The sequence below is a fragment of the Pleurodeles waltl genome, chromosome 11 (assembly GCF_031143425.1).
Source record: "Pleurodeles waltl isolate 20211129_DDA chromosome 11, aPleWal1.hap1.20221129, whole genome shotgun sequence".
Lineage (NCBI taxonomy): Eukaryota > Metazoa > Chordata > Amphibia > Caudata > Salamandridae > Pleurodeles > Pleurodeles waltl.
In genome coordinates this window covers 833,595,488-833,739,666 of record NC_090450.1, presented here as the reverse complement: position 1 = coordinate 833,739,666, position 144,179 = coordinate 833,595,488, and positions in this window count along the sequence as shown.

Below are 144,179 nucleotides of genomic sequence, written 5' to 3'. Positions count from 1 at the left end.
ACTTCATCCCGACCAGAGATCCCGATTGGCACTGTTCCCCTTATCCGATTTTTTTGGTTTTGGTGTCAAATTAAAGATAAAAATATGTCCTATGTTTATTAATTGGTTTTGAATTTTTAAACTGTTTCCTGTGTTTTAAGTTATTACTGTTTTGTGATACTTAATGCTTTACACATTTAGGGCCTCATTACTTGGCTGGTGGTCATGAGACCGCCAGGCTCGCCGTGGCGGTCCTACCACTGCGGAGCTGGCAGTAAGGACTGCCACATTAAGAGCTGTGAGGCTTGGCGAGCCCCAAGCCTCCATAACCCTGCCAGGCCCGCCGGTGCGGTCGCACCGCTGCGACCAGCGGGGAGCACCTCCAACCCTGCAGCAGGCCCCAGCCTGCCATCCGGATTACGAATCTGCAAACCGCCAGGCTTTCCGTGACGGTCACCTCGCCATGAAAACCCGACAGTCATGCACCTGGCAACAGAAATCTTCATTCCTGTCACCAGCACACACATACACAAATGTCTGCACACATCCCCCCACCCGTCCACACACTCACACACACCCCCTGCACCCCTTCACGCTTGCATCCACACACATACACTCCCATTCCACATATGCATACATGCAATCAGGCACATCCACTCACTCCCATTCATCAACACAGACACCCTAATCACGTGCACATACACGCATGTATTCAGCACCCACCTCTGCAAATATGCACACATGCACCCAAACAGATAGACCCCCTCCACCCCTTTGGATGCCCATTTAATTCCTCAGTCGAGGGGGACGTCCGGGAGGGGATGGGTCCTGGCGGTCTTCCCTCGCCACCACCACCAAGCCAGCAGGACTCCGTAAGCCGTATTACGGATTGTAATACAGGAGGCAGAGTCCTGCTGGCATGGCAGTGCTGGCGAGGGACCCGCCTCTGCAGCGCAGACCACCAGCACAACTACTGGCTGCTTTCCACCTCAAAGATGGTGGGAAGCAGCCAGCACTCGTAATATGGTGGTCTGCTGACCACCAGCACTGGCAGTCGTCTGGCAGGTTAGGCTTTGGTGATCATTGAAATTGACCACCAAAGTCCAAATGAGGGCATTTGTCTCCTAAGTTAAGTCTTGCTGCTCTTTGCCAAGCTACCAAGGGTTCAGCTGGGGTTAATTTATTGAGACCAAACTGAACCTAATGGGGGTTAGTGTCCTGTTGCTGAGTGTAGGTATTTACCTGCCCTTACCAATAACCCACTTTCCAACATGCTAGCACAAAAAGTAATATGCTACATCACAGAATGTGGTGGCCACAACCCAGATGCCAAAATCTTGGCCCACAATCCCAAAGCTATAATACTCAGGTCAGCTAAATTGCAAGTGGAAAGAGGGATGGTGAACCACTTCCTATTAGATAACCCCTGGGTGTAATGCTTAGGTCACACCTTTGATGGTGCCCTAGAAGTAGACCAGAAACCCGGAAGAATTCTCGGGGAACCTCTTGGTAAAGGTATTTGGAATAAATACTTACTGCCTTCAGTTGTTTATATGTTGAGCCTCTTGAATTTCGCTCTTTGAGGCATAACTGAAATGGTGGATGTATATGGGCATTTTAAAGGTGTATTGGACAAATTTATTTTGCCACTTCAGTGATAGTACTACATGAAGGCTTGACCAAAGAATAATAGAAACAGATGAGAAAAGGATGGCTCTCGGGTGAACATATAGTATGACACATGCAAGGTCACTCAACAGAAGACTACACTACCACACAAGTACATTAAACTGAACTGAATTTACACATAGCTTGTGTGTGCTAGTCAGGTGCTATTCAGGCTTTCTGTTTTTCTCAGTAGTGTGGCATGCCTGACAATAAATTGAGTTTTTCTTGTGACCTGTGGCAGTGCATCCTCAGTAACTGGTCTCCTCAGGATTTCCATTAAGTCTGTAGTATGGGTGTTTTGCCATTTCTTGGACTGAATGTTATATGTTGGGATTGATGTGGGAGTGTTTGGTGTATGAGCCTTATAGACAGTTCTGTGACTTCTTGAGACATTTGGACGTCCGTACCGCAGAACATTAGTAATTATATTTTTTCTTGGGTTCACATCGATACTTAACAAGGGTTGTAGTGTTGTGTATTTTCTGAAGCACTCCAGTAAGTATGTTGTAAGGATGTTGTGTAGCCACTGATATTTACCTGCACATTCCACCTTTTCTTTGTGGCTTAAAGGCCTATGTCCGTACCACTTTCAAGGAAACCATCAATTATCCTTTTATTGCTATGTATTTGGTGGATGTGAAGTCCACTGTGAGTGCTGACTCTTTTTGTCTCTCGAAACATTTTTTGCCTAGTACCTTGCTAGACATGAACCTGCAAACTGCTATTGTGGCACAATGAAAGGGTCCACAAACATAAGTTGTTAGTTGCCACAAAGACAAGCATAAGCAAGTAGTCCATATGTTTCTTTAATATGCCTGCTTCCTGGAAACCTATATGTTACAAAGAATATTAGATCATTTCGCGCTGCGTTGTGGGGGTCCTGTAATCCTCACACCACCTCAGACATGATTTCTTCTTCTTCTCATTAAGCTCATGATATCTATTGTGATTCACAAATAATTACTTAACATAGTCAGGCTAACATACAACTCACTTCTCCAATCTTTTCTCAATTGCTTAGTCCCACGTATTACACCCATGGTGAGATTTTATCTACTGGTCAACTAAAAAAAAAGTTATTATCTTTAAAAATATATAGTTGTATTGGAAACTGCATTTGCATACATATGACCTGGTTCACGTTAGTAAATTAACACTTTTGTGCAAGTTTTAATTTGCTTTGGACTTCACAAACTCGGACATAATATTAATCTTATGACTGTGGACACTCCACGTGGTGGAGAACTCCGCACATAAAAATATACTACTTGCTGAACTGTTTATGTGCGGAGTTCTCAGCCCCAACTGCGAGCCTCTGCAGTCATGAACTTACCATTAAATGAGAGTTTGTGAATTCCAAAAGAAAGATAAACTTACAAAATGTGTAAGTTTACCTTTCTGAATGAGGCCCTCTAACTATAAAACGGTGTACCAGTCAGAGAAAATACAGGTCAGGTGCCAGTGCTGAACCTAATAGAGAGCTGCTCAGGCTGTATCTTGCGACTTCTGAGAGGCGTCTGTGTGTGATGATGTTTTTATGTAAATGGAAAGTCTTTCTCCTGGCTGTGAATTCTTGCAACCTTTTTATTTAGAAATTGGTTTTTGATAATTGGTTAAGAGAAGCTGAAAGAAAAAAGTATAATTATTTTAACTCACTTTGACAGAGATTTACACCCTTGATTTAGTAATTCAGGCAAATGGAACAGTACAAATTCTGAATAAAATAGACAACGCTTTTGCAACTTAGAGAGAGAAATGGAAATATAATGATTATGTATGAAAGTATTAAAATTGATACAAACCTATTATATTTGATTGTAAATACAATATTATAGTTATTAAACATTAGTGGCTCTAAATTGATCAAATTCTCACAAATAGAGATTTATAAGTTCATTATTGTTGCAATCAAATGGGCTTTTACCAGTTACGTAGTCTGTCAGTGTGTCGTTTTTATGCAGGAGTGAAATCTTGAACAAATCTTGATTAACGGGCAAAGCGTATGGTGTGTAGTTTATTGCATTTTGTTTCTCTTACATTATGCCAATGGCATAATTTGAAACATGGATTGAAGAGAAAAAGTAGTGTGGAAACTGCAAAACCTAATGCATGTTGTGTGTGCAGATTTAACAGTAAGGGTCACGCAATGTCTTGCAGAAAGCATATGGAGATACACTCTTTTTGTCTCACCAGAACTGTGAATTTGAAATAAATTCTTTGGTGAACTTTGTCTTGTGAAATCTGATTTTTCTTTTTTTATATACAGTGGAAACACCTGTACATACAGTGCCTTTTCATGTCTTTCAGACTCCTACCAGGTATCTGCTGACTTATTGTTTTTCATGACTTATGGTACGCTGTACATCTCTTCACACCAGCGTCCCTATGATAATATGTCCAACATAGTAGAGGAAGCAGGTCACCTCTTTCACCATAACCATTTAACCTCCTGGCTGCTTTTTTCTGTGCAGCTATTCTCTTTTGGCATGCAGGGGCTCTGAAAAAAGAAAGCAAATAATCAATACCCAACAAAGAAGGAAACAAAGAACTAGGACAAATAAAAATAGCTATTCAGCCAAACACAGAGGCGGTCATTCTGACCGCGGCGGGCGGCGGTCGCCGCCCGCCATGCGGTTACCGCCGAATGACCGCACCGCGGTCAAAAGACCGCGGCGGTCATTCCAACTTTCCCACTGGGCCGGCGGGCGACCGCCAAAAGGCCGTCCGCCGGCCCAGCGGAAAAGCCCCTGCAACGAGGAAGCCGGCTCCGAATGGAGCCGGCGGAGTTGCAGGGGTGCGACGGGTGCAGTGGCACCCGTCGCGATTTTCACTGTCTGCAAAGCAGACAGTGAAAATCTTTGTGGGGCCCTGTTAGGGGGCCCCTGCACTGCCCATGCCAGTGACATGGGCAGTGCAGGGGCCCCCAGGGACCCCACGACACCCGTTCCCGCCATCCTGGTTCTGGCGGTGGACACCGCCAGAAACAGGCTGGCGGGAAGGGGGTCGGAATCCCCATGGCGGTGCTGCAAGCAGCGCCGCCATGGAGGATTCCCTGGGCCAGGGGAAAACCGGCGGGAAACCGCCGGTTCCCCTTTTCTGACCGCGGCTTTACCGCCGCGGTCAGAATAGCCCAGGAAGCACCGCCAGCCTGTTGGCGGTGCTTCCGCCGCCCTCCACCATGGCGGTCATGGACCGCCAGGGTCGGAATGACCCCCAGAGTCAGTGCCAGGGGCACAAGACAGACAGACCAAACATCACCAGCAATCGGTATTAAGGAATTCTGTCAACCCACTGTGAAGTATGTTTCATGGTAACATGCCTGTTTTGCACATAAACGTTTGCCTATATAAAAAAAAAAGTGCACTGGAAATTTGCACAAATGGGATTTTCTAGGGTTTCATTTTTATTCTTTACAAATCAATTGTTTGCAAAGATTTTTTAGGGAGGCATTAATTAAAAAACTGAAACATTTGCATAGAGACCAAAGCCAAAATTAGAAATTAGGGAAAACTCCTCAAGAAGGTCAAACCCTACCTGCCACATGCCCCTAACGTAGAAATAATCTTTTTTTTTCTCTGTGACACAATCTGAACTGTGACACATTCATGAAGGAAAAAAAAAAAGAAAACTGACAAAATCTTTCTTCAAAAGATGGAGTTGAAGCTGGTGAGAGAGATTAAGCCATTACATTGTTCTAGCTGTCTTCAAAAGGATGAAGTAACGTGTGATGCATACTAATATCAAATTGGAAATGTAGACCTTGCATGATAACTATTTTTATTTAACACATTTGAGGACTTTGAAACAATTTTCAGGTTCATGCGCTTCTATAAAAAATAACTAAAATAAATAAATGTAGAAATAAAATATACTGATACTGAGGCTCCATTGGTGTAATTCTGCCATTTTCTAGACTCTAAATAGAGTGCAGGAACTACACGTTTGGAGAAGCTGGAGTACAACAGACCTATGATGGTGCTCCTACTCTCCAGAACGTGTGAATGGTGACTTGGAACTGGAGCGAGGTGAGAAATTCAGCCCCTTGGTGGCTACAAAAACTAACTTTGTCCCAGTCATAGCTTCTAGAACAAGCACTACAGGTAGAAGACACCCAAGTTAGGGGGTGGGAAGGCCCAAGAGCCAGCACATTCCTGCATAACAATTCCATCCTGTTGAATCCCTTGAGACATCAGCCTGAGAACCATGCCTTATTGGACTGGAGAATAAAAATGATCATGCCATGTTTACTTTGCAACATAAAACACAGATAAAAACATTCTTTTATATATAGCTATTTTTTTAGGATCATGTACATTAAACTTCAAGAGAGAAAAGTAGAAAGTGGACCCCAGATTTACTACAATTTTGTGCGGGCAGTTCTTAATTTGAGCCAGTGTTTCTAGTGCTGTCGACACCAGAACCTGTCGGAGTCCACCACATGACTGTGCTGTTTGTATAATTTTCAGATGAGAACAACAGTTGTTTAATATTTCAAAATACAATAAAATGGGAGGCTTGATATTGTCAGAGTCACCAGATCCTTGGGGTCTGCGCACGTTCCCAACATGTCCACCACAAGACAGCTCCAATGCTTTGATTAGAATGTCACAGAGTCTAAGAGAGTCCAAGTGGGGAAAAGGGGATTAGGTAGGGAACAGCTGGGAAGGAGACCTGTAGGAAGCAAAAGGTTAAACAACACAATATCAAGATATAATCACATTGAGGTTCATAAAGCTCTCTGTTGAATCTAGGATTCAATGATACTCAGAACATGAAATAACATTCTGTTGAATCTAGAGTTCAATGATACTCGGAACATGAAGTAACACTCTGTTGAATCTAGAGTTCAATGATACTCGGGACATGAAGTAACACTCTGTTGAATCTAGAGTTCAATGATACTCGGAACATGTAGTAACACTCTGTTGAATCTAGAGTTCAATGATACTCAGAACATGAAGTAACACTCTGTTGAATCTAGAGTTTAATGATACTCGAAACATGAAGTAACACTTAGGGGGTCATTGAGACCCCGGCGGGCGGCGGAAGCCGCCCGCCTGGAGGGAACCGCCATATGGCCGCTCCGCGGTCGAAAGACCGCGGAGGCCATTCTGGCTTTCCCGCTGGGCTGGCGGGCGACCGCCAGCAGGCCGCCCGCCAGCCCAGCGGGAAACCCCTTCCCACGAGGAAGCCGGCTCCGAATGGAGCCGGCGGAGTGGGAAGGTGCGACGGGTGCAGTTGCACCCGTCGCGGATTTCAGTGTCTGCACAGCAGACACTGAAATCCTTTGTGGGGCCCTCTTACGGGGGCCCCTGCAGTGCCCATGCCATTGGCATGGGCACTGCAGGGGCCCCCAGGGGCCCCACGACACCCCTCACCGCCATCCTGTTCCTGGCGGTCGGAACCGCCAGGAACAGGATGGCGGTGAGGGGGTCGGACTCCCCCATGGCGGCGCAGCAAGCTGCGCCGCCATGGGGGATTCCCAGGGCAGCGGAAAACCGGCGGGAGACCGCCGGTTTTCCTGGTCTGACCGCGGCCAAACCGCTGCGGGGCACCGCCAGCCTGTTGGCGGTGCTCCCGCATCCCCGGCCCCGGCGGTACATGACCGCCGGGGTCGGAATGACCCCCTTAGACTGAAAGAACATGAATGGCCTAGCACTAGACTCTAACTAGGCCTCAAGAACTCTGAATAACTGGAATAAATCAAGGATGATTAATGCAATGTTTCATAAAGCTTTTCATAACATATCACATAATGTCTAGAAAAACAAGAACCTTCTAGAATACTGCTTCAGAACACACACTGCCTTTTTAACATGAGGACTAAAGGCTGTCTGAAAATCCTGGAAAACAATTGGAATTGTACTAGGAACTTCATATGCACAAAGAACATCACATTTATGATTTGTCATCTTCACAGAATAAATATGTGCACTTTAAATAACATTACACTTCAAAGTTTTTTGTATGTCCATGAAATGATTGCACACACTGTTACTGATCTGGGCATCACGTTTTACATGAGGGAAATGAATCGCGCACACAGCTGATTCTAACAAGAGTATGCAAATGCCATGAAGCGATCGTGCAAACCTTTGCCGATCCGAACATCAAGATTGTCATGCAGGAAATGAATCGCGCACACAGCCGATTCTAACAAGAGTATGCAAATGCCATGAAACAATTGCGCAAACCTTTGCCGATCCGACCACCAAGATTTTCATGCAGGAAATGAATCGCTCACACAGCCGATTCCAACAGCAGTATGTAAATGCCATGAAATGATCGCGCAAGCCTTTGCCGATCTGAACACCAAGTTTGTCATGCAAGAAATGAATTGTGCACACAGCCGATTCCAACAGGAATATGTAAATGCCATGAAACGATCGCGCAAACCTTTGCCGATCCGAACACCAAGGTTGTCAAGTAGGAAATGAATCACGCACACAGCCGATTCTAACAAGAGCATGCAAATGCCATGAAATGATCGCGCACACCTTTGCCGATCCGAACACCAAGATTAACATCAAAGCAATGCTTTGCGTACTCTGAAAGTTTCAAGAATAGGCCCAAAAATTAAAGAATCTTTTTAGAGCGGGGTCGGGGGCCCAGCCCGACCACCGTCTTACCAGCCTGCTCTGGATCACCAAGATAATTCCAGGCAGGCCTGGAACTTCAAGGTAGGCCTCTGGAACAGGAGCTCAGGAAATTGCTGCTGCTCTGTACCGGGACCTCTGAATAGTGAGCACGTGGAGCTGGGCTGGCTCCCTTATATAGAGTCTGGCCCAGCCCACAGACCACACCCAGTCATGCTGCAGAAAAAACTTATAGAAGGTCCTAGAAAGGGACCACACCCTAACACACTCAATAAGTCTGAAGCAATACCTTGCAATTGAACAGTTGTTGCAAACATCATTAATAGTGTTTTTCAAGGTTAAAGTCTGCAATGCAAAAAGTTAACAAACTGCATATAAACACAATGCATGAATTATGCTTTTGCAAAAAGGCTGAGTTTTTGCATTTTCTTCACCCGTAGAGCACGCACTGTCCTGATGTTGACAGATATTGTGTGATTTGTCATATTTGTAGACGTCTGGTGGTTAGTAGTTATGTTGTTATCGTTATTGCAGTGCTAGAAGGCAGACATAATGGGCACAGTAGCCTCCTGAGTAGGGCCCTCGCACCTATTTTTGTAAAAATTAAGCACAGTTGGGGTTGCATCACTTTTGTGATGATGCCCTGACTTTTTGTGGCGTTGCTTGGTTTAGTAAGTGCAAAGTAACACAATGCAGAGCGTAGAATTGCCTTGCATTACTTTGAGTCGAGTAGGCATTACATGGGTGGAGCATGGGTTTTTCTATGCATCCACCCATGTATTTTAATGCAAACCAAGATGTACGGTTTGTGGAAAAATGTTGCACCTACTTGACAGAGGCGTAACAAGGAAAAATATCTATCTTTCTCCTTGGTACATCCTCTTTCAATGTGTGGTGGCTTCTGCAGCACACAGAGAAAGAGGAATATGCCTCTAAGAATTATTTTTGTGCATCAAAGAATCCCTTCCTGACATAAAAAATATGCGCCCAGAATGCAGGGTCCCTTGTCCTATGGAGCCTCTGATCGGGCTTTTTGCTGTTATGGTTATTATTAGCATTGTTTTTGTGATCAGAGTTTAGGCTATTTTTGATACTGCTTGTGTTATATTTATTTACACTTTTATCTTTATTTCATATACTTGACCTACTAAGTTTCTGACATTGTTTTACTTTATAGGGTATTGCCCTGTGAGTAGCTACAAACTACAAATAAATTATTTCACTCTGAGTCTCTCACTTTTATGATCCCCCTTTCCTTGAGAGCCTTGGTAAGCAGTCGTCTAAGTTATTTTTGTGCCTTGTACATTATTTTTGGATTGGATACCAGCCAATACTATTTATTCTTTTTTATCCCTGACCCAGATATCTTTTTGGCCTACTACTTAGCGGCAATCAGAGCCGAATGATTGATTTATTTTAAAGGCTCCTTAAGGAGGAATTCCTGTATGTATTTTTTACGTTACTTTGGTATAACTATGCAATCCCTTCATTGATGGACTAGTTGCTCATTGCTTATTTTTTTATTAGTTCCCCAGGTCAATCATTGTCCTGATAAACCTCGTCTATCCAATATAATGGTTGAAACATCATCAACACTTTACAAGACAGACCTCGTTCTCAAATTAGCACACTTTGGGAATTGGCAAGTGATGTCGTTTCTATGGTTTATACATAGAAAGCTGTCTTTGTAACACCAATACATTGCTAATTCGCAATCCATTGTTTCACCATTTTCATTTTTGGTTATGGCTGAGCTGGGCCTCGGGAAGTAACTTTCTCACTACTCACCTCAAAATCCCTCTTTATTTCTAAGACCTTTCTTATTAATTTGAATACATTTGCATATAGCTGGATGACGTCTATTTGTATACTTCTTTTCCTCTATTTTCATTACAATGCTTTTGTTGACAAGGTTTTTGTTTTCAAGATTGTTTTGGAGATTTGTTCAGGTCAGAATTTTCTGCTACTATTGTGTAAATTTACTGGGATGTTTTCCATGTGAATGATTGTCTTTGTGTTTTTTTTAATTTATACCTATGTTCACAGGGACATTTCGGTTGCTCTTGTTTTTCCTAATATTCCTAAACCCAGTCCCAGTCAGCATAAATACACAAAATGTATGTTTGTGTATTTCACAACTTCTAGGTGTCCAGAAGCCATCTGTGACATCTTCAGGTCAGTCCTATTTTTCACGTTGTTTATAGCTCCCATAACATGCCAGTCAGGGACTTTTTTGTTTGCATTTATAGCCTAAAAATCCAAGCATACTAAGGCCCTGATTTATACTTTTTGACGCAAACCTGCGTTAACGCAGGTTTCCGTCAAAAAGTAGAACGCCAGCTTGCGCCATTCTAGGACGCCAGCCTGGCCCCATGTTAATGGAATGGTGCAATCCGGCGCAAAGGGTGGGCTAGCGTAAAAAAAAATTATGTTAGCCGGGTGGTGGTGGTGGGATGGGAGATGGGTATTTAACACCAAAAAATTACACTTGGCTGGTTAGAGTAAAAAAGGATGATTTGAGCCAGATTAGCGTCATTTTATGGCGCTAAACCTACCATTCCACATTTCTCCTGCCATAGAAGAGGCAGGAGTCATGCCCACCACCCCGATGGCCAGCACAGGGGAAAACGGTCCCCTGGGCATGGCCATTGCACCGTGTGCCATGTAAGGGGGCCCATATATGGGCCCCCTATGGCATTTTTATTAAAAAAAAGGTAAATACTTACCTTTATTTACCTGTACTTACCTAGGATGGAGTCCCCCATCCTCCGCTGTCCCTCTGGTATGGGTGGGGTGTCCCCTGGGCCTGGGGAAGCCACCTGTGAACTAATTCCATGGTGTTCCACCATGGAAATGAGCCCACAGGTCCTCTAACACCTGTCCTGACCCAGGTGTTAAATAATGACGCTAAGGAAGCTTAGCGCCATTATTTAGGCCCGCCTCCCTACCGTGCACAATTTTTGCACAGGAGGATAAATTAGGCGCAAGGGCCTTAGAGTCATTTTTTGCCAGGGAACGCCTACCTTGTTTTTCGCAGGCAAAAGAATTACTTTAACTCCAATATTTTGGCGCTAGACATATCTAACGCCAAAATATAAATATGAAGTTAAGTTTGCGCCAGATTTTAGTAACAAAAAAATGATGCAAATCCGGCACAAACAGATTATAAATATGCCCCCAAGTGCTGTTGACTAAAATATGAGTCATCGCTGAATGTGTCACACAAGACATGCAGTCTCTTAACATCATGACATATGTATATCTGTACATAGACCAGGGGTTTTCTTTGTTTCAAATCCACTGCATGTTTTGAAAAGAAATTCAAACCACTTAATTGTAAAATTTGTGTGATCTTCAACTACAAAAAGAATCCTTTATTACTCACGACGCCATTTGAGTTTATAAATTACGTACAAAGCATGTTCAGGAGTAAATGTCTTGCCACCACAGTATGGGGTATGTGCAACCATTAAGTTTAAAGCCCTGCTTGTCACTATTGCCTGAGCCAAAAATCTTTTATGTAATGAGGTACGAATGATCGTCTCAGGAGCAGCAGGCCTACAAGCGAGAGAATGAATTCACTCATAGCATAAGCAGCAGCAAAAAAAAAAAAAAAAAAAACGTAAATAAATCCTTGTAGAAAAGCACTTCAACTTCATTTCCATACTTCCGCTGGCAGAAGATTGGTGGGCGGGCCCTGATTGCAAAGACTGGGTATACATAATCACTCTGGTTACAAATGAACATAATTTTAAAAGCCTTTCAGTGGTTCCATCACGTCAAGCAATTTCACCTGAAAACACATTTATTGTATAAAAAAGGAATAGACTCCAAATGCTGTGCGCACATATCCTCATTTGCTAAATACGAAAAGATTTCGCGCAGAATTGCAGCATACAAAATAATGTAATATAATTAGTTGAGAAAAAATGTCTAAGCCTTTAGAAAAAAAATATATTGTAAAAATGTGTTTTCACTGCTAGAGGAAAATCAGTATATACTTTATACCCCGTATTGCAAAATATAGAACAGTGGCACGTTAGCCAATTGCTTCTGTTACCTTGTTTTACCAGAACAATGCTGGCGATGTATGTTTGCAGTTAATTAGCGGGTCCTGCAAAGTTCATCAATAATAGATCGCGTGGCGGCTGCTGATTGCATGCTCACAGCGGGTGGGCGCAGGCTTGTAAATCAGCCTGATTGATTTAGTTTTTCCAGCAGTAATTTAAAGCAATTAAAACGCCTCCCTCAGAAATTAACAAGGTAAATAATGCACTAGGATAGCAACATACAGATGAAAGTTGCTATTGGCAAACGTAGGTAGCCGTGGGTGAGCAGACCGTAGACAATGATTTCCAAGCCACTGATTTTTCTGCTAATTGTTGATGAGTGAAAGCAAATAGACTACATTACTGTTAGTTGGCAGACATGCAGGGCTGCTCAATATGTTACTACCACACGCTAAGTTCTTGGAAACCAAAACACAATGAAGACTTTTAAAAATATAAAGGGTCGCTGATATATCCTATTTAAGGAAGCGTTTGGTTCGTGAAGCAATCCGAGTCATCTAATTTATAAACCCACTACTGACAATGAAAAGGTACTTAGTCCTTTATTCATCACTTGATATTTGTGTAGCTGGATGTGTCTGTTCTCAGCCCAGGCTTATTGAGACGATACTGCCTCAAATGTTCAATACTTGAGGCTGAGCCGGGTATATTGAAGTCAAAAGTTATGTAATATCACTTCCTGTGATTTCATTATGTGGGTCACGTAGTGCATGATGTCACATCTGCCCCCACTAGGATATTACTGAAATGGTGCTGCTGACTTTGTCTTTTTTGGAATAACTGTTTGTAAAGTTAGCAAAACAATTCCTCGTAGTTACAGAAAGGAAGGTCAACTTCTACAAATATAAGGGCTAATGCATATGCCTAAGTCCAAGAGATACCGAAAAAAGATCATGTACTACTGAAAACCTCATCCTTGACATACACTAAGGCCCAGATTTGAGAGGGCCTAGCGCCTCCTTGTGCCACATTTGCATAAATTATTTTACGGTAATGTGGCTCAACGAGGAAAAATTTGAAAACACCATGGGCCGTATTTATATTTTTTGGCGCACATCTGCGCCAACGCAGGTGTGCGTCAAAAAATTTAACGCCGGCTAACACCATTCCAAAGCGCCATGCGGGCGCCTTATTTATGGAATGACGTTAGCCTGCGGAGCTGCCTGGTGTGCGTAAAAAAAAATGACTTACACCAGGCATCGCCGGCGTAGGGGAAAATGGAGCTTGGGCGGCAAAAAATGGGGCAAGTCAGGCTGAGGCAAAATTTTCGCCTCAACCCGATTTGCGCCATTTTGTTTTACTCCCAACCCCCATTGAAATGACTCCTGTCTTAGCAAAGACAGGAGTCATGCCCCCTTGCCCAATGGCCATGGCCAGGGGAATTATGTCCCCTGGGCATGGTCATTGGGCATAGTGGCATGTAGGGGGCACAAATCAGGCCCCCCTATGCCACAAAAAAAAAAAAAAAATACTTACCTGAACTTACCTTAAGTTCCCTGGGATGGGTCCCTCCATCCTTGGGCGTCCTCCTGGGGTGGGCAAGGGTGGCAGGGGGTGTCCCTGGGGGCATGGGAGGGCACCTCTGGGCTCCTTCCGAGCCCACAGGTCCCTTAACGCCTGCCCTGACCAGGCGTTAAAAAATGACGCTAAAGCGGCTGGACGTCATTTTTTTTGACCCGCCCACTCCCGGGCGTCATTTTTGCCCGGGAGTGTAAATACGGCGCACATGCCCCAGAGTCATTTTTTAGAAGGGAACGCCTACCTTGCATATCATTAACGCAAGGAAGGTGTCCACGCTAAAAAATGACGCAAACTCCAAGATCTTTGGCGCTAGACTGGTCTAACGCCAAAGTATAAATATGGAGTTAGTTTTGCGTCGGATTTGCGTAAAAAAAAACTACGCAAATCCGGCGCAAACTAAGAATAAATATGCCCCCATATTTATAAAGTGGCGGAAAGCATGCATTGTGCCACTTTCTAACCCTGTGCGCCACATAAGGCCTGCGTCAGGCAAAATGTATGCAAGAGGGGCATTCCCTGGTTAGAGGGACTGCAAATATGGTGCAGTGGAGTCTAAGAGATTCCACTGCGTAATTTTTTGTGGCTACTTTTAAAGCCTGCACAGAGCAGGCGTTAAAAGGGGGGACATCATTGCTCCAAAATGTTGGTGTGAATCCTACACAGTACATCAATAGCATCAAAACTGTTGATGCTATTCCCCCTACCATGCGCCATGGTGCACTGTATATTAAATACAGCACACACATGGTGGCGGTAGGGGGGTGTCAAGAGGCATAGGAAAAGTGGCACTGCATTGGATGCAGCACCACTTTTCTTAAATCAGGCCCTAAGCACATTGGATGGCAGTAACCTTTTTGATTTATGAAGAGTACATAAAAGAGAATGACCTCTCTGTTCTCTTTCAAGATCCTTGGACTTTTTAAATTTGTTGTTCATCTGACGTGTCACACAAGGTCATTCATCTTGCACGCCTCTCTTCCATTATTGTGCCACCAAATTCAAGGGAATTTGGGAAACCTGAAGTTAGGCCATGTAGGATTCCCCCTAAGATAGGAGAACATTTCTGAGTTCGATCATCATTATTTAATTATATACTGATGACAACCCATAGTAGTCTAAGGGCCATAATACATGCCTGCTAAAAGGAGTTACAAAGAATATCAGGAAAAAAATGGCACACACAGATTTGAAGGAGTCTTCATATGCAGATTTTCTAAAAGGTGGTGAGTCAAGCATGTGTAGATAAGAAGCAAAGGAGCATTTGCTTTTTAAAACTTTTTTTTCTCTAAAGGGGAAAATATTTTCCAAGGCAAGACATCCTAACCCTGAGCCTCTTATTGAATATGTTTCCCCCTCACAGTAATATTGAAAATGCACTTACTCCTGCTTTGACAGGCATAAGTGTATCTGTATCTCAAAAGCAGAGAAAGTAGGAAAGATATTGAATATGTGTGTATGGCTCTCTTAATGAGCTTCTATCGTTTAGCAGCAGTTGATAATAAAACTCATTCCTCACTGTTGCAAGGTCATAAAGCCTTCCAAGGCAGGCTGATGGGCAGTGCTTAACTTGAAAAAGAAAGCGTGCCGGCGCCTAAAGCCTTGCTCAGAAGCCCCTGACAGGAGCAGTTAAACTCCAGCTTGCCGAATACCAAGGCTAAGTAGTTTAAAATCCACTTCATGCTTCTATAATCCACTACCACACAATCCCTGTCTATTTATCTCACTCTAAGAGGTTCCTGCTTCATCCGTGTGTGTCGGTTATTTCATCTTTCTTTTCCTCTGTCTTTCCGATCTGTGTGTTTTCCCTCTCCTGCATTTGGAAAACATCTGTTGCAGAAAAATAAGTGCCGGCCCCCAAAAATAAATGCTGCCCCCCCTCCCACCGGCAACCACTGGCTCAAATTAAGCACTGCTGTTGGGGCTTTCAGAGAGCCTGTCAGTGCAGGGCTATTTTTCTGCTTTGCTGAAAGCAGAAAGCACACCTCAGAAGTGGAAGGGTAAGTAGTGAGCTTGTTGGCATTGATTAAGAATGACATGCAGTTTTTTAGGTTTTCACCTGCACAGCAAGTATGCCAGCTGTGCTTGTGAAATCTATTGTATTTAATATAAATCTTACAAAGGGCTTACATCCCATCCCCTTACTTTCCTTGCTTTTCATTGGTTCCTGTGCTTGCCACTTGCTTTTCCTCTGTTTCTGTTGGCTGTAGCATACAGTTTTCTGTTCTTCCTCATCTTGCTCTTTGTGTGCATCTCTTATCAATTTCCCATCGACCAAGAACTACTTCTATCCGCTTTTTCTAAGTTTTTGCATGCACAGCACTTGTGATGTGCTTGTTTTCTTTTTTTTTTTTTTAAGTGCTGGTGTTTCTGTTTAGAGGCTTAATTAGTTTGTCTAAAGAGTTTGCCATCGAATCCAGTGCCTTTCACTAGCTTATCTGGTTTCTTTTTCACTTGCTCTGTAAAGTTTATTTCTTACATGAGGCTAACTTCGCCACTGAACCTTGCAAAATCCCTACAACATGGCCCCCCTCTCATAGGAACTGTGGTGTACGTATGCCGTAGGTGTCCACTGTGAAGCCCAAACTGGGGAGCATCAGCGCAACAAAATTGTCTTCCCTCGTGGAATTAAAGCAGTCCCGGTGAGCTGTTGGTGCCTTTTCTCTAACCTGAGTTGTCTCGCAATAATCAACCAACAGCTTGGGGAACTATTGGTTACTCTTCATTTATTTCAAAACTATTCCTGACATGCTAGCATGGCTGGTATCCCTCCATATTGACAACTGAACATTTGTAGATTGAAGTTAGACCAGTAAGGGCCCCTCAGCACCATGGTGCTCTCTCAGCAGTCAGAGAGGAACTCCTCCTGTATTATTTCACCATCTCTCCACCTTGTCTGCTATATCATGCCTCTTATTTTCACAATTTCTGCTGAATTACAACTCTCCTTTTATGGTCACTGTCACATCTCTCCTGTCACCCTTCACCCAGTCGCCTTCCATCACTTGCATTAACTCACTACTCCCTTTTCACCACCATCTGTAAAATCACCACCTCTGACTTGCACCATCTTCTATTCCCCTATCCCCTCTCTCTTCTATACTGATGAGATATCTCAGCAAGGCAACTCTACCTATTGATACGTGTGTGCACCCTCAAGCTGCTTGCATTATCCAAACTCCAAAGAAACTGCATATCTGTCCATCAAGCCAGGCAGACTCACTCATGCAAGGCTTCGTGACCGTTCTGCAGATACTAGCGCAGATCGGGAGGTACTTTGCTGTATCAAGCTGCTGCGCTGCAGAAACCTCCCTCATTGCAGCCCCCTTCCTTCTACAATCGCAGCTGGGTCACTGTGCTGTTGCATCACATAAACCCCCTCAAGGTGGCCTCCCTCTCATAGGAACTGTGGTCTACAACTGCTGGAGGTTTCTACTGCAGAGCCCCAACCCAGAGAGTCTCTGCACGACCAACTTGTCTTCCCCTTGTGTACTTAAAGTGGTCCCAGTGAGTTGTTCATTCCCTATAATCATCCAACAACTTGGGGCACTACCGGATACTCTTCATTTATTTTGAAAGCATTCCTGATGTGCTAGCATGGCTAGTATCCCTCCTAATTGACAAGTGAACTTGTGTACATTCAAGTCAGACCCTTGTGGTCCCTGCAGCGCTGTGGTGCACTCTCAATGACCAGGAAAGTAAAGCCCGCCACAAGTGATTAATTTCACCCAAGACATGGAGTCACTCAGCAGTTTCACATTCCTTCTGCATGTGTTCTCTTCTTTGCAGCTTACACCTTTGTACTCTCAGCCAATGATTCATTAAAGAGCTTTACTTACATCCTTTTCCCTCCCACCCTACTATACAGTCGTCACCTCTCCCATGTGTGATTATTTACAAGATAAATCAAGCACATCACCCAGTACCCTGTCATGCACTGCCCTCCATAAATTCCTTCTTCATTTATGCATCAACACCCTTTTTTGTGTTTGTGTTTCCATTATTGAACTACTCCCCGAATTATTACTGTTCCAAGAGTGACACTGTTCCTTTATGAGACAAGGTAATGATGTTACCCTACCCTCTCCTTTCATTGTCCACTAAGGGGGTATAGTAAATCTCTTATGCTCATGGGCCCCGGTGAAACTGATCAAGCTGCACAATTGATAACTAGTGCTCTTCCCTGCATAGAAATGCATGCGATGTTACCTTTGATTATTTGTCTTTCTCTTTAAACAAGTCATAACACTTTTATGAAATTCTGTTAAATTATATTGCACAACTGCTCACCAAATCTCAAAAAAGTTATTACTAATCACATAGGTGAAACATAATTAATTTATTGATGCTTGTTTTTATATTGTGGTCAAGTATATGTGTTATTATGGCTCCCCTATTACTACTCTGCACATCTATTGAAAGCAAATACAGATGATTTTAGGAGATATATATAGCATGGCATTATAAATGGATAAAAAGTGAATTACAAAGATGTTTTTCACTGAGGCATTCTAAGTGACATCATAGACAACTCAAGTTACATTTTCATTGTCTATTTGATGTCACTCAGAACCCCTTGGTGAAAAACATCCCTGTATTTCACTGTTACCCATCTAAAACTCTAAGGGGAAGATTTATACTTTTTGATGCAAACCTGCGCTAGCGCAGGTTTGCGTCAAAAAGTATAGTGCCATTCCATGACACCAACCGGGCGCCATATTTATGGAATAGCGCTAACCAGCAGCAAGGCCCTGTTAGGGTCCTTGGAAAGGATGCTAACAGGGCCGGGGAGGCGTAGGGGGAACCCAGGGCTTGTGCGCCAAATTATGGAGCTACACTGTTTAGAGGCAAAAAAAATGCCACTAGGCAATGCAGCGACATTTTCTGGCTCACAAGCCCCATGGACATGGCTCCTGCCTTAGTAAAGACAGGAGCAATGCCCACCACCCCAATGGCCATGCCCAGGGGACAAATGGGGACAGGGAAGGGCTCTTGTGGGCAATTTCCATGGGCTCTGACCGTTGGAAATCTGCCTACAGGTCCCCTTATGCCTGCCCAGACCCAGGAGTTAAATAATGGTGCTAAGCAAGCATAACACCATTATTTAAAGCCACCATCCCTCTGTGCTGGATTTTAGCAAGGGGGAATAAATATGGCACAAAGACCATATTGTCCGTTTCTGGATGGGAATGCCTACTTTGCATCTCATTGACGCAAGGTAGGTTTTCCCCTCCAGGAAATTACTTAAACTCCACAACTTTGATGCTGGAAGTGTCTAGCGTCAAAGTATAAATATGGAGTTAGGTTTGTGCTGAATTAGTGTAAAGAAAAATGGCGCTAATTCAGCGCAAATCAAGTATAAATATGAGCCTAAATGTTGCTTATCAAAATATCATCTTTTAAAGATGGGGACACCACAATGGTTATCTTGGGGCAATAGGATATTTTTGAGTTAATTGATCCAGTTATAAAGTTTTAGAAAACATCTGAACAAAGAGATGTTTTGTTTTATTTGTCTTAGAAGAAGCCTGGAATCAGCAAATTGTGACAGAGGGGTGGAATATTGAAAATAGAAGCAGTGGAAGATGGAATTGTAGGGAGGTAATATTACAATTGGGTAGTAAACATAAATGCTACATTATAAATTAAGTGACATGAGGTATACAATAATAAGGTAATTAAGTGAAGAATATGATTGCAGTGGAATATACAAAGAAGCACAAGTCAGTGTATTGAACTGACAAATAACCATAACCAGAATAAAAAACTCATTTAAATGATAGCAGCTCTTTATGTGAGCAATATATAACTTTAAGTTTAAGACTTTCGGTCAAAGTATGATAATATTTGCCTTTCATTTCAAAAATACATTCTGGAAATATATCTGTGACCTCACCTCATGCATACTCCATCTCACTTTCACCTTTAGCTTAGCACTTTATCTTGTCTCAGTGTCCCTTTGCCTTAATATCCATTTCCTCAATCCACTTCCATATCCACTCCATTATCCTTCCACTGCCAGTCTCTCACATCATGAAACTCTGGCTCTCAAATTGATAATAACATAATCTCCAGAAAGCAATAATATTTCTTTAAAATAACTTGACTAACCTGATTTTCCTCAAAGCATACATAGAGACTCTAAAAATGTATCTGTCCCATCTCACCTGTCCCAGATTCAAGTTAAACTGGCTCATGATGACAAGGTCACCCTCTCCTTGGGTCCTCCTATTTCATATCCTCTTTTGGATCAGCTCCCACAAAACACTTACCAAATTGACACGCCACAGCATCCTTCTGAGTGCATTGATGGAAAATATTCCTACTTGCACTAAAGATACATTCCTTCCTAGTAATTTGATTTAGGCATTTCGTCAGTCTTCTCTCCAATAAACTGCATACCTTTCTCTTGGAAATGGAGCAGGTCTTACAACCTATTCTCTACCAGATCTGCCCTGGATTGATACATCAATAATGTACAATTTAGGAACACACATCAATCACAATCAGAGGAATGCCAGGCCATATACAGAGAACCAAAAAACAGCCAAGACCCAAAACATTTCAGTGGGAAATCTGAGACTTTCCTCAAGGACCTCCATGACAAATTTGAAGACTACAAACCCGCTAAAGTCTATCTGAAATATCAGCATAGGCGCTTTCATTAAGCTTGTGTCTCAATACATAATTTTTCAGTTTTTTCAGACTTTTGTCAATTACAAGCACTGAAAACATACATTTAATGTAGATCACATTTGATTCCATGAGGAAGAAGAAAGTTGTTACCTTTGTGGACCGGTGAACAAGTGAATATTAGTCACTGAAAATAGACTAGAGGGACTGGATAAGTTGACAGATTTTGACTGAAAACTGGTTCAATAACACCTCACACATCACCATGGACCTTCACTTCACCCCAGACTGTTCCATCATAGGCCTCATCTGTGAAGGAAAGCCTATTGAAAGAACTGCAGTGATAAAGAGATTCCCATTCCATATACCTATAAAGCTGTGTAACATAAGAATGGCTTCAAATGTTTGGTAGTGGGACTTAAATATTTCCTACTAGAATCAATATAATTTAATTTATCCAAATGAAAACTTAATTTTCTTTGAGTACCACATCAAGATTATCATCATTCAGTAAAATGTAACACAAATAGCAATTTCCTGGGTCACTAAACATACATTGGGGTGCAGTGGAATGATTAGCTTCAGTACTACACTTTGCCCTAAACCTTATCATCTTCACAGACAGCAGATTCCATAATGACACTGTGCCAATGGACTGATTAAACTACTTTCCATTTCCCTTGTCTATCTACTTCCTGAAAGCCAAGAATATTGGCCAACTTAAAAGAACACATTCTTTGGTGTGAGGCACCTAGCAACTAACCCATTAGGAGGGGTACTTGTTACTCATTTATGATCAAGCAACAACAAGGGGATGGGTGAAATGTATGAATTAATCTCAGCCATATGAAATCACTCTGGGCTGTATTACAGGCCATACTTTTTTTTGGGGTGACTATTCCACTCTAAATAAAGGCTCACTTTATGACAATCAGTACCGGCCCTGCTCCACATGAGAACAGTCTGTTCCAAACTGCAGCTTAAACTCCTTTTAAAGGGGACCACAAGCAACCTGACCAGTTTTACCCTCTTTGGTAGGGACTAGCTTGACTTGCATGGCACAGTGAGAATGGAACCCATGCCTGGGCATACCTCTCACACTGTAACAACAAGGTGTTGGGTAGACTATTTGAATTATTCTCAGCCAATGACATTCATTCTGAGCTGCATTCCAGACCATCATGTTTTTACTCAGCCTGCTCCTTATGAGAACAGACCGTCCCAAACTGCCAGGCAAGGGCCACAAATAAACCCAGACTGATTTTGCCCTATTTAGGGCACGTCAGTAGGGCTTGTTATCGGATGAAACTAATCTTTGTTTTTTGTGTATTATGGTTCAGGGAAGACATGGCCTGGATTGGATCGTTCATATTGGAGCGAAGTCAATAATGATCTGCATATGACTGAGCCCAATGTGAGATGGCATGATGTGCAAAATAATGATGGATTGGAATGTTACACTGAGCAATTGCTAGTGTTTATGTTTATTGCAAGCATTCCTCCAGTCATCTGTTCGTGTGTCTAATGTATGCTCTCCTGCACAACTGTTCATGGTGGGAGGTTCATCACCAGCCACTATAGAGCAAACAAAAACTAAATAAATGTAAAACAACTAAATCCATCCAATGATGTTATGCAGAAATGCATCAAGAAGGAAGACCTTTAGAGAAATCAATTAGCAATTGGGACACATTCTCATCAACACTTGTACAAAACTGATGGTGGTAAAGAAGAACATGCAGAAAACTTTTGAAGCCAGGACATCTTTTATTAACATACCTCAATGAACATAGATAATGGTTCAATAATAAATGTTAGCCAGAATGAAAAAAGCATTCGCTTTTATGTTCACCCTTCTTACTTCGATCATATATAATTAAAAGAGCCACAGTAGACATGCATGTCAGTAGTCATCTCGACAAACTTAAATGAGACCCTTCTCTATCTGGAAAAGAACAGGTACATTCCCAATTTACCACATAAAATGATTTTCCTGCATCTAAAAATGTGAATCACAGGATTTGTTATGTGGGGTGTGATCTATTGAATAATTGTGTTGTCATCAATGTTGTCAATTGCAATGTTATCAGTGAGGTCATCAAAGTGTTCATTGAACATGTAATGGGTGATGCAATCAATGAAGTCATGGGCAGACCATGGTGAGGGGTCAAGTTCGCTTATTTACCTATAAGTGGTGATTTTCAGTTTTTGTAAGTTTAAGATGTTACGTATCAGCTGCCTTTTTCACCTTATTGTAGCATAATTTTAAGGTTTGGTTAAAGAGTTTCAAATGTTTTGTTATAAGTGAAGTAAGATCTTATTACTAAACTCAAACCCCTGCGAGTGGCCAACCTCTGCCTTCGTCTTTTCATAGCATTGAGTTGGGAGCAGGGGAGCAGGGTCAAGTCTCTGACTGGCCCTGCTCTCATCATCCCACAGGTGGTCAAATGTCCATTGTGCACAGCCTTTGGCCACAAAAGACATTGGATTTTGCACGGGGCCTACACTCACCCTCCACATGTTGCCAACCAGTTGCCATGCATGGCCGAATACAATGCATGGTGAAGTAAAATTAGTCTTTTATACAAGAAGGTAAAGTTAGTCTATGATAAAGGATAAGAAATTATACATTTTATGTTTTTTCCTGTTTAGGAAGTTTTGGTTCATCCTGAAAAACTCAGGCAGATGGTTGTAAAGTCTTGTTGCTTGACATGGGATAACTTGGTTTAATAATTTACAGTTTTTCTTGTAGGGATTTCTATGAATAATCAAGATTTGCTTCTAAGTTTTCTCTTCTCTACTGTGTTGGAATGCTTCTACTTCAAATATCTGGGTCGCTCGCTAGTTTGAGGGTATTCTGACACCTGGGCAGAAAAACAGTGAAATTATCTAAAAATAGATGTGATATGTTAAGGATGTGTGCTATCTTTGACAATTCTGGCTGTAGCATGTAGTATAGCTCCAGGTGAACAAGAGCTATTTTGAAAGGCTGAATATTATTGAATTGCCATCACGTAACTACACTGACCTCCTGGTCAGCATCTGCTGCCCTTCACAGCTTCTCTGGCTGCTGTTGCCTCTGCCTTGCCTGGGAATGAACTGAGAGTCTGCCTGATTCTCAGTTCGAGTTTGAGGCCCTCCTCCACCCACAGGCTCCTGCCTGCACTTCAACCCTGGTGTTCTAGTGGCCATCACAAGTAAGTATCTCTCTCTGTCTCTCCTTTACTCCTGCTTCTATACTTCTGCCTTTTTTCTTTCACTTGTTTTTCCACTTTTGGATTTTCTCTTTTTCTGTCCCTTTCCCTCCCGCACCACTCCTGCCCCTGCGGCCAAACCCCCCGCGAAGCACCTTTCCCACCTCCCAGCTGACCGGACACCCACTCCCCTCCCATAATGGCAGCCACAAATCCGCCTACGCCCGTTGCGCCCTTCTGCACCCCGACCACACCCAGCGCCAGGAACCCTGGATCTCCGACACGGCATCCCCTGGCTAACATCCATTACGACGCCATGACCCGCCACTGCCTTAACGGCTTAACAATGGATGTCTCAGCAATTGCGGCACCACATCCCACAAGGACACCCACAGACCTTTTTCTTGCAGGAACTGCAACTTCAGTGCCGGCCACAACAAGCAGAAGGTACTCCCCACATCCAGTAACAACACCACCCACCACAGCCCCATCAACTGCCTCCTCATGGACATCCGCTCCCTCCACAAGCATGCCACCGAACTCTGGGATTTGATTGACACCGCCCGACCAAACATCACCTTCCTTACCAAGACCTGGACCAACCCCACTTTGGGACCAGACCACCATTGCTATAGTTGCCCCGGATAGATACAGCATCCTAAGGATGGAGAGGCCCCCCGCCTGGGTGCAGCGCTCATACACAAGTCTTCACTACGCATCAAGTCCAACTCAGAAGAATAGTGCACCACCATGGAACACCTTCACTTCCTGGTCAACACCAATCACAACTCCTCCATCTGCGGCACCATGATCTACAGACCACCCGGCCCTCCACCCAGCATTTATTGACGACATCGTAGACATCGCCACTCCCAGACCCCATGGAGCCTTTCCCCCACTACATCTACATCAGAACCAGCACATCCATCGCCCGAGCTCGGAAACAAAATAAATTGCTCTACCCACAATGGCACCTTCCCCGAGAACTGGAAACATGCCGAAGTACGCCCCCTCCTGAAGATACCCTCGGCTGACCCATCAAAACTGAAGAACTTCTGGCCCATCTCGCTGCTACCCTACCCGGCCAAAGTACTGGGGAAAGCCATCAACACACAACTACAAAATTTAAAAGCTGCAACTCATCCAGAATGCTTCCGCCAGACTTATCCTTAACCTCCCATGGCAGGAACATAACTCCCAGCACCTGAGGACCCTCCACTGGCTCCCGATAGAAAACCAAATCACCTTCAAGCTACTCACTCACATGTACAAAGCCATACATAACATCAGATCGCCTATCTTCACCACTGTGTCTCCTTCCACACCCCGCCAGATCCCTCTGCTCCACTAAACTGTCTCTCGCCACTATCCCTGGCAGTTAGAAAACCACTGCCGGAGGACGATCCATCACTGACAGGGCAGCAAAGAGCTGGAACAACCTACCCCTATACCTCAGACAAAGCCCTTTGCTCACCATCTTCAGGAAGAACCTCAAGATGAGGCTTTTTGGATGAGGCGCCGCCTCCCTCCCCCCCAGTGCCTTGAGACCCTCATGGGTGAGTAGCTGTAATCTACAAAAACTAATTGATTTATTGACGTAGCTCTTAGCAACCTACGGCTGAACAGTGGTTCAAAATTCAGATCAAGGAATACATTATTTTAATTTTCTGAAAAGATGACCTTGAAATTAAACGGTTCTAGTCAAAGTTGAGTTGTGGGGCCAATAAAGGCATTTTGGTCTGTGAGAAGGCCAAGTATAGCCAAGAGGAGTTTTTTCTTATGTTTAAGAAAACTATTTTTTATGTGAGGTATATGAATTTTTCCCAAGTCCATGAGCTTACTTTATAATGTGGCTTTTAACAGTCCTTTCCCATATCTTCCCTTTCACTTGGGATCAAGGGAGTTTCACCCACCCTGAGCAACACAAAAAGGTTAAGACCTCATTTGTACTACCATAACCACTCCTGTTCACTATGCCATATTGAATTTACAAATCCAAGGAACCACATCTCCCTTCCTAGAATTACCCATACATGACAGAGGAAAAGTGAAAGCACACATCAGAAGCTGGTTTTCCTGGAATCGCTCCCTATTGACTCAATTCAAAGAATTGTATAGGGAACAAGAGAGGAGAGGACCTGATTTACGTGGCACCCCTTGACTGTAAGTGGCTGTGTGAGAGTGTCTTCCTCATTGCTTCTACCTGTCCTGATAGGGCAACTGTACCTGTGTTTTTATCTTGGCTCTTCCACCTCCATGCGGACTCTTCCCTCAACCTCTAATGTTCACCTATTTTTGATTGTGGGCTGTCAGGATGTAAATGAGAGTTTTCTTTGTCTTCTGGTAGGAATTGGTTGGACATTTCAGTTACACTTAGAGGTATACAGAATCATGGGCAGGTTCTTGGTGTCAGCATTGAAGTACATTATAGCCTTCATGAGAACTATTCTTTTCCAAGGCATTTTCTCCACTTGGAAGGACCCCCTTCTACATCACAGCATTGGTGGGAATGGTCCTTGCATGTTGTCCCACACCACAAGGAAAGCTTGGTATTGATTCTCTGCCCTACCTGTATTGACTGCTAACATGCAGCAAGAGCCAATCACTCCTGCAAAGTCTCTAGCTCTCTTTAAGGTAGAAATCATTGGTATTTTGCGCTGTACTGAGCAAAATAAAGGCCAAGATTAGGTTTCCAAGACCCTCTACCATGAGGATGGTACTTGTTGGGTAACAATATGTCCTGTGAGACTCAGAGGAACATTTTCTGTTAATCAGCTGCAAACCTATTTTCATCATAAACAGACACACTTAATAATCCACGCTGGGAATACACTTTAATGATTTTATTAAAACAAACACCATATTCTACAGCAAAAAATTTGTATATTTGTGAATATAAAAATGAACAAAATAGTGGCAATGAAAGTGATTAATAAATAAAATATAAAAAACAATTGGAACACTGTACCAGTGATGATGTTTCTGAATTTCCTTGCATGGAAAAGATGCAATTGAGTCTCTCTCTTCTTATACCTCCCTAAGCAGTGTAAGCACCCAAACGAGCCTGTGGACAATTTTAAAGTCGCTTCTCTCCCACATACCTTAGTTTGAATAGCAATTTTGATGTTCTGAATTGAGAAGGTTGTTCACTCTTTGTTTCTGTGCTTGACAAGGTGTTGAGTCAAGCAGATAATGCCAACAGATAACGCCAGGCTGGCTCAGAAGAGCCTTCCTCTGTGCTTGGAACTACAGTGCTCCAGAACCTGGTAGCCACAATACTACAGTATCCAGCAACCACAAGATGTCTACTGAAGCCTGTGACTACAGGCAAAAGAAGACACTTACCTTGAGCCAGTATTACTGGAGCTTATCAGTTCCATGCTTCTGCTGGGCAATACTGGCTGTCTTTGCTGGGGCTTAATTCCAAGCAGGCAATCACTTACCTGAAACTTTGCAGGTCAACTTTATAGGGTATCTTGGTTCTTTGTTGTCATTTCTCTTTTTTCTCTTTCTAATACGGCTGTTTCTTCCTTTATTTTCAATTAGGCTTCCCAACCCACCACGGATATTCTCCCATAGGTTTATTCATCATTTTCTGTTGCTGTTTTCTTCACATATAAGGGCTTTATTTTGATTGAAGACTGCACCAGAACTCAGCAGCGTTCATTCAACAGTTCATTGCTTTCATTACATGCTGGTTCTTATTCCTAAGGTACTTTTTCAGGGTCTGTTTCCTGTTCTTTTAAATATTTATTTTGCCTTTTGAAGTTCTTCATCTTGAAAGGAGGTCTTTTTTTCTGCCTACATTTTATCACCACAGAATCTGATACTGTTTACCGTGGGAACCTGTTCATCACATGCTGCAATTGTGTGATTCCATTGTGACTTCAGAAGTAGTACAGTTCTGTTTTGCATGCATTGAATCTCCCAGTAACTGTAAATCTTCTCTGCCTAAAATTTGTCTATATCTAGCTTAAATGCACTTTTCTGATTATTTTGAAAAGACCTCAAAATGAATTATGTCAAATCCATGGATTAACATATTGTTCGTGTTGTACTTTTACACAATTCTATAAGGCAATCTAAGTTATGTTAAATATATATGTGAATGAATGACACACTATCAATCTATAATAATGAAATTGTTATACAATATACATGTGCAACTAATACTGAACGTGTGCCATACCTGAGAAAGATTTACTTAAATGAACACATTTATGGAATATATGAAATGCAATGGGAAATATAAGCAGAATACAAAAACTACATTACCATCTTTGATGATGCTTCATTTGCAGTTGCCTAGCAAAATGAAGCAACTTATCATGGACCACAGGCCTCTGGTGCATACCCTTTTTAGCCTGCGATTTGCACTTGTAGAAGAAGGAATCCTCTGTAAGAATGCTGTGTCGGAGTGTAGTTGGATGTTGTTGACTCATAGTGAGACACTGTGGCGTCACATGGCAAATGAAGAATCTAAAATTTGATAGTGGAAGAAATGCTGAGGCAGCTAAGATCAAGAAGCCATTTTCATCCTGAAAGTGGATATTCAGGAGATAAAAGGAGGCATAATATGGCTACTAAGTGAGCTCATAGGCTAGTTGGGCTAGCTGAGTTCAGGATAGTTCAGTCTAGTTTGGCTTGAGAAGTTTTGTTCAAATAGATCAACTACCTAATGGAAAGAGAGAGAGAGAGGGACACAGAGAGAGAAAGAAGGAGAGAGGAAGGGAAGGTAGATTCCTATTTCTATACCTCAGTCCTGTCCCTGTATTGTCCTCCCCAGCCTAGGACCACGCCACAGACTATGCCACACACACAGTGCTATAAATTACAGGTCTTTATTCCTCTGTGTGTTTCTGTGAACTCAACATTCTAAACCAAGTTTTTATTATTTTCCACTCTGATGATTATGTCACACTGCTACCAAGTCTGTCAGAGTTAAAAGGGTTCCGCTATAAAACTCAAAAGGCAAAACAGCTTGCAATCTCCTTCACAGTTCACTATCCAAACCAATTATTAGTTAAGAACTTTTCAATCACTTTTAGATAACTGTGTGCTCTATTCACTTATTTTAAAATCCTGCAATCTCTTTCAACACGCCTTTGTCTTAGTGATGTGAAATAATTTTGCTGCAGAACAGTATTTATTTTGTGTTACTATAGGTTGCATATGAAATGCCCTACAAATAGAAAAGGAAACATGCACTTGCCTTAGCACTAGGACAACATCTTTCTATGTTAGGAGCAAAATGAGGGGCACCCACCTACGGAGTGCAGAGGTTGCTATGATTCTTTTCTCTAAAATGATACTGCTAGGCCTTCGGCTGTACCCACTTTATCAAATCTCACATTTAACCCCTCCCATGCCTGGGAGAAGATGGTCTCGTCCAGGCACACAGTTGCTGTGGGCCTGGGGTGAGACCAGCTCGTCCTGCACCCGGCCCATGAAGGGAGCGCTAGCATTCCCCCCGTGGGCCGCCCACCCACACTCCCCAGTCTGGGTTGAAGGGGAATCGCTTCCCCTTCCACCTCTGACCCCCCCCACCCTCCCCAGTGATGTCTGATGATGTCTGCATGCAAATCGTGCGCTGACCTCATCAGAGGTCACCTCGGATTGCGCTGGAAGCATGCTTCCAGCGCGATCTTGGAAGATAAATGCTTTTGCATTTCTCTTCCGGCGGGAGAGACAAGAAAGGAAAGGAAAGACCTTTCCTTTCCTTTCTTGTCTCTCACAGCAACTCTGCTGCCAGATCTAAATGCCCACTAGACACCAGGGATTTTTTTTTAGGGATTTTCAATAAAGGGCGCGGCCCCTTGGGCAAGGGTCGCTCCCTAGCGGGCCTTATTATTTTTAGGCCAATTCTGCCAACCCCTAGGCGCAGATCGACCTAATATAATTAGGCCAATCTGCCCCTGGGGGGAGGGTAGAAAACCCCTAGACACCAGGGATATTTTTTTCTTTTAAGGGCGCAGCCCCTTGGGCAAGGGTCGCTCGCTGGAGGGCCAAATTGTTTTTAGGCTGGCAGAATCCAGTAGACACCAGGGAATATATATATATATTTTTTTATACTTACGCATAAGCGGAGCAGCCCCTTGGGCAAAATATTTTTGGGCCATTTCTGCCCCCCAGGGGCTGATCGGCCTAATATAATTAGGCCGATCTGCCCCTGGGGGGGCCAGAAAACTCTTAGACACCAGGGATAACATTTTTTTTTTATTTTTATATGTGGGGAGCAACCCCTCTGGCAAGAGTCACTTCCTTGGGGGGTCAAATTATTTTTAGGCCATGACTGTCCCCAAGAGGACAGAAACCACTAGACACCAGGGATTTTTTTTGTTTTTTTATACTTACGCATAAGGGGAGCGGCCCCTTGGGCAAGGGACGCTCCTCGGGGGTGCAAAATATTTTTGGGCCATTTCTGCCCCCCCTATAATTAGGCTGATCTGCCCCTGGGGGGGCAGAAACCTCTAGAAACCAGGGATATATATATATATATATGTATATATATATATATATAGATAGATATATATATACATATATGTATGTATATATATATATATATATATATATATATATATATATATATATATATATATATATATATACATATATAGATATATATATCTATATATATATATAGATATATATATCTACATATTTTATTTACTTTATGTTTTTATGTATGGGAAGCGACCTCTTATGCAAGGGTCGCTCCACTGGGGGCAAATTGTATTTCGACCATTTCTGCCCCCCCTTAGAAACCATTGGACACCAGGGATTGGTGTGTGTGTATGTGTATGTGTATGTTTTGTTTGAGGGCGCCGCCCATTGGTCAAGGGTCACTCCCCATGGGGTCACATTACTGTTGGCAACATCTGCCCCATTTGGGGGCAGATTGGCCTATTTTTGGAAGGCCCATCTGCCCCCAAGGGGGGTAAGAAGCCCACCAGAGACCAAGGAAGATTTTTTTTTTTAAATAAGAGGGTTGGGGTATGGTACCCCCACCCCAAATAAATGGGGCCAAAGTTGTTCTGCCCACCAATGGGCAGATGGGGCAATAACCCCCGATCCACACCCCTGGGGGCAGAAAGTCTACTAGATGCCATGGAATTAAAAAATAAAATAGTGGAATGGTGGCTACCAACCAGTATGGGCCTGGTTATGCCCCCACCACAACTGAAAGGCGTAAGAATCTTTAAGCTCTTTCCCGCACACTAAAACATCTTATCCCATGGCATTTGATTATTTTGGGTTTTGGTTTTACATTTGGGCCATGAGAGCTTGGTAACTCTCAAAATCGTCCCACTAGGAATGGTGAGGGCTGCACTTTTTTGGCTTTGGGACGCTGCCATGAAGAAAAATCCACAAGACCTAGATACATCTGAAAATTAAACATCTGGTTGATTCCAGGGTGGTGTGGTTCACAGGCACCCCGCACCATTTTTTTACCCACAATGCCCTGCAAACCTCCAGCTTTGCTGGAAATCACACATTTTTCCCACATTTTTGTGATAAAACCTTCCGGAATCTGCCGGAATCCACAAAATTCCTACCACCCAACATTGTCTCATCTATACCAATTAAAATTCTGCTGCACTTGTCAGCCGAAAAATGTTTTTTTTCAAACTGCCCTTTTGGACCCGCTTTGGTTCCCCCTCAATTTCAACATGTTTTTGGCTCTTCCCTGTCACAGGCACTTGGCCCACCTACACAAGTGAGGTATCATTTTTACCGGGAGACGGAGGGGAATGTTTGGTGGTAGGAATTGTGTCCCCGTGCAGTGATCCCACACAGAAATTTGGGGAAAAGTGATTTTTAAACTAAATTTGAGGTTTGCTGAGGATTATGTGTAAGAAAACATTGGGGGATCCACTCAGGTCACAGCTCCCTGGACTCCCTCAGGTGTCTAGTTTTCAGAAATGTCTGGGTTTGGTATGTTTCCCCAGATGGCAGCTGAGCCCAGGACCAAAAACGCAGGTGCAACCTCCGCAAAAACAGGTAGTTTTGTATTTGATAATTTTGATGTGTCCAAATAGTGTTTTGGGGCATTTCCTTTCGTGAGTACTAGGCCAAACCACACAAGTGAGGTAACATTTTTATAGGGAGACTTGGGGGAATGCTGGGTGGAAGGAAATTTGGGGCTCCTCTCAGATTCCAGAACTTTCTGTTTTTTACCAAATTTTGAGATTTGCAAAAAATTCTGGGTAACAGAACCTGGTGAGAGCGCCACAAGTCACCCCATCTTGGATTCCCCTAGGTGTCTAGTTTTCAAAAACGTGCAGGTTTGCTAGATTTCCCTAGGTTCCAGCTGAGCTAGAGGCCAAAATCCACAACTAAGCACTTTGTAAGAAACAGCTCTGTTTTCGTTGGGAAAATGTGATGTGTCCATGTTGTGTTTTGGGGTGTTTCCTGTTGCGGGCCCTAGGCCTATCCACACAAGTGAGGTGCCATTTTTTATTGGGAGACTTGGGGAAATGCTGGGTGGAAGGAAATTTGTGGCTCCTCTCCGATTCCAGAACTTTCTATCACCGAAATGAGAGGAAAAAGTGTTTTTTTGGCCAAATTTTGAGGTTTACGAAGGATTTTGGGTAACAGAACCTGGTCAGAGCCCCACAAGTCATCCCATCTTGGATTCCCCTAGGTGTCTAGTTTTAAAAAATTAGCAGGTTTGCTAGGTTTCCCTAGGTGCCGGATGAGCTAGAGGACAAAATCCACAGCTAGGCACTTTGCAAAAAACAGCTCTGTTTTCTTTGGGAAAATGTGATGTGTACACGTTGGTTTTGGGGCATTTTCTGTCGCGGGTGCTAGGCCTACCCACACAAGTCAGGTACCATTTTTATCGGGAGACTTGGGGGAACGCTGGGTAGAAGGAAATTTGTGGCTTCTCTCAGATTCCATAACTTTCTGTCACCTAAATGAGAGGAAAAAGTGTTTTTTTGGTCAGATTTTGAGGTTTGCAAAGGATTCTGGGTAACAGAACCTGTCAGAGCCCCACAAGCCACCCTAGGTGCCGGCTGAGCTAGATGCCAAAATCCACAGCTAGGCACTTTGAAATAAACATATCAGATTTCAATGTAAAAATGTGATGTGTTCATTTTGGTGTTTCCTGTTGCGAGCATTAGGCCTACCCATGCAAGTGAGGTACCATTTTTATCGGGAGACTTGGAGGAACAGAGAATAACAAAACAAGTGTTATTGCCCCTTGTCTTTCTCTACATTTTGTCCTTCCAAATGTAAGACAATATGTAAAAAAGACATCTATTTCAGAAATGCCCAGTAATTCACATGATAGTATGGGCACCCCAGAATTCAGAGATGTGCAAATGACCACTGCTTCTCATCACCTTAAGTTGTGCCCATTTTGGAAATACAAAGGTTTTCTTGATACCTATTTTTCACTTTTTATATTTCAGCAAATGAATTGCTGTATACCCGGTACAGAATGAAAACCCATTGCAAGGTGCAGCTCATTTATTGGCTCTGGGTACCTCGGGTTCTTGATGAACCTACAAGCCCTATATATCCCCGCAACCAGAAGAGTCCAGCAGATGTTACGGTATATTCCTTAAAAAAATCTGACATTGCAGGAAAAAGTTACTGAGTAAAACGTGAAGAAAAATGGCTGTTTTGTCACCTCAATTTCAGTATTTGTTTATTTCAGCTGTTATTTTCTGTAGGAAACACTTGCAGGATCTACACAAATTACCCCTTGCTGAATTCAGAATTTTGTCTACTTTTCAGAAATGTTTAGCTTTCTGAGATCCAGCATTGGGTTCATACCCATTTCTGTCACTAACTGGAAGGAGGCTGAAAGCACAAAAAATAGTAAAAATTGGGTATGCCCCAGTAAAATGCTAAAATTGTGTTGAAAAGTAGGGTTTTCTGATTCAAGTCTGCCTGTTCCTGAAAGCTGGGAAAATGGTGATTTTAGCACCGCAAACCCTTTGTTGATGTCATTTTCAGGGGAAAAACCACAAGCCTTCTTCAGCAGTCCTTTTTTCCCATTTTTTTTAAAACAACATTTTTGCTGTATTTTGTCCAATTTCTTCATTTCCTTCAGGAGGACACACAAAGTCTGGGTACTTCTAGAATGCCTAAGATTTTGGAAAAAAAGGACGTAAATTTGGCGTGAGCAGCTTATATGGACAAAAAGGTATGAGGGCCTAAGCGCGAACTGCCCCAAATAGCCAAAAAAAGGCCTGGCACCTGAGGGGGAAAAGGCCTGCAGCGAAGGGGTTATACAACAATTGCCTCGACTTCCTTTGACTTAGACTCCTGCTTACGTTTTAGGCATGTATCTGAACCAGACAAATATGTATTGTTACTGTAAGAGTCTATGTCATATTTAGAATGTGGCAATAAGAATGATGGGATTAGAACGTTCTTGTTTCTCAGGGTTCTGGCTGTGACTAGTTTGCTAGTTACTGCAAGGTCTTCTGAGGTACAGGATGTATCTTCTTGTTATTCGGTTGTGGGCGCATTCTACATCAATAAATATGAATGTATAATTATTCTTTCAGTGCGACCACTCATTTCGTATTGACGATGAGGAGAAACCATTGGAGCCCCCACTGACCAACTTCAGTTCTAGAGGGACAATCATCGTGTCAGCTTCTGAGTTATTGCCTGTGCGGTGTTGCAGAGATTTCATTTGAGTGTATGCAGGAGGACCAAATTTCAATTTTATGGCAAGACAGGAGGCTCCTATTATGCATTTCTTTTCTTGTTTTATTGAATATCAGCAGTCAAGACAAAGAATAACAAATCCCAGAAGGCCAAAGAAACATGGCCAATGGGAGAAAACAAGTAGTCCAAGCAAAGGCACCAATCACAGTACAGTGTTGCCATAAATATTCATCTTGACTGTGAACAGCCCTCTTTTCTTGCTGCTCGCAGTCAAGATAAGTATTGCAAAACATTTTATCTTTCATTATTTACTTAGGTTCTTTACATTATTAAGTTGTGGTGCACTCCATTCTATTGCGCTGTAGTTCCCTTTTTCTCTGTTCAGTTCGGATGGTAGCCACATTCTCAAACGTCCGTCTTCTCCTATGGGCGTGCTCCCCTTTGCGTTTTCCCATGAATGTTTCGCGTTTCTCTCACCACGCCACCATTTTCTGGTGAACGGTCGAGAGAAACGTCGTTCCAGTGACTGCGTCTTTACTCAACATTTATATATATATGTGGGGTATTTCCCTTACTGCTTCATTTGTTTCTGCCTCCGGTCCTGCTATATCATCTCCTTCATGTTACTTTCTTCCTGAACCTCCCCTTTTCTACGCCCATAGGCGGAGCCGAGTTGCTTTTTCCTCTAAGCTGAGGAATATTTAACCCTTGCTCTCCCATTTCGTTTTCCACAGTTTTTTCTGCCTATCTGTATGGAGATAGATAGTTCCCCTCTAAATAAAACAATGAATGAGGAGGAAGAAATGGTCAATGAGCATTTAAATGACTTTATTGAACTTTCTGTTGAACAGGCTGTTTCAGCCTTCATTAATACATTTTCAAAACATTTTGAGAATTCAGTTTTGAACGTGGTATCCAAGACGATTTTGGCCAAGTCTACGGGGGATAGCAGAAAACGCCTTCTTTCTAAAAATACTCCAAAAGTGGTGTTGGTTGGTGAGGTTTCCTCACAATACGGCAGAGGACATGGCTCCTCACAGGCCTCCCTTAAGGGAGGGGGTTGCAAATAAAAATAAATCGTCTTTAAAATGTTCCAAAAAATCCAAACATATTACTGCGCCTATTGTCATTTCCAGTATTTTGGATACCGATGATGAAATTCCAGAGGTGGTTTCAGATGCAGCCACATCTAACAATGATGATGGGGATACTGTTTGTTCTTCTCCACCCAAAAAAGTGTGGTTTTCGGTGCAAGAGGCTACTAAACCTCTATTAATTACCGACTCGGAAGGGGTTCCTATATTTGACCCAAATGACATACACCATCTGCACTCCACGGAATAGTTTCCGGCAGATCACGTTGGGGATTACGTTGCTTCCAGACTGCAGACTCCCCTGAACAATCAATCTAGAGCAAAACCTTGTTCTGAATGTCCACGTCCTTCGCTGCATTCCAAAATCACTTCTATGCCGACTATTTATCCTTCCCTACTGCCAAGTTCGGTAAGGATCCTTGCAAGGGGGTTGATAAGGCTTGGGCCACATGTCAGGACAAACTCTTGGACATCGTGGGTCCGTTGACTTGCATATTTGACATGGCGGAAGCAGCTCAGCTGGACAATTCGTCTATCAATCCTGCTGATTTGTCCTTATGGGTCCAAAGATCATTGTGTCCTTTGGGGAAAGCCAAGGCTGCAATCACTCATGAACGCAGGAAAGGTTTACTTTTAAAACTTGATCCCAAGCTGGTCAACCTGGTGACCTCAGATCCAGGCATCAAAGCGGAACGTCTCCTTTTTGGAGATTCCTTCATGAAGGAGTTAGGCAAGTATGTGTCAACTTTTACTTCACTGGATAAGGCCCAGCAATCCCTCACAAAGATGTTTAACAATTGGGTTATTGCCAGGGCCGGCAGAGGTAGGAACCGCTTTGCCGGCCGCTCCTACAACAACCAGGGTTCTCGTGGTGCCTTCAATTCCTCCTACCAAGAATACAAACGTCAATTCTACCCACAAAGAGGTCACAGCTTCCTCAACAAAGGCAGCAGAGGTTCCAGGTTCGGAACTCAAACCAGTAAGTCCTGTTTTTGGCCTTCCTATTGTAGGAGGTCGTCTTGCATTGTTAATTCACAAATGGCAGTCGATTACCGCAGATCTATGGGTATTAAGCACAGTTCAGGGCTATTCTATCAAACTTTACTCAACGCCTGTTCAACGGGTGTCTCCTCACCCACCCAAATTCTCTGCAGAGATGACAAATCTAATTTCCACAGAGGTACAATCCCTTCTGCAAAAGCACGCAATTGTCCCTTGCCAGGTTGATCCTACAGGTTTCATAATTTCTGTTTTTCTGGTTCAAAAGAAAAACAAGAAGTTGCGTCTGGTCATCAACCTGAAACATTTCAACCGTTTTGTCATCATAGACATTTCAAAATGCAAACTATTCTCCATCTTGGAGATTCTCTTCTACAGAACGATTGGATGGTTTGTTTAGACCTTCAGGGTGCATACCTTACCGTTCCCATGCATCCAGAGTCAAGGAAGTTCTTTCAATTCGAATGGTTAAACCAGATTTATCATTTTTCCTCACTTCATTTCAGCCTTTCCTCAGCTCCTTGGTGTTTCACAAAACTCATGAGACCCGTAGTAGCTTTTCTCAGAGCCCAAGGAGTCAGGCTAATTATCTATCTCAATGACATCCTTATCATGAATCAGAGTGTTTTGTCTCTTCAATCTCATCTCCAGTTAGCCTGTTCCCTTCTGTCGAACCTTGGTTTTCTCATAAATATCAAGAAGTCTTTTCTAGTTCCAGTTCAATGTCTAGAATTCCTTGGGTTTCTAGTCGACTCCATCTCAGCTTCCTTCCATCTTCCTTCTGCAAAAGTAAAATCCATAAAATCTGAAATTCTTGGGGACATTACGCAAATCCACTATGGGCCTGATTACAACTTTGGCGGAGGGGGTTATGCGTCTCAAATGTGACAGATATCCCGCCCACCGTATTACCAGTTCCATAGGATATAATGGACTCGTAATACGGCGGGCCAAAGTTGTAATCAGACCCTATATCTTTAAGAACCCTAGCAAGGATAGTAGGTCTTCTCCCTTCCTCGATTCAGGCCATCTTTCCAGGCCCACTCCACTACAGAGCCCTCTAAAGACTCAAAATACGTCATCTACAAAAAGGTCTCTCTTATTCAGACATTGTTCTTTTAGATCAAGAATCTCGTGCAGAACTGCTGTGGTGGATATACCAGTTAGATGCCTGGAACGGCAGGACAATCTTTGCATCAGCCCCAGATCTAATATTAGAATCCGATGCAAGCCGCTCCGTTTGGGGAGCCCGATGTGGACCAATCTTGACTAGAGGCACATGGTCTCTACAGGAGTTAAAGTTGCACATCAACTGTTTAGAGATGCTTGCCGGCTCCTTTGCAACAAAAAGCCTAGCCAAAGACAGGATTTGTTGCTCAGTTCTTCTCAGAATGGATAATATCTCAGTGGTCCGTTATATCAACCATTTGGGAGGCACAAGATCCAAACCTCTAGCGGAATTAGCGAAAGGGTTCTGGGAATTTTGCCTCCAAAGCAGAATTTCGGTTCAGGCAGAATATTTGATGGGCAACCTCAATATGGTGGCAGATTGGCATTTCCGATATCTCCTAGATTCAAGCGATTGGAGACTTCATCCCACGATTTTCGAGGCTATTTCTCACAAATGGGGCCCTTTCCAGATAGATCTATTTGCGTCTTGACTCAACGCTCAATTACCCCTTTTCTTCAGTTAGCGTCCAGATCCCTTAGCTCTAGCATTCAATGATTTTTCTCAGGATTGATCATCCTCCCTCATTTACGCTATGATAAGCAGATTTCTAGCCCAGCTCAGACATTGGCATGCCGTGGTGGTTCTCGTAGCCCCCTTTTGGCAATCCCAAGTGTGGTTTCTTTCCCTTCTGGAGTTAGCATTAGATTTCCCTTGTGTGCTTCCGTCCCTTCCAGACTTCCTCTCCAATCCCCTTTCTTCCTCCCAGCTTGATTCTAGAGAATCTTCTCACCCTCTCAGCATGGAAATTGTCAGGGATTCCCAACCAATCCCTTCTATTTCAGTAGAGGCTTCAATCTTCATTGAACTTTCATGGGCCTCAGGTACCAAGAAAGCTTACAAATCAGCCTGGTCATTTTGGCAAAGCAGGTGTATGGGAAAACATATCAATCCCCTTTCAGCGGATGTAATTTTTATCGTTAATTTCCTGGCGGCTGAAGCTAGTAAAGGTAAGTCCTATCATACCATCAATTTGCATAAGTGGGCTATTTCCTCTGCTCATCCTTACATCAATGGAAAACCAATTGGCGAACACCCTCTTGTCTGTCGTTTGTTAAAGGCAGTAAAGTTTTCCAATCCTCCTACTCCAAGGTACAGCACTCTGTGGGACGTTAATGCTGTTTTTAATCTCTTTATATCTTGGCCAGATAATATTATGCTATCTTTAAAAAAACTATCGGCTAAACTTGCTATGTTACTATGTCTTGTTTCGCTTAGACGCCTTTCAGATGTTAGAGCTCTTGATATCTCTGCTTGCCATTTTACTCCTTCAGGTGTATTGTTTAATGTTGATAGACGTTCTAAAACCAATTTGTCAACGGTTTTTCATCCTTTTTTTCCTGACCAGCCTAAACTTTGTGTGGGGCAATGCTTAAAAATATATGAACATAAGATAGCCAATTTGAGATCTTCTTCTGCTTTCCAGCTTCTGATTTCCTTCAGGAAACCTTTTAAGCATGTCTCCTCTCTAACTCTGGCCCATTGGGTTAAGTGGGTCATGTCCCTGCAGGGGTCGACATTTCTGTCTTTGGGGCTCATTCTGCTAGTGGTGCTGTGGCCTCTAAAGCCTTCTGGGCTGGCTCTCGCTTGGAAGACATTCTCAAATCGGCTGACTGGTCTAATGATAATGTGTTGAGAGCATTTTATTGTAAACCAATTCAACATGCCTCATTAACTGTGATTAATTTGCTTTAAACTAGCATAATAGGAGCCACCGGTCTTGCCATAAAATTTTGATTTTCCTAGTAACTTATGAAGTAAAGTCTTTATTTCATTAAAGACACGGAGGCGAGTATTATCCCGTCTCAACATATCTTGATACTTTGTTGTTTCCCTCCCTTTTAGCATCTTCTACTCCTTCACAACCATCATCCTGATCATCCCATTCCGATGAGCCTACGGTGGACTCTTCCTGCCCCTCCAGATGGTCAAAATTGCCTCCTGCATCCCAACGACTTTCTATTCTCCAGTTCCAAGTCTCTGTTGCTGAATATTCTTCAAGACCTCTTGGCTTTAGTTATGGCAATTTGCATAGTTTGTTCCATTTTTCCTTTGTTTTTTACTTTCTAATCTCTCGCACAAGAAAAGAAGGCTGTTCACAGTCAAGATGAGTATTTACGGCAACACTCTACTGTGATTGGTGCATTCGCTTGGACTACTCGTTTTCTCCCATTGGCCATGTTTCTTTGGTCTTCTGGGATTTGTTGTTCTTTGTCTTGACTGCTGCCATTCAATAAAACAAGAAAAGAAATTCATAAATTTGCCTCTGTGTCTTTAATAAAATTAAGACTTTCCTTCATAAGTTACTAGGAAAATCTACATTTTCAGGTGCAGTGAGAAGTTTCTAACTGCCATTTTACTTAGTAGAGGTGGGTGCGCAAGCAAGTGACAGTGGAGTCGTTAAGCCAGAGTAGATGCTTTGAAGGGCATGTGACGTGTACCCGCAGGCCACCATCTTGATTGGAGAGAGCATGTACGCAAGCTGCCATCTTAATTTGTGCCTGGAGTATGATGTGGCACTCCAGCTCATGCTCAGCGCCTTTCTCTGCTATTTTCTCCTGGCCTCGTAAGGCGGCCTTATTTTTGGGGAAAAGATCCTTTGATCACTAAGCTTTGGTGATCAGCACATCTTTATCTACGGTGATCGGCACGCCTTCATTGTGATTTACGTCCCGACTTTATATAGCTATTTGCATGCTTTAAATTAAATAAATTTAAAAAAATAAAAGCAATTGCCTACTTTTACAGAATCGGCGATCGACACGCCTTTATTGTGAGTTATGTGCTGATTTTAAACAGTGATTATCTGTTGCCTGCTCTTACCCTCAGTGACAGGCAAACTAATTAGAACATCCATTGGTGTTAAAGCTGCTGTGAGTCATGTCTCAGCAGCCGTCTTTGAATGGATTGCCTGCCAGGATTACAACAAAGTATTAAGTGCCTTGTGCAGCGATAGGCACACCTTCCATGTAAGTTACTCAACTTCATTTGGCCTGCCTAAACACAGTGATGGGCACACTTTGAACTACATTGTATTTTAAGAATTTTCCTGTTGTTCAAACTTTCTATTTACAATATTGTGATAAACACCTAAAGCAGTTAATACATTTTAGCTTTCACAGGTTAAGGTCAAACTATAAGCACAGGAAGAGATATTTTTAGAACCTTCATGGCTTTGTCTGCTTCTCCACACCAGTTTGTTCAACCACCACTGTTTCTTCAGAACCTCGGCAAACCACCAATTCAGTGGAAGCAATGGTATAAACTATTTGTAAATTATTTTGTTGCATTTGATGCTATTGGATACTCTACTGTATATACATCAGCATTATTATATGGTAGTCTGGGACATGCAGCACAAGAAATCTTTGACAATCTGCCCGTGTTAACACCTCCTCAGGGTCATTCAGGCGATTGTGAATGGAATCAATATAAAGAAGCTGTAGAAATGCTATGCTGGCATTATTCTGATGAACCTAGCATTATGATTGAACGGCATACATTTTTTAAGGGCAAACTACATGAGGAAGAAAGTGTTGAGGAGTATGTATCAGCATTAAGGACTCTTGCAGCAACCTGTGAGTTCGGAGTAACATTGACACGTATATCCATGATCAATTTGTATGTAATTGTTTTTCACATAAAATTCAAGAAAGATTGTTGGCATGTAGGAATCCAACCTTCATTGGGGTAATTGATTTGGCCAAAGGAATAGAGCACTCAATAATTTCTTCTACGGTTTTAAATGCTGGCATTCCAGTGAACTTCATAAATTGCCATAATGACATGGAGGAATATAAGGAAGCTCTGTGTGCCTTCAATTTAAAGCAAAAGGGAGAAAAAAATATGAAGAAACAAAATGTACATTCTTATAGATATGGTTCTAAAAGTCACATTGGCACTAATCCTAATTTTCCTGTATTAGGAAAATGCTGTATGATTTATAAAAAAAATAGGCCACTTCCAGGCAGTATGCGAAGGTTCTAAGACACCGGTGAGAGTAAATAGTATAGATATTGAGGAACAAACAGTAATAGAAAGACTTAGCAATGTAGTCTTAACAATTGAATGTAATTCTGTACAGGATCAAAATTCTGTTAAAGATCCTTTGCTAGTTGCTAAAATTAAAGGCATTGCTTTACAAGTTATGGCAGATTCAGGATCTCCCATATTGAGTTTAAGGGATACTACTTATTATGAGTTGTGGAATAATAAAATACGTTTTATTGCTTCAGATGTTAATGCCAAAGCCTTTGGAAAAAAGTTTATTGAGATGATTGGCAATTTTGAAACCAAGTTGGAGTATTTAGGAAGGAATACGCACACCAAAGTATATGTTGCAGTCAAAGGAAAGAATATAATTGCATGGAAGGATTTAGCAAAAATTGGACTATATTTAGTCCCAGGTGCAGAAAATATAGTGAGAGTAGTTGAGTTGCCTAAAGAACATATGAGGGTAGGTGCTAATCAAAAAATACAATTATGATGTGTTCAAGGGGAAATTCAAGATATTGAGAATATCATTAAGCAGTTTGTGGGTATTTGTCAGGAGAAAGTTGGGGTAGTCAAAGGTTTCAAGCACCAAATTAAACTCATACCTGATTCTTCTCCTATGATGCACAAGGTACGCAGTGTGCCTCTAAGTATAAGGGAAGGTTTAAAAAATGTTTCAAGCAATGTGTTCACAAGGTATTATTGAACCTACTAATGTGGCTCAATGGGTCTCTCCAATAGTTGTGGCTGGAAAAAGACTGGGTAGCTAAGATTTTGTGCCGATTTATGAAAATTCAATAAAAATATAATAATTGATCACCATCCCATACCTCAAATTCAAGAGTTATTAAATTGGTGATATGCAGGGACTTCAGGCATATCAGGGTAATATCTTAATATTTGCTGATAATAAACAGAAGCACAATCTCATTCTAAGCAATTCGGAGTTCAAAAGTTTGAAAATATAAGTCACTATATATCATCATCAGGTATTAAATCTACATTTTCTCTGTTAAAAGCCATTCGAGGAAGTGATACCAAGTAAAGATAGGGACAGCCTCAAGTCATTTCTTGGCTTAGATGGGTATATTGTGCGATTTATACAAGGCTATTCTCGAATCGTAGAACCATTAAGAGTCTTGTTAAGAAAAGGTGTGAAATTATTGTGGGCAGAGGAATTGAGAGAAATGTTCCATAAAGTAAAAAAGTTTGATTGTTAATGCACCAGCGTTACATAATTATAAATCAGGTTGCAAATGTATAATGATAGTTGACACCAGTTTGACTGGTTTGGGAGCAGTATAAGTCAGTGGATGAATGATAAAGACCAAACATTTGGTTTTGCATCGAGAACACTTGGGCAAGCTGAGAAGTGTTACAATACTATCAAAAGAGCTTGTGCATAGGCAGTGCAGAAATTTAAAATGTACATTTGGGGTGTAAATTCAATTTGTTCACAGATCATAAACCTCTTGTAAATATACTTTGTGAAAAAGGATCTAGCAATGTTTCTGCCAGGCTTATAAAACTAATCTCTAAACTTCAAGAGCATAATTTTGAAGTAAAGGGTGGCAAGAATATCCAAGCAGATTGCTTATCACGCATATCACTAGATGATGATGAAGAAGATATGTTAGAAGATACTGAATGTGTTGTAGCAATTGTAGATGCCATTAATGAATGTGGCAACAAAGAATCAGAAGAAAAATTGTTTGGACATAAAAAATAACCCAGTACAATGTTCAAGTTTGCCCAGAAACCAGATTCTTATCCTGTGAACTCAAAGCACTTGCTAAAATGTCAGAATAATTCACAATATTTGTCAATAGTAAATGGATTAGTAATGAGAGGTTAAGTATTTATAACACCTGAAGGTGTAGGACATCATCTGATTAATTTAGCCCATCAATGACACCTAGGTATTTCTAAACCATGTAAAAAATAGAAACAATATTATTGGTGGCCAGCTCTAGTAGCAATGTAAAATTTTGATTGATAAATGTCCTGAGTGTTTAAACTCAGATAAACATTGGAGAACAAGAGAAACTCCATTACATCTAGTACCATTTCCTGCAGCTCATCAGACAAAATAGGGTTAGATTTTTCAGGTCCATTTTTATTGCTTCCGAATGACATGTGATATTTAATTGACTGCATTGATTATTATTCTAACTGGATTTATTTTTAATTCATAGAACCTTCAAATACGAAAGGCTGCTATAACATGTCTGAAAAAAGTTTTTATGTTGGAAGGGTCACCAAGAGAAATCACAACAGATAACAGCACACATCTAGATTCTGAGAACATATGTTCATTTTTCAAACATCATCATAATAAACTTCATAAAGTTACTTTGTATTTCCCAAGATCCAATGGCTTAGTGGAAAGGGCCCACAGAACAATAAATGAAGGGATTCAAACAGCATTAACTTCAGGGCGGCTAGATATTGGTACTTTTTTAACAGCAAAATGTGGAATTATGACATAACACCTCACAGTACCACAGAGGATGCACCATTCACTTTATTGAGGGGACGCAATGTATATTCTTGTTTGTTTCCAAATTGGTTAAGAGACAAAAATGTTAGAGAAAGATGGAGTCAACTTAACGAAGAAGTATCTTGCACTGTTGCATTTAAACAAGTTAATATGAAAGAGTATTCTGGCAAAAAACACCATTCTCAAAACACAGGTTTTGAGATTGGAGACTGGGCCATGATTAAAAGCCCAAAGAGAATTAGGAAAGGACAATCTAAATTCTCTCTTCCAGTTCAAGTTTTAAAAGTTACCAAAAGTTCCATATTGTTGGAAGAAAAAGGTTGGAGGAGCAAATGGCAACTGGTTAAAATAGCACCTGAACAAGCTAGAATCCTATATAGGAAAAGAAGTATAGATACTGACTGAGATTGGCAGTCTTGGTTACAGTCAGAGGGTATAGCAAACAAACAAATGCTGGATGAAACAAGTCAAAATATTGAAATTCCTGTATTACATAATTTGACTGATTGGAACACTGATATTGTTAATAGAGGAGGATCATCTAATGCACGAATGACAAGGGTACCAAGTACATTTAAGGATTTTATGATGCATTAAGCAGTTGTATTATTTTTTTTTTTCAAGTTAATAAAGGGGAAGGCGTTGTAAGTGCCTGTGTCGTATTTTAAATATGGGATAAGTATGTTGGAATGAGAACGTTCTTGTTTCCCTGAACTCTGGTAGCAACCAGTTTGTCAGTTACTGCCAGGACTTCTAAGGTACAGGATGTATCTTCATGTTATTCTGTCATGGATGCATTCTACATCAATGAATAAGAATTTACACCTATTCTTTGAGTGTGATCACTCACTTCAGTTGTGCAATTTTAGGGGCACTGAGTAGAATTTGGAAAGGTTTATCACCAGAGTTCGGAAAAGCAAACAAACATCACTGAAAGAAAGAAAGGGCATGATCTCTTTGGCAGAAACAAACAAGACTTGTTTTAGTTGATTGTGTTGATTGTGTTGTTCAGTGTGAGGCAGCTGCTGATTGGATGACACAGGGTGCTGCAACAGCGAGTGGCTTGAAAGCCACGGGGGCCAGAAAAAACATTACCTGAGATGGAAGAGATGTTGGGACCCAGGTGCCTCCTATTGGGGGAGTAAGGCACCTTGCCTCGAGGAGGAGGAGTCACAGCAGGTGGGTTGAGTGTCCTTCAGCTGGAGTGTCCCTGGCAGTGCACTCTCTCTTTTCACTTGCCTGCCACAGTCTCTATGGCCCCTAAAGATGTATCCCCGTAAGTGCTTACAGGCCTAGACAGCTTCCTCATTGACTTTGTCTTTGACTTTGCTACTTGGCAATCTGGACGTCCCCTGCCTCAAGAATACTTTATTGCAGAGGGTGCAAGCATTGTGTGGCAGCACAATCTAAGGGCTTCTGTTACCACTGACATTTCTACCCAGTTAATCAGCCAAGTTCTTCTGCTTATTTAGGCATGCTTGCGCTCCTGTTTGAAACTATCTTAGCTGAGGTTCGGTCACTTAAGTCTTCAAAGGGCACAGGGATTGTGATAATCCACTAAAGACTGGGTAAAATCAAAGAGATGGTTTCACAATTCCTTGACTGTAAGGAGTTGAGCAAAGGGTGTCTGATATGGAAGATCTCTTGCTTTGGGATAAAGAGTTAGATAGTCTGCAAAACAAAGCTGACAGTCTCACAGGGAAAAGTGGATGAGTTGGAGAACTATGGACCTGATTTATGAAAAGTTAGTGCCGCCTTTACTTCATTTATGACGTGAAAGCAGCTCAAACTTACAAAATATAATTATAAATATAATTATATTTTGTAAGTTTGTGGTGCTTTTGCGTCAAAAAATGTAGTAAAGGTGGTGCTAACTTTTCATAAATTAGGGCCATATGTACTAACACATTTTCCCATAGACATAGAATGGGCAAAACTGCTTGCCACATCTGGCCCTAAGGCCCTATGTGCGAAGATCCAATTTGCATTTTGTGGGGGTCCCTGAAGGTGCAGAGAGCTCTGGGAACTTTGAGAGCACTTTACACCTTGTTGACTCTTTCATTACATTGCACATTCTCGAGGACACCCTCCCAGACCTTACTATTAAGTGGGTACATCAGGTTCCAGCCCACTGCTCGTCTAATTCTAAGTATTCATGTCCCATTTTTGGGAACTATGCCATCACATTAATAAACACATTTTTACCAAAGCAATTCAGAAGTGAAGCTTTACGGTGCCTGATGAGGGTTATTTCCGGGTATGCTCTTACATGTCAGCCACAGCAGCTCATCGGGGAAGGGACTTTCTTCAGTCAATTGGTCGATTCAGATCTGCTGGAGCTCAGGCTGGAGGTCAGGCCCCTCTAATTCAGCAATCAAAGCTAAAGGTTTTGTGCAAGGGCAAATTCCATCTATGCACCACCCTACAAGAGGCACAATCCTTATTGCAGCTAGTGTTGGGCTAAGAAGACTTACAGAGCAAGACTTCATGCAGTGTCCTAGTATATGGTGTTATTAAGGAACTTTGTAGTTGGGTGAGGGGAGGGTTACATAGAACCTACATGCATCATGGGGGTCATTCTGACCCGGGCGGGCCGCGGTCGCCGCCAGCCTGGCGGGAACCGCCAAATGGCCGCCCCGCGGTCAAAAGACCGCGGGGGCTATTCTGACTTTCCTGCTGGGCCGCCGGCGCCCGCCAAGGGAGCGCCCGCCGGCCCAGCGGGAAAGGGCCTGCAACACAGAAGCCGGCTCCGAATGGAGCCGGCGGTGTTGCAGGTGTGCGACGGGTGCAGTAGCAGCCGTCGTGATTTTCACTGTCTGCCATGCAGACAGTGAAAATCATGCTGGGGCCCTGTTAGGGGGCCCCTGCAATGCCCATGCCAGTGGCATGGGCAGTGCAGGTGCCCCCAGGGGCCCCACGACACCCGTTCCCGCCATCCTGTTCCTGGCGGTAAAAACCGCCAGAAACAGGCTGGCGGGAAGGGGGTCGGAACCCCATGGCGGCGCTGCTTGCAGCACCGCCATGGAGGTTCAGCCCAGCCAGGGGAAATCCGGCGGGAAACCGCCGGATCCCCTTTTCTGACCGCGGCTTTACCGCCGCGGTCAGAATGGGCAATGAAGCACCGCCAGCCTGTTGGCGGTGCTTCGGTTCCCCGCGGCCCTGGCGGTCTTGGACTGCCAGGGTCGGAATGAGGGCCTATGTTCTTTCACACTACTGTTAAAGGTCTTTGAATGGGTCATTACTAGGGGCCAGATGTAGGAAAGTTGGGAATTGCGACTTGCAATTTGCGAGTCGGAGCGACTCGCAAATTGCAAGTCACAATTCCCAATGCAGTACGGTGTCTCAGACACCGACTGCAACTCGCTATGGGGTCGCAATGACCCACCTCATGAATATTCATGAGGTGGGTCGCAAATTGCGGCCCCATAGCGAGTATGGGCACTCGCTAACATGGAGGCCTGCTGACGTCATCAGACCTCCATGTTCGCGACCTGCTTTTAAATAAAGCAGTTTTTTTTTTTTGAAGTGTAGCCCGTTTTCCTGACAGGAAAACGAGCTGCACTGCAAAAAAAACGAAACCTTTTGTTTCGGTATTTTTTCAGGGCAGGGAGTGGTCCAAGGGACCACTCCCTGCCCTGAAAAAATATTTTGGGGTCCAGTCACAAACTGGAAGGGGTCCCCTGGGGACCCCTTCCAATTTGCGAGTGGGTTACCATCCACTTGAAGTGGATGGTAACTGCGAGTCCATTTGCGACCGCGTACGCGGTCGCAAATGGAATTGCATCCCACAGCGACTCGCAAATAGGAAGGGAACACCCCTTCCTATTTGCGAGTCGGAAATGCATATTGCGAGTCGGTAACGACTCGCAATATGCATTTCTGCATGCCAAACCCACGTTTGCGACTCGCAAACGGGTTGCTACATCTGGCCCTGAGTCTATACAGGATACACTTTGCTTCTTTATCTCTAATGCTCTTTTGCACTGTGATGTTATTGCCACACTTTAATTGGTCTTGATGTCCTATTTCCCACTAAAGCGGCTATGTAGCGGCTATGCATACTGTATTTTACGTTGGGAGGTGACCTTTTTGCTGGTGAGCAATTCAAGGGGGGCAAAGGTAATTATGACACTCAGGCCCGTATTTATACTTTTTTTGCACCGCATTTGCGTCGTTTTTGGACGCAAAAACGGCGCAAACTTGCAAAATACCATTGTATTTTGTAGGTTTGCGCCGTTTTGCGTCAAAAAGCGGCACAAATGCGGCGCTAAAAAAAGTATAAATACGGGCCTCAATGTCTTTGCTAGGCTTTAATTGGCTGTAACGCTTTGTTTGGTGCAATTGATTAGCTGCTATGCATAATTCACTTTCTGTCAGGTTCGAGGGGAAATCATCTGCCTAGCCATGCCAAGGGGTAATATAGTTTAAGCCTTGCTTCCAATGGGTTTAGAACTACTTTAGCTAATAGCACAATAGTACTCAGTTCTATGCATTCAATACTTTTGCACTACTGTTGAAGATTTATGAATTTTCAGGGTCATTGTCCGGTTTATGCATGTTGCACTTTGTTTCTTCATTTCCAATGCACAGCGCACTTTATTTCTTAATTGTTGCTCTTTTGTACTAAGATGTTATTGTCTTGCCTTATTTAGCCTTGATGTCCTTATTTCCCATTGGAGCTACTGAGTAGCTGCTAGGCACATTGCACTTTATGTTGGGAAGTGATTTTTTCCTAGAGAGCAATTTGAGAGGGAAAAGGTCATTGAGATACTTCATGTCACTGCTGTGCTGTAATAGACTTTCATGTCCCTGCTGTTTTAGAGCAATTGATTAGTTGTCACACACAATTCACTTTATTTTGGAGGCTGTGGGGATACTCTGCATAGGTATGCCAAAGGGTAAGGTGTTTTCACGCCTTCTTTTCAATTGGACTACGACTACTCTAGCTAATAGCAGAATAGCAAAATAGCATTCAGCTCTTTTCTTTCATCACCTTTTTGAGGATTTCAAGTGGCTTGGCTGCTTTGCAGTGGGAGGCTGCTTCCGGAGTGTAGTTGAGTGCATCAACATGGCACCCATCTGGGAGTCGAGTGATAGGAAGTAAGGTAAGCATCCTTTTCTGTCTAAGGGGCGGAGTTTTGTGTTTCAGAGGAACAAGGGGTGGTAGAGGGTGGAGGGGCAGGGCATTAGCAGAAAAAATGAGCAACAATGACAGTCACCAGAGCGGTTATATACTTCTGACAAGCAGAGTTAGAATCTAACACCTGACAGTGGGTATGGGGAAAGATTGGCACGGAATAGCAGATGGGTACTGTGAATTCATATGCCTGGGAAATTAAAATTATAGCTTGTAATTTTCAATTGGTTATCCTCATTTCAACCATATATGATTTTTATCCAGAAGAAGTATTACAAGGGGAATGTTTGTATGCAACCAATCCTTGAGGTTTTGTGCATGCTTATTTTGCATCGGCCGGTGGTGCAGCAGTTAAAGACATGGCTATTTATTTTGCCTGAGTGATTGACTGGCAGTTTAAGGCATTTTTGTGTGATATTAGGGGAAGGTGGTTGTGGATTAAGGTGCAAGTTAAGGATAACATTCTCAATTTGGTGTATTTTTATGGGCCCCTTAGTGATAACATTGAATCGTAAGGTCAACTATACAATACAGCAATGGGGGCAGTTGGCCTGCTAATCTTGGGGGACAACTTCACTTTAATTCAGGACATAAGGTTCAATGCTTTTTAATAGAAATAAATGCCAACTTAAGCCTCGAACATCTAAAATGTTGGCTTCCCTTTTATCCGATCTCTTGTTGGAAGATCCTCAGTGGGTTGATTATCCCTCGCATAAACAGTTTACATACTTTTCGCATCAGTTTGATACAGCTTCACGTCTGGATTTTTATTTAGTATCTCAGGTCATTAAGCAAAGTTTAGTTGAGATTAGAGGAAATGCTTTTTCTGACCATTCAATAGTCATTCTTCAAATAAAATTGCATGCCACACCAAGGGAACGACCTAGGTGGTGTTTTGTTAATTCCTTGTTGGCTGATCAGGTGTGGTTGGACAATATGAGAATCATTCTCAGGACTTTTTTTAATCTAATGGAAAATCAACTAGTGATTCAGTGGTTTGGAAGAGTTTTAAGGCTGCTTTTAGAGGCCATGTAATAGCATATCAGGTGTATATTTTAAAGGCTGGTGGGCTGCAAGAAGCTGTTGATCTGGCTATCAACAGGTATTTGACTCAGGGAAAGGGGGTGCTCCTTCAGCAGCAGCTTGAATCGGCCAACCAGGAGCTTTGCGATTTTTATGTGACTAAAGAGATTTGTGGAAATAGTGTTTCCCAAAAAAAGGTGTATGAGGAAAGCTAACATGTTGGCAAGTTCCTATCATAGTCAACAACGTTTAGGATGAACCGCCAGGAAATAAGACACATTTTTAATCATGTCACCCAGGTTGAGGTAAAGGTGGTTCATGCAATTTCAGAAATTTTTCTCAATCATTCCTTCTATGTCTATGGTACGAGGGGAGGGGTAGTTAAGTCAGAAAAGGAGCAATATTTGGTTCTATTGTGCTACGTCAGATCACAAGACAAAGCAAGGAGGAGGTTCTAGGGCCACTTCAGATAGTGGAGGTAGCTAATGCCCTGAAAAGCATGCCAAATGTGAAGGCCAGCGATGGGGTCCTGGCAGATGTCTATAAAATGTTTGTTAAAGAGCTCCTTCCATTTTTGGTAGAAATATTCAACCAACAAAGGGCCATGGCCAATATTCCAAAATCTTTTAAATAGTCAGTTGAAGTCAGCTTTTAAAAAATGAAAAATAGTGACTAACGTGAATTCCTACAGGCTGATTAGCCTGATAAATGCAGATTGAAAACTATTCACAAACCTTTGGGTATCGCAAATCATCCTGGTGGCTTAAAGTGTGATCCATAAAGATTAATGCAGAATTTTACCAAAGCAACATATATCCATTAACACTACTTTTCTCATTTAAGCCATTGATTACATTTTCAAAAATCAGGAGAAGACCAGCCATTTTAATGATGTGTGCAGAAAAGGCCTTTGATTTGGTCTATTGGGAGGTAATGTTTTTAATCATAGGGAAATTTGGATTTCTAGATGAATTTCCACAGATGTCTCAGCACCTGAATCAGGAGGATGCCGAAGCCAAAGTGATAGTCAGTTCTATGGAAGCTGGCAGGGTTAAAACAATCAAGTAACATGTCAGGGGTGCCCTTTGTCCCCTGTACCTTTTGCTTTATTTATTGAGAGACTCACTGCAAAAATACGGGAAGACCAAATGATTGCCTCCCCCTTTGCACGGGATGTCAAAAATCGAATTATTTGTGAACAGTATTTTTCTTTTTATATATTTAAAAGATGATCAGATGAATATATAAAGGACCCATGATAGAATACAGGAACATACTAGGTTTGGGGGGATACAGGGTCAATCAAGCAAGGACAGAGAGTTTGCTATTCAATTCTCACCAGAGGATCTTCCAGACAGGGTGCAAAATCCATACTCACTGCAATGGCCTGTTAGATAATTGGGCATGTTTGTGACCCACGACTACTCACAAATATTTCAGTTAAACTATCAGACCACGCTTTTGAAGGTGAAGGCTTGCTAGAGAGAACTTCTCTGCCTTTCGGTCGCACTGTGTTGTGTAGCATTGATCAAAATGACTAACTGCCCATTAATTTTACTTTTATTGGCCAATCTTCATATTAGGATTAAGGTATCGTACTTTAAAGAACTAGATCAGTTGTTCCAGAAGTTTTTGTGCAACAATAAACACTCATTAGTCAAGTTGGCTGAGCTTCAACTAGACAAGGTTCATGGTGGTTTGACCTTGCCATACCACCACATGTACAGACTGCATTGCTCGATAATGTCATTCATCTGTCTTCTTCGGTTGAGACATTCAACAATTTCCTGATATTGTTGATGGTTAAAGAATCATATAATGATTTACCCTTTTCTTAAGGACAGCTAACCTCCCCAAGAAAATGTGGTACAAGACCCTTTTATATTTAAAACATTGTATCAGGTTTTTTTTTACGATGCATGGCAGGGCCCACAGTACCATGCACTTACGATGGTATAACATCAGGCTATGCCTGAGTTAAAAAACATGGTCAAGATGTGCAATTCTAAAGGTTTTTTCCAGTTAGAGGATTTTGTTGTGTTAGGAGGACATATAGGTTGTTAAGAAATTGATCTAATCTTTGAGGGAGCCACATGTCCACTCGTATTTAACTATAGGTGATGAGGATTATCTACCAGGGGATAAATCAAGGGACCAGTACTGTAATGCTCCTGATTCTGAAGAGCAAATTAACCAGGGTTGGAAATTGACATTGGATATTATGCAATAATATTGATTCAGATTTAGGGACAGATGTAGCAAAGGGTTTGCGCCTCGCAAACAGCGAAAAACGCCGTTTGCGAGGCACAAAAGCCTCTTTGCTATGCAGAAATGCATTTTGCGAGTCGGATCCGACTCACAAAATGCATTTCCGACTCGCAAATAGGAAGGGGTGTTACCTTCCTATTTGCGACTCGCAATGCGATTCAATTTCATTCGCGACCGCGAAAGCGGTCGCAAATGGAATCGCAGTTACCATCCACTTGAAGTGGATGGTAACCCAGTCGCAAACGGGAAGGGGTCCCCACGGGACCCCTTCCCCTTGGTGATTGAAAAAAAAAAAAAAATTCAGGGCAGGCAGTGGTCCAATGGACCACTGCCTGCCCTGAAAAAAAACGAAACTAAAGGTTTCGTTTTTTTTTCCAAGTGCAGCTCGTTTTCCTTTAAGGAAAACGGGCCGCAGATGGAAAAAAAAAAAACTGCTTTATTAAAAAGCAGTCACGGACATGGTGGTCTGCTGACTCCAGCAGGCCACCATCCCCGTGAGTGCCCATACTCGCAATGGGGTCGCAAACTGCGACTCACCTCATTAATATTAATGAGGTGGGTCTTTGCGACCCCATTGTGAGTTGCAGAAGGTGTCTGAGACACCTTTCTGCATACCAAATTGCGACTTGCAATTTGCGAGTCGCACGGACTCGCAAATTGCAAGTTGCAATTTGGTTTCTTGCTACATCTGGCCCCTAGTTTCTAGATTTTTGGATAAGATCCTGTGTATGACTAGATAAAAGATCATGCTGGGGGAGTAGCAATATGCAGCTGAGATTGGATCATAAAGTGCTGTGCGCAGTGAATTTCCAGCGAATGGCTTTTAAGTCCCATACCTTCTTTACATGCCCATCATTCCACGACTAACTGAGTGCCATTTTTAGTGAGATGGGTAGGCGGATTCAGTCTCCATTTGAGCCAGAGCTTAAGCTGTCCTTATTTGGAGTATCTTATTCTCTGGGCCATCTGCATAAGAAACTGCAGTGCCTAGTGTTCTTCAGAACATTGGTAGCCTGTTGTTTAATCTTACAGAATTGGAAGAAGGTTTAGAGTCAGAGCTTCGATCAATGGCTTGCTAAACTTAAAAGGACATATGTCTTTGAAGAAGCATATGCACAGGCGATGGCATCACTTTGAAGATTCTTGGCTGTTTAGGTTGCTTTTGAACCTTTTGCTTCAGGTTGAATTGTGCATTCTATTGTGTTGCAGTAGGCTCTTTTTAGGTCAGGGGTTTCAGCATCTATGTGGCATGAGATTTGGTCATCTGCTATACTGACCTAGGTGAACGTAGCTCCACCCGGGGGTATTCACCTGAGGTATTGGGGAGGGGTGCTTCTATTTTTCTAGATTTCATGTTTTTGGGCCTCCTTCGATCTTCGTGGCGACTTAAAGAGTATTGGAGTAGATGTTGCAATTGTGTCTTTTGAAAGCTATTAACAATGTGATATAAGTGATATCATAATAAGTGAAGAGTATATGCTGCTATGTCTTAGGCACAGATGTTTAGGTATTTTAGATTCTTGAGTCTCTTTTTCCAATATTTGTTTTCCTTTTTTTCATTTTGATGTTTGACCATACTGTGAATGTATGCTTTTTTATGATCACTGCTCAATAAAAAATAGATGGTAGACCCACTGGGGATTGGTCAGTTGATAAGAAGGGCACCTCTTACTGACTGCTGGGCTTGTGGGGAGAGGCCCAGTGAATGAAAGATCAATGTGAGTGAGCTTGGCATCTCCTGTTTCTCTTTCTTGCTGTGTGCTTGCCATCATGTGCATTCTGCACATAACTCTGGTCCTCTGGGTCAGTAACAGCACATGCATAATCTCTGGAAGTCCATCATGAGCAATGAAAGGCTATTTCTCTCCCTGTGTTCAGAAGGGAGTTAAAATGTGCTGCATGCAGCTAAGTCAGCATAGCGATTTCTCCCCTTACTTGTGGCTGTACTTTGAGGCTAACTGGGGGTACTGTCTGTGTTGTATGATGGGCAAGCATTCACCTGAGAGGAAGCATGTGCTCTCCTCTACCTCTTATGTCTCTTCCTTCTCTCCCCTGCAAAATGCCATCCTGAGTGCTCAGACAATTGGTTTAGAAGCCTTGTTAAGGAGACATTTTTACCATTGAGCCCTGTGACTTAGGTTTGGAGAGATACTCACAGATCTCGCTCTCCTGTCTCCTCAGAGTCTGATGAGGAGATTCAAGTGTCTGAGGAACAAAAGGGCAAATATATTGGAAAAGACATGCTGCCTGATCTCCTGGGTCATGTTAAAGAAAAGAAGAGAATATGGGTTTCCAGAAGGAGATGGTGCCGGAATCTTTGCCTTCTGGGTTGTTGCACAATTTCAGAGTGGGGCAGAGCTGGACTTTCTTGTGCACTCTTTTATTTTGGAGAAGCTTAAGAGGGAAAGGAAAGACCTTCATGACAAATTGCCTGGTTCCATCCCGATTGACTCGTTTGCGACCAGTCTGATGGGCAGGACCACCTTGATTAAGCATGCCATTATGAAGGATATGACTGATAAAAAAGGTGGACTCTACTCTAAGAAAGATTTATTCTGGTTTGCATTTGACATTGTGAATGGAGATTTATGGCTCTTATGTTTCCCAATCTTTGCTTTCAGACATTAACAAATTGTTCAGTGTAGTGGATGGTTCTTATGAATATTCTTCTCTGTTGAACCATATTGAACACCAGGTTGAATTCATGTTCAACATTGTCTTTGATATGGTTTGAGTATCAGCTTTGACTGGAGGGGCATGCATAGCTGCAAGATGTCACATTGTTTAAAAAGATTGGCGCACAGGAGCAGGGTAGAAGTCATCTGTGTTGAGGTTGCCTTTTCAGGTGTATAAGTTATTCAAAGAGAAGCACTCCACTTCACTGAAGCAGTACGTTTCAGACAAACAACAGGTGCCAAAAAGGTAATCATTTCACCAGTCTTCTTGTCATTAGCAGCAGCAACAACATACCTATGAAAGAAAGTTCTACCCTAAGAGAAGGGATCAAAAGGGGACTGAAAAAGGCAAAATCTTCTATGAAGCTTCATTCCTGACTATAATGACACTCCCTCAGGATTTGCAGTTGGAGGTAGACTTCTCCAATGTGTCAGAGCATTGGAGGCATCTCTCTGATGATTGGGCACTGCAAACCATCAGGGAAGGATGCAGGATTGAGTTTGTGGATCCCCTAATGGATTCCACAGTGAGACTCACTCCTTGGCCTAAGGGGTGGAGTCTTTTCTGCAAAAGGAGGTGATATTGCAGGTACCCCTTTCTGAGAGTTGACAAGGGTACTACTCAATTGCCTTTCTGTGGAGAATGGGAAGGCGGAATTTGGATGATCATGGATCCAAAGACTTCAACCAAATTTGTGCAAACCTTGCCCTTCAAGATGGAGACGTTATAGCAAGTGATTTCCCTGATAATCAAGGATCATATCATGTGTATTCTAGACCTCCAAGATACTTACTGTCATGTGTTGATTCATCCACATGACCAGAAGTACCTGAGGTTTTGTAACTAGGACCAGCATTTTTATTTCTGGGTCCGGTTGTTTGGTATCAAACAGTTCCCGAGTGTTCTTGAAGGTGGTGGCTTCCTTGATTGTGTTGTTCCATTTGAAGGTGATTCTAATCTACCCGTATCTGAATGGCTTGCTTATCCATGCCCCTGCTCATTCCTAGTTGCTTAAACTGATGGCAATGGTGTGGGACTGTGTCCAGAGCCATGGTTTCTTTCTCAATGTGGTGAAATGCAAGGTGAACCCGTCACAAGATGTTACATCCATTGGGGACAGATTCCACACAATTCTCAACAAGGGCTTTCTTCTGGAATCCCTGATACTGTCCTTACAGGCTTTGGCCTTTCCATTGTTCAACAGCCAGTTCCTTTTGAGAAGATGCTAATTAATACTTTTGGGGCACATGTCAGCAGCCATCTTCACATTGCCTTAGGCCAGGTTTCATCTTCATATCCCTTTGCCAGTGCCTCCAATATCTCAGATTTTCAGAGTGATCTTGGTGGTCCAGTTTTGACTGTGTCAGTCTTAGTTTCCGTTTCAGAAGTCCCAGGCTGTTCTGGGTATGTGATTTCTGTCATTCTCCCTATCTCTTCTGAGGGTGTCTTAAGTTCTCTCAGTCCAAAGGATTTGTCTCTCGATGTGAAGGTTCATAGGAGGGTGTTCAAGAACAGGGAATTGCCTAGACACTTAGCGATTGCCATCCAGCAATCTAGAAAGATGTCCACCTTGAAATCCTATGGTCGTCACCATGGCAGTTTTCAGCGACAATGTGCCCATCTGAACCTTTGTCCTTTAGACTGTCCTTTGAACCATATTCTTCAGTTTCTTTGGGACAGTTTTGAGAAAAGTCTGTTGTTTTCTACTTTGCTGATCCAATGGGCATCCAGACATGCTTTTTGGGCACCGTGGAGTAATCTTTTTGATTCTGAGGATTTGGTAACTTGTCTGTTGAAAAGCTCTTCCATCTCCAGATCTTTAGTTTGGCCTTCTGCCTTATGGCTTTATGGGACTTGCCATTTGTTCTGAAAGTTCTGGTTTCTAAACTTTTTTGAGCCATTGGAAATCATTGATGCCAAATTCTTGAGAGTAGTCTTTCTTGAGGCTATCACTTTGGCTAGGTGCCTTGTGTGTTCTATTGGTGATGGAACCACTTTCTTTCCTTTTGTGAGGATATAGTTGTGGTATGCCTCAACCCCTCTTTTTAGCTGAAAGTCTCTTTGAAATTTGAATATGGGCAAGAAATTATCCTGCCTGCCTTGCTTGGGGACGAAGATTGCCCAGTAGATTTTCAGTGACACTGGTTGGATTCTAAGAGGGCCTTTTGGTTTTATGTGGATAGGTCTAAATCCTTTCACCACTTTGATTCTTTGTTTCTGTCATTTGGATCTTTCAGTAAAGGGGGAAAGTATCCTTTTATCCCTCAGTCAGCAGGCAATTTCTCTGGCATACACTTTGTCAGACTTTCCTCCTCCCAAGGGGGACCAGGGATGTTCCACAAGAGGGATGTCAGCCTCCTGGGTTGAGATTGATGGTGTTTCTATTTCTGAAATTTGTCAGGTAGACACTTTGGCTATGCCTAACACCTTTGTATGCCATTATTGTTTGCATAATGTGTTGTCTGATAGCACCACCTTTGGAGTGGACATGCTGCATTCTGCCTTGTCCTGAGTCTCCCAACTTGCTAATAAATTACTGTTGGGTGTCGCAATCAATAGAGGTGTTTGTCTCATTCTACTGTGTTTAGCTTCCCTCAAAGGCTGGCTTGTGTGATGCTCTGGTATTACTCATTGGTGATGAGTGGGATGAGGACAAGGGTGGAACTGGGGTTAATGTCTTATTACTTACAGATAATGTTCATTACTCCTGGTCCTGTAGTTCTAGTCCCATTCATCATGCCTCTTCACCCCTCCCACTGACCTGGCCTTCATTTTTGGAGACTTGGGATTTCAGGAGTAATGATGGGTAAGTATTGACTATATAAGCCTATTTAGGCCAATCTTATGGGAAGGGTCAATTGTGGCTCAAACCACACTGTTCATTTTCAATGCGGTCCGAAGCATGAATGCATCTTTACAACGCATTCCTTAACCACGCAAGTCATTGCAACAACTTGCCTTGGGGTCAGCGTTGTTGAAATGATGTTGGACTTTAAGTGTGGCACTGACTGGAGTTGGAATAGAAATGTATACTATTCCAAAGTCCATGGCTTTCTCCAAGGCAAGTTGTTTTAATGACTTGCGCGGTAAATGAATGCATTGTAGAAACACATTTGTGGTTCAAGACGCGTTAAGGTGTGGTAAATGCCTGTGTTGCCCCAACTTACAACCGTGGGATGGGGATATACTACCTTTGTCCATCTTGTTCTTTTTATTGTGTCTTGTAAGGTGGAATCACCTCATTAGTGTTGAATGGGATGAGGACAACAGGCCCAGGAATATTGAAGATTACAGGTAGGTACTAAAATAATGCTCAGATAAAACTTAGAATTTCTGTCCTATTATCTCCTATTACTTGCCCTGCAAAGATACAATTAATATGAAAAGCAAAAGGCTCAAATTCCAAAGCAACCAACCTGAAAAAAGTAAACAATAATAAAATGTAAGTCACAAAAAACAAATGAAGGTGCTAAACACAAACTATTAGTAAAGTAAAACACATATAGAACTTAATGTCAACTAGTTTGATAGCTCCAAGTGCGTTATACTTAAAGAACATGTATCCTGTGTATAGCTCAATTACCATCGGTACTAAACACAAAAAAGAAGAATATCAAGATAAGGAAGTATAGAAGGGATAGCTAACACTGCACCAATAACATTTGGAGAGACAGGCATCCCGTAATATTTCACTATGACCCCTCAAAAGTGCATTTAACCCCATATGAAACCACAATAATGAAAAATGAATAATTTTTGATAACTAGTAGGTGAGTTGTCAACAGTAGGAGTGCATGTAGAGAGTGGTGTCTCATGTACTGCAGCAGTGCTCCACGTTCATTGCTAAACCTATCACATTTAAGTTCAATATTGCATTTGCATGGGGAATGTTGTGACCACTATCAAGTAGCATGTGTCTACCCATTGGTCGAAAGGTCCGCAGGGATAAAGCAGGAAAATTGAAAACAAAGGGAATAAAACAAGAACAGATAATATACCTCCTAATACCCTACTCTGAAGCATCTGTCGCCTATTTCAATTAGATTGTAAATCACCAAACAGTGCAGCGTTAGGAATACTCTTATAGGCGGGCAGGGTTCTGGCCTCAATATTGGCAGACCATTTAGAGGCCCCTCTCCAGTAGATACCAGCCTCTTTGGGAGTGAATTACTCTGGTCCATCTGGGCCGCCAGAACCAGGTGAGCCCATCCCTTCCAGTTGCAGGGAGCTGCCATTTCAATGACAGCATATTCAAGTTTCTGACATTTCAGTCAAATCTAATGTGGATCTGCTTCATTGTTCCCCCAGCACACAGCCTCAGCCCTCTTAGGATCAGGAGTGGGCTGCAATGAACCCCCAAGCCAAGCTATACAGCGTGTGCCCATTGCCCCCAAGGGCAAGGTCAAAGGAAGGGGTAGGACAAGGCCTCAAAGTGTTCCCAGTATTCATGATTCCAGGTAGGATTTCTTGACTAACCCAGGCACATGCAACCTCGATCCACATGCAGGCCCTTCCATGGTGGGCCACTGCCATAATATTTGGTCATTCGGCATGACCATTGGGTGGCGGGACCTAGCAAATCCCTGTTGATGCATCCACCACTTCACCCCACTCACAGTGCTCTCTCTTCTGGCCCTCTCTGCCATCCAGTACACCAAGCCACACATGCCATCCTGCTGTTTGATTCTGCCTTCATGGTCAGGCCCCTTATCGCCTCCTTCCAGAACAGCACAAAGGTAGCACCAGGAGACCCGCCAATCCATGAATGGGCACAGTAAATGATGGGTTTGCCGATCTCTGAAATGAAACTCAACAATTTGCAGGTGCCATATTGAGTGGCCAAGCCACTGGATTCATAATTCTTGTTAACTGTGTTCTTTTCAGATGATTTAAATACATTAGTATAATGATTTGTGATGTCTGCCTACTGCTGCTTGAAATTTGCTCTGCAAGCCTTCTGCTGCATTGTTGGTTTTGGATTGTTTGTTCAGGGTATTTTCATATAAGCTTCACAAATCGATGTGGAACTTGACCTAGCAACTACATCCTGAGTGGTAAAATGCCCAACCCATGTGTCTTCAAAGTAGGGTAGAAGTGGGCTTAATGTTTCTTCATTTTCTTTGTAAACTGTGAAGTCAATTAATAGTTTGTAATATCTTGTTACTTCTGTGGGTGTCACAAACCCTAGTGCAAATAGTTATTTTTTTTTTTTCTTGAAATGTTGTTTGTAGGATATTCTAAGCTTATGGCCGAGGTGGTGCCATATGGCTGTCAAAAAACAGGTATTGCTGTTTTTTTTTTACTTTCATGCCTCAGAGTTCAGTGTGAGTTGTGCTGCTTTGTTTGGTAAATGGAAGTATATGAGAGGAAGGTTGTTTTCTTGCAGATGTTCATGGATGAGGTTGAGTTGATGAAATGGAGACAGGTATGTTTTAAATGGCAAAACAATATAAAACTCATAGATCTAAGACTAAGGAAAAATAAGAAAAAGACAAAATGAAGAAATTAAGAGATTAGGGGACTAGCTATAGTAGTCCTTTTAAAGGACAAATTCCCTCACCCACCACAGGCGGCATGCATCATCATCGGGAACCTCCTCACACTGTAACATCTAGCCACAGTATGGGCTAAAAAAACCTTCGCTACGAGGGAGGAGCTCTGCGGGTGTTTTCAAGCAGTATAGTCAATATCTAGCAACAAGCATAGTGGTGAAGGCAGCAGAGCATAAAGAGAAAAAAAAACTGTGAAACTAAAACTGATTCCAGAATATGTGAAAACACTTTATTAATGAATCCCTGTGCTAGGGTTAAAAACTAAGGACACTAAGGACACTACAGGAAAAATTAGACCTGTCTACTCATGTCCACTAGTAGGTCAACATGTTTCTGCCTATAACTCTCAGCAGAGGTGTTTGTATAATATACTTTAACCTCATATTCACACATGAGCACTTACAAAAAGCAAAATATTATTAGTTTAGGTCCTGATGAATGCTGCAAACACCTCTGTTTAGGGTTATATGCAGAAATACGTCGACCTTCTAGTAGACAGGTCTAAATTGTCCTGGAGTGTCCTTAGTTTTTACCCCTGGCACAGGGACACATTAATAAAGTTTTTTCGTGTACCATGCAGTCAGTTTTAGTTTCACATTTTTTTCTGTTTTCTTTATACATGGGACTTTAGCATCTGGGGCCAGCCAAATAGCTAATGCGTGTGCTGACTAGTTCTTTATATGTTTATCTTAATGCATCAGAGGACAAGGCTCTCAAACCCCTCATCTAAAATGTCCCCTGCTGCTGAGAGAAGCTGGACTCTCGATAGATAGCCAAGAAGCTTTCAGAGGCCATGGCTACCATGCAAGCAGGAAAGATTCTCAGGCCTATCTCACTCACCCTTCCTTTGTGCCATTGTTCAATAAAGCTCCCTACCATATGATCTATGGGGAGCAACAAAAGTGGCTATCTCTAAGCAGGGCACACACTTCAAGCTCCCATTGTTATATTGGCAGAGATCCTTCATTAACTATAAGGAGAAATCTTGGCAAAAATACTGGTGACTATCTTATCAAAGTAATTGCACACTTGTTATGCTAGTTAAATCCTCCATGAAAAGTATATGGTACAGTCCCAGAAATGTTATTCTTTAAACTAGAGTAAAACCACCTTTCGAAAAATCAGTTGGTGTCATTACTCAATGCCCTGACACTACCAAAATTGTGTATAATTAAGAAACAATTGCCTGTTCTTAAAACATATGTAACCATTCAGAATTTCCATTATTCTCTCACAAGAAAGGCAGGAATATCAAAGATCATCTTGTACATTCAAATTCCAATATTGTCACACCTCTAGGCGTCATTTGAACATGCTGGGGTTTGGAACCCATAAAAAGATAATTTCAAATATGGCAACTGTGTGGCCTCAGAATACCCCTAATTTTGAACACAGAAAAATCAAGGTACCCTTATAGCATCATACTAATTATGCATCCAACAACATGGTCTATGCTATTTGGTGTCCCTGTGATCTCATTTATATTGAACAAACATTGTAACAGGTCAAAATCAGAACTGGACAACACAGGAGCCGTATCAGATGTAAAATAAAAACTGCTTCCTTGATGTTGGATTGGTTGGAGCATGGCCTCTCTCCAGAAGACCTCAGATGACAAGTAGTAGAAAAGACACCTCTGCCACCAAGTGGTGGTGGCCTTTCACACATACTTCAACATTTGGAATGTAAATGGATTGATGAATGCGACTCAGTTAAGTTTGCACTTAATTCCATGGAAGAATTGTTCAATTTCATTTCTCTTTTGGACTACCTTTTCTCCCTTTACACTTCGAACAGTGTGTACTATGGGAATATATCACTTTGAATCAGATAGCCATGATTGAACTGTCCATATATGTGTTTATAGGGTTTCAAAGAATTATAATATTACCTTAAGTACTGGTTTTATATTATGTATTGGATCCACACATTCTCAACTTGGTTGTGATTATTGAATGATCTTTTCTGTCTCTTTGAAACTTGAAAGAAAATATGTTATAAATAATTTTATTTTATTTAATTTTTGTCCATTATGCGGCTACTGGACTTGCTGACTTTTACTGACTGTTCCTTTAGTCGTTAACAATAATTTCAAAGATAATGATTATTCATATATCTGCTATTTTTCATTTGACCTGTCAATATTGTTTTTGCATGACCAGAATTTCCTTTTCTACTTCTTCTAAACTTGGTGGCAACATTAAAATTAATATTAATTATTCTAATATCAGTAAGGTTGCCAGGTTTCCTCTTAGCACAATTCCTTCTTTTACTCCCCTTTTTCACCATTGTGTCTGAGGTCTTCATTGTGTCAAGAGATAGTAATTTTGTGAAGCTCCCTGAAATTCCACTTTATTGTCGTTAGTCATTGCCTCCTCGCTCCCTGAAGTATTGATCCAGGTACTTGGACCACACCCACCCGTGAAGACGCTATGTACTCTTCACCTCCCTTACATGTGAATGTCATAATATGTAGTTTGCGTTCACTGCCGCAGTGACAATAACTGTCAATCAGACTACACTCTATACAGGTCTATCAGGAACCTGTCAATTTCGTATGGACGATAACTATTCAAAGGGTAAGCTCCTCTTTTTGGATTCCTCCACTCTTTCTGACTATTAATTATGAATTGGCACTGACCGCAATAGTTTGTTGATTTATCCAGCAATTCAGGTCTTGCCCCATCAATATTGACTTCCTGTTGATGCGCACATTGGCTGTTATTCCATATCGGAAATCAGTTTACATATCCTCATGGGTAGGCCTTATTTCTTGATTTTTACAGACATATTGGTCAGTAACCTATACATTTATGCTGTTTATCCCACTTGTCCAGGCTCATTGACCATGAGTAATTATTACCCTATAAATTAAGTTTGGTTGATACACAATTCTAATTTACTATTCTAAGACATGGCTACCCCTAAATTATATGCCCTCCCGGATACAACAGGTTTGTATTCCCAACTAATCACTCGTTATTCAATTAGGAGTGATTCAATCCTAAAATCCTACTATATTTTGGTAGATTTCTCAAGGTTATCTATTGTCCTGAACAGACCCTGGCATCATTTTGGGGTCAAAACGCTGTTGACATTTCTGCAAAAAAACAACAAATGATCACATCACTATGTGATCTTTACTGCTTTACATACTGCTCTCACATTGTTGGAAATCATACATCATAGGGCTGTTCGCATAACCAATGACCTCTACCATTTTCACTGTTTGTCACATTGTTTTTTAGTTCTGGTATTTCACTTGGGGTTCACTCCACACACAAAGTTCTTTACTATTGTTTTAATATTGCACAATAAACATATTTGTGATTACTTAAACCCACTAGGAATACAGATTTTTCCTCATGTTTTTGATTCAACAGTTGTGGTGCTCAATCTATACGCATGTTGTTAAATGAGTTCCATCAGAACATTTGTATAAGTTGTACTTAAATGCCCATGTTCACATGGACATTTGGGTCACTCTTGTCTTTGCCTAATATGACTGTTGTAGTTCCAGACAGCGCAAGATGCAGCAGGTCAGCAGGGCAGTTGCAGGGAGGCCTCTGGAGCTTGTAACTCAGACAGGAGATTGACCTACTGACCCTGGTGTGACTAAGGAAGCTTGGGGTGAAAGGAGAGGGACCAGTCTTCATTCTCAGAAATTAGGGCAGGTCTCCAGCAGCAGGGCAGTCCTTTGGAAATACAGCAGTTCTCCTTCTGTAGTATCCACAGGTCCAGAAGTGTTCTGAAGAGTTGGTCTCAGGCTCCAATATTTATACCTGGTGCCAGCTTTGAAGTGGGAGAAACATCTCGACTTCCCCCAACATCTGGTTCTGGAATTTCCTTCCTTCCAGTGCCCTGGTCCCAGGAGGTTTGTGATGATATAAAGGTTAGTACAAAGTCCTTTGTGAAGGTGCTCTTCTCTCCCTCCTAGCAGAGGGGCATCCGCTCTGAGGGTGCTAGGGCCGACTGTCTGCAGCGTCTGAATCACTCTGCATTCTCTACCTGGCATTGGACCTTTGTTTCATCTGGGACTCCCTTGGCCTACTGTGGTATAGCTTTTTTCACCCGGTGGCCCTCAGTACCATGGAGTGCTGGCTGGGGCAGATCCTGCGCCATTGATACCACTGACCTGCAGGACTTTGGTAGGTGCTCCCATCCATCGTAGGCCTTCCCTCCTTCATGTGGCAGTCCAGAGCTGTGACTCCCCCTGTGACTCTTGGGGCATTTTGGACGTGGCTGATGCTCCCCCACTACAGGATTGCAGTTGAGGAATGAATGGAGGGGGGTGGTGATCGAGGCTCATTTGCTACTTTGCCCACCACTGGCCCTCACAGATTGACTGATCCTCAACATTATACCTGACCCTTTCCATTCCATAGCAGACCTGACTGAACCTCATTGGCATTGTCTCCTGTGGGCATATGATAACAGCACACAAAGGTCAAATCTGGGCCCCTTAAATACATACAATTGTCACTTCATGGCCTCATTCATCCTTTATAATTTTTTGAGTCTTTCCTACATGTAGGTGGTGGGGAGATATTGGGACACCTGCTGCCATATCTGAGTTTGCTCCACAGGCTCCATGAGGGGGCTCATGTAACCTGACACCCTGGGTCATGCAGCAAGTGCCCACCATTGAATGTCTTATCTGTTCAGTCTCCTTGGCCATTGCCTTTATGTCTCTCCTGTGGCCCCCTCTGCGGTCCCTGTCTCCCTCCAACTAAATGGTCCACACAGAGGCCGAATGCTCCATGCCTCTACAAATGTCTCTGTGTGCTGCTGGAAGGTTGTATATGTTTAAATGCCCAGCTCCTTGTACTGCTGCAAATTTTTACCAGCGGGTTGGGCATAAGCACGAAGTTTTGAGATGGAATATAGTTTGGATGGAGAGGTACAAGTAGACCTGACTCAAAAATGTTACGAGCCACATCTCGGAGGCATAGCGGTTAATTTCCACAGTGGAGGATGAAGTTGCTGATATTAAGATCAGGTGAATCACTTACTCACCCATACACATGAACTCCAGCAACGAGTTGAAGACGCGGAGAATTGCTCAAGGCGTAATAACTTGGGCCTCATTGGCTCAACCTGTGGAATTCCTCGAGGAATTGCTTAAATCCTGGATACTGGTCGACAAATTGTCCCCCTGGTTCGCTGTGTAATGCACCCACAGGGCACTTTCACCCAAGCCCCTCCAGGGACATCATCCATACCTACGATCGCATAATTTAAATACTGTGACTGCGTACTGAGAGATGCCCATATACACACAGACCTCTGCTTTTAGAACTTACAAATCCTTTTTTGGGGGGGATTACACTTGAGAGGTCCAAACTCTCTCCTATGAACCGGTTAAATAAAAGTTGCAAGGCTTACATTTATCCTACATACTTCAGTCTCAAGGTGATACATGTGGGGATGACATACTTTTTCGACACCTCTGAGTTGGCATGCAAATTGCTGACTGAGGAGAGGCGGCTTCACGGAACAGATCGATCTTCTCCTCTTCGCGTTCCGACCTCTATCTGTACCATTGAAGTTGCAACTAAAATGAGCAGTGGCCCAAAATGATCCCGGCGACAGAAACGTAAAGCAAGACCAACCTCATGATTACCAACTTCTGGCTCCTCAGCCCTCCATCCTCGCAGCAGCAAGAACGTTCCCCAGATCCTGGTGGAGACAAATGAGTGGCAGCCCAAGAAGAAGACTAACAAAGCCAGACCCCTTCATCCCTTTGGAGACATCATCGAGCATCTTGAGGGATGCCTTTCCTTGTGTGATACACTCTTTTGATGACAGATTGTGATCCTGCATTTGCTGGCTTTCACTGATGTTGTTATACTCATCCTCCAATTTGGAGGGGTCCACTTCTCCACACCGCAAAATCCAATTTGGTTTTCAGTTGGGGGATGGTTATGGGGTGACAGATGCTTCTTGAGGGGAAGTATAGGGAGGGGGAATTTGGGGGGCGTTGAAATGTTTATGCATGTACTATCAAAGAAATGTTTTATTGCTGATTGTTTAAATCTGTTTCCTTGCAGGTTGTCACACAGGCCTAATGCAATCATGCCTGTGGCAACCCCTACATACTCATTTTCTTGTACACCGTATCTGATACCTAGGCTCCTTGACGCCACTGATTTATTTCTGATCCGGTCACGTCCCATGTCACTACACCTCTCATGGCCCCATACACCGTCATGTCATGGAATGTAAACAGCCATTGGACCAGATTAAACATTCAGCAGTATTGAGCTATACCAAGCAACTCCTTCCTTCCATCTTACTGTTATAGGAGACCTATTTGCTGGGCATATCTTGCCCATTCCTTGTTCGCTATTGTTTTGACAATGTATATCACACTGGCTTTACAATAGGGTCAGGCAGGGTGGCAATACTTCTGCATCAAACCTTTCCCTTAGTGGTAAATCAATCCTGGATTGATCCCCATGGCTGTTAACGAAAGGAAGGAACCCCCTGACCATTTTCTCTGTTTATAGACCTCCCACAGCATCTGACCCCTTTCTATCTACACTTACAGAGATAGTAGCCCACCTCCCTACTGGTATCACTGTCATTGGTGGTGATATAAACTCTGTCTTAGAATGGATTCCAAAGGTCCCCCCTCTACCGCTCGGCATCAGCGATCTGCCTCTCTGTGTAACTGGGTTACCAACCTTGGTCTCTGTGTGGAGGACCTGGAACCCCAGGGAACGAGAGTATACTCATACCCCAGCTGCACATCATACACATGCACAAATAGACATTTTTATGCCAGCTACTGATTTATCATCAGTCAAACACATCCAGATACTTGCTCAAGCGATCTAGGATCACGATCATAGATCACACTCCTTTAGTCCTCGGTATTGGCCCACCAGACTACACTCGGCGCCCCCTGTAGTGACTCCATGCCTGACACCTCCAAGATCAGGACTACACTTCAGATATCTGCCAAGAGATTGAGACATATTTCTGCAATAACAAGGGAACGGTCCAGTCCAAAGGAACCCTGTAGGCGGCATGCAAAGCTACTGTGCGAGGACATGCCAATACCCTTCTCAGGTGGAAGGAGAAGGCCCAACAGGATCACGTCACCCAACTGGAGGCCCAAGCACTCTGCCTAGAAACACAGCTGGGCAAAGATAGCCAGTGCGATGCTGCTGGGGCCCTGACCATAATGAGGGAGGATATTATAGCTTATTCTTTAGAGGTAGCAAAACAACTCTGGTGCACTTCTCTGGCACTGATCTAGGGTTGAGGAGACAAAAATAGCAATTTGCTATACTGGCTCGCTTGCAGACCCTGGGCAGGGCAGATCATAACCAAAGTGGCTGATTAAAGGGCTCTACGCAAACCACCTCAATAGGCATAGCCTCCACATTAGCTAAATATTATGCAGTGCTCTATGCGACTGTTCCCCGACCCGATTCCAAAAGAGCTGCTCCCCTCATTGATGAGATACCCATGTCTCACCTAACAAATTCAAATTGGTGGGTATTGGACAAACCTATTATGTTGGAAGAGATTGGAGAAGCAATCTCAGCCATGAAGCCAGGCAAGACGCCAGGTCTAGGTAGTTATCTTGCTCAAATTTATACTAAATTCAAGGACATCCTCACCCCTCATTTACTAAACCTATATGAAGAGGCAATGAAGTTGCGCACCTTACCTAGAGACCTTGACCAGGCCACCACAGTGGTCATACCAAAGATACAATCCTAATCCATATCTTGTGCCAATCATCAGCCTATCCCCGTTATCAATGAAGAGGTAATAATTTATGCCATTCTCCTGGCTAACCGCCTGCATCAAGTCATGAGGTCCTTTATCCACTGTGATCAGTGCAGCTTGATGCTTGCCCGCAGTACCAGACACTGCCTGGGACGTCTGCATGTTGCGCTCACCCAGCGACACACTCTCCAGTTCCACTGGCCCTATTGCTGATAGATTTTGTCAAGGCATTTGACACAGTGGAATGGGGTTACCTATTTTGAGTTCTAGAAAGGATGGGCTTTGGACCCCACTTTTGTTGCTATGATACAACTGTTCTACGGAAAACCAGCAGCCCGAGTGCATATCATTGAGGTGGTCTTTGAGACATTTACCATGTGCTGTGATATCCGGCAGGGCTGCCCTCTATCCTCCCCCCTTTTTGTACTGGCCATAGAGCCTCTCACACTGCTTGTACGCTGCAACACACATGTGACAGGATGGAGGTGGGAAACAGGCTATGAAGACCGCATCGCACTTTATGCTGATGATGCACTATTATATTTATCAAACCCAGCAGACAGTGGCCCTCATTGTCTTCACCTTTTAGAACTATTTGCAGAGGCCTCTGGCCTGACCATTAGCCTGACCAAGTCACTTCTGGTGCCCTTGACTACGACCCGAGACACAGTGGACTGGCAATTGAACATATCAATCCGACACCTTAGCTTCCACTTTTTAAGGATCAACATACCCTGTGACCTGTTCCTCATCTGGTCCTTCAACATAACACTGATAGCCTGCAAGGTCAGAACAGTCCTCAAAAAACATCTACCATTAAATGTCATGGGACAGATCCCAGTATATAAGATTATGGTATTACTCTGATTCCTTTATCTTTTCCAAAACTCTTCTATCAGCATCCCCTTCCACTGGTTTAGGAAAATGGATTCCATGCCCAGTGCCAGTGCTGGCATAACAGCAGATGAAGCTTAGCTTAGAGTACTTGTCAGTGCACCCACTACGAGGATGGGCTAGGCATTGCCAATCTATACTACTACTATTTAGGATCTCAAATCCTAGGCATTCATGACTGGGTCACTGGAGCGTAGTCTAACCCAGCGTACTGACTAGAATTCACCTTGTTAGGCTTCTCCTGTACTATGAAGCTGCTTTACAGCGGCCCCATTTCTGTAAACATTCCAGAAGTTACTAGGGTGTTTTTTTGTGGCTGGAGAGACGCATTGTGGCACATAGGACTGTGGGAGAGAATCACTCAACATACCCCTCATGGGATTGGATTTGGTTGCAGGATGTAGCCACACTAGAAGGTTTCTCCTGATGGTACTCTATAGGTACCAGAATTCAGCACACTAAGGTAGTGATGGGGGCACTGGGTGAGGGAGGGGTCTCTCAGATATACTGCTCCTTGATACTGAATACTTCTTAGACTTTCCATTCCCTTAGGTCCCGCTGGGTAACATGGATCGGACACTTGGAGGAGGAGGCCTGGCAAGATACACTGATGGCACACAGAGTCATCACAATCTCCATCAGATTGCGATTGGTATATGTACTACCTGTATTGTGCCTATTTTACCCAGCAGGCCTTCTGGCAAATCCACAGGTTAATGGTTGCTTTTATTCAATGGTTGACTTCTTTGATACGGCCTGGACATGCAGAGTCATAACACGTTACTGGAAGATGATCCTGGATGAGCTTTCCATGGTGCTAGGTCAAACCCTTGACCTCTCCCCACTTGTAGTTCTATTGGGGGTAGATGAGTGGGTAGGGGGATCATTGGCAGATAAGGATTTGCTGGGTATCACCTTAATGGTCACCAAAAGAGATATTGCAGTGCACTGGAAGGCACCTGGCCCTCCTGCAGTCTCGAAGTGGAGGCGGGGTTCGATTGGTGTGCACTGATGGAACGATCGGTGTAAGTGGCATGGGGATGTCCCAAAAACATACCAAGATCTGGTCCAAATGATTCAATGGCACAGGAATTTACACTGAATTGTATTAACACTGGAGTGGATCATCTTATTATGGTGCTACTACTTATGTATTGCATGATCAGTACCTGCTGTAATGGGTGTGTATAAACCGAGGGCTGGTTTGGCTCATACTTATTGGATCTGTAATTGTGACCTGTCTCAACTGTACAAAACAATAAAAATTGAATATCAACAAAAATATTTGACTTTACTATTAAAGTGGAGTTTCAATTATAATTCTCTTGAGTCCAAACATGACAGTTCTACCTGTTCCCAACCAAAGATTATCGCTTATCAAATGTAATGAGTGATAACCTTTGTTATCCTATGGGAGAGGTATGCCTTGTAGTAGTGGAAAATGAATTTAGGACTGTTTTACTACTAAGGCATGCAAAGTGTAAAAGTACACATCCAATGTTTTCAATACAATACACCTTTTGCCTGCTTATGGCCTACCCTGTGGGTGACACATGTGTTAAAAAATAAGGTTTAGCCTTGGCAAATGTTTTTTTGCCTGGTAGAAAAGTCAATTTAAAGCTGCAGTTAGTTTGCAATGGAATGCCAGAAACATATTTAAAAGGCTAATTCTCTGGGGACAGAATAATTGTTGTAGTCCCACTAGTAACAATTAATTTCTAAGCCTTAGGTATATGTAGTGCCATATTAATAGGAAACATTAAATTAAATGTGTCAGTTGGGTGAAACCCCTGGCAATCCCTCAGAATAACATTCCAGCCAATAGTTTCTTTGCCTACCATGTCACCTAAGATTATACTCAGCCATATGCAGCCACATAGATGAGAGTGGCAGTGCTGAGACTCAAACGTCTGTGGAGGGGACAAGGCATGCAATGGCCTGGGCTCAGACCATTGTCTGTCCATTCCCTCTATCATTGATGTGGCAGAACTGATGGTATGCCGCAAGACATTGCAGCTTACATATGGAGAGATAATTTAAGGAGCCAAAATGCAGAGAAGTGAGGAACTGGTCACAAGGATCAGCAAGAACCCTCATAATAATGTTTCTGGGGCTAAATCATCCAGGGACACCAGCATTTTCTTGATGCAGTGAGTCTCGGGGGTGACAGGGAGAGCTGAAGTCGAGGGTAGGTAAGGTCCAAAGGACCTACGAGCACCACCTCTCATCAGTGGCAGCTGCCTGTACATGGTGAATCCACAGATTGCGATTAATGTGTACTCATAGAGATTACTCAGGCTCTGTGTGGGAAAATTCAAAGAAGGTTGATACTTCCTCACTATGGCACCCAAATAACATCAGATAAAAGAAACATTTTCCACTATGTGTCATGCTTTAGCCTCCTAGGTGGACAGTGAATAAGAGGGTCCCATGGCTGCCAATGTAACACCAGGAGAGAAGCTAATTCCCAAGTTGCTGAAATAGATAAAGGCTACAGTGATTGAGTACAGCATGGAAAAGTAAGCCAACACAGTAAATCACTTCTGGAAGCCAGTGTCCAATGCCAAGCAATTTATACAATTTGAATTTTAAACCAAATACACAAAATATGAAGTATTGTATCTGATTAACAAATATGTGAACATCAAAATTTTAAATTTAATGTAAATGTTCAACGTGTAATTTTATTTCTAAAAGACGAAGCAATATTCTGAATTCTAATATAACACTTTGGGGGTCATTCTGACCCTGGCGGTCTTGGACCGCCAGGGCCACGAATGACGGAAGCACCGCCAACAGGCTGGCGGTGCTTCAATCCACATTCCGACCGCTGCGGTATAGCCGCGGTCGGATTGCCGGGGCCGGCGGTCATCCGCCGTTTTTGCCCCGGCTGGGAGAATCCGCCAGGGCAGCGCTGCTGACCCCCGTACCTCCAGCCTGTTTCTGGCAGTTTTCACCGCCAGGAAGAGGCTGGCGGTAATGGGTGTCCTCGGGTCCCTGGGGGCCCCTGCACTGCCCATGCCACTGGCATGGACAGTGCAGGGGCCCCCTAACAGGGCCCCGGCCTGCTTTTCACTGTCTGCATGGCAGACAGTGAAAAGCGCGACGGGTGCTACTGCACCCGTCGCACCGCCGCAACACAACCGCCTCCATTCAGAGCCGGCTCCTGTGTTGCGGCCTCATTCCCGCTGGGCCGGCGGGCGCTAACTTGGTTAGCGCCTGCCGGCCCCGCGGGAATGTCAGAATGGGGGCCGCAGAATTTTGCCCGTGTGGCGGCCAAATGGCGGTTTCCGCCTGGCGGGAGGCAGTAGCCGCCCGACAGAGTTGGAATCACCCCCTTTGTCTTTTTTGTTCCTAATGCATGCTCTCTTTCTATCGGCACATAGAACTGCTTCAATTAAGGCATTTAGGGTCAGATGTATCAAAGCTTTTTGCATTCGCAAACGGTGCGAATGCCTGTTTGCGAATGCAAAAAGCCATTTCAGAATGTATCAAAGGCATTCTGAATGCAATTTTAAGGAATCGCTAAAATAGCGATTCCTAAAATTGCGACCCTGTTTAGAGAGTCGCAAATTGCGACTCTCTAAATAAGAAATCGCAAATAAGGAATCCTTATTTGCGATTTCTAAAGCACATGTGAAAGGCAATTCCTTAATGCGAATTGGGCATTAAGGAATCGCTATTTACCACCAAGTTGAACTTGGTGGTAACCATGTGCAAATTTTAAAAATGTATTTAAAGTGCATTTTAAAATTTACATGTAAAGCACACATGCCCTTTTGGCATATGTGCACCTTACATGTTGTAAAAAAATATTTTGGGGTGCAGCAGAGGGGGCGAAAGGCCCCCAGCACCCTGGACTTTGCATTTCCAAAAATTGTGAATTCCAATTAGGAATTAGCAATTTTGGAAATGCAAAGAATTTGAAAATATGGGCCTACAGGCCGATAGGTGCGAATGGGGGCCGGTATCGCAATTTGCCATTCGGTAATAGCATTTGCGATTTTTAAGAAATCGGTATTACCGAATCGCAAATGTGATACATTGCATTTTGCGAATCAGAAATAGCGATTTCTTAAAAATCGCTATTCCCGACTCGCAAAATGCATTCTTGATACATCTGTCCCTTAGTCATCCATACCAGATTCCATTTGTCATATTTGCACTGCTGCCTTGAATTAAGTTAAGGAGACCAACTTATCTTTTAGCGTCCAATTTCAAAATCTTTCACATTTACAAAGCATTCTGCTCAATTTTGATATTTATGTATACGTGCATTATTAATTTGCTGATGGTATTTAGTTTCCTAAACAATCATTTCAATTATTACACCTTCTACATACCTCCTCCTCATGAAAGTAATGGTGTACATTGTGGTAACTGATGAGGTAAATAGTAAAGATCATGGAGAAAAGAGAAAATTGAGATGTGCGTGTATTTCATAAGTGCGGTAGATGTTACTTGAGCGATGTGGGTGAATGGTGCTGATATCGACTGTAGGCAGTGGTATATCTATATATATTTATATATAGGTGTTGTCGCTAGAGCGATGTGGGTTTATGGTGCTGTTAGAGATTGTAGGCGGTGGTATATCTATATATACCTATATCTATATATCTATATATAGATATATGTATATATATATATATATATATATTTATATATATACATATATATATATGATATCTAGTAAAACTAGGTAGTTATAGTTAGGACCCAGGATCTATAGAAAGAGTGTTTATTGATTTGCTAATAACTTTGGCGCTGTTTGATGAATCTTCCTGAAATTTTCCTAGAAAATACAACCCTCACTTCAGCTGCTGTCTGGAACTTTTTGGGGTTATCTATTAAGTGGGGGCAAGAAAAAGCAAAATACCAAAACATGTATTCCCCATTAATTTTGCCATAGGGATTTTGAACATTGAATTTCTACGTTTAAAAAAAAAAAATCTATTTCCTACCTATAATGTCACCGTAAACTTTGGTTTTTTTACTGACTATATATATATATATACATATGTATATATATATATATATGTATCCGACCACAAATGCTCAAAAGCGGGCAAAGGCGGCCCATGAGAGGTGATGCGTAACCGGTATGAGCAACCCGGAAAATATCCGAAACAGCAAAGAAAAAGAAAAACGCGCACTCAGGACTTCAAAAAAGAAGAAAAAGCAGTCGCTTTATTCACAACGCGTTTCGGCTGTACACAGCCTTGATTACGTGAATGTAAGCACCAATCCAATAGCAATTAAATACATGTCATTCAGTTACATAGAAATAGGACTAAATATCAAGGGGTGTCTGAACATAAATACACATAAGAATTCATGCTATAAACTCACATTAATTTAACAGACCATAAATACAGAATAATCATCAATAAATAATGAAAGATAAATACATAATAATTCAACAATATTATTAATACAATTCTTTTGTATAATAGCTCCTTTTTTAAAACAATTCCATTAAGTTATTTCCAAAGTCTATCCAGTGAGTTAATGTTCAATAACAAAACCCTCAAAATACCAACTGTTAAAGGGGGGAGGGGAGAAAAAAGAAAGAATCAGATAGAGCAATCATAATAGTACTTAAAATAGATGTCACTCCTAGATTTTTGTGAATATAGGTAAAATACCATCCTCATAAATCAAAGAATAATAAGTACACAATAACAGATAATAAATCAACACCATACACACCTTAAGTAAAATATTATATATTAAGTATTGATACCACTATCATTCAATATCAAGCATTAAAATTACTAAGGAAAAAAATACTAAGAAAATATGTTTGAGTTTCACTGGGGGTTTTTGGTGATGAATGCAGATGAGAAATTTAAATTTATATTATTTTTAGAGCAGGTATAAAGTCTTGTGGCTTTGCCCTGTGCTGATTTATTTAAGTCTTCTGTAGTTACAATTGGATTTAGGTTTTTTAGGATTCATGTGGAAGTTTTCGAACATTTTCCGGGACGGTACCAGTGTCATCAAAAGCCTGGCAGAAACAGAGCACAGAAGAGAAAGGACTCACCATTGGAGACACAGGGAAGAACCATGCCGCCATGGAACCCGAACTGCAAGTCTTTCCGATGACCTTCTACATTATCCATCTGGAATACCAACGCCGGCGAAGACGACAGTGAGTACAGTCACCTAGCGCACAAGGGAGGGTGGGAGAAAAACAAGAGTGACACACACACTCGCACCACACACACTCGATCAACACACACTACACACAACCAGCTGCATAACAAAAACAATTTGACCATGAAAATCTGCAGAATAAAGCAAAGGTAACAGGAATTTACAAAAAATAAATGATTGTTATCAGTCCAGCAATAAAATTAAAAATCTGATTTACACATGAAACAGATCTGTACACATGTATAAAAAAGGGACACTGGTCCACATGGCCACAGGGCACAGTCCAAGGCCCCACTCGAATCCTGCACCAATCCAGAGAGTACACTGCAGGGGCATCAGTTGGAAAATATGCAGGTACCTCAGGGTGGAGGGGGCACCTTAGCTGGTGCGGAAACAAGCCCACTGCTCTTTGTCCTGTGGAGTGCAAAGCCACAGTCTCTCAAGTGGGTATCTTCCCCACTGGTTCTGGAGGGGGCAACATACCCTGTGCTCTTAGTCCTGGGGAGTGCAAGACCACAGTCTCTCAAGTGGGTGTCTTGCCCACTGCTTCTAGTGGGTGCAGGCTGCACAGCAGCCCTTGGAGGCTGGACTATATGGCATCTGCTGGCGGTGACAGATGCACTGTGGTGGTGGTTGTGGGAGGCTCCTGCTCAGCCCCTGCACCCTCCGATGGCTACACTGTGGTGGTGCTTGTTGGAGGCTCCTGCTAAGCCCCTGCACCCTCTGATGGCTGCACTGTGGTGGTGGTTGTGGGAGGCTCCTGCTCAGCCCCTGTATTCTGTGATGGCTGCACAACCACGGCTGGCAGTGGGGGCGCTGTGACAGCTGGTGGTGGTGGTGTTTGGCTGGCAGGTTCCGCTGGCGTAGATTGCTTTCGCTCCTCCTGCTCATGGGTTGGGGGTCCCTTACCCTTCCTGGCACTGGTGGATGGGCTCTTCTCCCCTCTGCCTGCTGGTGCAGGCTCCTTCCCCTTCTTAGCAGATGGTGAAGGCTCCTTCCTCTTCTTTGCAGCTGGTGCAGGCTCCTTCCCCTCCTTACCAGCTGGTGCAGGCTCCTTCCCCTCCTTACCAGCTGGTGCAGGCTCCTTCCCCTTCTTTGCAGCTGCTGTAGGCTCCTTCCCCTTCAGTATTGTTGTCCTGGAATCCTTTCCACCATGAGTAGGTGGTGCTACCATTGGGCCTGTGGAATGTTTGGCTGAGGTGCTTGGCCGGGTCCTTGCTACCCTGCCCATACATGCAGGACGGGGGTAGGAGGGGTAGGCAACAGGTCAATACGGGAAAGGAAAAGCTTTTTTGGGACGTTGGGGTGGGAAGAGGGAGCAGTAATAGGAGTGAAGGATGAAGGAGTGGTTTTTGGAGGTGTTTGTCTGCTGGATTTGGGTGCAGGTACTTGGGCTGTATGCTGTTGTGAGGTGGATGGTTGTTGGGTGCCTGAGTGCTTGCGTTTGTGTACTTTAGGGGGGGGACAGACATGGTGGGAGAGGACACAGGGGACGCGTGCATGGATGTTGTGGAGGTGTCTGCCAGTCAGGTCTGTGTTCTGTTGGGTATGGTGATGATGCTGGTAGTGGATATTGATGTAGGGCATTCAGGTGTGAGTGTGGACATAAATGGGAGGGTGGTGGAGGAGGAGGATGAGGGGGAGACATTGGAGATACTGTATGTTGTTGTGTCTGCAACTGAATGGTGTTAGTGTGAGTGCCTCAGTGATGAAGTGTGGTGCTTATGTTTGTCTGTGACACTCATGGGTGTTGGGTTGTGTGCATGCTCATCTGGTTGTGTGCTTGGGCTGGGTTGGGGTTGAGTAGAATGGGACTGGGAAGTGGAAGATGGAGGGGGGACGGTAGAAACAGGGACAATGGCTACCATCAGAGAGGAGGCCATAACCTGAATCGATCTCTATTGGGCTGCCAATCCACAGGGGAATGCCCTCCAGGAATGCATTTGATTGCTGAATCTGGGCTGCCAACCCCTGGATGGCATTCACAATGGTTGTTTGCCCTACAGAGATGGATCTCAGGAGGTCAATAGCCTCCTCACTCAAGGCATCAGGGCTCACAGGGGCAGGGACTGAGGTGCCTGGGGCGAAGGAGATGCCCACCCTCTTGGGTCAGCGGGCATGGACAACTCGCTGAGGGGCTACTGTGAGGGCGATGCTGGTACAGGTGTGGCGGCTGTACCTGTAGCTGGGGTGGTCACAGAGGTGTCTGCCATCACCAGGGAGCTCCCATCGGAAGAGGTATCAGAGTCTGTATTGTCCCCTTCTGTCTCTGCCGTGGTGCTCCCCTCGCCCTCTGTCCCACTGGTGCCCTCAGTGTCTGTGGACTCTGCCTCCAGGATAATGTGGAATGCTTCCTCCGTCTCAGGTGCCTCTGCTCCTCTGCCAGATGATGCTAATGCACATAAGGACAGGATGACAAAACAAGAAGGGGGGGGAGACAAAAGATACACAGGGTCAATGACTGTACTAACACCCCCGGTGGCTCACACACAGGGAACAGGCCTACGCACTATGCATGGCACGACCAGTGAAATGGCTAGTCACCAAGGAATGAGGAGGGGCACACACCACCAACTGCAGCACACTTGGGACCCACGTAGCCCTGACCAGGAGTGAATACTAACAAGCTAGGTAAGCAGTATTTCACATTCAAACCCTTAGCCAACAGAGGACCTATGCTGGGATGTCTGGTCTGGCCTAGGAGCACCCACTGACACACACCCACCACCCAGATACCACCGCTCCAGCCGTAAGTTCTAATGATAGCCACTGTACTCACCCCCTTGTGTCTGCTGTGATGCCTTCAAGCTCCCATCTAGCTCAGGGTAGGCCACTGCCAGTATGCGGGCCTCAGCGGGGTCAGGGTCTGACGGGCACCCCTTCTCATTGGAAGACCATCCCCAGCTGGGCCTTTGTGGTCTTTCATGCCCAGCATCTCAGGTCCTCCCACCGTTTGCGACAGTGGGTGCTCTGCCTGCCATAGACCCCCAGGGTCTGCATGTCCTTGGTGATGGCACTCCATATTCCCTTCTTTTGATGGCCACTGACCTGCAGAGGCAATACAGACAGGAGAACACCATTAGACAAACAGTTCAGCCTGTCACACAAATGGCCCACCATGCCCGTTTGCATCACCATTGGCACACACATAGCCCAGCCCACAACATGTACACCGCCAAGAGGACATCCACCCACCCCCATTATACGAGGTCTTCACACACAACTCCATGCAACTCCATGCATTCATGCCACATGCATTGTGCCCACAGTGTACTCACCTGTAGGTCTGGAGGTCCATACAGCAGTCTGTACTGGGGTAGGGCCCCATCCACCAGTCGCTCGACCTCCTCAGAAGTGAAGGCTGGGGCCCTTTCCCCAGTCACACGGGCCATGGTGCCAGACACAGGGCACAGCAGCACATGCAGTGTAGGTTCTCTCCTATGGAAGGTCAGGAAACAAGTGAGGAATCTGAAAGAAAATGAGGTCACATCTGCGACGGTGCATACCGTCACCGCTGGCATAGATCACTATTGGCCACAGTACTCCATAGGGCTCAATAATAAAGAATGAGGAATTGCACACTGGTTCACAACCACCTACCGCTACGGCGCATCAAGTCAGCGGCATTACCTCACTTCCACCTGTCCCTCCACATAGGAAAGCCGGGCACCATTTAAGGGGGAGGGAACAGGCCTATTGATTAATGCTGCGTCACAGGATAAATAGGCACACACTTCACAAATTACACTGTCCCATAACATGTTTACACATTACGGACTGCTGTTGTGGTGCCATTGTTCAGTTTGTGACAGCCTACTCACTCTTGTGTCCCTTGGATACCTACGCCTGTGGATGAATAGGAGATGGAGACTTACCCTCGTGTACAGACTCCTGGTAGACTTGGCCACACTGGAGGATAAGCACATAATACTAACCTATAGACTGGATAGGGTCACAATCACAGAGCTGTGTGTCCAATTGGAGCCTGACCTGATATCTGGTTCTTTCCAAGTGACAGTGGGCTTGGCAGCAGGAACGTCACAGCCAATGGTCTCAAATGTGCTAACAAGAGTGTTGTCTGCCCTGATAAAACACATGTGCAGCTACATTGCATTTCCCCAGGTTGAGGATTTGGCCACAGTAAAGGCCGGATTCTATGCAATGGGACATATCCCAAATATAATTGGTGATATTGATGGACCACATATTGCATTTGTGCCCCCCTGCCAGAATGAACAGGTGTTCAGGAATCGTAAGTGTTTCCACTCCATGAATGCGCAGATGGTGTGCCTAGCGGACCAGTACATCTCCCACATCAATGCTAAGTATCCAGGGTCGGTGCATGATGACATAGACCTGAGTAATAGTAGCATCCCAAATGTGATGGCCCAACTACAGAGGCACAGGGTGTGGCTAATAGGTGAGCCGTGGTTCCCACGCAGTATATGTTGGTGTATGCCTATGGTGTGGGCCATATAGGATAGTGTGTGGCTAAATGTTGTCCCTCAATATTTGCAGGTGACTGGTTACCCAAACCTATCATGGCTGCTGACCCCTGTGAGGAATGCCAGGAAAAGAGCAGAAGAACATTATAATGAGGCACATGGGCAACCCAGAAGGATCATTAAAAGGACCTTTGACCTCCTGAAGGCAAGGTTCCGGTGCCCCCATCTAACAGGGGGATCCCTGTCCTACTCATCCAAGAAGGTCTGCCAGATAGTAGTGGCATGTTGCACGTTGCACAACCGGGCCTTCAGACACCATGTCCCTTTTCTGCAGGAGGAGGAGACTGGAGATGCCCCTTTAGCATCAGTGGACCCTGAGGACAGGGAGGATGAGGAGGCAGAGGATGAGGATGTCAACAACAGAACATCTGTAATACGTCAGTACTTTCAATGACATGCAGGTGACACAGTGCAACTTTACTTTTCTATGACTTTGGTTGTATTCTGTGTGGCATTGGCATGCTGGCATTTCCCACTTTTTTGCCTACTTACTGTTAACTCTGGATATTAATTTTGCAGATGTTAGTGATATGACACATTCTCCTGGTGGATCACAACACCCAGCTAAAGGTCATGAATTCTATGCTCATTCTTAGTACAGTACATTTGAAATGGTTGTGGCTGTTTCAATCAATACACATTTGAAATACATGAAATACTAGTAGTCGATTTTTATCCTGGGGTTGTTTATTGTAGTGATAAAATACAGAGGAGAAAGTGCAATGGAATGGGGTGATGATGGAGGAAAGTGCAGGGTTTTGTTCCACTCTGTTTGTAGCACATGTGCATTGTCCATGGAGACATAGGAAGGGGAGCAATGGCAGTTCAAGGTGGACCGAGTGGGACACAAGGAGGACAATCAGGGGAGTCTCATTTCCTGGCGGTGGTCTCGGCAAGAGTCTCTGGCTTCTGTCTGGCTCACAGGGAACGTTTGCATGGTGGTTCACCTTCTGCAGGGAGAAGGGTGCTGGTGGCCTGTTGGTCCTGTGGTGGGGCCTCCTGGCCACTAGCGGCAGCGGAAGTGGAGGGCTGTTCAGATGACTGGCTAGTGGTAGGGGCCTGCTGGTGTGACACTGCCTCCCTCATAATGTTGCCCATGTTTGCCAGCACCCCTGCTACGGAGATCAGGATGTTGTTGATGGCCTGCAAGTCCTCCCTGATCCCCTGATACTGTCCCTCCTGCAGCCACCTGTTCTCCTGCACGTGGTCTAGGATCTGGCCCATCATGTCCTGGGAATGTTGGTAGGCTCCCAGGATCTCGGAGAGTGCCTCCTGACAGTCGGTTCCCTGGTCCTGTCCTCTCCCTGCCGTATAGCATTCTTCCCAGTGTCCCTGTTGGCCTGTGCCTCTGTCTTCTGAATGGTGTGCCCACTGCCACTGAGCCCAGGTCCCTGATTGCCTTGTGTGTGAGGTGTGGCCTGGGGTCCTGTACAGGTGGGCACACTACTGATTGATGTGTCTTGAGGACAGAGGTGTGGGTTCGCTGGGTGGGTGCTGTAGTGTTGGTTCCTGATGGGGGAGGATCTGTGGTGGTCTGTGACTGGGCTTGGGTGACCGACTTTCCAGTGGTTCCCTGATGCGCCAGGTAGGTTGTCCAGATCCTGAAGTCTAGAGTGACTGTCATCATTGTGGACCTCTTCTGTTGGGGGACTGGATAGTGATGGTACCTCCTCTCTAGTGACATTGACTGGGGTATCTGTGGGGGTGTAAATGATGTATTATGCTTCAGGTGTCTGACATTTGTACTTCCCTAGCTTCCCCTCTATGGTTGTTGTTCCCCTGCCAGATTTTCCTTGTGTATGTTGGTGTATTGTGGGATTGTTAGTTTCCCGATGCTGTTCATGCTTTAGTGATGAGTGTCCGTGCAGGGCTGTGAGGGGTTTCCATGCATTGGTACAGCATGCAGGGCTTGGCATTGGGATTAGTGTGATGTGATGGTGGAGTGTGTGGGTTGGAGTGGAGTGATGGGAGTGTGGATGAGGGTGTGTGATGGCATGCAGGTATGTGGGTGATAATTGTTCAAAGTTGACTTACCAGTGTCCAGTCCTCCGCCAACTCTGTTGAGTCCCTCAGGATGCAGTATTGCCAGTACCTGCTCCTCCCATGCTGTGAGTTGGGGGGGAGGTGGGGGTCCACTGCCAGTCCTAAGTAAAGCGAGCTGGTATCTTGCTACTATGGGTTGTACCTTCCCCCATAGGTCATTCCACCTCTTCCAGTTGTTGTCCCTTGTTCTGGGGTGCTGTCCCACGGCATTTGACCCTGTTCACGATTCTCCACCATAGTTCAATCTTCTTTGCTATTGAGATCTGCTGCACCTGTGCTCCAAAGAGCTGTGGCGCTACCCTGACAATTTCCTCCACCATGACCCTTAACTCCTCCTCAGGGAAATGGGGGTGCCTTTGTGGTGCCATGTGTGTTATGTGTTGTGTGTTGGCGAGGGTGGGTTAAGTAATGTGTTGCTGTGTGTGATGTGGAGTGCTTGAGGGGTGTATGGGTGTGAGTGGTGTGTGTGTTTAGTTGTCGCAGTGGTCTTGGTGTCTGTCTGGTGGCAATGATTTGTATTTGTAAAGGGTTGGGGGTACTGTGGGTGTGTGTTTTATAGTGGTGTGGGTGTGTGGGGGTGGTGTGTGTATGGGTGTCAGGTGTGTGTTGTTTGAATTGTCCAATGTGGTGTTGTTTTGTATGTGGGTGTCCATTGTGAGCGCGGAAGTATGTACCGCCAATGGTTTATCGCCATTGAATGTCCGCTGTGGTGATTCGTGGGTTATAATGTGATGGGTGTTGTTCTGTTGCCGTAACGGTGTGGGTTTTGTCACCGACAGTTTTTCACTTGACCTTTGGTTTGGCGGATTTGTCTATGTGGCTGTACTTTTGCAGATTGGTGTGTGTGTGTGTCATAATATGGTGAATGGATGTTTGCCAGCGCAGCAGTAAGTTGGCAGCCGTCAGCACGGTGGTAAGCGGTATTTACCACCAAGGTTATAATGAGGGCCTAAGAGTACAATATAGGGTTAACACACAGTAACCCTTTAGAACAAGTGCATAATAAATAAAATATGAAAATGAGCATATGATTTCATAATCATCACAGTATTACATAGAGCAAAGGTGAATAGGCTGCCATTACTGGTTCTTTGGAGTGAGAGTGGGGTACCATTCTTAGTCTGAAGTTTTATTCACTAAAGAGACAGAAGAAAAGTGACATTGTGAACGTGATTTATCTATCATAAAAAGGTGCGTAAATTCAAGTATTATTTTTAAAGTGAGGTCTGTCCATTTCTACATGCAAAAACGTATAGAATGTAAGGTCTACTGATATAGATGTTGATTGTATAAAAATGTTTATATGATGGCACTAGAGATTTTGGGTGAATGTTTAAGAATTTAAATGTACTTTTTATATGGAAACTTCTAAATCAGTTGTACAAATTAAAAAAAGTTTGGAAAATAGACGGAAGAAGTCAAACAAGAAAGCCAAAAGCTCAACCAGCAGGTGCCAACAGTTCAAGAAAATTAGAGTGAGGATGTTTTGTTTTAGAGTAATTCAGAATCTTATTAAGAACATAAAGAAATACATAAGGAGAACAAAAGTGTTGAAAAAAAAAGATTTGTTGAGGATGTAGATGATAAGGCATTTGAGTTGAAGAGGAAACTTTTAATTTTTATAATTAATAGGATATGAGTGTTGGACAAAATGGTGTTGTATATGAAAAGATGCAGCCAAAGGAAAAGACTTGTTACTAAAAGTAATTTTTGTAAAATATTCAGTGGAGAATGGAAGCGTACATCCAACACAGAACCTTACTTTAATGAAGAAGCATATGTGCAAGAGAACACATTAGTACATGCAGTGGATTCAAATGGTCGATGATTTGAAATGAAGGAAGGGAGTCCAATTGAGAAATAAAAGATTGTTCCCAGAGATAAGGAAATATTGATGGCTGAAGGTATTCAGGGGAGATATACACAGCACCCTGTTTCCAAATGGAGTTGTAGTAGTATTTGCACCATTTGGCAACAATCTATTGATTTATTATGAGCTTTTGTATGTACATTTCCAAGTAGATCAATTCTACAAGTAATTCGTAAGTACTGCTATGACAAGTTAGAGTATGAGACAACACCAGCTAGAGCACCCTGTAATGGGTTAGAACTTAAAACTATCCCAGAACAACTGTAAGATTTAAATGTGTATGAACCTATCCTTATACAAGCTATACATCCATTTCAAGCAATTATATGTTTGGAACCAAATACAGGTAAATTGCATCCAGCAGAATTATTGAAAGGCCTTAACCTCTTAGCTGCTGGGCCTCCCCCCCACCCCCCAATGCTGAGCCCTTTTTTTGGCTATTTGGGGTAGTTCGCGCTTAGGCCTTCATAACGTTTTGTCCACATAAGCTATCCACGCCAAATTTGTGTCCTTTTTTTTCGAATATCCTAGGGATTCTAATGGTTCCCAGAGTTTGTGGTTTCCCCTGGAGGAGACCAAGAAATTAGCCAAAATACAGTGAAAATTTTGTTTTTTTCAAAAAAATGGGCAAAAAGGGCTGCCGAAGAAGGCTTGTGGTTTTTTCCCTGAAAATGGCATCAACAAAGGGTTTCTGGTGCTAAAATCACCATCTTTCCACCTTTCAGGAACGGGCAGACTTGAATCAGAAAACCACATTTTTCAACACACTTTTGGCATTTTGCTGGGACATACCCCATTTTTACTATTTTTGGTGCTTTCTGCTTCCTTCCAGTTAGTGACAGGAATGGGTGTGAAACCAATGCTGGGTCCCGGAAAGCTAAACATTTCTGAAAAGTAGACAAAATTCTGAATTCAGCAAGGGGTAATTTGTGTACTAAGGAGTTCCTTACCCAGCAGAAGATCTCGAAACTTCAGAAGGATATTTCCAAATTTAGCAGAGAAAAGGTCTATCCTTATATCACAGATGACTTCTCTACCGAGACACACTCTCTCTCCTCAGATGAATCTTCATCCTCAATGAAGAAACCTCGTAAATTTAGCAATAGTTCCTCGTCTGATGGTTGGAGTACGGATAATGATGGGACATATCCTTTCTATCATTACCCTCAATATCCACCTGGACAACCACTTGGATGGCAACAGCCCTTCCCCTTTTACCAACCACGCCCTATGTTACCATACCTGCCTTTTTTAGGCCGCGGCCGGGGCAGGGGAAGAGGCAGAAGGAGAGGAAGAGGCAGAAGGGTACACTGGGCCCAGGAAGAACCGCAAATGGTGACCCGCAGTCAAGGGAAGAATCCTCCCAACCGGATTTAGTGGTCAACCTCTCATCTAGAACACTCTCCCCCGAGGAGTCTTTGGTCTTAAACAAAGGATTGGGTTTTGTACCTACACCCCATGAAGACTCCTTCCGCCTTCACTGTGAGATCTCACAGTTCTTTAGGAAAGTGAGACTACATTGCTTCTTTAACGACAGGCCAAACATGGATCAAGCGGCTGACTCCGGTCTTAAGAGACCATCAAAATTTGTGCCTCCTTCCACAGCCATGCTCTGTGAACTATTGGCATTTGAGAAAGCGTTTTTTTCTGACATCGCCTCACTCCAACCGAAACCGAATTTTCACAATACTTCAAATATTGAAAAAAATGCCCTTAAGACCTTGGCATCCGATACGAGTATCATCATTAAACCGGCAGACAAAGGTGGAGCTATAGTTGTGATGAATTCCACGGACTACAGACAGGAGTGCCTACGCCTCCTTGGGGACTCCTCATACTACACACAGATTACCATTGATCCTACTGAACGACTTCAAATTGAAATACGTGGGATGATAGAGGAGGCCCTTGCTAACTCATGGATCTCACGCAAAGAAGCTGAATTTTTGGACACTGTTAACCCCCGCATCCCCTATTTCTACTGCCTCCCCAAGATTCACAAGGGCAGAATACCTCCTCCTGGTCATCCCTTAGTATCTGGGATAGGTTCCGTCCTTGAACCACTGTCCACTTTTTGTGACCATTTTCTACAACCAATAGTCCAGGCATCAGCCACCTACTTAAAAGATACTAAGGATGTCCTCAACCTCATTGAGTCCATTAATGCCACTTCTCATGTCCATGCTGTAATTACCCTGGATGTTGAGGTTTTATATTCAAATATCCCTCAAGAGGCTACATTGAAAGTAGTTGAAGCTGCCTTGCTGACTTCTGATCTACCACTCACCTCTCCAGCACATCTGATCATGCACTGCGCTACATTGGCGATGAAAGAAAACTTCTTTCAGTTTGAGGACCATCTTTTTCACCAGACCCGAGGGACCTCGATGGGCAGCACTTTCGCCCCTAGCCTCGCTTGTCTCTATATGTTCGATTTTGAGTCTCGCTACCTTCTGCCATCCAGCAATCCATTTTTTGACAGTATCAAACTTTGGCGCAGATACATCGACGATATTTTAATAGTGTGGCAAGGAACTCTTACAGAGGTTAATCAATTCATCATTTGGGTTAATACATTGGACCCTTTTTTGAACTTCACATCTTCAGTATCTAATACTGAGATACCTTTTTTAGACTTATTGATTAAGATTGAGGATGGCCAGTTACACACGAGCACGTACCATAAGACGACTGACCGCAACAGTCTCCTGCTATATGAAAGTCACCATCTCAGAGCATTGAGAGACAACCTACCATATGGACAATTCCTCAGGCTACGGCGTAATAGTAGCAATATGTCTACATTTATCTCTCAAGCCAGCGACCTGTCAGCAAAACTTGTGAACCGCCATTACCCAAAATCGGTGGTACGGACGTCTTTTAAGCGCGCCAAATTTTGCAATCGGGACACATTACTTTCCAATACTCCACGTCTGACCGACACCAAACTGACTTGTGTGTCCACCTTTACCCCTATGTCTAACTCCATCAAAAAAGTGATCAATAAGAGGTGGTCTATTCTATGTAGTGGGGGCCTACAGATCCCTAAACCTCTCTTTGCTTTCAAGCGCACTACCAATATCAGAGACCTGTTGGTCCATACGAGACCTACCACGACCTCCCGCCCTTCTAGGCAGCCACCTTTGTGGGACATTCCGCCGGTTACCGGGCACTTCCTGTGCAGTAACTGTAATGTTTGCAGCCTTACGAAATGACTTAAGTCCTTGGTCCTGGAACGTATAGGCACTTGGAACCTCCTCAAGCATACCAATTGCAACACCCGCAATTGTGTATATTTGATTACCTGCCCCTGTGGACTACAATATGTAGGGATGACTACTCGCGCGGTCAAACTACGCATTAATGAACATCGGAGTAACATTAGATGTGGCCGCGCTTCCACTAAGTTGAGTATGCATTTTTTGGAAGCACAACATAGACCTGATGATATGAGGTGGGTCGTTCTACAAACCAACTCACATGCACATTCTAATTCTCTTTTTGAACTAGAACAGCGCTGGGTGTTTAAATTGCGGACTCATATTAATGGTCTCAACGACGACATCCCTTGGACTAGCTTTGGCCATTAGCTAGGAGTCCCCTTCCTCTTTTCTCACTTAAAATTAACTATCATAAAAATGTTTTCACTTTCACCCAATGTGGTAGACATTTGACAGTATGATCGGTCCTCTGGGGTGTTTGTACACATTCGGTTCATTCTATCTACCTGTTTTGCCCCTGCCCCTTGATTTAGCTGAGATCTACCTGTTCTCTCCTTCCCGTATTTAACTGCATCAATGATATGCACTTCAGACTCTTGACTACTCCTTGAGTCTGTTCTTCTGATTTCTGTCGGCTCGTACTCCTATCAGTGAGTCCCTTTGCACTTTCTATTTTTCATCACTCAGGACCACGTGACTGGACGTCCGTCCCGAATCCGACTTTTTAGTCCTTTCTCAGTTTCTATGACCCTTAGACCCAGACGCACGAGTCTGTTTTTACTGTCTTCAGTCGGATCTCGTGACTCGTTTGCCTGATACTAATCAGGCAATTACAACTTCCGGCTATGGCGCCCTTTTAACCGGGCTCCACCGTGCCTCCCCATCCTGACGGGAAGCGTGGACCCAGGTAGGTTAGTCGCCGCCTGGAGCACCATCATTCAGTAAGTGCGATTCGGCTCTGAGTGTACTTTTGTCTTCACGTCATTGCGCGCAGCTACTCAGATTCGAGTTATGCGAGCTCTGTGTTTTTGCATTTAGCCCGTTTTTCCCCTACCTAAGTCTTTCTCCTCGAATTTTAGCAGGACAAAAATTCTGAGAGATCTTGTATTCAGAATGTTGATGCTTGTGCCAAAATTATGGACCACTTTAATATTCCGTCCCAGTGATAGATTTTGCTCTTATATCTTTAGTTTCTTGTGATGTTGAATCCCGACATGTATTTACAATGACTTTCCTAATTTTAGTGTCCCGTACTTACATGGTTGCTGGTTATTCTATGTATATAGTATATACATGTTACCAATTGGTATAATTCTTTATTTTTTTCGATTATTTCACACTTACACTCCAGATAAACTGTGAACCAGATGACTGGTCCGTGTTGTCCCATGTAGCACGTTCCTTAAACAGGGATGGTAAGCTTGCCCTTACTCCTGCGCATGCTTTCGCACAATCACGTGTTACCACTATCACAGTTTCCCCACCATTGGACAGTCACCTTTTGTTTCCCTCTCTTCTTTGATGCTGATATAGATGTCACTATATATATATCAAGCGTTACTTCACCTGTTTTTAACTTTTGTATTACAGGGCGACTGATAGGAATAGTTTTTCCTCAACATATTATTGTAAGTGACTGGATACTTTTGTACTGACAATTACAGTGTTCAATAATCCATAGTATTTAAGTTTTGGAGATACATTTAGCAAATTGGTCCTGAAGAAGCGTCACCGGACCCGGCTGGGCCACCAGCGACGCGAAACATGTTGACCCTGATGAGGGACGGCTAGGTAATTCCCTGCCTTCTCTCTCTTTTTTCTTCCTCTTTTTCATCACAGAGTGATTGACCATTGTCTTTGTTTCACTCTCATTATTTTTAATCTTGGCCTCTGACTTCAAGATAGACTATTAAACAGATCACTCATTCTGATTTCAGAGAGTCAATTTTAACCGCTATCTACCTCTCTTTTTTGATCTCCATACCTCTCACTCTTATATAGGGTAGTGGCATCATCTATTAAGATCTCCGGCAAAGAGCCCCCCCGTTTGGGGTGGTGCCCGTCAGACATTGCAGTGCCAGTCTGACGAGGAGCAACTCCGATGATGAAGCATGACACCCTCCAGGGTGTGTGAGGTTTCTGCTCCTAAAGATTAGGACTCCCTACCTAGTATTCTTTCCTTCTTCAACTGGAACAGTGTATTATTTGTATTTATATGACTGTTGGGAGGCTATACACTGGACCAACAACCCTCCCTATCCCCCTATTTATTGGTCATTTGTGTAGATCCTACAAGGTTTCCCTACAGAAAATAACAGCTGAAATAAAAAAGTATTGAAAGTAGCTGAAAAAAACAGCCATTTTCTCCACGTTTTATTCTGTAACTTTTTCCTGCAATGTCAGATTTTTTAAAGCAATATAACGTTACATCTGCTCAACTCTGCTGGTTGCGAGGATATATAGGGCTTGTAGGTTCATCAAGATCCATAGGTACCCAGAGACAATAAATGAGGTGCACCTTGCAATGGGTTTTCATTCTATATCTGGTGACGCAGGCACTAGGTATAGGCACTCAAGTGGGGTAGTGTTTTTATCAGGACAGGTGAGGAATCACTGGGTGATAAGAATTTTGTGGATCCCAGCATATTCCTGTAGTTTGTGTGACAGAAATGCGAGAAAAATAGAGTTTTTATTCAACATTTCAGCTTTGCAGGGTATTCTGGGTAAGAAAACTTTGGGGAATCCACACAAGTCACACCTCTGTGGACTCCCCTGGATGTCTAGTTTCCAGAAATGTTTGGGTTTAGTATTTTTCTCTATATGGCCGCCGAACCCAAGACCAAAAACACAGGTGCCTGCCTTACAAAACCAGTTTGTTTTGTGATAGATAATGTTGATGTCTCCACAATACGATTTGGGCAGTGGAATTTGGGGCTGAACTAAATTGGGGAGCTCCCAAGAGAGCACTCTCTCTCTCTGCATGCCGCCGCATTCACCTGCTCTCTGAGTTGGGCTAACCCACTATTATCCCGTTGCACAGACTGTGCTTGCGAAGGGACAGCAGGACTGTCCTCATCACCTCCCTCATAATTTACTGGAAGAGGAGTTATCGAATGGGACTCGTCCGACTGAAAAATCACTCCCAGAGCCTGCGCCATTGTCCTATCCCTCAGATGCTGTCTCAGTATCTGATGTCTCAGTCTCTGATCCTATGTCAGAGCTGTCCTCTATAACCCGAGTGACGGTAGCAGTCATCCATCAAGATGCCATCTTTGCTACTGGCTAAACTGTTGCTCTAAAACAGTAGCCTACGTAGACAGTCACAAAATCGATGGTGTGTGTGAGATACGTGCAACAGTAGAAGCCACCTTACCTGCGCTTCTTCCCTCAATCAGCACGTTCTTTCAAGACACTCAAAAAACACCTTGTCACATACCATTCGTCACAGTCTTTAGCACCTCCTGCGCCCAGTCCAACAATCATTATTGGTGCTCCCACTCCCTCCTCCTCGGATTCCCTCATTACCACCCAGCAAAAGTGCCCTTCATCTCTCCATAGACGCCCCCCACCCCGCACATACATTTCATTTGTATTATAGCGCAGGTAATGGCTGACTTTATTAATGTACTCAGCTATTGACATAAAATACAGATTTGCTCTTTGCAGTAGGCATATAAACCTTCTGTGCTTCTTTATGGCACTAAAACTGCCACTAGACAAAAGTCTGATCCTTTTGTAGCAGAAACATAATCACAATACTTACTTGACTTTTTTATTGCTGCCTAAAAGCTACAGTTGAAATGCGTCAGTTGAAGTATGTGCATTGCTTTGAAGACGCGAGATGCAACTGCAAGACAACTGGTGGCAAATATATATATATATATATATATATATATATATATATATATATATATATATATATAGAGAGAGATCACTTTTATATGTGGGTCTGGTTTTCCTGTGGGCCGATCCCAGCCCCCAGGGAAACCACACATGTATTGACAAAAGTGATCTCTCTCTCTCTCTATATATATATATATATATATATATATATATATATATATATATATATATATATATATATATAATCATAATCTTCAACAAATGGAACGATAACCATCTGACGGCTGCACCGATCCCGTTAGTCAGATCCCAATCATTGGAACAAAGTCATGTTCGGCAAGACCATATTCAGTTCATTGAATTTATTTCTTGTAAGGGTTACACAGAGTCCTGAAGTGAAATGTCAACGTGTTTCGGCAGAACGCCTTCTACTGGACAAATCCGTCTGTAAAGCCGGCACCATATAAATACAAGTTAAAATCCTCATTTATTTCTATAACATTCTAGTGTGATTTAATGCAGCGGCCATCTTAAAACATGCAAAAACCTAAAATTTAAAATCTACAATTTGTACATGAATCGCTTACAATAATCTAAATAATTTAGACATAAATACATCATATATATCACATAGGTATCCCAAATACATAGGGGGTCATTCTGACACTGGCGGTCATGGACCGCCAGGGCCAACGACCGCGGGAGCACCGCCAACAGGCTGGCGGTGCTCCCATGGGCATTCTGACCGCGGCGGTACAGCCGCGGTCAGATACGGGAAACCGGCGGTGTCCCGCCGGTTTCCCGCTGCCCAAGGGAATCCTCCATGGCGCCGCCATGGGGATTCCGACCCCCTTACCGCCAGCCTGGTTCTGGCGGTTTTGACCGCCAGAACCTGGCTGGCGGTAATGGGTGTCGTGGGGCCCCCTAACAGGGCCCCACCAAGATTTTCAGTGTCTGCCAAGCAGACACTGAAAATCGCGACGGGTACAACTGCACCCGTCGCACCCCTTCCACTCCGCCGGCTCCATTCGGAGCCGGCATCCTCATGGAAGGGGGTTTCCCGCTGGGCTGGTGGGCGGCCTTCTGGCGGTCGCCCGCCAGCTCAGTGGGAAACTCAGAATTACTGCGGCGGTCTTTTGACCGCGCAGCGGTATTCTGCTGGCGGGACTTTGGCGGGCGGCCTCCGCCGCCCGTCAAAGTCAGAATGACCCCCATAATGTATATCATTTATTCATTCTTGTAAAAATCATTAGTTGACTATTCTACACATAACATTACGTATTAATGCATCATCATTTAAACCACTGTCATAATTGTTCTGGTCAACCTCCATGAATCAAATTAGTCAAATATTTGTAAAATATGTTTTTTGGGCTATATTTTTTTGGAATATATTTTTTTCGATGTAGGTATACAAATATTTATAATTCTTTCAATTGTTAAAATTAATCACTTTATCCCAAATATTGTAAATGTTGCAAAATACTCTAAAATATTATAAATGGTTCGTTATAAGAAATTCGTCAATCCATAAAAACCAATCGACAAGATAACTATCAATAAAATATTAATTTATAATATATGAAATCATATTCATTATTAATTCAAAATAGAAACCAACTATATATTATCAATTCAATCTCATATAGATAACAAATTACAATATCAAACTAGACTCCAGTGAAGTATGATCTTTTAATATAGTTTCCCACTTCACTATCAACCTACACTTTATTTTCAATATCTAATCAATAAATACCTTGGACCAAAAATATGTCTAATTCTATCATGATACATAAATGCATATCTAAAGGGCGATACATGTATTTTGTAGATTAAATCTTCTCTATCCTGATCTATATTATAGGTTACTCCATAAATGCATGTATTCAATGTGAAATTAGGAAGAAGCCTCAGCCTAAAGTGCAAAGTGCTATGTGATCTAACATATATATATATAGATCTATCTCTATATAGATATATCTATCTAAATAGATATCTATAGATAGATCTATATATGTATATATAGATCTATCTATAGATATATCCATATTGATCTATATTTTTTTAGTAGTTGCTTGGTTTCCTTGGGGGCCAAAATGGCCCCAAGGGAAACCCTACAACTACTAAAAGGAAATATTGCCCCCACAGGGGGTCGCCCTGCCCACAGGCGACCCACTGTCCATTTTTTTTTTTATATTATTTTAATTTTTTTAAATAAAATTTAGCCCCGGGGGGGGCGCGATGAAAAGTGATCGCACTCCCCCAGGGGACACCTACCTTTTTTAAAACAAATATGCCCCAGGGGGGGACGGCCCATTTTCTGAGGGGGCCGACCCCCCCAAGTGAAATCCCTGGTGTCTAGTGGTGTTTCAAGGCCCAGGATCGCAGCTGTGCTGCGATCGGGGGCCAGGAGACACTTTCAGGAAGGCCTCGTACGGAAGGGGAGAGTCTCCCCTTCCTTACAAGGCCTTCCCGAACGTGGGGAAGGCCGTTTGGGGCCGTTTTCACCATCCTTACGGCCGCTTCCTGCTCCAATGGGGAAATCAACAAGGTGATTTCAGTGCCCCTCGCGGCGCGCTGACGTCACAAAGGGGCAGGTGGGGGGCTGGGGGAGACACAGAAAAGCTTCCGTATCTCCCGGGGATAGAAGGCCTCGTACGGAAGGGGAGACTCTCCCCTTCCTTACAAGGCCTTCCCGAACGTGGGGAAGGCCGTTTGGGGCCGTTTTCACCATCCTTACGGCCGCTTCCTGCTCCAATGGGGAAATCAACAAGGTGATTTCAGCACCCCTCGCGGCGCGCTGACGTCACAAAGGGGCAGGTGGGGGGCGGGGGGAGACACAGAAAAGCTTCCGTATCTCCCGGGGATTGAAGGCCTCGTACGGAAGGGGAGAGTCTCCCCTTTCTTACAAGGCCTTCCCGTACGTGGGGAAGGCCGTTTGGGGCCGTTTTCACCATCGGAGCAGGAAGCGGCCTTATGGCCGCTTCCTGCTCCTATGGGGAAATCAACAAGGTGATTTCAGCGCCCCTCGCGGCGCGCTGACGTCACAAAGGGGCGGGTGGGGGGCGGGGGGAGACACAGAAAAGCTTCCGTATCTCCCGGGGATAAAAATAAAAACAACCCCCTCCCTGGTGTCGGCCACTGGTCGTGACCCGCACCAGGGAGGTAGTGTGGGAGTCGGCCAGTGGCTGACGCCTGCACCCAAGGGGTTAAAGGAAGAATAGTGTTTTTGCCATTAGACTTTTAAAAATATGTTGAAAGTATTGAAGTTGAGAAAGATAATGAAGAAACACTTATTATTTTGGTAAATGGTATATGTACTAAGAATCACACAATTTGGCAAGAGTTGGTTGATGTTAATAAAGTTATAGAAGTCAAATTATACCTCGTACAAAGTAATGTTTATTATAAAAATTTTGATGTTGAGAATGATATTGAAAATGATGATGATGAGATGAGACTTGGTCTGCAAGAAGACAAATAGAAAAAAATAGATTAATCCTGTTCAGAAAACATATATGAGCAACATATATGAGCACTACAGCATCCACCCTTTCCATTTAAAAAAAGTCATTGATGATGCTGTCCCTGTACCAGATGAAACAAGCTAAGGAAGTTCCAATGAGTAAGTGACAAAAGAGGAGGCTCGCTGCTTTCCAAACTTGTTTCCCACAGGAGTGGGAGGTTGCTATGATGATTGGCCAATACAAATACCTACAGCTGAATACCGATCAGCAAGATTATACTCAGAAGATCCAAGACTCAGGCCCTCATTACAACCCTGGCGGTCGGTGTTAAAGCGGCGGGAATACCGCCAACAGGCTGGCGAAAAAAAACATGTAATCACAACAGTGGCAGAAACCGCCAACATAGACAGCCACTTTAACACTCCGACCGGTACATACAAACAGCACGGCGGTCACCGCCAACAGACAGACGGAAGACAATGTACCGCCCACACTATTATGAGAGGCCAATCCGCCACCTTTTCCGGGGTGGAACCAACGCGAACAAAAACACGTCGGAAACAGGACTTGGAAGGGAAAACACTCACCTCTCCACACCCCACGAGGAACTAGGACGCCATGGAGCCAGAACTCCAAATACTCCCTGCGATGGTATTCCTGCTCCTCTATCAGGAGCAACAAAGACGGCGGCTACGACCACGGTGAGTACTGCACCTACAACACAGGGGAGGGGGGAGGGAAAAGAGAGTGACACACACACGCAACACACAACACCCCCACCCTCACCCACAACAACATACACACAAATACATGCTGCAACATTACATTTACACCCCCCACCCCCCTTTTAAGAACGCAAGGACAAAAGGAAATGAGTTGAACGATTGTAATCATGAAAAAAACAGTAGTCAAAACTCGAAATACAGTATATACAATTATGTACACCAACTACACGAGTCCGGATAGTGCAACAATAATTGTCCGTGGACCACTGGGCCCAAAATGCATGGGCGAGGCCCACCCTCGATACCAGACTTCAAACAGAGAGAACACTGCAGGGGCATCAGATCGAAATGAAACAGGCACCTCAGAGGGAAAGGAAGGGGGGCACCTCAGCCGGATGAGTGCATGATGCCACTGCTCCACAAGGGGGCTCCATGCCCATTGCTTTATCCTGGTGAGTGCAAAGCCACAGTCTCTCAAGTCTCTCCAGTGGGTGGTTTGCCCACTGCTTTATCCTGGGGAGTGCAAAGCCACAATATCTCAAGTCTCTCCAGTGGGTGGTTTGCCCACTGCTTTATCCTGGGGAGTGCAAAGCCGCAGTCACTCAGGTGGATGCCTATCTCCACTGGTTCTGGAGGGTTCTGGAGGGGGCTTTGTGCCCAGAGTGCTTCATCCTGCCAAGGAATGAGGTAGTGGATTTGATACTCCACTGGTTTTGGAGGGGTCTTTGTGCCCAGAGTGCTTCATCCTGCCAAGGACTGAGGTAGTGGATGTCATACTCCACTGGTTCTGGAGGGGGCTTGGTGCCCAGAGTGCTTCATCCTGCCAAGGACTGAGGTAGTGGATGCCTTGCATACACACAGTAACAGGCACATTGTGGATTTACAAATGTTTGCTAATGACATTTAGTAATACCTCAGTATTGTCTGACTCTCTGCTCGCTGTTCTCCTCCATAGGGCACGTCCGCTGGGGCAGGTGTTGAGATGGCGGCATCCTCCGGTGTACAGACCGCTGGTAGACCTGTTGACAATGGAAGAGAGACACGTAATAGTCACCTACAGACTTGATCGTGCAACAATCCTGGAACTATGTGCCCAGCTGGAGCCAGACTTGATGTCAGCAATCCGCCATCCCACAGTAATCCCCCCTTTAGTGCAGGTCCTGTCAGTACTCCATTTCCTGGCAAGTGGGTCTTTTCAAACAACAGTGGCCATTGCATCCGGGATGTCCCAGCCTATGTTTTCAAACGTGTTGCCCAGAGTGTTGTCTGCCCTGCTGAAACACATGCGCAGCTACATCGTTTTCCCTCAGGTGGAGGATTTGCCTACAGTGAAAGGTGACTTCTATGCCCTGGGACATATCCCCAACATCATAGGTGCCATTGAAGGGACACATGTGGCCTTGGTACCCCCCCGCAGGAGTGAACAGGTGTGCAGAACCCGGAAGAGCTACCATTCAATGAATGTGCAGATGGTGTGTTTGGCCGACCAGTACATCTCCCATGTGAATGCCAAATTTCCTGGCTCAGTGCATGCCGCTTACATTCTGAGGAATAGCAGCATCCCTTATGTGATGGGGCAACTCCAGAGGCACCGTGTGTGACTAATAGGTGAGGACAAGGACCCTATACCCTGTGAATAGTTGTCTGGGTCTGGTTTTGCCCCTAGGGGTTAGTGTGTGTCTAACAGTTGTCCCTCGACATTTGCAGGAGACTCTGGTTACCCCAACCTGTCATGGCTACTGACCCCGGTGAGAAATCCTAGGACAAGGGCAGAGGAACGCTACAATGAGGCACATGGGCGAACTAGGAGAGTGATCGAAAGGACCTTCGGCCTCCTGAAGGCCAGGTTCCGGTGCCTCCATATGACAGGTGGTTCTCTCTACTACTCACCAAAGAAGGTGTGCCAGATCATCGTGGCCTGCTGTATGCTGCACAACCTGGCTTTGCAACGACAGGTGCATTTTCTGCAGGAGGATGGTCTAGATGGAGGTCTTGTGGCAGCTGTGGCGCTTGTGGACAGTGAAGATGAGGAGGCAGAAGAAGAGGATATCGACAACAGAAACAACGTTATCCAGCAATACTTCCAGTGAGACACAGGTAAGAAGATGTCACTGCCTCACACCTCTCATACAATTGTTAGACCTATCATATGTCTGTCACTTTCACCCAGTGTATGGACCTTGACTTGTCACTTTGCCTTTCCATTTCACAGATGTGGGTCCCACTGTGTGACCTCTGCTATGTTACCTCATGGACTAGAGCTGTGTTACATCGGTATGTTGACAATACAATCAACATTACTACATTCCATAGTTATTGCAAATACCCATTTGTGAAAGCACAGACTGACTCCAGCTTGTTTTGTGATTCAAGAGTGTTTATTTCAGTGAAAAATAGTGGAGGGGGTTGTAAGCTATCCACGTACGTATGCCCCCAGTCACTCATTTATACAGGCACAGACTCTCCCAGTGACTCACCCGTTCAGTTGCTCATGCACACAGTCAGTCAGCTATAAAGACATATATACACCTAGTCACTCACCCATACCAGCAGTCATGCACACAGTCACCCAACAATACTTCTATACATGCAGCCAGTTACTCTCCCATTCAGACAGTCACTCATGCAGTTAATTATCCATTGAGACATTTATACACCTAGTTACTCAACCACATAGCCACGGATGGATTCAGTCAGTCACCTATACAGCCAATCATGCAGTCACTTACTCACCTATACAGCTGCTCAGACACCCAGATACTCACCCAATCAGTCACTCATGTACCCTTCCACTCATCCATACAGCCTCTCATAGACAAAATAATTCATGCATACATGTAATTGCACTTGTAGTCACTCACTTCTACAGATATTGATCCATGCTGTCAATAACCCATAGAGGATCTCACACAATCTGTTAACTGCCTATTCACTCACACACCCAATCATTCACATGTACATCACCTCACACACCCAGTCTCTCACTGATACCAGCAGTTGTGGACTCAGATACTCACCCATTCAACAAACAAGACATGCAACTACTTACCCATACAGTCACTTATACCACTAGTCACTCACCTATACAGGCATGCACAGAGCCAGTAACTGACCCACACAACTGCTCATTCACTTAGTTACTCATCCATACAAGCAGTCATGCACACAGTCACTCACAGACACAGCTCTACACATAGTGAGTTATTCACCCATACAGTTACTCATGCATTCAGTCACTCAATTGGACAATCACTTAGATACCGACTTACAGACCTATTCTTTGAGTGAGACAGACAATCAGTCACCCATACAAGCACTTATGCACTCAGACATCTAACCATTGAGTCAGTCACTGATGCACCCACTCACCCATGCAGACACACATGCACTCACTCACTGAAACATACAGACATTCACACACCCATACACTCAACCATTCAGTCACTTATGCACTCATTCACTCACTCAAACAACGACTGTTGGACCAAGTAACTTATCTATAAACCCACTTCTCATAAAGTCACTTCACTTAAAGACACGTATGCACCCAGTAACTGACCCATGCCCTTACTGACACACTCTGGGGGTTATTCTAACTTTGGAGGAGGTGTTAATCCGTCCCAAAAGTGACGGAAAAGTGACGAATTTACCACCAGCCGTATTACGAGTCCATTATATCCTATGGAACTCGTAATACGGCTGGTGGTATATCCGTCACTTTACCGTCACTTTTGGGACGGATTAACACTCCTCCAAAGTTAGAATAACCCCCTCTGTCTCTTAATCATAGAGCCACTCATGCACAGAGACATTTAACCATGCACCAGCTCACACATACACTCTATCAACTATACAGATACTCATGCACCCAGTCACTCACCCATACAGTCACTGATGCTTCCACTCACTCACCCATACAACCACTTACACACTTAGGGGGTTATTCCAACTTTGGAGGAGGTGGTAATCCGTCCCAAATGTGACGGATTTACCACCAGGCGTATTACGAGTTCCATAGGATATAATGGACTTGTAATACGGCTGGTGGTATATCCGTCACTTTACCGTCACTTTTGGGACAGATTACCACTTCCTCCAAAGTTGGAATAACCCCCTTAGTCACTCACCTGTACATCCATTAACATATCTAGTCAGTCACCAATGCAGGCACTCACACATCCAGTCACTTACCCATGTAGACACTTCTGCATCCAGACACTCACCATTCAGCACTTACACATGCTGTTACTCATTCACACAATCACACATACATAAAGTCAATTAACTATAGAGCACTAATACATCTGTGTACTTACTGATATAGACACTTACACACTAACCCTCTCATCTGTACAGCCACTCTTGCACCTAGAGACTCACAAATTCAGCCACTCCTGCATCCACTAAATCACTCATACACTTACTCACTCACAAAGTCACTGAACCATACAGCTACTTACACATGCAATCTCTCACATATATAGACATTCATACCTGCTTTCACTCACCCATATATCCACTCATACATTCGTTCACTCTTCAAACATATCAATATACTTGTTTTATAAAAGAAAGTATGTGGCCCTAACGAGGACCGTTTTTTTGTTTTTGTATGTTTTGTTTTTGTGTGTTTTTTTAACTAATTTTGAGTTTTTTGTGTTAAAAATAACATTAGCTGGAACAGCAATGTGAACAGTCTCACATTTGTAGAGAAGCAGGAAAACCCAAAAGGAAAAAAAAAATCAACATTTGTGCATGCTGATAGTATTTTTAAGATTGGACACAACTTGCTCTCCAATACTAAGACCCTTATTGCACTTTTTGAAAAAAATACCGACTTGTCCAAGTTCAGGTATTGATGAAGGGATGGTTGAAATTACATCTCCCACAGACATTTGTACTGCTTGTTGTCCAGAGGTTGTAGCACCACTATCTGCTTCCAAGAGCTGCATCTCTGCATGATCCAATCAAATTGAATGCATTGTACTTAAGTGCTTGTACATGCTGCTTGTGCCACAGGAATGTTTTCTTTCACTCCCGTGGATAAAATCTTATTACACAGCATGCACATGACATTTCGTGCATTTACATTTTTTCTCCCTCTGGTATACTAAAAAACAGCCAGACAACACATTCTTTGTGGAACTTCCTTCTCCTCATACAAGACAACTGGATCATGCACCTAATCCACAGGTAGGCACTTTGCAAAAAACACCTCTGTTTTCTGTAGAAAATGTGATGTGTCCACGTTGCGTTTTGGAGCATTTCCTGTCGCTGACACTATGCCTACCCACACAAGTGAGGTACCATTTTTATCAGGAGTCTTGGGGGAACATAGAATAGCAAAACAACTTTTATTGCCCTTTGTTGTTCTCTACATTTTTCCCTTCCAAATATAAGACAGTGTGTAAAAAAGAAGTCTATTTGAGAAATGCCCTGTAATTCACATGCTAGTATGGGCACCCCAGAATTCAGAGATGTGCAAATAACCACTGCTCCTCAACACCTTATTGTGTGCCCATTTTGGAAATACAAAGATTTTCTTGATACCTATTTTTGAATCTTTACATTTCAGCAAATGAATTGATGTATACCCGGTATAGAATGAAAACCCACTGCAAGGTGCAGCTCATTTATTGTCTCTTGGTACCTAGGGTTCATGATGAACCTACAAGCCCTATATATCCCCACAACCAGATGAGTCCAGCGGACGTAACAGTATATTGCTTTCAAAAATCTGACATTGCAGTAAAAAGTTACAGAGTAAAACGTAGAGAGAAATGGCTGTTTTTTTCACCTCAATTTCAATATTTTTTTATTTCAGTTGTTATTTTCTGCAGGAAACCCTTGTGGGATCTACACAAATTACCCATTGCTGTATTCAGAATATTGTCTACTTTTCAGAAATGTTTAGGTTTCTGGGATTCAGCATTGGTTTCACACCCATTTCTGTCACTGACTGGAAGGAGGCTGAAAGCACAAAAAATCGTTAAAATGGGGTATGTGCCAGTAAAATGCCAAAAGTGTGTTGAAAAATTGGGTTTTCTGATTCAAGTCTGCCTGTTCCTGAAATCTGGGAAACTGGTGATTGTAGCACTGCAAACCCTTTGTTGATGCCATTTTCAGGGAAAAAAACCACAATCCTTCTTCTTCAGCCCCTTTTTCCCATTTTTTTGAAAAAAACTAAATTTTCACTGTATTTTGGCTAATTTCTTGGCCTCCTTCAGGGAAACCCACAAATTCTGGGTACCTCTAGAATCCATAGGATGTTGGAAAAAAAGGACCCAAATTTGGAATGGGTAGCTTATGTGGACAAAAAGTTATGAGGGCCTAAGCGAGAACTATTCCAAATAGGCAATAAAAGGCCTGGCACAGGAGGGGGAAAAGGCCTGGCAGCGAAGGGGTTAAACTTCCTAAATCATACTTATTGTTTCTAAAACCAAAGTTATAATGTGAATCAGTCAGATATTGTATGCAGTAATTTTTGTTTTCTGGATTAATAGTACTACAGACATAATTCGACCTAACAAGGCTGATGTCTTCAACAACATATTAAAAATTGTTGTGTGCTTGCAAGGTTTTGTGATAGTTTTTCACAAAAAAATAGGTACACTGTGTTCTTTGTTCATCATTCATCACAGGTTAAGATAATTCAGATTATGAAGGATGATGTCAAGATCACTGATAGAAAAATCAACTGTGCATGAAGTTGTTGATACTGTACCTCTGAAACAAAAAAAATTGTTTTGTACCAGGTAAGATCATTAAGAACATCTTTGGAGGATCCGTATTTCATTTTAGTAGAGGAATTATAGGACAAGGTACATTTTATTCAGAAATTATAGTGAGTACAAATTATGCTTATTTAAAACAAATATTGAAAGTTTAGAGTTATTGTGCATAGTATGGTAAATTTTTAGTAACCTACTATGTGCTTATGGTTTTTTTTTCACTGCCACATGACTGTTTCCCCCCCACTTTTCAGTGATGAGAAGCTATATATACTTATTTTAAGGTGTAATAGTGTAGACGCTGAGAATAGTGGAGAAGGAAACATAACATGTCTATAAAATGTGTAATTGCTGTTTTAAAAATTAAAAAGTGCTTGTCTTTTTCTGATAATATTATAATTTATATTGCATGTTACCAAGTTTCAATAGATATAAAAGTAATATAAAAGTTTAACTATTATTTGTGCGTCTTCATTTTAAAACAGGCCAAAGGACAATTTCTTATGACAAATAATTACTTGTTGCATCATTATTCCATAAACCATACGTACAGTTAATCACCCATTCACTCAGTGTTAGAGTCAATTATCCACTCACTCATTTGCATCCTTATGCACCAATTCAATCATGTATACATCAACTCATACACCATAACACTAATATATACAATAACATTATTCACCCAGTCATTCACCTACAAAACCACTCATTCATCCAGTCATTTATCAATAAATCCAGCCAAATACACTATGACTTATTTGTAGATGTACTGAGACACCCAGTCAGTCACCCATGGAGCCACTAATGTACCCAGTAACGTGCATATACAGCCACTCCTACACACAGCTATCCATATACTCATGCATGCTCCTATTCACTCATCCGTACACTCACTTAAGCATTCACTCACTCTCTAAAACTGCCACTCACATATTCTGTTACTCACCAGTACACTGACTCATGCACAGAGACACTCATCCATATAATCATTCACACACTCAGTCACTCGACTATGAAGATACTCATCTATCCTTTCTCTAACCTGTACAAACAGTTACACACCAAGATACTCACACATTCAGCCACACATACACACAAACTATCATGCATACAGCAACTCACACGTGCAGTCACTCACCCATACAGATACTTATGCAACCACTCACTCACCTATTCAAACACTTTTACACCCAGTCAGTCACTCGTATAGAGACTTTAGCAACCAGTCAGTAAGCTATCCACGTACGTATGCACCCAGTCACTCATTTATACAGGCACAGACTCTCCCAGTGACTCACCCGTTCAGTTGCTCATGCACACAGTCAGTCAGCTGTAAAGACATATATACACCTAGTCACTCACCCATACCGGCAGTCATGCACACAGTCACCCAACAATACTTCTATACATGCAGCCAGTTACTCTCCCATTCAGACAGTCACTCATGCAGTTAATTATCCATAGAGACATTTATACACTTGGGGCCAGATGTAGGTAGGAAAAAAATAGCGACTCGCAAATTGCGAGCATGTGCGACTCGCAATTTGCGAGTGGGTGTCGCAAATTGCGAATTGTGCTGAAAATTGAAAGCAGGTGCTGCAGAACACTCTAGAAATCACTTCAGAACACTCAGGAAAACACTTCCTGGCACATGATGATGACATCACAGCCAGGAAGTTTAGAAATACACCTGGGAGGAGGGAGGACCACACCCTTTTTAACTGCAGCACACCTAACAGAGCACCAGCAACCATGGCTGACACTCCCAGGAAAAGAAAGCTCAAGTTTGCTGAGAAGGAGTTGGAGGTGCTAACAGATGAGTGCTGTCAGCACCATGATGAGCTGTTTGGCAAGGCAGCCCTCACTGTGCCAGACACAGAAAAAAAACGAATTTGGCAGGATATCCAGGACAAGGTAAACTCCCTGGGGGTCAGCCAGCGGAGTGTGGAAGAACTAAAGAAGAGGTGGTACAACCTCCGCTCCCGGACCAAGGAGAGGGTGTCAGAACGGCTCTGGGAGATGAGAGGCACAGGAGGGGGACCATCTACCATACCACCACCCACACCCCTGGAGGAAAGGGTTGAGGAGACCCTTGAGCCGGAGGCTGTCACTGGAATTGGAGAACTGGACACCTCTGAGCCCGGACCATCAACCGGTGAGTACCATGTGATATGCTTGTACCCCCATCAATGCCATACCCCCACCCACCATGTACACAGGGGCATGCACAACCAAGATAGCTCCATTTCAGAGTAGCAAACACCAGAATGATGCATTATGGGCAATGTAGTCAAGTAGGCATTTCATAGGCAATTGTTTATTAGGAAGTTTTTAACTGATAGTAGACACTGATAGTGTGTTCCCCGTGTCCCACAGGTCTCCCACAAGACACCCCCACCAGCCCAAGCTAGGTGCCAATGTTCAGCCAGCACAGAGAGGAGACAACAGGACCAGCCACCACTCCCACCTGCACCACCAACACCATCCCCTCTCTGGAAACACCTGTTGCAACAGTGGTGTTGGAGCCTGCACCAGGTACAAGCCAGAGTGCCACATCAGACATTACAGGGCCTCCACCGCTGCACAGGCGACGCAGGATGACAACAGCAGAGCAGCAGGCAGAGTCAGGGCTTCCCTCCACAACACCAATGGAGGCCCAACTGCTACGGGGTCAGCGCCTGCAAAACCAACAGTTAAGGAGGATTAGTGGGGTATTGCAGCGCTTTGAGAGGAACCATGCCAACAGCATGCAGCAGGTGCAGTCAGAACTGCAGGTCATTGGGAACAACACAGGTGACATTGCACTGTCTATGCGCGAACTGGTGGCTGGACTGCTAACGCAGAGTGACAGTGCACGGCGCAGGGACCGCCAGCTGCTGCAACGCCTGGACAGGATGGCCTCCTCTATCTTTAGGCTGGCAGTTAACACAACTGAGCTGTCTAGGAGAACAGTCGGCCTCCGGGTTGACATGGACCACTTTGCGGGTGATGTGGCACGGGGGCTGGGCCGGATCACCCATGCAATAGACCTAATCGAGGCACGGCAGGTGTCCAGGGCCACAGGTGACACCCCACAAGACAGTGAGGGGGGCTCCACTGTCAGCAGTGTCTCTGCCGGTGACACCAGGGTGCTACGTAGTGGGAGCAAAAGGCAGAGCACTGCTGACCCACCTAGTACCAGCCAGGCTGGCTGAGCCCGCCGTAGGGTGTGAGCTAAACACTGTCCCTGGGGTTGGGGCACATGATGGCAATGTGTCCCATGCCAGGTGGACTACTGAAGGCCCTGAACTGTTTTTTCTTGTATATAGTTAGGTTATTTGCACTTATTAAATCATTTGTTCTTTCCACTTAACACATGGACTGTTTGTTCTATTTGTGAGTATGGTAGAAGTTGGCACGTACCTTCCAAAGTATTGGTTTGCAATGTGTTCCCGTCTCAGTCTGCCTTGATTTGCGATGCTCCTATCCCCATGATGGCGATGTGGTTTCTCTTGCTCTTCATCCTCCGAATCTGGGACTTCAGGGGTGAGAGGTAGCCCACGTCGGGTGGCAATGTTGTGCAGGATAGCGCATGCGACAACTATTTTGAATGCCGTTATTGGGGTATACTGGAGGGCACCTCCACTTCTGTGGAGGCATCTGAACCTTGCTTTCAGCAGTCCGAAGGTTCTTTCGATGATGTTCCTGGTCCTCTTATGTGCACTGTTGTATCGCCTCTCGCATTCATTGCTGGGTGTTAAGTACGGAGTCAGTATCCATGGACGTAGTGCATATGCACTGTCACCTGTTGGGCACAAAACGTATACTGTTAGCAAGGCATGGGTGGTTTGCACATTGATCTGTGTGCATGTCTTCAAGGTATATTCAGCTCTACCTAGGAGATATCCGTCTCCAAACTCCCCACATTCCAGGCGTTGGTGTATCCCACTGTGATTAAAAATGTAGGAGTCATAGTCCTGCCTGGAAACTTAGCAACCATGTCAGTGATGACATAATGGGCGTCACATACCACCTGCATATTGAGTGAGTGGGTACACTTCCTATTGCGGAACAGATATTCCAGGTTTGCAGGAGGGCATATTTGAATATGTGTCCCGTCTACACACCCTATGACATGGGGGAAGTTGGCAATCCGGTAAAAGTCCAACTTGGTGCTGTTAATTTCTGCCTCATTCCTGGGTAGGTATATGTATCGGGACATGTGTGTGAGTATGGCATCTAGGAATGCCCTGAAGAACCTTGATAGTGCACTTTGGGATACCCCACCTGCCACAGCAATGACCCCCTGATAGCTACCCGAGGCCAAGAGGTGCAGTGAGCATAGCACTTGCACATGCGTAGGGATGGCGCAACCGCGCACAGTCTGGCGTTCTAGCTGTGGTTTGAGTAAATCTATTAAATCTAGTATAGCTGCGCTGCTAAGTCTATATTTGTCATATATTTCCTCCTCAGTTTGCTGGAAGAGTGTCTGCCTTGTTCTGTAAATCTTCTCCTGTCTCTGGCTCCTCCTCCTCCTCTGCTGGGCTGCGTGGGCTCTCCTCCTCACTGCTATCAGGTATATCTCTGCCATCTTGAGTAACCCAGATGCCTTCTGGGTCTCCTTTTATACTTTGGTAATGGTTACCACCTGCTCTGAGTTAGTGGTAAATTGGAAGTGCAAAATGGGCTTTTTGCGACTAGTCGCAATTTGCAAGTTGCTATTGCATATGGTTTGCGACTCGCAAATTGCGACTTCCTATTTGCGGGTCGCAAAATGGGGTCGCAAATTTTGCGAGTCGGTACCGGCTCGCATCGCATTTTGCGAGTCGGAAATGGGATTTTTGCATCCCATTTCCGATTTTGCGGGGTCGCAAATTGCGAATCGGGAAATTTGCAACTCGCAAAAGTTTGCTACATCTGGCCCCTAGTTACTCAACCACATAGCCACTGATGGATTCAGTCAGTCACCTATGCAGCCAATCATGCAGTCACTTACTCACCTATACAGCTGCTCAGACACCCAGATACTCACCCAATCAGTCACTCATGTACTCTTCCACTCATCCATACAGCCTCTTATAGACAAAATAATTCATGCATACATGTAATTGCACTTGTAGTCACTCACTTCTACAGATATTGATCCATGCTGCCAATGACCCATAGAGGATCTCACACAATCTGTTAACTGCCTATGCACTCACACACCCAATCATTCACATGTACATCACCTCACACACCCAGTCTCTCACTGATACCAGCAGTTGTGGACTCAGATACTCACCCATTCAACAACCAAGACATGCAATTACTTACCCATACAGTCACTTATACCACTAGTCACTCACCTATACAGGCATGCACAGAGCCAGTAACTCACCCACACAACTGCTCATTCACTTAGTTACTCATCCATACAGGCAGTCATGCACACAGTCACTCACAGACACAGCTCTACACATAGTGAGTTATTCACTCATACAGTTACTCATACATTCGGTCACTCAATTGGACAATCACTTAGATACCGACTTACAGACCTATTCTTTGAGTGAGACAGACAATCAGTCACCCATTCAAGCACTTATGCACTCAGACATCTAACCATTGAGTCAGTCACTGATGCACCCACTCACCCATGCAGAAACACATGCACTCACTCACTGAAACATACAGACATTCACACACCCATACACTCAACCATTCAGTCACTTATGCACTCATTCATTCACTCAAACAACGACTGTTGAACCAAGTAACTTATCTATAAACCCACTTCTCATAAAGTCACTTCACTTAAAGACACGTATGCACCCAGTAACTGACCCATGCCCTTACTGACACACTCTGGTGGTCATTCTGACCTCGGCGGTAAAAGGCGCCTACCGCCGGTCAGAAATCCTCCATAATCCCGCCGCGGTCGCGGAAACCCGCCACGGTCATTCTGACCCGCAGAAGGCAAACCTCCGAAAATCCGACCGCCACAACAGACCGCCAGACCAGCGGTCGGCGGAAAGGTGGAGGTGACCAAACCTCCACCGCCACGCCAACAGAAATACGCCCATCCCATTACGACCCACCAATCCACGCGGCGGTCATTCAAACGCGGTATTCCATTGGCGGGACACACCGGCGCGGTCAGAATACACACCAACGAACAAAACTCACCCACATTGGACGATTTGAATCCCACACACCTGATACACATACACACACCACTCCCACACACACAATACAATATAAAACACCCACCCACATCACCCACAAACCCCTACGCTTACAAAATCGTAAGAAGGCAAGAGCGAGACACCAGCATCCAAAACATAACAGCCACAGCCACTCAACACCATCCCCCACACACTATCCACACACAAAACAACACACACCACCACACTCAACTCACTTAAATACACATACTCCACCCCACACATCATACACACCACCCCATGGCACCCCAAAGACAACCCCGCTTCACAGACGAAGAACTCAGGGTTATGGTGGAGGAAATCGTTCGTGTAGAGCCCCAGCTGTTCGGCACACAGATACAATACACCAGCATTGCCCGGAGGACGGAGCTATGGCAGAGGATTGTCGACAGGGTGAACGCAGTGGGACAGCACCCCAGAAATCGGGAAGACATCAGGAAGCGATGGAACGACCTACGGGGGAAGGTGCGTTCCATGGTATCCAGGCACAACATCGCCGTGCAGAAAACTGGCGGAGGACCCCCACCTCAACCCCCACAATTCACATCATGGGAGGAGGAAGTCTTGAACATCCTGCATCCTGACGGCCTCGCAGGAGTCGGCGGAGGAATGGATACTGGTAAGTTGAAGCTTCAATACTGCTTCCCCCCCACCTGCATGCCAAATCAGACCCCAACCCTCACCCCCATCCTCGAACCCCATCCTCACCCCCACCCTCACCCCCACCACCATCCTCACCCCCACCAATATCCTCACCCCCAACACCATCCTCACCCCCACCCCCACCACACCTATTCCCCGCCAATGTCTCACCATCACAACCCACTCATCCCAAAACCTAGGCCTGCATGCGTCCACTAAGCATGGACACCCATCACCAAAGCATGCCCAATGCATATACACATCCCCCCCACAAGCCACCCTCACCAAAGCCCCCACACACGAATGCCAGCACTTGGGGACACGAGAACCCACAGATACACCCATATGCGACACATTGAAACTATAACCATACCTCTATACCCCTGCAGGACCCGACCGTCAACACACCGCGGCGGAGGGGCCAGAATTATCCACACCCCCCACCCAAGAGGCCGTCAGCGATGACAGCAGCTCTGTCGATCTGGACACCGATGACCAGCCCGGACCATCGGGGACCTCTGGACAGTCAGTTCCCCTCACACAGGCACAGGCCACTATAGACCCTAACCCCTCTGGGAACACCAGCAAAGCTCCCACCCAGCGGGCCCATGCCTCTGTCTCCAGGGCGCGTCAATCTGCGGTGTGTCTACCACTACAGGGCACCCAGGATAACCCACCACCCCAACAACAACAGGGACCTGGGGGCAGTGGTAGTGGGCACACCGGCCAGGGGGCAGAGGCCCAGGGAAACAGGGCAACTCGGCGGGCAGCTGTGCGACAGGGGGGGAGGAGAGGCCCAGGGAACCCACTCTCCACGAGGTCCTCACCACCATCATGGGAGCATACAACCGCTCCCAGGAGACGATGGCGACGGTACTGGCCCGGTTCCAGGAGATCCAGGTGCTGCAGGAGGAACACTATCGGGGGTACAGGGAGGACATCCGAGCCATCAACACCACCCTGGTTACCATGGTAGGGCTGCTGCAGGACCTCGTAAACAGCAGGGCGGACACTGAACAACACCCAAGGGCCCCTGCCACTAGCCGGGACCAAGAACAGCCATCCACCTCCGCCGGCGCTAGTGGACAGGAGGCCCCCACACAGCAGCAGCCCACCAGACCCCCACCTCCTGCAGGAGAAGAACCACCCCGCAAGAGGGCCCTGAGATCTCGCAAGACAGAGTAGGATGTCAAGACCCCCGCCAGCAATGGATACCACCTGATGTCATCCCACTGTCCCACATTGTCACCCTGTCCATCCTCGAACTGCCCATGCTCCATCTCTCCACAGGCCTCTGGACAATGCACCTGTGTGACTGTTACTCTGGACTCTGCCATGGACATTCCTTCACCATAGCCCCCACCCACTTGAAACCACCCATCCCATTTTGAGCACTTCAATAAACACCTATTTTGCACCAAAATATCAGGAGTCTGGCTGTGATTTCAATAGATTGTAATTGACATGACAGTGCAAATATGTCCTTGTACATGGTGAAGTCAACAAACAGCTGCCACAAAGCTGTAGTCCATGGGGAAACGAAGCACAGGACTCGTAGTGGGGACCCCAGATCTGAAATAGGGAGGGAAAAGCCAAAACTCAGTCATCATACACTGGGGCAAATAGACAGGCAGCAGAGATGCTGCAGAGTAGTTAACATTTACTAAATTATCTTTGAAATGTTACCTGTGTCCTATTGGAAGTACTGTTCAATGATTCTGTCCCTGTTGTCTGTTTCAGCCCGTCGTCTTCCTCCTCGTCACTCTCCTCAGGTTCCACCGCTGCCACAACACCACCGTCTCGACCATCCTCCTGCAGGAAAGGCACCTGGCGTCGCAAAGCCAGGTTGTGAAGCATGCAGCAGGCCACGATGATGTGACACACCTTCTTAGGTGAGTACATTAGGGATCCACCGGTCATATGCAGGCAGCGAAACCTGGCCTTTAGGAGGCCAAAGGTGCGTTCGATCACCCTCCTAGTACGCCCATGGGCCTCATTGTACCGTTCCTCTCCCCTGGTCCGGGGATTCCTTACTGGGGTCAGTAGCCACGACAGGTTGGGGTACCCAGAGTCACCCACTAGCCATACACGGTGTCTCTGTAGCTGTTCCATCACGTAAGGGATGCTGCTATTCCTGAGGATGTAGGCGTCATGCACTGACCCTGGGAATTTGGCATTTACATGCGAGATGTACTGGTCAGCCAAACACACCACCTGGATGTTCATTGAATGGTAACTTTTTCTGTTCCTGTACACCTGCTCCCTGTCTCTTGGGGGAACCAAAGCCACATGGGTCCCATCAATGGCACCAATTACGTTGGGAATATGTCCAAGGGCGTAGAAATCACCCTTCACTGTAGCCAGTTCGCCCACCTCAGGGAAAATGATGTAGTTCCTCACGGATTTCATCAGGGCAGACAACACTCTGGATAACACCTTTGAAAACATGGGCTGAGACATCCCAGAAGCAATTCCCACGGTTGTCTGAAATGACCCACTTGCCAAGAAATGGAGTACTGACATGACCTGCACCAGAGGGGGAATCCCTGTGGGTTGGCGGATGGGGGACATCAGGTCGGGCTCCAGCCGGGCACACAGTTCATGGATAGTGGCACGGTTAAGACGGTAGGTCAGGATAATGTGGCGTTCTTCCATTGTCGCCAGGTCCACCAGCGGTCGGTACACGGGAGGATTCATCCGTCTCCTCGCCCAACCCAGCGGACGGTGCCTAGGAAGGACAACATGGAGCACACAGTCAGGCAACCCACAGGTACGTACTCACAGCTAGCACAGTATACGATTCTCTATGCAGTGAATGGCGTGTCTGAGTGGCTATGCAAGGCCTAGGCCTGTGTGACGCAGTTGAAATTGAGCCATGTGGGCCCTGGAAATGGCGGCTGCCTGACCTGTGAAGTGTGACAATGGGATGTGAGGTCAATGCGCTGGCGTGGCACACCGCGGCGGGCGGCGGCCGAAGACCGCGGCGCGAAGCCGCATTGGTTAACATTGAAGCCTATGGGTTTCAGGAGCCAATGGCGAAGGGCGCCGGCGGTGGCGGGACGCACCGCCGCGGTACGCACCGCCGCGGACGTGACCGCCATTTTCTATCTACTTATCCACTTGCGACTTGAACTTTCACAGGAGAGGACCTATACTGCAAGTGTTGCTGTGACCTCGGTCTGGAAGGGACAATGGCTGCTGCGACTGGGGAAAGGGCCCCTGCCTTCACTGGAGAGGAGTTGGAGAAACTTGTGGATGGGGTCCTCCCCCAGTATGCGCTACTCTACGGTCCTCCAGACCAACAAGTGAGTTTAATTCTATCTGGATTTGGGGCCACTGGCTGGCTTGGGGGCCTGGCGGGGATGGGGGGCATGTTGGGCCTGGCGGGGGGCCTGGCGGGGATGGGGGGCATGTTGGGCATGGCGGGGGGCCTGGCGGGGGGCCTGGCGGGGATGGGGGGCATGTTGGGCCTGGCGGGGGCCTGGCGGGGATGGGGGGCATGTTGGGCATGGCGGGGGGCCTGGCGGGGGCCTGGCGGGGATGGGGGGCATGTTGGGGCTGGCGGGGGGCCTGGCGGGGGGCCTGGCGGGGATGGGGGCCATGTTGGGCCTGGCGGGGGGCCTGGCGGGGATGGGGGGCATGTTGGGCATGGCGGGGGGCCTGGCGGGGATGGGGGGCATGTTGGGCATGGCGGGGGGCCTGGCGGGGGGCCTGGCGGGGATGGGGGGCATGTTGGGCCTGGCGGGGGGCCTGGCGGGGATGGGGGGCGTTGGGCCACTGGAAAGGAAAATGCTGAGTAACTTGAACGTGGTATTTCTCCCTCCCTGTACGTGTCACATAGGTCCGCGCCCATGAGAAGATCGGGATTTGGCGTGCCATCGCCAAGGAAGTCCGGGCCCTGGGGGTCCACCATCGACGGGGCACCCACTGCCGCAAGAGGTGGGAGGACATCCGCCACGGGACCAAGAAGACCGCCGAGTCTCTGCTGGGGATGGCCTCCCAACGTAGGCGGGGTGCCTGCCGTCAACTGAGCCCCCTGATGTTCCGGATCCTGGCGGTGGCCTACCCTGATTTGGATGGGCGTGTGAGGGCAGCACAGCAGACACAAGGGGGTGAGTCCAAGCATTATCTACTCTGTTGTTGCGCAGTGGAGGTGTCTGGGTGGGGGAGGAGGGCTGTGGGTCCCCCTAGGCCAGGGCGATATCTGTAGGCTGGGCACCCCCGTAAGCCCCTGTGTCCCCAGCCACCACCCTCAGTAGTGTGTCAGTACAGCCATCCCTGGGCCGTGTCATCCATGGGTGCAGTTGACAACTCTAGGCGTGTAGGGCATGTTCCACGGAATGCGTAGCGGACCCCAAGTGCGCAACTTAGTGCAGAGGGCATCTGTGTCTGTCATGTCCGCTAACTGTACCGGAGATCCATGTAATCAATATCCCTTTATTTCTCTCTCCCCCCCCCTTTTTGTTTGTCTTTCTGTGCTTGTGTGCATCAGCATCATCAGGCGGAGGAGAAGTGGCATCGGGGCAGGAGGGAGCTGCATCTCACATGGCCCAGGAGGGCCATGCCACAGAGTCAGACTGGACCAGTGAGACGGAGGGCGAGGGGAGCTCCACGACGGGGACGACTGGAGCCTGCAGCGACACGGACACGTCCTCGGAAGGGGGCTCCCTTGCGGGGGTGGCACCATCCGTGCCCCCCGCCATTACAGGTACAGCCGCCACCCAGCGCACCATCTCCGCCCTCCCAGCAGCCCCTCCGCGTTCGCCCCGTGCCCGCTCTGCCAGGAAGCCGGGCATCTCCTTCGCCCCAGGCACCTCAGGCCCTGCCCCTGTTACCCCCGCTGCCCTCAGTGAGGAGGTCATTGACCTCCTCCGAACGCTCATTGTTGGGCAGACTACCCTTTTGAATGCCATCCAGGGGGTGGAGAGGGAGGTTCATCGCAGCAATGCGTACCTGGAGGGCATTCATTCGGGTCAGGCTGCCCATCAGCGATCGTTCCAGGCTCTGGCCTCAGCACTGACGGCAGCCATTGTCCCTGTCTCCTGCCTGCCTCTACTAACTCCCTCCTCCCAGTCTCCTGTTCCTCTGCCTGTCCCACCCACACCATCAGACCAGCCTGCACACACCTCAACACCCAAGAGAAGCTCATCCAAACATAAGCACCACAGATCACGCAGACATTCACACACGCAACATTCCGATGCAGACATGCCAACAGTCACTACCACCTCTGTGACCCCCACCTCCTCGTCTCCCTCCTCCCTCCCTGTGACGTCTACACTCACACCTCCATTCACCTCACCATCAGCCAGTGTTTCCATCACCAGCACACCCTCCACTCCAGTCCGCACACGTGCAGTCACCACCCCCACTGCCATTTACACGTCCCCTGTGTCCTCTCCCACTGTGTCTGTCACCCCCTCTTCCACACCACACAAACGCAGCCACCCACCCACCCAACAGCCATCCACCTCAAGACAGCCTATCCCTCCTGCACCTGCACCCAAAGACAGCAAACGTGACTCACCTACAACCACATCCTCTCCCTCCACTCCCATTCCCACTGTACCTACCACTCTCCATTGTCCCAAGAAGCTCTTCCTCGCCACTACTAACTTCTTTCCTGACCCTGAGCCCCCCCCTCCTTCTCGTCGGGGTAAGAAGAGCACCTCAGCCACCACCAGCCCTGCAGCCCCCTTGACAAGGGTGCAGGGGTATTGGAGCCCGCCAGCCCGCATGTCTGGATCTTCGCCCAGCAGCAAGGGGACAGCCAGCCCACCCCCTGGGAAGAGGAGCAGAAGGCGGAAGGGGCGCCGCAGGAGCCCGCCTTCTACATCCCCCCCGGACACCACCCAGAGACAGTCACCAGCCACAGCTCCAAAGGGAGGAAAGGGCCACAGGCCGACGACTAAGGAGGGCAAGGGCAGCAAGTTGGAGAGGTCAGGCAGCAGGCCTGCTGCCCAGGAGGAGCCCACAACCCCCATAGCCGCTGCCCCGGGAGGAACCGGCACAGCTGCCCCGGGAGAGCCCACCAGCCCCATAGCCGCTGCCCAGGGAGGACCCAGCCCAGCTGGCCAGGAGGGCCCCACCACCCACAGCCCAGGTGGGCAGTGAAGGAGCACCATCCCCGCTGCCCAGGAGGGCACCACCAGGCATTTAGCAGTTGGCCATAGACCGTCCGCCGTCTCAAGAACCGCTGAACTGGGCCCTTCAAGGCAAGAACCGCTGAACTGGGCCCTTCAAGGCAAGAACCGCTGAACTGGGCCCGCCGTCTCAAGAACCGCTGAACTGGGCCCTTCAAGGCAAGAACCGCTGAACTGGGCCCCGCCGTCTCAAGAACCGCTGAACTGGGCCCTTCAAGGCAAGAACCGCTGAACTGGGCCCTTCAAGGCAAGAACCGCTGAACTGGGCCCCGCCGTCTCAAGAACCGCTGAACTGGGCCCTTCAAGGCAAGAACCGCTGAACTGGGCCCTTCAAGGCAAGAACCGCTGAACTGGGCCCCGCCGTCTCAAGAACCGCTGAACTGGGCCCTTCAAGGCAAGAACCGCTGAACTGGGCCCTTCAAGGCAAGAACCGCTGAACTGGGCCCCGCCGTCTCAAGAACCGCTGAACTGGGCCCTTCAAGGCAAGAACCGCTGAACTGGGCCCTTCAAGGCAAGAACCGCTGAACTGGGCCCCGCCGTCTCAAGAACCGCTTAACTGGGCCCCGCCGTCTCAGGAACCGCTGAACTGGGCCCTTCAAGGCAAGAACCGCTGGCCCTTTGGCAGACGTGGCAGGGCAGGATCTATCTCGGGCAGGGCTGCAGGATGTCCTCTGGCCAACTTGCCTCCTCCAGTGGCAGTGGGGTCTGTTATGGACTGTTTGGACTGTGGCTTTGCTCTCCCCAGGATGGCCCAGTGGGCAGGCCACCCACTGTATGGACTGTTTGGACTGTGGCTTTGCTCTCCCCAGGATGGCCCAGTGGGCAGGCCACCCACTGTATGGACTGTATGGACTGTGGCTTTGCTCTCCCCAGGATGGCCCAGTGGGCAGGCCACCCACTGTATGGACTGTATGGACTGTGGCTTTGCTCTCCCCAGGATGGCCCAGTGGGCAGGCCACCCACTGTATGGACTGTTTGGACTGTGGCTTTGCTCTCCCCAGGATGGCCCAGTGGGCAGGCCACCCACTGTATGGACTGTTTGGACTGTGGCTTTGCTCTCCCCAGGATGGCCCAGTGGGCAGGCCACCCACTGTATGGACTGTATGGACTGTGGCTTTGCTCTCCCCAGGATGGCCCAGTGGGCAGGCCACCCACTGTATGGACTGTATGGACTGTGGCTTTGCTCTCCCCAGGATGGCCCAGTGGGCAGGCCACCCACTGTATGGACTGTTTGGACTGTGGCTTTGCTCTCCCCAGGATGGGCCAGTGGTCATGGAGTCCCCTCGTGGATCTGGCGTCGTGTACTCAAGTGGCTGAGGTGCCTCCCCTTCCCTTCCCCCTGAGGTGCCTGTCCTATTTTATTTCTGATGCCCCTGCAGTGTTCTCTCCGTGGAGTTCTTGTCGTGGGACTGGGCCTTGCCCCTTTGCACAGGACCCCTGTGATCCACGGACAGTGGTTGGACTACATTTAGTAGCTGTATATATTTTGTACATAGTTTATTTATTTTTTGGGATTAATGGCGTACATATTTCAATATATCTGCCCGTTTATGATCTCTTCTTTTGGTCTTTGCATTATTTCGGAGGGGGGTGGTTTGTGGGTTGTGACAGTGATCTGTGGGAATGCATTGATGTGTGTGTTGTAGTGGGTGTGGGTGGGTGGGTGTGTGCCGGTAATCTTTTCCCTCCCCTGTGTCGTAGGTGCAGTACTCACCGATGTCTTCCGCGCCGCCGGGCGTGCTCCTGGTATATGAGGAGGAATAGGAGTGCGGGGATGACCTGTAACTCTGGCTCCATACTGCCGGAATCTCGCGTGGAGTGCGTAGAGGTGAGCGTTTTCCCGTTCGTAGTCTGTTTCCGCCGTGTTCTTATCGGCGGTGCTCCCGCCCCGGAAAAGGTGGCAGATTGGTGGGTCGTAATAGGGTGGGCGGTACTTTGTCTGCCGCCGGGCTGTTGGCGGGAACCGCCGCGCTGTTTGTTTGTACCGCTGTGGCGGTCGGAGTGTTAAGTTGGCGGGCTGTGTTGGCGGTTCCCGCCAGGGTCAGAATGCCATTTTTAATACCGCCGGTCTGTTCGCGGTCCGACCGCCGCCTCTCTCCGCCGACCGCCAAGGTCAGAATGAGGGCCTCTGTCTCTCAATCATAGAGCCACTCATGCACAAAGACATTTACCCATGCACCAACTCACACATACACTCTGTCAACTATACAGATACTCATGCACCCAGTCACTCACCCATACAGTCACTGATGCTTCCACTCACTCACCCATACAACCACTTACACACTTAATCACTCACCTGTACAGCCATTAACATATCTAGTCAGTCACCAATGCAGGCACTCACACATCCAGTCACTTACCAATGTAGACACTTCTGCATCCAGACACTCACCATTCAGCACTTACACATGCTGTTACTCATCCACACAATCACACATACATAAAGTCAATTAACTATAGAGCACTAATACATCCATGTACTTACTGATATAGACACTTACACACTAACCCTCTCATCTGTACAGCCACTCTTGCACCTAGAGACTCACAAATTCAGCCACTCCTGCATCCACTAAATCACTCATACACTTACTCACTCACCAAGTCACTGAACCATACAGCTACATACACATGCAATCTCTCACATATATGGACATTCATACCTGCTTTCACTCGCCCATATATCCACTCATACATTTGGTCACTCTTCATACATATCAATATACTTTTTTTATAAAAGAAAGTATGTGGCCCTAACGAGGACCGTTTTTTTGTTTTTGTATGTTTTGTTTTTTTGTGTTTTTTTTAACTAATTTTGAGTTTTTTGTGTTAAAAATAACATTAGCTGTAACAGCAATGTGGACAGTCTCACATTTGTAGAGAAGCAGGAAAACCCAGAAGGAAAAACAAAATCAACATTTGTGCATGCTGATAGTATTCTTAAGACTGGACACAACTTGCTCTCCAATACTAAGACCCTTATTGCACTTTTTGAAAAAAATACAGACTTGTCCAAGTTCAGGTATTGATGAAGGGATGGTTTAAATTACATCTCCTACAGACATTTGTACTGCTTGTTGTCCAGAGGTTGTAGCACCACTATCTGCTTCCAAGAGCTGCATCTCTGCATGATCCAATCAAATTGAATGCATTGTACTTAAGTGCTTGTACATGCTGCTTGTGCCACAGGAATGCTTTCTTTCACTCCCGTGGATACAATCTTATTATACAGCATGCACATGACATTTCGTGCATTTACATTTTTTCTCCCTCTGGTATACCAAAAAAACAGCCAGACAACACATTCTTTGCGGAATTTCCTTCTCCTCATCCAAGACAACTGGATCTTGCACCTACTGGTCCTGCTGTTAAGCTGCCATTATCCTCTCCAAAGGAAAGGAATGCAAAAGCACAGAAGAAATAGCTGTGTCTCACCTAGCAAGTGTGAAAGCGGACAGCCACTCCCCAGATCAGGTCAAATAGGTGGGACCTGGCAAAATTTGAAAAGTAAAAATGATTTCAGACAATCAAAACTCTTTTTGGGGGGTCACATGGGTTACACAACGTCATTGCGTATCCATCGTGACGGAAGCGTAAATTGTCGAAAGGTATTTAAATGTTGTTAGAAATGTATTTCTAGTGTAAATGGTTAGTTTTAACCCCTTCGCTGCCAGGCCTTTTCCCCCTCCTGTGCCAGGCCTTTTTTTGCCTATTTGGGGCAGTTTGTGCTTAGGCCTTCATAACTTTTTGTCCACATAAGCTAACCAAGCCAAATTTGCGTCCTCTTTTTCCAACATACTAGGGATTCTAGAGGTACCCAGACTTTGTGGGTTCCCCATGTAGGAGGCCAAGAAATTGGCCAAAATACAGGGAAAATTTCATTTTTTTCAAAAAAATTGGAAAAAGTGGCTGCAGAAGAAGGCTTGTGGTTTTCCCCCTGAAAATGGCATCAACAAAGGGTTTGCGGTGCTAAACTCAGCAGCTTCCCAGCTTTCAGGAACAGGCAGACTTGAATCAGAAAACCCAATTTTTCAACACAATTTTGGCATTTTACTGGGACATACCCCATTTTTGCAATTTTTTGTGCTTTCAGCCGCCTTCCAGTCAGTGACAGAAATGGGCATGAAAACTAGAGACCTAGGGGAATCCAAGGAGGGGTGACTTGCGGGGCTCGGACCAGGTTCTGTTACCCAGAATCCTTTGCAAACCTCAAACTTTGGCTAAAAAAACACATGTTGCTCACATTTCTGTGGCAGAAAGTTCTGGAATCTGAGAGTAGCCACAAATTTCCTTCCACCCAGCGTTCCCCCAAGTCTCCCGATAAAAATGATACCTCACTTGTGTGGGTAGGCCTAGCGCCCGCGACAGGAAACGCCCCAAAGCGCAACGTGGACACATCCAAATTTTTGGAAGAAAACAGTGCCTACCTGTGGATTTTGGCCTGTAGCTCAGCCGGCACCTAGGGAAACCTACCAACCCTGTGCATTTTTGAACACTAGAGACCTAGGGGAATCCAAGATGGGGTGACTTGTGGGGCTCGGACCAGGTTCTGTTACCCAGAATCCTTTGCAAACCTCAAAATTTGGCTAAAAAAACACATGTTCCTCACATTTCTGTGGCAGAAAGTTCTGGAATCTGAGAGGAGCCACAAATTTCGTTCCACCCAGCGTTCCCCTAAGTCTCTCGATAAAAATGGTACCTCACTTCTGTGGGTAGGCCTAGCGCCCACGAAAGGAAATGGCTCAAAACACAACGTGGACACAACATATTTTTTCACAGAAAACAGAGGTGTTTTTTGCAAAGTGCCTACCTGTGGAGTTTGGCTTCTAGCTCAGCCAGCCCCGGGAGGGGGGGGGCAGAAATGCCCTAAAATAAATTTGACCCCCCAACCCCCACTTCCCCCGGGAGCGACCCTTGCCTACGGGGTCGCTCCCCCTGCGTGACATTGGCGCCAAAAAACAAATCCCAGGTGCCTAGTGGTTTCTGCCCCCTTGGGGGCAGATTGACCTAAAATCGGCCAATCTGCCCCCAAGGGGGGCAGAAAGGGCCTAAATACAATTCCCCCCCAGGGCAGCGACCCTTGCCTGATGGGTCGCTCCCCATCTCTAAAAAAACAAACAAACAAAAAAAAAAACACAAAAAAAAAAATTCCCCTGGTGCCTAGAGGGTTCTGCCCCCCCCTGGGGGCAGAAATGGCCTAAAATAAATTTGCCCCCCCAACCCCCACCCCCCCCAGGAGCGACCCTTGCCTACGGGGTCGCTCCCCCTGCGTGACATTGGTGCCAAAAAACAAATCCCAGGTGCCTAGTGCTTTCTGCCCCCTTGGGGGCAGATTGACCTAAAATCGGCCAATCTGCCCCCAAGGGGGGCAGAAATTGCCTAAATACAATTTGCCCCCCAGGGGAGCAACCCTTGCCTGATGGGTCTCTCCCCATCTCTTAAAAAACAAACAAACAAAAAAACAAAAAAAACAAAAAATGTCCCCTGGCACCTAGAGGGTTCTGCCCCCCCCTGGGGGAACATCGGCCTAATAATAGGCCGATCTGCACCCGGGGGGGGGCAGAAATGGCCTAAAATAAATTTGCCCCCGCAAACCCCCCCCCGGGAGCGATCCTTGCCTACGGGGTTGCTCCCCCTGCGTGACATTGGTGCCAAAAAACAAATCCCAGGTGCCTAGTGGTTTCTGCCCCCTTGGGGGCAGATTGACCTAAAATCGGCCAATCTGCCCCCAGGGGGCTAGAAATGGTCTAAATACAATTTGCCCCCCAGGGCAGCGACCCTTGCCTGATGGGTCGCTACCCATCTCTAAAAAAAAAAACAAGCAAAAAAAAAACACAATTTTTTTTTTTCCCCTGGCGCCTAGCGGTTTCTGCCCCCCTGGGGGCAGATCGGCCTAATAATAGGCCGATCTTCCCCCAGGGGGGGCAGAAATGGCCTAAAATAAATCCCCCCCCGCCCCCGGGAGCGACCCTTGCCTACGGGGTCACTCCCCCTGCGTGACATTGGTGCCAAAAAACAAATCCCCGTGCCTAGTGGTTTCTGCCCCAGGGTGCCAGAAATGGTCTAAATACAATTTGCCCCCCAGGTGAGCGACCCTTGCCTGATGGGTCGCTCCCCATCTCTAAAAAAAAAATGTTTTTGCCCTGGCGCCTAGAGGTTTCTGTCCCCCCTGGGGGCAGATCGGCCTAATAATAGGCCGATCTGCCCCCAGGGGGGGCAAAAATGGCCTAAAATAAATTGCCCCCCCCAGGGAGCGACCCTTGCCTAAGGGGTTGCTCCCCTTACGTGAAATTCACGCAAAGAAAAAACTCCCTGGTGTCTAGTGGTTTCTACCCCCCTTGGGGGCAGATTGGCCTCATCAAAATAGGCCAATCTGCCCCCAAGGGGGGCAGAAATGGCCTAAATATAATTTTCCCCCAAGGGGAGCAACCCTTGCCTAAGGGGTCGCTCCCCACCTAAAAAAAGAAAAATTATCCCTGGTGCCTAGAGGTTTCTGCCTTCTAATAATAGGCTGATCTGCCCCCAGGGGGGGCAGAGAAGGCCTTCCCGAAAACATGCCCCCCCTGGGAGCGACCCTTGCCCAAGGGGTCGCTCCCTTATGACAATATAAAAAAAAAAATAATAATCCCTGGTGTCTAGTGGGGTTTCAAAGGGAAGGAAATACATTTCCTTCCCTTTGAAGCCCCTCCAGGCCTCCCCCACGTGATTGAAAGAGAAATGCTTAGCATTTCTCTTTCAATCGCGCTGGAAGCAGATGGGGGAGGCCCCTGTGACTAATCAATGCGCGCTCGCGTGCTGACTTCACACGGGGGTGGGGGGGTCGGGGTGGAAGGGCAAGGTCTTCCCCTTCCATCCCCGGCTCGGGGGGGAGGGGGGTGCACGGAGGGCGCGCTAGCACTCCCCCAAGTTCCCCTGTGCCATGGACGAGATGATCTCGTCCAAGGCACAGGGGAACTGTAGCCTTGGACGAGATCATCTCGCCCAAGGCACAGAACAGGTTAATGATATTGTAGTAAACCACTATATGCAATGTCAACATTAAAAAACAGTAGATATGTGTTTAAGGTGATTTTAAACCATGCCGAAGCCGCGTCCCGACCGCAAATCTGGAAACACGCGCAGACATGGTGCGTGAAGCCGTCACGACTTTTTAAAAAGTGTTTAAAACTTATTTGAACATATTCACAATTATTAGTATGAAGGTTTCATAAAACCATTATTAAGGTGCTCATGTAAAACGTATTAAACATATACTATATATATATATACACTATATATATGCATTTTATACTCTTATAAATCGCGGTTGAGTCACATATTATGTGCGAAGATTTGCGTATCGCACGCAACCTTTATTTGTTTGAAAAAAACATTGAAAAAACATACAAAACAGTAATGAAAGCTTCCAAAAATACCAGAATCTCGTAGATACATAAACATCTTTAAGGAAAAACACTTTGAAATTCACTGATAAGAACAAAGGGTATAGGGACATATTAGTTAGGTAATGGAAAATAAAAAAAAGTACAAATTCACTAAAAAAAATCAAAGGTTAAACTATAACTTGCACTCCCGTAATGCACTGCTTAAGACTTCACATAATACATCACTCATGACATAGTCAGTGACATCACTGGTGAAATCACTGATGACATTTCAAATAACTTAACTGGTGAAATCATCCTCATAAAAATTAATTGTACATCCACACACAACTACTAACAAACTGCTTTATACACCCATGACACTACTGTCAGACTTGCACTTACTCACACAGCCCTAACATAACAACTTACTCACCATAGATTACTAACTCAGCTACTCATACAGCTCCAGAGCTACTCACACTCTAACTAACACACTCACATAGCCACACAGACACCAACTCATACACCTCTAGAACCACTTACCAAAAGAAATAACCTACCAATACAGACACTAATATACCCACTCACTCATTCATATATTCAGTCACACACCCACGCACTCAGCTAGGTACTCTCAGATACATGCACTGACACTTACATACAAAGTAACTCATCTCTACAACAACTACCATACACACTCACTCACCTGTACAATCACTGACACACCCAGACACTTAACCATGCACACACTAAGACACTGAGGGGGTCATTACGACTCTGGCGGCCGGCGGTATGTGCTGGCGGTGTTCCGCCAGCAATTATGACCGTGGCGGAATTGCCACGGCCACACCGCCGGCCCCTCCACCTTCCCGCCAGGATTCCGCCTGGCGGTCATAATCCCCAGGGCAGCGGTGCAAGCACCGCAGCCCTGGGGATTATGAGTCCCCGACTGCCGGCCTGTCCATGGCGGTACACACCGCCATGGAAAGGTTGGCGGTAAAGGGACTTGGGGTGCCCCTGGGGGCCCCTGCACTGCCCATGCACTTGGCATGGGCAGTGCAGGGGCCCCCAGGCATAGCCCGTCGCGCCTCTCACTGCCCGAATTTCGGGCAGTGAAATGCACGACGGGTGCTACTGCACCCGCTGCACATCAGCATTGCCGCCGGCTCTATTACCAGCCGGCAGCAATGTTGATGTGACATTTCCGCTGGCAAAGCAGAAATGTCATAAAAGGGAGACAGAAATACCGCCGGCAATGGCGGTATTCTGTCTCCCGCGGCCTCGGCTGTCTTTTGAAAAGACCGCCGAGGTCGTAATGACCCCCTAATTCTTAAAACTTCTAACATTTTAAAAAACAGTGACTGTTACAGCCTATGACCTATGTATAAATTCGCACATACACCACTTAGTCACCCATACACTCACTGACTCTTCCAATTAACCACAAATATAGTTACTAACACACACACTCACTCACCCGTACAATCACTGACACACCCAGTCACTCAACTATGCAAAGACTGAGACATGAAGGCCCTCATTACAACCCTGGCGGTAAATGCCGCCTACCACCGTGCTGATGGCTGCCAACATAACGTGACCGCAGTGGTATTCCGCTACAGGGATTATGACCCACACTGAGAAACCCCCCACTATAAAGATACCCTCACAAGTCTGCCAGACCAAAGGTCAGTGATAAACTGGTGATAGCAAAACCCACACCGTTACGCCAACAGGAATATGCCCACAGTATCATGACCCACGAATCACCACAGCAGTCTTTCAAATGAGGTAAACCATTGGTGGTACACACCGCTGCGCTCAAAATACACACACATTTACAAAACACCAGCACATTGGACAATTCAAAATACACACTCCTGATACACATACACACACCATACCCACATACTCACACCTCTATAAAACACACACCCACATTACCCCCATCCCTTTCAATGAAAAATAAGATTCCCAACACCGAGAGATGCAAGCCAGGAGCACCCACTCAATCTGAGCCACAGAACACCATCACCCATACACCATCTACCCACATCACAGCATACACCCCAACACATCACCCCACACATCACCCAACACATCCTCACAGATATCACTCACACCACATCCATGGCACCCCAAAGACACCCTACGTTTTCAGAGGTGGAGCTAAAGGTCATTGTGGAGGCAATCATCCGGGTAGAGCCACAGCTATTCGGATTACAGGTGCAGCAGACATCCATTGTAAGGAAGATGGAGCTATGCGGAGAGTCTTGGACAGGGTGAACACTGTGGGGCAGCACCCCAGAACAAGGGATGACATCAGGAAGAGGTGGAACGACCTACGGGGGAAGGTAGGTTCCGTGGTTGCAAGACACCAGGTAGCCGTACAGAGGACTGATGGTGGACCCCTACCTCCTCCCCCATAACTAACAACATGGGAGGAGCACGTTGTGGCAATAATGCATCCTGAGGGCCTCACAGGAGTAGCAGGAGGAATGGACTCTGGTGAGTCAAATCTCTACAAATATATCCCCCACCCTACCTGCATCCAATCACAAACTCCTACCCCTACCCTCACCCAATCACTCCACCACCTCACACATACCCCCACCATCACAACCCACCCTTCCCAATACAAAGCCCTGCATGTAACACCAATGCATGGACCCCCAACACAGACCTGCATGGACACCCATCACCACAGCATGGCCAGTAGAGAGAGACACCCAGCCCACAAAATCACCACTCACACAAGGCCAAGCTGACAGGGAAATCACAATCATACAGGGAAACACCCCCATGCACAAGATGGCACACGCAGATAAAATAACACCTCATTTTCATCTCCACAAGACCCATACTCAATGTCACTGGAGAGGAGGTGAAAGCTACATCCAGTCCCCCCCCTGAAGAGGCCCACAGTGATGACAGCAGCTCTGCACGCCCGGATCAGGATGACCAACCTGGCCCATCCAGGACCTCTGGACAGTTGGTTCTACTGCCACAGTCCCAACCCACCACAGAGTCTCCACCCTCAGGAAACACCAGCACAGCACCCACCCAGTGGGCCCATACCTCTGTCCCCAGGACATATCAATCAACAGTGTATCCACCCCTACAGGGACCCCAAGCAACCCCACAAATACTGGACGATCAGGGACCTCGGTCAGTTGCAGTGGGCACACGGTTCAAGGGACAGAGGCACAGGACAACAGGGAAGCTGGGAGGACTGCTGTGTGACAGGGGGAGTACAGGCCCAGGGAACCCACTACCCACAAGGCACTCTGCAACATCCTGGGAGCATACCACCATTCCCAGGAGACGATGGGCCAATACTGGCCAAGTTGCAGGATACCCAGCGGCTGCTGGAGGGACAGTACCTGGGGCTCAGGGATGACCTAAGAAACATCTACACCATCCTGGTCACCATTGCAGGGGTGCTGCCTGACATGGGCAAGATCATGAGGAAGGCAGTGGCACAATAACAGGCCCCTGACACTAGCCAAACCGATGAACAGCCTTCCACCTCCGCCGGCGCTAGTGGACAGGAGGCCCCACCACAGGAACAACAGGCCACCAGCACCTCCAGAAGGAGAACTACCTCGCAAACAGTCCCTGAGATCCAGGCAGAAGCCAGAGAACATTGCCAAGACCCCCGGCAGGAAATAATGCTCTCCTGATTGTCACCCTTCTGTATCACTCTGTCACCCTGTCCACCTTGAACTGCCATTACTCCCCTTCCTATGCCTCATTAGACAATGCACCTATGATACCAAGGTACTGGACTCTACCATGGACTTTCCTCCACCATCAGCCCAGCCCATTGCACATCCCCATCGACGTATGAACACTTAAATAAACACCATTGGAACAAATACTAATCTGGAGTCTGTCAAATGATTCACATATGTGTTAGTTCAACATTATCAAAGCATTGCAAGTCAAATGTACAGTGAAATATACTTTGGAATGGCCTTTGGTGGGCAGCAGGAGTCAGAGTGGGGCACATAGATCTGAAAATAGAGATGCCAAAGGGTACAGCAAGTGGCCATAGACATAGGGAAACAGGCTGCCATGTATAATGTCCAACAGAAAACTGAAAAGTTAAGTGAAGTTACAGTCTCTTATCTGTGTGTCACTGGAAGTACTGATGAATTATATTGCTTCTGTTGTCAACATCTTCTTCCTCTGCCTCCTCTTCTTCTCTGTCCACAGGCTCCACCGCTGCCACAAGACCATCTGCAGGCACAACCTCCTGCAGAAAAGGCACCTGGCGTCTCAAGGCCAGGTTGTGCAACATGCAACATGCAACAATGATCTGGCACACCTTCTTGGGTGAGTAGTACAGGGAGCCACCTGTCAGATGGAGGCACCGGAACCTTGCCTTCAGGAGGCCGAAGGTCCTTTCAATAATCCTCCCTGTACGCCCATGTGCCTCATTGTAACGTTGCTCTGCCCTTGTCCTGGCATTCCTCACTGGGGTGAGTAGCCATGCGAGGTTGGGGTAACCAGAGTCACCTGCGAATATCGGGGGACAACTGTTAGACACATTGGGCCACATGTAGGAAATTCCGAGTTTGCAACTTGCAAATTGCAAGTCGCAAACCCGGATGCAGGATGGTGTCCCTAACACCATCTGCAAATAGCAAGGGGGGTCGCAAAGACCCACCTCTTAATATTAATGAGGTGGGTCGCAATTTGTGACCCCCTTCCGATTCGCAGCACTCACAGGGATGGTGGCCTGCTGGAGACAGCAGACCACCATGTCTGTGACTGCTTTTCAATGAAGCAGTTTTTTTTTGTATTGCAGCCCGTTTTCCTTCAAGGAACACAAACGAAAAAATGAAACGTTTGTGTTTCATTTTTTCAGAGCAGGCAGTGGTCCATAGGACCACTGCCTGCTCTGAAAAAATGTTTTCAGGGTCATTGACAAAGGGGAAAGGGATCCCTTCCCTTTTGCGAAATGGGTTAGCACCCATTTGAAATGGGTGCTAACTGCGAATTGCTTTGCGACCGCGTTCACGGTCACAAAGCAATTCTACATCGCGATGCGAATCGCAAATAGGAAGGGGAACACCCCTTCCTATTTGCGAGTCGCATTCCCATTTTGCGAGTCGGTAACCAGGTTACCAGCTCGCAAAATGGTAATGAGCATCGCAATGTGCTTTTTGCATGGCGCAAACAGCAAATTTTACTGTTTGCGCCATGCAAAAAGCTTCGTACATCTGGCCCATACTCACCCTTAGGGACAACCCCATACCCAGACACCTACTCATACTGTGTGGGGACCTTGGGCTCACCTACTAGCCACACACTGTGCCTCTGGAGTTAGCCCATCACATATGGGATGCTGCTATTCCTCAAGATAAAGGCATCATGCATAGAGCCAGGATATTTGGCATTTCACATGGGAGATGTACTGGTCCGCCAAACACACCATCTGCACATTCATAGAGTGATAGCTTTCTATTCCTGAAAACCTGTTCATTACTCCGGGGGGGAACAAATGCCACATGTGCACCTTCAGTGGCACCAATGATGTTGGGGAAATGTCACAGGGCATAAAAGTCAGCTTTCACTGTGGCCAAATCCTCCACCTGGGGGAATACGATGTAGCTGCGCATGTGTTTCAGCAGGGCAGACAACACTCTGGTCAACACGTTGGAGAACATTGGTTGGGACATCCCTGAAGCCATGGCCACTGTTGTTTTGGAAGGAACCACTTGCCAGGAAATGGAGCACTGACAGGACCTGCACTAGAGGGGGGATGCCTGTGGGCTGGCGGATAGCTGACATCAGGTCTGGCTCTAATTGGGCACACAGTTCTAGGATTGTGGCACAATGAAGTCTGTAGGTTATGATAATGTGTCTGTCCTCCATTGTCGCAAGGTCCACCAGGAGTCTGTACACCGGAGGATGCCACTATCTCATATTCAGCCTCAGCGGTTAAAGCCTATGAACAAAACAGTGAGCAGAGGGTCATATTCACACATCTCTTGCACTAATGATGACTTGTAAACTTTACAGAAACAAGATGTGAATCCGACAATCAGTTGCTGTGCCAATGTCTGCTGTGACGCAGTTAGGTGCCATGTCCTGTGCCCCCCTGAAATGGCAGCTGCCTGACCTATTAGGAGGGACAAGTGGAAATGAGGTAATTCCGCTGGCATTGTGCGCTGTCGCGGTAGGCGGTCGAAGACCGCCGCGCAACTTCGCATTGGTTAACATTGGGCCCTATGGGTTCCAGGAGCCAATGGCGATGTACGCCAGTGGTGACGGTATGCACCACCGCAGACGTCACCGCCATTTTCCATCTGTTCTCTCACTTGCTACCTGACCTTCAACAGGAGAGGACCTACACTGCAGGTGCTGCTGTGACCTGTGTCTGGAAGCAACAATGGCTCATGTGTCTGGGGAAAGGGCCCCTGCCTTCACTGAGGATGAGTTGGAGAAACTGGTGGATGGGGTCTTACCCCAGTACATGTTACTCTACGGTCCTCTGGACAAACAGGTGAGTACACTGTGAGAATGATGCGTGGGCCATGGATATATGGATTGCTGTGTGTGTAAGCCACATGTGGGGGGGGCAGAGGCACCCTTGCCAGAGTGCTGCATGTAAGGTGGTCAATGTATGTGTGTCACAGGACGGGAGGGATATGGTGTGCCATGAGTGTGACGGTCCGGACGGCTGACTAATTCCCTTTTTCTGCTGTCTTTTCCATGCAGGTCAGCGCCCACCAGAAAAAGGGTATTTGGCCTGCCATCGCCAAGGAGGTGCGGACCCTGGAGGTCTTTGACAGGCAGAGCACCCACTACCTCAAAAGGTGGGAGGACCTGCACCTCTCGGCAAAGAAGGCGGCGGAAGCCCAGCTGGGGCTCGCCTCCCAAAGAGGAAGGGGTGCCCATCGCACCATGACCCCCCATCCTTGCGGTGGCCTATCTGGAGTTGGATGGGCGCTTGAAGGCATCACAGCAGCCACAAGGGGGTGAGAACAGATTCAAAATCTTGACTTTGCATGCGTTAAGAGGTACCTGGGTGGGTGCTGTGGGCTATGGGTGTCCCTAGGCCAGGGCGAAGATGGCAGGGTAGGTCCATTGTTGGGCAGGCTCTGAAGCACTCCAACCCTAATAGTGTGTGTGGACATCTACTACTGGGCAGGGTCCTGTGGGTTTCAGGTGTGCAGCTAATGGCGTTAGGCATTGTACCCCATGAGCCGGTGAGTATCTTAGTAACTGGTAGTGCATGGCCTAGTGCATAGGGCTGTTCCCTGTGTGTTGTGTACGACAACGGTAGTGGTGTTGCTGGCATTGACCAAGTGTATGCTCTGTCCCTCCCCCCACTTTTTGTTTTGTGACCCTGTCCTTGTGTGCGTTAGCCTCATCTGGCGGAGGAGCAGAGGCACCGGTGATGGAGGGAGCAGTGTCCCACATGGGCCTGGAGGCCAAATCCACCAAGGTTGAGGGCACCAGTGTGATGGAGGGCGAGGGGAGCATCACGACAGGGACAGGACGGAAGACCACAGACAGCGACTCCTCCTCCGATGGACGATCCCTGGTGGTGGCGGACACCTCTGTGCCCACCCCAACAACAGGTACAGCCGCCAACCCTGCTACCAGCACTCCCCTCCCAGCAGCCCCGCAGCGTGTTCCCGTGCCCACTCACCCAGGAGGGTGGGCATCTCCTTCGCCCCAGGCACCTCAGGCCCTGTCCCAGTCAGCCTTGCTGCCCTCATTGAGGAGGCTATTGTCCTCCTGAGATCGCTCACTGTTGGGCAGTGAACCATTTTGAATGCCATCCAGGGTGTCGAAAGGCATTTGCAACAAACAAATGCATACCTGGAGGTCATTCACTCTGGCGTGGCTGCCCAACAAAGGGCATTTCAGGCTCTGGCCTCAACACTGATGGCAGCCCTTGTCTCTGTCTCTAGCCTCCCCCCTGCAACTTCCTCTACTCAGTCCCTAACACCTCAACCCCAGCCTATCCCAAGCTCACCTTCAGACCAGCATTCACCCAAATCAACACACAGAAGTGGCTCAGGCAAACACAAGCACCACACATCATCCCACAGGCACTCACACAAACACTGTCACCATGCAGACACACCAACATCCACTGCCTCCACTGTGTCCCCCTCCTCCTTGTTGTCCACCTCCCTCCCAGCAGCATCTCCACTCACACCTGCATGCACTACATCCTCATCCACTACCTCCATCACCAGCACTCCCATTACTACTCACCCCTTACTGGCAGTCACCACCCCCACATCCATGCACAAGTCCCATGTGTCCTCTCCCAGTGTGTCTGTGACCCTCTCCTCCCAAAGGATACAAACGCAATCACCAACCCACCCAACAGCCATCCACCTCACAACAGCATCCAGCCCAGGCACCTTCACCCAAACTCAGCAGCCAGACACCTCCTACAACCACTCTCTCTTCCTCCACTCCTAAACCCTCTCCCTCTTCCCACCCCAGTGTGTCTAAAAATGTTTTCCTAGCAAACATTGACCTGTTCCCTACTCCTCCCCCGTCCTTTCCCTCGGGCCAGGGTGTCCAGAACCCAGGCCAGCACCTCAGCCGATAAGTCGGCCTCCTCTGTAGTACCTGCAACTCACAGAGTCTCAAAGGGGGTAACTGTCAGCCCAGCTAGTGTACCACCAACTCCTGCAAAGGACAAAAGCATTCTGCCACCTGCCAAGGTGAAGAAGGGGACAACATGCAGCAAGGGCAAGGAGCACGAACCACCCGGCAAGGCCTCCTCCAAAACTCCAGCTGCCAGAGCCAAGGTCACAACAGCATCTGCCAAGGTGAAGCTAGGACAGAAAACACCAGGTAAGGCACTTCAGCCGTCGGAGGCTGCAGGTGAAGGCTTGGTGCCCACCAGCAGAACCGCCAGCCCCGCCACCTGCACCACGGGCAGCACCCCCAGCAGCCCCACCTTAAGCACCACCGCAAGCACCGCCACCTGCACCGCTGACAGTAGGACCACTACCAGCAGCAGCAGCCCCAGTGGGCACCCGTGCAAGGCTGCAGGAGACAGGCTGGAGCCTCCCACCACCACTGGCAGCACCCCCACCAGCTCCGGCACTACCACCAGTTTGCAGCCTTAGCTGCCGCAGAATGGAGTCTAGTCCTGCCTCCGTGGACTATCATGCAACCAGGTCCCTGCAAATCTCGTGCCTCAGACAACCAGGTGAGGGAATGTGAACTGCCACACCCCAAGTGCTGCATCACTGGGCAAAAGGCCCCCTCCAGAACCAGTGGAGACATGCATCCACTCAGCCACTCCTTGGCAGGATGAAGCACACTGGGCACAAGACCCGCTCCAGAACCAGTGGAGATATGCATCCACTCACCCCCTCCTTGGCAGGATGAAGCACACTGGGCACAAGGCCCCCTCCAGAACCAGTGAGATATGCATCCACTCACCCCCTCCCTGGCAGGATGAAGTACACTGGGCACAAAGCCCCCTCCAGAACCAGTGGAAGAAGCCATCCATTTGAGAGACTGTAGCCTTGCACTCCCCAGGACCAAGCAGTGGGCAAACCACCCACTTGAGAGACTGTGGCTTTGCACTCCCCCGGACCAAGCAGTGGGCAAACCACCCACTTGAGAGACTGTGGCTTTGCACTCCCCCGGACCAAGCAGTGGGCAAACCACCCACTTGAGAGACTGTGGCTTAGCACTCCCCAGGACCAAGCAGTGGGCAAACCACCCACTTGAGAGACTGTGACCTTGCACTCCCCAGGACCAAGCAGTAGGCAAACCACCCACTAGAGAGACTGTGGCCTTGCACTCCCCAGGACCAAGCAGTTGGCAAACCTCCCACTAGAGAGACTGTGGCCTTGCATTCCCCAGGACATCGCTGTGGGCATGGAGCCCCCTCGAGGAGCAGTGGTGTTATTCCATCTTCCGGCTGAGGTGCCCCCCCTTCCCTGTCCCCCTGAGGTACCTGCATGTTTTTAACCTGATGCTCCTGGAATGTTATCTCCGTATTGAGGCAGGTGTGGGCTTGGCCCATGATTTTAGGCCCATTGGCGCACGGACATTTGGAACGGACAATGTACGGCCTTATGTACATATTGTATATTTTTGTAAATACTGGTTTTAAAAATCTTACATATATCTTCCTTTTTCTAATATATCACTGATTTAACTCAATTCCTTTTGTCTTTGCGTTCTTCCAGGGGGTTACGGGCTGTAAATGTAATGTTGTTGCATGTGTTTGTGTGTATGGTGTTGTGGGTGAGAGTAGGGTGGGGGTGTTGCGTGTGTGTGTCACTCTCTTTTTCCTCTCCACCTCCCCTGTGTACTAGGTGCAGTACTCACTGTGGTCGTCTCCGGCGCCTTTCGTATTGCTGGTAGATGAGGAGGTAGACCAGCATGGGCAGGACCTGTAACTCTCGCTCCATGACTTCCTGGTTCTTCGTTGAGTGTTGAGAGGTGAGTGGTTTCCCGTCAGTGTTCTGTTTCCGCTGTGCTTTTGATGGTGTTGGTACCGCTCTGTAAAAGCTGGCGGATGTGGTGGACGGTACATTGTCTTCCGCCTGTCTGTTGGTGGTTACCGCCGTGGTGTTTGTTGCTACCGCCGTGGCGGTCGGAGTATTAAAGTGGCTGTCTGTGTTGGCAGTTTCCGCCGTGGTCGTAATCCCATTTGTTTTACCACCGGCCTGTTGGCGATATTACTGCTGCTTTAACACCAACCGCCAGGATTGTAATGAGGGCCTTAGACACGACTACAGACTGAACCACTGGATGGAATTACACCAAATTTGGCAGAAATCTACCTTTTGGTAAGCATATTATGGTTTTGCTTATTTGGTGCAAATCCGTTCAGCAGTTTTTGAGATAATAAATGAAATCCAAATTTGTATATCTGTGATTACAAATAATTCACAAATATTCACAGACTTCTGCAAATGCGCGTGCGAAAAGAAGTACTGTAGTTGGCTGACCGCAACCTGACTAGAAACTTGTGGCCACCATTTTATTTCATGGGACATGGTTCCCAGGGTTGAACATCCAAATTGAAAGTAGCATAAGGTACCCTGACCCCAGGGGTGTGATATAGGTGTGTTTTGGGGGCAAATTATGGGTGTAAAGGAGTTTTGCATCTCCATGAACAATATTTGCAAAAATGTGTGAATTTTCCTGAATTATTTGTGAACATGAAAAGATTTGGAAGAGAAACTACAGATTCATTCATGCACTAATTCATTCATTTATACATGCACTCAGAGACTCATGCACAAACTCACACACCCACTGAGACACTTAGTCACCCACTCAAACGCACTCAGACCCTCATGCCCCCTTTAACAGACCCACTCAGAAACTGATGCACCCACTCACAGACCTAGTGAGACACTGATGCACCCACACACAGACCCACTGAGACACTCCTACACCCATGCACAGACCCACTGAGACACTCCTATACCCATGCACAGACCACTGAGAGCCTCACATACCCACTCATAGACCCACTGAAACCCTCACACATCCACTCACAGACCCACTCAGACACTGATGCAACCACACACAGACTCACTGAGACACTCATACATCCACTCATGGACCACCCAGAGCCTCATGCACCCACTCAGAGATCCACTCATACACTGATGCACTCAATCAATGACCCAATCAGACCCTCACACACCCACTAACAGACCCACTGTGATCCTCACACATACAGTCACAGACCCACTCAGACACTCAAGCTCCCACTCACAGACCCACTTAGATACTGACACACCCACTCACCGACCCACTCACACAGTGACACATCCATGCACAGACCCACTCAGAAACTGATGCACTTACTCACTGACCCACTCAGACCCTCACACACCCACTCACAGACCCATTCAGACCCTTACGCACCCACTCACAAATCTACTCAGACTCTCATGCACCCACTCATAGACCTACTCAGACACTGTTGCACCACTCACAAACCCACTCAGTCGTCACACACCCATTCACAGACCTACACAGACACTGACTCATCAACTCACAGACCCACTCAGACACTTATGCACCCACTCATAGACCCGTTCAGGCCCTCACACACCCATTGACAAACCAACTCAGACCCTCATGCATGCACTCACAGACCGTTTGAGACCCTCATGCACCCACTCACAGACCCACCTAGGCACTGACGCATCCACTAAGACACTGATACACACACTGTCACACCCAGACAGAGACTCTCACAGCCACTCTCACCCTAGATACACCCTCATAAACCTATGCTCACACCCAGAGAGATAGGCTGCAGCCAACCCCCTCCGGCCTTGCATGGCCGTGGTTGGATTAAGGTATAGTAATGAAAATTAGTATACATTAAAAAAACATAGAAATTCACTGAAAAAAACAAAGGTTACATGGGCATCATAGTTAGGAAATATAATTTAAAAAACCTTATATATTCACTGGAAAATCCAAAGGTGACAGGGACGTTATAGTTAGGTAGTGAATTTACTTCCACAAAACCAGAGAAATTCAACAGCTATAGTTACCTGAGCTAACTATAATTTGTCACAGCTTATGACATCACATATTACATCACTCATGACAGTCAGTGACATCACTGATGACATCTTAAATGACATTACTGATGTCTTCACTGTTGACGTCATCCAGTATCTGTAAGTAGTTATATGTATGTATGACTGAAGGAGAGTGCTTGTATTGGTGAGTTGGTGGTTGAGTTAGTTTCTGTATGAAACCGTAAGTGGATGTGTTACTAGGTGTATATACGAGGAGGTGCATTTATGATAATCTGTATTGGTACAGTAAGTGGGTATCTGAGTAGCCGTATAGCTGAGAGAATGAGTGCATGAGTGTTTGCATGGAGTACTGCCTGTATGTTTCAGCAACTGTGTTAGTGTGTAACCCTCTCTGTTATTGAGAACATGGATGAGTAAATGCCTTTATAAGTGGCTGTATCCACAGGTAAGTCATTCTGTTACTTCTTGTGTGGTACGGTAAGTGTATGTGTGAGAAGGTGGACATGTAAGAAACAGTATCTGTTACTAGCTGTATGGGTTATTATGTATGTGTGTGAGAGGTTTAATTGGGAACTGAGCAGTCGCAATAGCGTCTTCATTAGTCAATTAGTGTCAATTAAATTTATTAGCATAATGAAGCAAAAAACACATGATGTCATTTAAATTATAAATAATCTACTCCCACTGGAGAATACAGTCAGTGCAGGATAGATAGGACTGATTTCAGCTATACTGTTATCAATGTCCATACTGGCCATATCAGTGTAGTTCTCTAAATATATTCATACAGTAGCTTACCTGCTGCTTCAATTACTGTTATTACAGTCATATGACACATATAAGTTATCTAATGCCTCTAATGCCCAGCGACAAAGTACTTGTGGTTAAATCTCTCCGAATATGGGCAGTTCTCTCTTCTCACAACACCTTCTTTCTGCTGTATGGTCTTATAATCAAAATTGTCCTTCACCACAGCCATAATATGAAAAGGCACTCATCTGCATGGGTCAGTCAAATAACCATAGTTCCAACTGTTTGGATAACTGTTGATTCAAATCAACAGGCTGCCAAAATTCCTCTTGACGGTGCAGCATGCAGCAGTAATGTCCATCTCCTTAATCCACCTTTCACCAAGCTGCACTCAGAAAGGTATTCCACACATTCCCCAAAAAACAAGCGGGCAATCTCAATTAAATTTAATAGCAAGTAATGCGTTTCAGCGTTTGCCTTCTTCAGATTTGCTACAATGAAGCAAAAACACACACAATGTCATTTAAATTACAAACAATCTACTCCCATTGGAGAATACAGTCAGTGCTGAAACACATTACTATATATACACACATCAGCCACATTGCACTATTAATACTTTTGAGGCACTGGTAATTCATGATTTTAAGAGGATTTTAGGACTTTTCCTAAATGTCATAAGTTTAGATCTGAAAATGGATCCAAAGAAGAAAGAATAGCTATCAGTAACCTTAATGCAGACCTCAACATTTTCATCTGACAGTCAGATAAGGGTGGCAATGTTGTGGTTTTCTCTACATCAGCCTGCTTGAATGAAGGGATGAGACAAATGAGTAACAATGATTGTTATGCCATAGTAATACATGATAAGGTCAACAATTCTATTGCCAGGTTGTATGAGATAAGTGATTGGAAAGATTGTGATCTAATTGAGTGGGAGGAATACCTGTTCTTATTGAACACATTTCACCAAAAAACTATTTTGTATTTATTACCAAAAATACATGAAGATCCAGCTAACCCCGCAGGTAGGCCCATATTGTCCTACATGGGATCCCTTTTGGAGCGCACATCTCGGTACATTGAATAGTCCTTTTGGCCCTTTGTGACTGCCTTGTCTTCTTACATAAAGTACAGCAAGAAATTCCTAAGGAGAATCTATAATATTCCCTGGCAGACAGATTATTTGCTGGTCACTCTCGATATCTATAGCTTGTATCCAAGCATAAGACTCAATGATGGTATCATGGCATGGTTAGCTCAAGTAGATGTCTGTAGCTTGGACACAAGCATAAGACTCAGTGACGGTATAAGGGCTTGGTTTGCTCAAGCAACTCTATCACATGTCATAAGGTAAGTATAACTTCCACGCTCGCCATGCACAGTTTTCTCCTCAATAAGTTTACTGCAAATGATTCATTGATATTATGAATTATGTTATCAAAGATGTCATGAGTGATGTAATATACGGGGTAATAAGCAGTCTGTGATGAGGAAGAGAGTTATATTTACCTTAAGGCATGAGTTATCTTTACTTAAGCTAATCATAACTATAACTGCTGAATTTCTATGGTTTTGTGCAAGTAAAATGTAAACCTAACTATGTCTCTGTAACCTTTGGTTTTTTAAGTGAATTTCTATTTTTTAAACTTCTATTTCCTAACTATATTGTCCCTGTAACGTTTGTTTTTGTCAGTACATTTCTATGTTTTTTTTAATGTTAAGTATTTTAATTACTTTACATTAATCCAGCCACATCCACACAGGGCCATCCAGGCCTTACGGCCAACCGCCTATAAGCACCCAACTCCATGTCATGCACGGCCATGCTAGTAAACAACAGCAATATCAGCTAGAAGTAAAGAAAGCCAGGACACATACCTTAGGTCCAATCTCTGTATTTCGCTGGACCTGTGTCCAAAACAATTAAGACAACTAAATACAAAGGGATATTGTCCAGTCCAGTGGCAGCCATTAACCACAGGGCAATGTCCAAGCCACAGGGCAGAGTCCAACTTTACTCCTGAAAGCCCAGTCACTCCACTTGGCAGGGGCATCATGGTAAGGGTAGGCAGGAATCTCAGAGGGTGGGGGGTGTTGGGTTTCTTTTTCACAGGGGGGTCCTTGGGTTTGGGTTTGGGAGGGGGCGGGTCCTTGCCCTTCTGGCTTGGTGCAGAGGAGTGGCCTTGGGATGGGGGCTCTAGTGCCACCCTTCTTCATCTTAGTGGCAGGAGTACACTTAGGGGGAGGAACTGGATTTGATTTGGAGCTGGAGGTACTGGGCTGCTGCTGAGACTTTCCTCTTACGGGCAGGACGGGGGGATGGGGAGGGAAGAGGTCAAAGTGGGAAAGGGAAAGCTTCTTAGGACTAATGGGATGGGATATGGGAAGAGGAACGGGGTTGGAGGTAGGGGGAGTGGTTGTAGGAGGAGGAGGTGTGCTGGACTTGGGTGCAGGTGCATGGACAGTGTGCGTGTGTGAGGTGGATGGCTGTTGAGGGTCTGAGTGGAAACATTTGTGTGTCTTTGGAGGGGGGCCGAGAGGGAGGGGGAGGATAAACAGGACACATCGATGGATGTAGTGGTGGTATCTGCCAGTGAGGTGGGTGTGCTGCATGAGGTGGTGATGGTGGTGGTGACTGTGTGTGTGGTGTGTGGGGCGCATGTCTGCGGGTCTGCTGTTGCGATGACTGTGGGTAAGGCAGTGCAGGTGGCAGGATCTGGGACTGTTGATGCTGTGCATGCAGGTGTGAGTGCTGATGTGACTGTGAGGGAGATGGAGGAGAGGGAGACAGTGGAGGTAGTGGCTGATGTGTGTGCATCTGTGTGTTGGCTGTGTGTGTGCTTGTGGACTGAAGTGTGGTGCCTGTGTCTGTCTGTACAAGTCCTGTCTGTTGTTTTGGGTGCATGCTTGTCAGAATGTCTGCATGGGATGGGTTGGGGGGAGGAGACAGTGTCTAGGAACAGGTAGTTGGAGGAGGGGCGGAAGAAACAGGGACACTGGCTTCCGTAAGAGAGGAGGCCAAAGCCTGAAATTATCTCTGTAGGGCTGCCAAGCCACTGTGATTACCCTCCAGGAAGGCACTGCATTGCTGCATCTGGGTTGACTGCCCTACAGAGATGGATCTCAGGAGGTCAATAGCCTCCTCACTGAGGGCAGCAGGGCTGACTGGGGCAGGGCCTGAGGTGCCTGGGGTGAAGGAGACGCCCACCCTACTGGGTGAGCGGGCACGGGCAACTCAGTGGGGGGCTACTAGGAGGGTGGTGCTGGTACAGGGGTGGGGGAAGATGAAGTTGCTGGGGTGGTCCCAGAGCGGTCCATCACCACCAGAAAGCTTCCATCAGAGGATAAATCAGAGTCAGTTGTATCAGCTCTTGTCTCCCCTGTGGTGCTCCCCTCCCCCTCCGTCCCACTGGTCCCCTTGGCATCGGGGGGACTCTGCCTCCTGGGTCTCGTGGGCTGCAGCTCCCTCAGTCACTGGTGCCCCTGCTCCTTCGCCAGATGATCCTAATGCACACATGGACAGGATGACAAAAGAGAGGGGGGAAAGAAAGGGAGCACAGGGTCAATTACAGCACCAACAGTACAGATGGCATATACATCACTATCACTCACTGGGACTAAGAATGGGCAGTATGGACGACAGTGAAATACCATTGGTTAGGAACCACAGCAGGTAGGACCCAAACACTACCATCTGCATACCTCCTGGGATAAAAAACTAAGCCCTGTCTGCCGTGGCAAGTTAGCTACCTAGCAATTCCATATATGCATACCACCCTACATGCCTAAGCAGGACCACGCAGCAATGTCTAAACTGGCATATTGGGGCATCCACTGACTAGAACCCTGCACCCAAATCCCATGCCAGGCAACAAATGATGAATATCACACCCACTGTACTCACCCCCTTGTGGCTGCTGTGCTGCGCTCAAGCACCCATCCAGCTCAGGGTAGGCAATCCCCAGTATGCGGGACATTAGGAGAATCAGGCTCTGACGGGCACTCTACTTCATTGGGAGGCCATCCCCATCTGGGCCTTTGTGGTCTTCTGGGCCCAGCGTCTCAGGTTCTCCCACCGTTTCCTGCAGTGGGTGCTCTGCCGGCTATGGAACCCCAGGGTCAGCACGTCCTTGGCGATGGCACGCCACAACCCCTTCTTCTGAAGCCACTGCCAGCAGAGGAAACACAGACAGAAGGACACCATGTACCATAAAATCCAGCCTGTCACGCATATGGCCTACATACTGCATTTGCCCCTTATGAAGCACACTCATGACCCATACCTCTTCATTCACATTGCCTTCAGCCATACCCCCAAAATGACACACTGCCGCACACACAGACATCTATATACAGCCATGTTGAATGCATTGTACCCATGATGTATTCACCTGTTGGTCTGGAGGGCCATACAACTGCCCATACAGGGGTAGGACCCCATCCACAAGCCTCTCCAACTCCTCCGGCGTGAACGCTGGGGCCCTTTCCCCTGCTGCATGGGCCATGGCAGGTTCTAGACAAAGGTCTCAGCAGCACACGCAGTGGAGATGTAGTCCAGTGGAAAGTCAGGAATCAAGTGAAGTAGTAGGAAGAAAATGACGGTCACGTCCGCAGCATTAAGCTGGCGGAGTGAGGTCACTTCCACCTATCCCCGCATACAGGACAGGCGGTTGGCATTTCCTACTGCTAGTACTCATGTATTGAATTTAAATGTGCGTCATTGGTGTCAACTGTACTCAACTAGACAATTCTAGTGTCCAACATGCATACATGCTCTACGTACCCTGATGTTGTGTGTCCATAGGTTCGGTTGTCACACCCTTTCTATTTCTGGCTCAATTAGGTACCAACCACTGCGGAGGAATAGGAGGAGGATGCAAGCACCCATGTACAAAGCCCTTGTGGACTTGGCTACAATGGAGGACAAGCACATCATGCTCACCTATTGTCTGGACAGGGCCACAATCACAGAGCTGTGTGCATAATTGGAGCCTGATCTGCTACTCATTGCACCACAGTAATTCCCCCTCTTGTGCAGGTACTATCAGTGCTCCATTTCCTGGCAACAGGTTCTTTCCAGGTGACAGTGTGCATGGCTGTAGGAATATCACAGCCAATGTTCTCTATTGTGCTTGGAAGGGTTTTGGCTGCCTTGCTTGAACACATGTGCAGCTACATCGCATTCCCCCACGTTGATGATTTCCCAACTGTGAAGGCTGGATTCTTCGCAATGGGACACATACCACATGTGATTGGGGCCATTGATGGGACCCATATTGCCTTAGTCCCTCCAAGGGCCAATGAACAGGTGTACAGGAATAGGAAGAGTTTCTACTCTCTCAATGTCCAGATGGTGTTCCTTGCTGACCAGTACATCTCCCACGTCACTGCCAAGTATCCTGGATCTGTGCATGATGCCTTTGTCCTGAGGAAAATCAGCATCCCACAGCTGATGGCACAACTACAGAGGCACAGAGTGTAACTCGTAGGTGAGCTTGAGTCCGCACCTAATGTATGTCTGTGTATGCCTACAGGGGTCACACTCCTTGCCATTGTGCAAGGCTAATGTGTCTCCCACACTTCTTCCAGGTGACTCCAGCTACCCAAACCTGTCCTTTATCTTGACCCCTGTTAGGAATCCAAGAACAGGGGCTGAGAATAGGTACAATGATGCTCATGGGCATACCAGGAGGATTGTTGAACGCACCTTCGGTCTCCTGAAGGCCAGCCTCCTTCTGACAGGTGGATCCCTATGCTACTCCCCGGAGAAGGTCTTCAAGATTGTTGTGGTGTGCTGCATGCTGCACAATTTGGCCCTCAGACGCCATGTGCCCTATCTGCAGGAAGAGGGTGGTGCAATGCACCGGTGACAGCAGTAGACAGTGAGGACAGTGAGGAGGATGAAGAGGAGGAGGATGTGGACAACAATACACATATCATTCAGCAGTACTTCCACTGAGACTCAGGTAAGACTGTTGAACTTTAAATTCTCCATTTAAGTGATGTGCTGTGTGGCTGTAGTTTAATGCCAGTCACTTCCTTTGCATCCCAGCTGACTGGCACCTATGTCTTTCCTAATTGCAGATGTTGGTGTGTTAAAACAGTGTAATGCTGTGATGTGTACAGACTGCTGAGACACATATGGAGGATGGATTAACACATTACAGGACATTTGCGCAGGATCATGCAGTTCAATACAGTTCAATACATTGTACATTTCTTCTTCATAAAGCACTATTACTCAAGTTGTGTCCAAGAGTGTTTATTTCTAAATTCGGTATACAATGCAAGGTGAAATAGGGTGGGGTGATGGTTGGGAAAAATCCAGTGTTGGGGGCCAGTCTGTTTGTAGCACAGGTCAAGTGTCCAATAGGCAATAGAAAGAGGAGCAAGGGGAGTTCAAAGTGAACAAGATGACACAGTGAAACACAAAGGGGGACATTCTGGAGGAGCTCATTTCCTGGTGGTGGTCTTGGCAACGGTCTCTGGTGTCTGTCTGGGTTGCAGGGAATGTTTGCAGGGTGGTCCACCTTCTTTAGGGGAGGGGTACTGGTGGCCTGTGAGTCCTGTGACAGGGCCTCCTGTCCATTAGCTACAGCAAATGTGGAGGGCTAGTCAGTATACTGGCAAATGGTAAGGGCCCACTAGTGTGCTCTGTACTCCTGCATGATGTTGCCCATGTCACCCAGCACCCCTGCAATGGAGGCAATGGTGGTATTCAAGGCCTGACCTCCTGGTGGTGTTCCCCCTGCAGCTGCTAGTTCTCCTGCATGATGTTGAGCACCTGACCCATCATGTCCTGGGATTATTGTATTGCCCCAAGGACATTTGTGAGTGCCTCCTGGGCAGTTGGTTACCTGGGCCTGTCCTTCCCCGATGCACAGCTGTCCTCCAACTGTCCCTGGCACCCTATGCCTGTGTCACCTGAACGGTGTGACCACTGCCACTGACACCATGACCCTCATTATCTTGCCTGTGTGGTGTGACCTCAGGTCCCTGAATAGGTAGGAACACTACTGATTGACTTGTCCTGGGGACAGAGGTTTGGGGGAGTTTTCTGGCTGCTGTGGTGTTTGATTCGATGGTGGGCATGTACTGGAATGGTGTGGGATGGGGTAGCCGACTGACCAGTGGTCCCAGATGAGCCAGGGAGTTCATCCAGATTGAGAGCTCCCGAGTTGCTGTCATCACTGGGGGCATTTTCTGATGGGGGACTGGGTAGCCATGGCACCTCCTCGCCGCTGACATTGGCTAGGTCACCTGTGGGGATGTAAGTGATGTGTTAGGGTACTTGTGTGTGACATCTTCTGCATTTCTACCTTGCTAACTTATTGGTGTTGTCCTCCCACCTTTGGTAATGTGTGGTGATGTATTGTGGGATTGGTAGTTCCCATGATATGCATGCATTGGTGGTGGGTTTGCATGCAGAGCTCAAAGGGATGTGCATGCTGTGGGTATGGTATGTAGGGGTTGACATTTAGGTGTGGTAATTGGGGAGGAGAAATGTGTGGGAGGGAGTGGGGTGAAGGGAGTCAGGGTGAGGGGGTGAGATGCATGCAGGTATGGGGAGGTGGTAGGTTGTTAATGGTAACTCACAAGTGTCCAGTCCTCCGGCTACTCCAGTGAGTCCCTCAGGATGCAGTATTGCCAAGACTTTTTCCACCCATGCTGTCAGCTGTGTGGGGAGGAGGTGGGGGTCCACCGCCAGTCCTCCTGATGGCAGGCTGGTGCCTTGCTGCAATGGACTGCACCTTCCCCCATAGGTCTTTCCACCTCTTCCTTATGTCGTCTCTTGTGCGTGGATATTGTCCTATGGCATTCACCATGTCCACGGTTCTCCTCCATAGCTTCATCTTCCTGGCAATGGAGATCTGCTGCACTTGTGCTCCAAACAGCTGTGGCTTCAGCCTGACTATTTCCTCCACCATGACCTGCAACTCCTCATCAGTGAAATAGGGGGGCCTGTGTGGGGACATTGGTGTTGTGTGGTTTGTGTGTTGTGCAGAGGGTGATGTGTGATGTGGGAGAGTGTGTGGTGCACAACAGATGTATGGGTAGTTGTGGTATGTGTGTGCAGATGTCTCTGGAATTGACGTGGCAAGGTTAGCGGTCTTCTCGTGTTTGCAAAGTTTCAGGGTGTTCTGAGGTGTGTTTTATAGTGCTGTTGGTGTGTGTGTGTGGGGTGTGTATATTTGTGTCCGTTTTTTTTTTTTTTTGTTCTGGCCAATCTTGTAGTGTTTTGTATTTGAGTGGCCATTCCCGCTTGGAGATGTTCACCGCCAATGGTTTACCGGCGTTGAATGTCTGCTGTGGTAATTCGTGGGTCATTATTTGGAGGGCGTTGTTTAGGGGCCGAAACAGTATGGGTGCTAGTTCTGACAGTTTATCGCGTTCAGTGGGTCTGGCAAATTTGTGTGTGTGTGTCATATTCTGGAAGACAGGTGCTCGCCTCCATGGCAGTATGATGATGGCAGTTACCACGGCTGTATTCGGAATTTACTGTCAATGTTATAATGAGAGCCTTGGTTCTGGAGTCCCCTAGAACCTTGCCAGGTCGAAAAATATTTTTTTGAAAAAATGTTGCCAGAATATTGCAGCAGGTTTGTG